Raw genomic sequence first — 124,824 nt, forward strand, 5'->3', positions numbered from 1 at the left:
CATTGGTCTGAAGGGAGTGAAAGATGAGGTACCAAGGTCCAGAGTAAATGGGAATGAAAGTTAAGCATGTGTGTAAGTGCTTGCATGATCAGGACTTAAACTGGTATGCCGGATTTCTACAATCATAATTTAATCCTTTCAAAGGTTCTTTAAAGAGCTGGTAATATTTTAAGGAATTTTTTTAAAATATTCTCTTTATAACAATACTGTCAGTATTATTTCATATTTCCTTTTTTCACTATTTGTATTATTAGTAGGAAGAACATTTGGCTGAAAATCTAGTATTTAGTGTTTCTAAATTCCTCTGCTCCTGTTGCTTATTCCCACTGGGTTAATTACGTTTCAGAGATTGTTCCCCTCCAGGCTAACATTCTAAATTGTTTACTTTTATATCAGGCTGTTATGCCCAGGCCCTAAACCCCAATCCAGCAAGGAACTCCATGCAGTTGGACCCCTGCTCCTGTTTGGAGCCCTCTTGAGATCCACTTGCGTGCTGCTCCTTGCAGGATCGGGACTCTGCTTTACAAACTTTCTCAAGAATCTTGCCTCCCCTACACCCCAGGATTCTAATAGGTAGGTGGTGGTGTTCTTCCTTCTGAGTTAGAATTGCTGCCATAGGTGCTGGAAGCAGAGGTGTGGAGGGTGCTGCAGCACCCGATGGCTTGAAGGGATTTCCATTATATAGAGTTTGGTTCAATGGTTCTGAGCATCCCGACTATAAAAATTGTTCCAGCACCCCTGATTCCTGCACCAAAATTTATGGCATTTATGTTGTGGGAATTTAAGTGGAATCTTTTTGCATGTAAAACAGAAGCGGTCTCGTGTTTCTGATAAACCCTGGGTCACTTTGCAGAAGAGAAGAAGTTCCTGTTGATGTCACCGAGAGTTTTGCCATTGACTTCAACCTGAACAGGATCACGCACAAGAGAACTCTGCTGTCATGTTAGAGTCATTACATTCTGCATCCCTAATATTCCTTCCTCTTCACCCCTTTTCCCAGCCCCGTTTCAGCTGGATGCCCTCTTTTTCTCGCCTAAACTATTGTGCAGTACGTCGTCTGCCTGGCTACTGTGCTTGAGGATTTTTCAAGAAAAAATGATACTGTATAGGTGCTCAAACAGGGGTGGACGGGTAGCATTATATTACTGTAAGCTATTGTTATTAATGACATGAAATAAATTGGTTTAGAAATGAAAAGCTATAATTAACTACTCAGTGGGAGACAAAATAAACCCAAACTCTAATACCGGCGTGGACTATTCCATGTAATGAGGGATACAGGAATCGTGCTACGCTACAGCTGTCCAAAGAACGATCACGTCCATCCAGTACAGTACCAGCAAAGCAGGGGAGCGAACGCCCCCTCTGAAACCCCACCCACTTCAGACTCCGCCTCATCCATGCTCTGGCCACGCCTACTGCCGCAGAACGCTTGGTCCCGGAAATGCCACGTGTACGGAGTGCGCCTGCGCGGCGTAGCCGTCGGTGCTTCCGGTGTGTGGTTCCCTCCCTCCATCCTCCCCCCAGGCTCGGAGCTGGGGCCGGGCGAACACAGGCAGAGTTGCGTCCGCTGCCGCCATGGCCCAGCCCGGGAGACCCCCCGCCGCCTCCGGGCACAGCAGCCAGAACGGGGCTGGAGGGGAACGCTACAGCAACGGTGAGGCCAGGCCGCCCGGGACCGAGGGTCCGGCCGCTCCCTGCCTCGAGGCTGAGGGGAAGCTCGGCCGCTCCCCGGGGGAGGGCGAGGAGAATCCGTGCAATTCCCCGAGCGAGGGCAGGCCGGAGACCCAGCCTGGGGCCTGCGGCGCCTTACGGGGAGCACGGTCCCTAGCGGAGCCTCCGTGCCCGGCCCTTTGTCCGGGGATCCCCCAGAGAGCAGGCCCCGGGCGGTGGGTGGGCTCCTGGGGCCCGGCGGGGGCACTCACTGATCCTCCCCAGCTCCCTTCTCGCCGCCCCACCGGCACACTGAGGGGTCGGGCAGCCGTGTTGGGGGGATGGTCGGCCACGAGGGTCTCCAGTGGGCGAGGCCTGCGTTTTCCCGGGATTTAGTTTGCCCCTGAGACCTCTGCGCTCCCCCACACTGGCCCCGTGGTGGGGCCGAGCGGGCACAGCTCCCCTGGGCGGGCAGTCAGAGGGCCAGGGCTCACGGGACGCCAGCTTGTGCTCAGTTTCAGGGTTTGAGTAGTGGGGGGGGGGGGGGTGTGCCACGTAGGACGTGGGTCATCATTTTGGATCACTTACGTTGTGCTCATCACTCCAGTATCGGAATACCCATCCCAAACTGGGTGAGTGGGGAAGGGCATGAGCCGTGTCCCCACAGATACACCCAGTGACAGGTTTCTGTGGGGAACTAACACAAACCAGTTAAAAAAAACCAAACCCATGGGGAAGGAATGGTTCCTGTCTGTGAGGTTGTACGTGTGTGGATGGGCATTACTGAGAAAACATTTTCCAAGTACCTTCCTTGTGGAATTTTGAGCAAATCATATTCAAATTGGCTACTAGTTTCATCACTAGAATACACACGGGATGTTTGTTAACCTGTTTTGCTTTATTCTGATTTAGCAACAAGCCATAAAACAGTGATTCTCAAGCTTTCGTACTGGGGACCCCTTTCACATGGCAAGTCTCTGAGTGCGACCCCCCTTATAAATTAAAAACACTTTTTTATATATTTAACACTGTTATAAATGCTGGAGGCAAAGCGAGGTTTGAGGTGGGGGTTGACAGCTCGTGACTGCCCACATAATAACCTCATGACCTCCTGACCCCCAGTTTGAGAACCCCTGCCATAAAAAGTGGCCAGATCTTGAGTTAAAAGATGTTTGGTAGCAACATTAAAGATTTCAGTATCTGATTGCAAACAGCTTTGCACATACCGTTTCTCTTTATGTCCATCAGTAAGGTTATAGAGGAAAATAAGTTGGACTTTTAAGAAGGGGATGGGTTATTTTTAACAATAATATCAGGAGAGGACATAACCTGATCCCTATGAGGGGATGGCGTTCTCACTCTCACAAACCCCAATGCACATACAGTAGGTGGTCATGAGGCTTTGTTCTCTGGAAACATTAGGTGATGGCACAGATGGGGAACTACATGAGATAATGAGCCAATGGACTGTATTTGCCGTAATAGAATAGTATGTCTATAAAAATCAGTCTGTTTTAGCCCATTATTTGGTAAATAAGTTGTCATCCTCTGCTCACATTATAGTGAGAGAGAAGTTTTAATAATGTGTGTATGGTCCTCAGACTGCTACAGGATGCACATTGTTTTCTTTTCTTTTTTTAGGAAAAAAAGCCCTATTTTGTAAAATAAAGTTGAGTGAGTGAGTGAAAGTTTTATTTTATAGTATATCTCACCAATTATAGATTGCATTCAACTTTCTAAATTCAGAAGTCATTCATAATCTGAGCGTCTGTGACCTTTTGTAATGTAGTGTACATGTGGCACCACGGTTATCACTTGCAGTGGGAGGATCCTGTAACTTTAGAGTAAAACACATAATGTAATTTTACTTTGCAGTTTATGCAAAAACAGTGTTCTCCCATTCAATAAATTGTATAATCTGAGAGCTCTTTGGTTTTAATTTTTTGTAACCACTGATTTAGTTAATATTGCCTGGAGTAGGAATGGACTGGAGTTATCAGAGATGAGCCACTGACACCAAGGAAGAGAGAAGTTTTTAGCCAGCATTAATGGCTTATCTCCCCAACTCTCTTTTCCTTGGCTCTTCAGGCATTGTAGCTCATCAGTCTGTGCTTCTGGTTGCAAGCTGGACTCCCATGGAAATAAGCAGAACATAAGCAGTGTAATCCAATTAGGTCTTTCTGATGGAGAAAGCTGGAGAGGAAAAGGCAGGTCCCATCAGGGCAAAGAGATGAAAAATAAAATAAGTACCTGGCTGCAGCAAAATGGCAAATTCAGAGGCATCTTGTAAACAGGCCATGTTATACAGTTACAGAATGGAGTCTGTTGGGCTCTGATTATGATGAATGGGGGTGGTTCATATCCCTTAAAGCTCTTGTTTCAGATTTTCTACACACTTGGGCAGATTTTACTGCATTGGTTTACACTGGATGTGGGTGAACTTTTTCAGACAAATAGCATATTTGACCAAAAGTGCAGTTTCAGATGTATCAAAAGTATTCATGAATTTGTGTCGAGTTCATCAAATAGTTTTGAGGAAGCTGAAAAAGTCAAAACAAAGTATTTTGACCTGAAATGTTTTGTTTAACTTTCAGGCATTTTGATGAAAGCTAAAGAAAAGAGGAGTAAATTCACAACATGGCTGGAGGACGTGGTGAATTTGTCTCTTTTATAGGCGTTAGCCCAGTGATTGGGGTACTTAACTGGTATGTGGGAGACCTGGGTTGAATTCCCCCCTCTGTCTGCCTGCTGAGGAGAAGGATTTTGAACCAGAGTCCACTACATTGCAGAACAGTACCCTAGCCACGGGGATATTCTGGTGTGTAGTGCTTTCTCAGTCTTTCTTCTTGATGTTGTTCCACTTTTATAAACAGTGATTGGAGCAGGGACTGCAATTTGGGTCTCCCATCTCCCAGGTGAGTGCCCTAATTCCACGTCGGTAGAGTCACTCTTTCCTTGGTCCAATGATTATTTACAAATAAGAGAGTCTCTTTTGTGCTTGCAAGTAAAGTTACTATACAACTATTTACATTTTTAATATTCATAAAACCTTACATTTGCTATATTTACAATATATCAATATCTTTGGAGCCAGTCAATTCAATGACAAAACAAGAATGTACGAAGCACAATCCAACTATATATATTAAATCCGTATCTCTTTGTAAGCAACTCTCTACTTTGATTGGTTAACTTAAAATAACACACTGGCATTTACTTTTTTCAGTGCACAAGTATTGTTCAAACGGTCTCCAGAGATAAAATGTCTTTACGTTTGTTTGTAGATGACAGTGAAAAATATCATCTTGAGGATTTCATTGAAAATTGGACTGGCAAAAGTAATATTGAGTTGTATTCTTCTGACACTATACTTTCCTTTTCATAGATTTTTAACCTAATCTTCATCTCCTTCCCACCCCCCAACAAACTTCTCAACAGACTTTTTTTCAAGGTGTTATCTTAATTATAACTTTCTCTTAAAATACAGTAGTACATTAAACAAAAACAGTTCACTGTCGTGTTTCTAGCTACTGTATCAACAGAGTTAAGAAGATTTGGTGACATCTGATTCTTATCAGGGAATCTGAATACTGTATTTTTGTTTGAAAAGCAGGTGTTCAGTGATCCAGGAATGATTCTCATGCAACTGTTCTATATATATTATGTATTGTAAATGTTGATCTTATCACTGAAGTCATGGGAGAACTGAGGATATTTTAGTTATCTGTGTATAATGAAGGGACAGAAGTTAGAGGTTCTCCTTCAGAGACAGAAGTGAGGACGCATTGAGCAAAATAATCGATATATTCCCTTCTTAAGATCTGTCTTGAAGACTGAAACCGTGAGATTCCAGTTAATACAATTTGACCTAAACAGCTTGAAACACCTTTTCTTGCAAACCTCAGATAACCAATATGACTGTTTCCTTATTTTTTAATACAGTATAACAGTTAAAATACTGTGTTAACTTTAAGGTTGCTACTGTGTATGCACATCAAGGACTGCTTGCTTAAAAACCTAAGCATTTAAAGCAAAGATATCTTTTATAGTCACTTAAATGGGCATGCAAAAATCACATAACATTTTTATAAACTTGAGGTAATGGAATGGGAAGTCATTCAGAAAGACACAGCTTGACTACGAATAGCCAAAAACAGTTCAAGAGAGAACTTGTGACAGAAAAATAGTTGTATCCCAGTTGACATTACAATAGGCAGCGTATTTAGATCACCCAAAAACATGTCACTTGGAGATATATACTGCCTCCCTTCAGGGTGGGGATGTGTGTCTAGTGGATAACATATGGTGTGTACAACTTAGAACTGTGGTCTTCAGTTCTGAAAGCTTGAAAAAAAATGGTTCCGATTCGGAATGAAAACTTGAAATTTCCTGTGGAAAGCAAATTCCGAAAGATTTCATTTCACAAAAATCAAACATTTATCAGCTGGCTGCCACCTGCAGCTTGAGGTCCTTAGTTCTGGGACAGTCTGATGGTGGTGCTGCCCTGGAATGGTGAACCCTGGATGCCCAAGGCTCCTCAGCAGCCCGCCAGGATAGCTGGCAGGAAACCAGGAGGGTTTACAGTGTGAACTTGCCTGTGTTTCTGTGGAAGAGTTGGTTTCTGTGAAACATTTTGTTTTTGACAAAATAGTATTTTCCAATAAAAACCCATTTTGTTAAAAAAAATTCCCCACCAGCTATAGTCCCAACATTGTGAAAATAAATAATGTAGTACTATTTTCCCTTATTGTATCTAGTTGTCATCTTTAAAATATGGAAAATGAATGATGTCCTAAGAATGTAAATCATTCTCAAAATGGCTAATGGTTTCATAAACTGCTTGCTTCTAAATATCTTCTCCAAATGAATTCAGTTTAGTTCAGCTATACCAGCCAGCAAAAATCTAAAAAGCAGATTAAATGCATAGGCTACCTTTTTTTTACTTCACTGGGCAAAATTTCTGAGATTTTGATGGCAGAATTGACCTCTGTGCCATGATCCTGACAGAGATGCTTTAAAAAAAGTATTAAGGAAAATGTAGCTGCTAATTGGTGTAAACAGCAGCTTTTAAAAAGCATTTTCACTCTTGGTCGCTTCAGCATGTATACTCTGTTTGCCACCCTTCATGTGTGCACAACAGTTACTTGGGGAATCAACACAAATGCCCACTGCCATGTTAGTATGATCATACCAATATATGATTTTTCCCCTCAAACACATTTGGCTTAGCTGATTGTCACTTGGCTTTAAATGGGCAATAGAAAATAACTTTTCTATTAACTGGCTTCCAGAACTTGCATTTTCCAAAGTAAATGCTACATGAATAATATGGGGATGAGTTTTTCCTCTTACTAAAACTGACCACTAGACGTTTTCATTCTCAAGCTTGTGGGAAATATCAGTCATGGTTTATTACCTTAAGAACTATGCTGATATATCCACTAACTTGTATGTTCCCCAGTAAATTAACAGTAGGGTCAATCATCATGTTGAAAGGAATATTTCTAAATTGTTTCAAACTCCAAGCATATTTTCCCTGTCTGCCATCTACATTTAATTGCCTCATTCTGGTTTACCAGCCAGTTGCATGCGAGAGCATCACAGTTATGTTTGATTTGCTTTTATTGAAGGTCTAGCTTCTGGATGTTCACGTGCAAACATCAGCCACAGATGATGGCCCATGTTCAAACCTGAAACTTTTAGAGAATACCAGGGTTCTACTAGGTTGTCAGAAAAATAATTAAACAAAGGTCTAGTGTATTAAGAGCAATTAATTATGAAGTTCATGTGTCTTATACTGCTCTCCTTATTCCTGGCTTGTTACTAAAAAGCACTTCATTACTAAGGGACTAGTGGTAAATTCCCAGGGGCTGTAAATAAGTGATATGTTATTGGGAAGCTGGAAATTTCTTCTTGGGTACAACATTGACTCTTTGAAGGTTTTTTCTTGTAGGTCCTGTGCAAAACTCACTGATGCATTCATCACAAATGTTAGATGGCCAAGGATTCAGCTCTACAGTTCCAGGATTATACTCGCATCAGATACCAACAAAGGTTCCTGTACATCCATCTTCTGGACAATATAACTTTGGTGGTTCTCAGAATGTTTCTCCATTAAGTAATCAGGGATCTGGGCAGACTCTTAATAGACCACCTGTGGGACCTATTTCTATGGCACCTTTGCAACATGCAAGTTCTGTTCCCCAGATGCTCCCTCCATCACAAAACTCTGCTGCTATACCATCATCTTCTAGTAGCTTCGTTCCTGGAGCTTATCCCCCAGCACTTTCAAACTGGCAGTATGGTCAGACTCCTATGAGTCAGCCAACTGGGTCTCAAACAAACCATTTTGCTCATGTAGCAGGAACATTATCAACCCAGCCATTATCATCATCAGGGAGCATAAATCCTGCAACAAGCTATCAGTATACTGTTTCCCCTGGAGGTCCTCCACTTCAAAACAACTACATGAAACCAGGTAAGAAAGATAAACATAAGGACTCTTGTACAGTGGCATATGTTTGGACTGAATTATACATCTAGTTGCAAAAGTTGATTCTCACTTTAGCTGTTGTGGTTAAAAATAAATAAAGATCTGATTCTGCAGTGACTCCTAATGGTTGTGGAACTGCATTGTTGAGCTAGATGCTCTGATGAAATGCAGTTAGAACTACTTGGAGAACTTCCATTCACTTCAAAGAAAGTTCCATGTAGGGAGCAGGCTCTTAATTTTGTGTTTTGGAGAATGCTGCAACAGGCATTTGCTGGGAATTGGCCTTTCTCACTCATTGTCTTGTTTAAATTTATGTTTAATACTGCTTATTTAGGTCAAATGTTTGCATGTCTTAATGCTTTCTAGGGGTTCTTTCTCACAGCTCTGAACCTAGAGGTTCTTTTCTCCCCACCACTTAGCACCTCTTTGTGGTAGCTACCTGCCTTTTAAAAAAGGAAGAGAAGGACTAGAAATATAGAGAACGGAGCATTGGCAAAAATATATATTATATTTGTGTGTCGGGAAACAGGTATACAGTACAGAGGTTGGGTAAGCATACATGGTACCTATATGCCTTTTCGTGCTCTTCTGAATGATGCCTATTTGGACATTTGCACACTTGGATCAAATCTTGGGCTCTTGCGATTTTCTGTCAGTAGGGGTGTGTGTGCAAGTTGAAGTTTTTTTTAGGATTCCTGTTAATCATTTAATGCTGGCAGTTCTCAGCATGGCCTTTGTTGGAAAGTTGCAACTTATTATGCATATTATTAGGGGGAGGGATAGCTCAGTGGTCTGAGCATTGACCTGCTAAACCCAGGGTTGTGAGTTCAGTCCTTGAGGGGGCCACTTAGGGATCTGGGGCAAAATCAGTACTTAGTCCTGCTAGTGAAGGCAGGGGGCTGGACTGAGTCATACAACAGTCATTCTTAAATACAGAAGCCTGGTATGTATGTGTGTTTGAAAGGAGAAGCTGGGAGAAAGCAGTGATGCTACAGTTCAGTTGCTTACTTCACTCTAGACAAGGATGATTTGTTCGGGAAAACACAACCAGGCACACAGACTTCATTGAGCACAGCACAGATATCAAAACATACATTAGCAAATAAAATCTCACTAATGCTTCTCTCTTCCCTGGTAATATGCACCAGCCAGTCTCCGACCTCATCACTGGCTTCTGTTAGTGGTAAACATTTAACATTTTGTGGTCATATTTTCTTAAATGCATGAATTTGTAACAAGCTAGATTGGTTTCTTCAGCATCGTTCACTAAAGCAAGCCAAGTATCTGGAATAGTAGGCCTCAACATTTTATGGGAAGTAAGAAAACATGAATAAAGTGATATGCATATTATTGTTAAATGGAAAGCTTAGTATACTTCTTGATAGAAAGCTTCCTTACTCTAAATTTCTAGTTTTCACTCCATCCCAAGTTGTTTGTCTCTAGAAAGTTTCTGAGAAGAGAAGTGTGAAATGGGCTATAAAAGTGATAGAGCAGCACATTATTAGACATATCAGCTCTTTTTTTTTTTTGTGCCCTATGATATGCAGGTGACAAAAAATTTGCATAACACTAACTGCTGACTTTAACCATTTTGGAAACACAATACAGATGCAAACCACTTGTACAGTTTCAGTTCACTACAGTTTTATCATCCGGTTTCTACTATCCAATTCACATCCAGCAGTTCCTTTTCTAATTATTCTTCTACTGAGCACATGTTCCTGTTAATGGGAGTAGTGTGCTATCCTTCTATAAAATTTATTGCAAATCAAAGCAACTGGAATGCTAAAGTAAATATTTTCTTTGTGGATGACTTTTAAACTCATGTTGACTGATGTGTCAATGTTAATCATGCACATTAAAAGGAAACTAATTGCACAGTGGCTTTCAAACTGTGATCCGCGAGCCATTAATGTCCATGAAGATACCCCTTGTAGTCACAGGTGGAGGGAAATTAAGAAGTAGATTGTTGGGAGAAAAGGCAGACCTTGTGAGACTGGTTTTTCAGAATGGTCTTCAGAATAAAAATGAAGGGCTGTAATAGCAGGACTCTCATAGCCATAATGCAATAAAAATTTTTCCTGAACTAAATCGGTTGTAGTTGTTTGTAGAATTAGTGACATGTATTGTCTTTAAAATTAGATTGCATAACGTAGCTTATTGGCCAGATGCTTCTTGTATTTAGTGGGAGCAAAGGTTTCTGCTAATGTTGGTAATGTACCTTGCCCGAAGCTATCTGTGTTGGCAAAGTCTCAGGTAAAGGAACAAAATGGAAGTAACCGTGATAAAGATATACTTTTGTTTGATGTCACCACTACAGATACACCTGGAATATTGAATGTTGTTTCATAAGTAATCAAGCAGATAATTTTTTAAATGATCAGTTAAGTTTGTGTAGTTTGGTCTGACAACTTACCTTATGGCTAAATAATCAGTGAACTATAGAAATACTTCTAATATATTTTAATGTGTGGCCACATGCTGCCCATCCTGGTGAAGACCTGATGTACTGACAAAAGTTGGTGTTTGATCCTTGGAGAAGATATTAACTATTTCAAATTTAGTTAATGCCTGATAGTGCACCTGGTGCTTTTAGAGAAGAGTAGACCTACCACCCTCTGAAATGGAAAAAGGTGCTCCTAGGACAACTCTTAAGCATAAAGTAAGAAATTAAGGTCGGGATGGCAATTAAATAAGTAATTATCTTTAAATTATCCATGAATGTCCAGGAAGGGGAAAATCTTCCATTGGCTAAGGGAGGGAGAAAGTTACAGAAAAATGGTGTGGTCTTAGAACTTTTGTACATTTCTCTAACCTAGGAAGATAAACACTTGATGTGACCTTTTCAATATATAGATGCTAATAAATCTTTGTGTAGTATCCTTGACCTAGAGTATTTAGTTTCAAAACAAAAATCCCTTGCATTGCAGAAGTATACTTGGGCTGTGTCTCATTACTGCAGTATTCTCGGTGTAAAATCTTTTTTGACAAGTAATTAAAAAATCTAGAAAATACGTATTTCTAACAATGACAACTTAGCATCAAATCATATAGGTGGCAGATGGACATCCTGTCAAGGGAAATTTGTTTAAAAAAAAAAGTATGAATTTATAGGATCATCAGATGCATAGTATTGACATAGGCTGGCATTTTCAAAGGCAACTCTTGTGGTTAATGTGCCTTTGAAAATTTCACCATAATGGTTATTAATCGTCAAAACAGGTAGTGACATAGATCATGGAGCTACAGAAGTCCCAGTACTTAAAGATGAGAAGAAAAACTGGCTAAGAGCTGTTAAACTTCATGTGCTTCTTTTGGGGTTTCTGTAACTTGTGCTGCTCTTTCCACTGAATAAATAAGATTAATATTCAGATTGACCTGTATGTAAGTAACCATCTGTGACTCTTCAGTTGGTTTAAAGCTCTTGAAAATGAATTATCTCTACAGGCTCTGTTCCTCCACCAGTAAATCGGCCTTTAGCTTCAGCATTCCCTCCTGCTAGACCTCCTCTAGGACCGCCTCCGGCTGGAGGTCCACCTTTAGTGAGGCCATCAGCAACCCCAGTAGGACCGCCTAACAGCTCTCTACCCCAACCTCTGCTAAATTCAGCTACAAACCAAGAAGGTAAGGGATTGATCAGTTCTATTTATTTGGTATTTCCATATCAATATAGGTAATTGTAAATACAGAAATTAAAGTCACTCAAAATGACTTAGTGAACAGAAACTTTTGGCTGCTGGGAAACTCTTTCCCATGATTTCACTGAAGTAACTATGCTTCAGAACTCTTCCATTTTTTTTGATATCTGAATGTTTTCATCACCAGTACTTCCAAATGACTGTGTTAGAGGATCTTTTTTCTTAAACTTAACTTAGAGGTAGTTCAAATATGAAATGTTTCCCAAATATCAGTTTCTGATACTATATTTTCAGAAGAACAAATTTATTTCATGTGTGTTGAATGTGTTGCAATGTGTCTGTGAAAAAACTGTACTAATTAATGCACTGATTTTATTGCATTGTCATAAGTTGAGAATTTGACATCAGTGTAGCATAGTTTCCTCACAGTTTCAAGGTAAAACTGATGGGAGAAAGATGGTATATTATTTCCCATTGACAGATGCAGAAGAGAAGTAAAAAACGGAGGGTTCAAAATAGATATCTGTGAGTGATACGTGTGTGATGTTATGCCCTTGGTTTTTATATTCACTTTTGTACTTAGGAGGGATTTTTCTTTTCTCATTGTTTCAAAACTGTGTGGGAAATTTAAATCTCTCTACCACCAATCCTGCAGCAACTACGGAGGATTAAAATATGTTATTCCTGCATGGAGTTCTTCCCTTTATCCAGTAGGATCAAAATAGGAGTTAGCATCATTTGAATCCTGGTATCATTGCTCCTGGAGCAATTTTATAAAATGTGAGCTCTGCAATGCTGTGTCAGATGTAAGTGCTGTACGTTATATTTAACTTTTTGTAGTGAAACTTTGAATCATACTTACTGTGTGCTTTCTTTGCAGTATGTTAAGGTATTTGGAGAGTGACACCTGCTCTTAATAAATGCCCTACACAGTACCAGCTGTCCAGGACTATCAATAATCTAAGAAAAAATATGGCAGTCATGAGGTTTACTCCTATGGCTGCCGCACAAGTATGCCATTGTGTTTAAGCACTCATCACTGCTTTGTACCAAACCAGGGTGGATTTGATTTAAATCACTAGTCAGGAAGACTAGATTTAATCATGCATTTCTACATAAAAGTGCATTCTTCTTGGTTGTTATAACCTTAATACATATTCTTCACAACTCAGAGATAGATGTAGGTTTCATTTTTAGAAGGTACACACTATACATTTTTAAAGTGATTTATTTTGAAAACTTTTCAGATTAGTTTTACAGCTATATCAGAAAATGAATGATTGTTTGGTTAATTCATTTACCAAAGGTAATTTAAGCAGATATTTATGAAGTCATTGGGAGGTGAAGTATCTCCAGTTTAACAGGTTAATCATTAATATTTGGAGGATTTTCTTGCCATGCTGTATTAAGAGGAGAACATCACCAGACAGACATTTAAATTGTTTTATTTAACTAAAACGACGACGTTGTGTATTTCTGGATTTATTTCTTCAACAGCAAACATATAATATTTTAATAAAACAAGCATATGAATTTTTGAATTTAGTTAAACATTCAAGTTTTTCTTTGTTGCACTGTTTGCATTTTGCACGCATGACTGTCTTACCTACAGGTAGAGGAACTTCATTAAAATATTCCCAAACTGGGTTTCTTTTATGGCCTGCTGCCATTATAGGTTTTCCCTTCTAGTGAGAGAATGGTATGGTAGATCTCAAATCAATGAAGGCTGCACTCAGAAAGACCTCAAGACTTCTGGAATATGCTGCTCGAACAGTTTCACTTTTGTTTCTACTGCCTGTCCCTCCCTTCTCACATTTATCTCCAGACTTCTTCTCCTTGTCCAGATCTATTCTGCCCCCAACAATCTTCTATTTATTGAACTTTTTGAAACTTTGCACTTTTAAAGAGAGGTAAGGGATTGACTCTGTACACAAATTTGCAGAGGGGCAATAGGGTTGAGGTCTGTTATTTCTCATCTCTATATATTATTTATTTTAAAACATTTTTGCTGTTAACAAGCATGTTATATCTGGAGACACAAATCCACAGTTTGAGAACTGCAAAACTAAGCATCTCTGATGGTATCTTCTAGACTGAGCTCTGAGTCCCATTGGGTAGATAGAAAGATTAATCTAAATAATCTATACAGAAGCCCCTGGAATCCCATAAAATTGGTTCCCTAATCCATGAACTACTGGAACTCATTTACAAAACTTTTCTTAAATATTACATGAGTAGTCTTCATACTATAGAATTAGAATTTATAATCCCTATTCCGTGATGAGATATCTTTGAGGTATAATGTATCTTAATTAAAACTATCTTTAGATGGGCTTTTTCCTCAAAGTACTTTATAAAAAAAAAATCGATTTTTATCCACCCTGTACCAAACCACCTTGTAGTGTTTCACAGTTAGTGTTCATCTTAGACAGGGTCATATAGTAATTGGCACTGCTTTTTTTTTTTTTTTTAAATCTAGTAGTGTGGGATATCAAGTCAAAATTGTTCTTGGTTTCCCCCATGCAGTAAAATTGATAACTGCTTTCTCCTATGGTAGCTTGGTGAAATTGTAGTATGAAGACACATTTTAAAAGGAAACCTGCATGGACAATGAAGACTATTTTTTATCATTTTTGAGCATATGAAATTTACTGGAAATTGCATTGGTTAGCAAACTGGTATTTTTTTCCACATTTAATAAAAAGCCATGTAACACATTCTTTCTAGATAAGTTAGAATTTTTAACAGACTATGAAGCGGCTTATTTACTTCTGGGTAGCAAGTCTCTTTAATTTGGGTTACTGTTTGGATATGGGTTGGGTATATTTTTCCTTTTACTAACCCAAATAACCCCTTTATGTATTAGTTGATGGTTCCCAGTAGCCCTTCATTAATAATTCCCTTCCTTTTTTTGCCACTTTACAATTCTTTTGGTTCTTTACCACAGTTTACTCTTGATTGGGTGTGTGACTTCCAGAAGCTGCTATTGATAGAATCAGTAGATGGAGCAGGATGGGTGCTCTTAAGAGAAGAGTGTTTGGTTTCTTCTTCTTTTAGCAGACATAAGTAATCATTTAAGGGTGGAATTTTCAAAAATACATAAGGGAATTGAGCATCTGAATCCCTGAGGTGCTTTTGAAAATCACTTTTCCAACATGTGCAACCAGGGGAGGAATTTGGCATTTTGCTACACTGCAAATCAAGTTGGACTCTTTGCAAAGCCTGTTATCTAGCCTAACTAAAAATTACATCTCTGGTAAAGTAGTTCATTCAACTGATAAATAACTTTTTTGAAGGGTTGATGACATTTAATGTGCTCGGCGCAAGCAGAGTCAGCAGGGGGAGCACAAGTAAGCTGTATTCCTATATCTCTAGTTAATCACTGGTGCACAAGCAAAGTAAGCGCAAAATCATGCTAACCTCGAGCTTCATCCAAAATGTGGGAACACTTTATTTTGATAAATTGAAAAGGGATTATTAACATGTATGTTTTACCACAGATACTGAATATAGTGGAAGGTTTTTAAAAGTAACTATACCTAAGCCTACGGATTTAGTCACAGGTATTTTTAGTAAACGCCATGGACAGGTTGCAGGCAACAAACAAAAATTCATGTCCTGTAACCTGTCCATGACTTATACTAAAAATACCTATGATTAAATCTTGGGGGAGGGTGCTGGAGGAGCGTTGGGGTGGGGGTGCTAGTTGGGGGGATGCCCTTGGCCAGTGGCACCAGCTACCCGGGGCCAGCGGCCAGCCAGGGACTGCTGCCGCGGACCATGGTTGCTCCAGCTGGCCGGGGACCGCTGCCGTTGACCACAGTTGCTCCGGCCAGCCAGGGACCACTGCCCGGGGTCTTTTTCCATTAGGTGATCCTTTTTCGCTTCATGTTTTAGAATCAAGCATTAGGATTTTTACACTGAAATGTTCTCCAGCTTGTCACTATCATATTAAATCAATTGCTGATATTAAACTTCCAATGAGGAAAAGCAGCTCGGTTTCAGAATTTAAGCCTTCGTTTCTTAATGGGTTGTTTTTAGCAGGTGATGCAACAGCCGCTGCCAGTGATGGATCTTTGGTCCAAAACAGTTACGATGCAATAGAAGGAGGAGGCTTCATGGGTAGGACATTCTTATTAAACACTTTTAATTTTGAGGAACTTGATTTTTAAAGCCATTTCAGGTGGGAGGTGGTGGGGTGTCATTCTAACAAATGTATACTTTGCTCAGTGTAAGTTTATCTCAAGGAAATTGACTTTAGTGTTTGAAGCTTTGTTTTAACATTTTATCATGCTTATCCATGTAAGTGTTTTTTAAACAACAATCCAGCCAAAACCTTTCAGTAAGTGCCTGGCCAGAATGTCAACATAATAGCATGATATCAATGGAAGTGCTATTTTTTTGTGTATTAACCTAGCTGCATTTCTTGGATAACTTATTTGAATATGTAAATCCTCTTTGTCCACTCTAGCAACCACGTATCCATCTCCTGCTCCCCAGAATCTTAAAATGGGTAGAAATGTTGGGTATTCTTATCCCACCTTACCACCAGGCTACCAGAATTCATCTTCACCTGGAGCACCAGGAATGCAGTCCTCACCCCTGCAATATCCAGCTGGACCACAACCATTTCCTCAGGTAAACATTGATTTTTGTCTATCACTAAAGCTTCAGTCCTGTAAACTGCTTGGCTCACTTTACCTATTTTAGAATGCAGTACACAGATTTGTCCCTGTTTAAAATAATAGACTGAACATTATTAAACATGGAATTCTTCATCAAATTTTGTATTAGATGTATTCAAATAAGTTTTCTTGCCAAGACCGCTTGTACTGTGCAACGTGTTCGACCTAAATTATGCAGCAAGGGTCCCCTGATTTATGTGGCATGGCTACATTAAATTATGCAGCATTATACTGCAGTGTTAATCACCACATAACTTGATAGGCTGAGAGACAGTGGTAGAAGGGCTGAAGCACTGTCAGTGGGGCTTGGAGGATGTGGTTGCCAGGATTCCTAGACTCTCAAAAGTACAGAGCTCCACAACACTGAGTCTTAGGAGTTATGCACCCAGGGAAGACATCTGCCCAGTAACTTCATGTTTGTGTGGTTTAGAAGAACAGAAAGGGCAAGTCTCCCCTTGCTCCATCCCAGATAATAATTGTGGATCTCATGCTGCTGCATGTACTCGCACTTGAGCTGGCCACACTGGTCCAGATCCTCAAAGGTATTTAGGCATCAAACTCCCTTTAAAATCAAATTGATGCAGCAAATGCATACATACGCAGATAAAATATGATTATTTCTGTGCCTGGATAATAGCATACACCAGGGTCCTGTTGACTGCCAAAAGAATTCAATAAACTCAGAAGTCTTAGAACAAGTACATGGTGGTACCTATCTTTGCTATAATACATAAACTGCTTGTTTCTTGGTAGTTGACAAGATTAAGTTAGTTTTGTTACTAGTGCCCGAATATATTGCAACAGAACACCAAATAATACTTGAACTACAAAATTCTGAAAGGGAAATAATTTGCTTCTTTTTTAAATTGATGTATCATCCAGATAAGGTCAATTAACTTCTTAATTTATTTATTTATTTTTTTTTACTTAGCCTGCCTTGGGCACTAATCACATAACTGGGTCTATGGGTGGCCTGAGTCTGCAACCAGAAGGATTAAGATCTATCAACCTTCTTCAAGAAAGAAATATTCTTCCTACAACACCTTTGCAGGCTCCTGTCCCAAACTTGCATGAAGAAATCCAGAAGCTCAACTGTAATCCAGAGTAAGGTTTCCCATTAGCTATAATTTATCAAAAGAAATGGAAATAAGAACTATTCCTCGGATTTAAAAAAGTCCTTAGGGTCTAAAAATCAACATATAAAATTCTTACATTCCTGAAATATTTGCTTAGTTTTTTGGATACTGCTAGTAATTGTTTGGAAAGCAGCTTCATTTTTATTAAAATAATGAAAGATGAAAAATGGCTTAATTTTTTTACTTTAAAAAAGATGAGTAAAGTACAGACCAGAGCGCAAACACTGCTCTGGACACATTCCAGGTATAAGCCAAATAGATTCATTCGTGTCTTAAACTATTCCTCATAATCTCTCTTCATAGTTTATACTTACTTCAGCAAAACTGCTGGTGTTCAGTTGATTAGAGGAGAGTGAAATGCAAGTCCATAGCAGCTTTTATTGCTGTCAGTCAGTTACCTCTCTCCCTCTCAAGTGAGAAGGAGGGTTCATATGTTCTCGCTGGAAAAATTCCTCTGGGAACATTGTAATGTCTTAGAAGTTTGTATGAAAGTATATTGTAGTTTATATAAGATAATATCAATTACTAAATCTTCTTCTAAACCCTGTTTTTAGAACACTTTTGGTAGACGATATCCCTCCTTTTGCCCTTGCTCTGTCAGAGACCTAAAAATAGGTTTGATGAGATTAGTTGGATAACTCCCATCAATGACCTCATCTCCTCTTATAAACAGGGGATTCCTTGAGTGTAATCCTTTTTTCCAGGATATAGATCTGGTTAGTTATCTAACCAGCTGAAATTATTTCTCCACTCACCTCAACATATATATCATATTTTGAGATAGTCATGCCTAACTCCATCATATCCATTAGACAAAGATCAGTGCTTTGAAGTACTTAGGATCTTCTGTTCTAAGGCTAATGACTAGGCCTTCTCCTGCTACAATATGTAACTAAAGTGCTTTTCATGATGCTATCTACAGCAATATAAACACAATAAATACAAAACTGTGTTTAAGCCATCTGATAAAATGAGTCTGCAGTGTGCATCTCCAGAGTGGATTGTGATCCACCTTGTGGGAACGTGGTCAAAGGCCTGGTACTTTCAAGGCACTTGGATAGGTGTGATAGAACCCAAGAGTTACAACCGGCAAGAAACAAAAGTCAAAAACAGAATGGATTCTGGGCAGTTGTAGAAGTAGAAATTAAGTCATTTAAATAAGGCAAAGCAAATAATAATAATAATAATAATCTTGAACGTACATTACATTTTGAACTCTGTGCCAGAGGTAACCAGTGAAAAGTTTTAAATAATGGAGTAAATGGTTGGCTAAACAGAAGGCTAGCAACGTAGTGTCTACTATAATCTAACTGAGAAAACCTTGGCAATATTATCAATTTACATATAACCAAAGATACCCTTTTGATGTCTATCTGAGAAGTCTAACTTGGGGTTAAGTAACCTGTATGTACGTGTTGTATTTGTTTGTAACAGAATGTGTTAGGGGCCAATATACTTATTCCACTCAACCAAATGTATACAATTTAGGAAAAACAAGGTACGTGTGATGGTTATGCCTTGGATTCAAACAGTTCAGGTTGAAGTTGCAGTGGATTTGGCATAAAGCTGGAGCGGGTATTCTGTCAGGAAATAGTAATTCACTGCTATCAACTGTGAAAAGAAAATATAAAAGATGCTATGTACTACTTAAATAACAATGTTATTCTCTGAAAGTCTGAAAATAACCCTTTATCTTTCATGTAGGTTGTTCCGATGTACCCTGACTAACATTCCTCAAACTCAGGCCTTATTGAATAAAGCCAAACTTCCTTTGGGGCTCCTGCTTCATCCTTTCAAAGACCTATCGGTATGATGAAATATTCAAAGCTTTAAATACTGTAGTGTCAGCTATACCTGTACTAGAGTTCAGTAACAGATAACTAACTCTATAAGAGGCAAATGTCTCAGATAACCTTGGGCCCAGGAAAAAAACCTCCCATAGAAAACTGTTTAGTCATCTTGCTTCTGCTCCATGAAAACCAGTGTCATCTTTTTAAATATCTGCCCCCACTGTTACAGTCCCTAGCCTCATCTTAAATGATTTTGGAAGGTGAGGTGCAGTACACCACTCAAACTATAATGAAGTGAGTTAATATATTTTAATATTGGTATAGCTTGTGTAGTTTTACCTTGTCACCTAATCACCAGCTGTAGCCATTGATTTCTTCCTATACTCCAGTTCCCTGAGCACTAACTCTTAACAAAGTCAAAAACTGAGACTCAGATGGCCTCAGACCTCCTTTAAGCCATGTATTACTTGGATTTAATCTGCTACTATTGCTGCTGTTCCAGATAAGTGTGTTTTTTTGGTGGTGGTGAAGTGATCACTAGAGTCATAAGGAAGGCAATGTGGATTCAATTACTATAAATTCATATGGGTCCCACAGCCTGTTACTTCCACAGTTGACTTCAATTTCTAACATACATCTTTATATAATGTCTGTTTCTGCAGTGCTGAGTTGGGGGAAAGTGTTCTGTCTTTTTAAAAATAAACTGAAAATACAAAATTAGACATGCGATTGAGAGGTTTATCATCTTTTTTGAAAAAGAAACATACACAGCTAAGTAGGTTAGAGCCTGAATTTAACCAGCCTTTCTAACAGTTAAAGTTTTGGGGGCACCATGTGGATTGGGGTATTTTCTTCCTCTATTCTGTTTAAGTGAGAGTTGCATTTAGGCTGGCTAACCTGAGAGCACAGAGAAGATAGTATTACTATTGTAGATATGTCATAAGCATCTTGCTTTGGGGTTTTAAAGCAGAAATTCCTCTTTTCCAGCAATTACCTGTGGTCACCTCCAGTACAATTGTGAGATGTCGTTCCTGCAGGACATATATTAACCCTTTTGTCAGCTTTCTAGACCAAAGGAGATGGAAGTGCAACTTGTGTTATAGAGTGAATGATGGTAGGTTTTAAACCAATGAGCCCACTTAAACATTCATGTCAACTTTTGAATTTGACTTCTACCAGTATTCCATCAATACATTTTTTTCCTGACATCTGAGGTCTGCTGCTATACGTCTGGTCCTTCCCAGACCAGCATTGTGTGATGTAGGGAGTCTTCCACTAATGGACCAAGATGTAATCACTAAAGAGCTTCATTGAGTTTGAAACAATCTCCGAATGTGAAATATTATTGTACTAACTTGCTGCCCTACTTAGTACCCCCTATATATTTCCTCTTACACAGTATCTCACTGCAGATACAGCATGGTTACTCAGACATGTCTGTGCTAAATCCTAGCGCAGTTAATATTAGTGTACGTTAGTGTGAATTGTAATAATATTATAATTTTCATTTTATGTAGTTCCTGAAGAATTCATGTACAATCCTGTGACAAGAGTATATGGAGAACCTCATAAAAGACCTGAAGTTCAAAATGCTACTATTGAGTTCATGGCTCCCTCCGAATACATGGTGAGGTTTTGTTTCTTCCTCTTAAACTTTTATATATTGCTTTAATGTCTAGGGGTTCCAATCAGAAAAGATCCCTATTTTTTTTTTAACCCTCATGGTGTCTGCATGTGTTCACACCCAGGGTTTCTTATACTAAAGTACTGCAACTTCAACACAATGTTTTCTTGACTTAATATCAAGAAAAATTGCACACAATCATTGCTTGCACTTCCGTTTTTGGTAGATGAGTAAAAGTCATTTGATTGTGCTCACCAACAGTATATCTGAGATTGATCAATTTTGTCGTCTTCTGCAGTTATAGCTGTAGGTGCCAGTGGTTCCTTTACCTTTACCAATACCTTTTGTGTATTGAACTTGAATTATGACAAGTTTTTGGACCTCACCCCTCTAATATAAAGAAATGGTTTTTGTCTCTCTCATACTCTCACAAAACCCAGATGTATTCAGGACCCCTAAGCTGAAAACCCCTGGCATAGGACGCCATGATCTAGTTTCTGTTAACATGCCTGGCGTGTTAAGGCAAAGAATCTTAAATAATATATATAAAAAATTGTGGTTCCATCTTCTAAATGTTAATCTTTATTTCTGGTTCATATTAGCTCTTAATATTGTAATGAAAAATATTGGAAAATTTTGTCATTATTGCGGCTTAAATTGTACTTAAGATGATATATTTGTACTAAAACCACTGGGTAATAGACCAAGAGTCCAGTCCTGCAACCTTTGCTCACCTGAGTTCTCCTATTGACTTCAGAGAGTGTTTGGATAAAGGTTGCAGAATCTGCTCCTTAAGCATTACCAGCTAAACTAAACTAATGGTGATGAAATGTATCATTGTGTCTGCACTTTTCTAAAGTAACTTGTGTGTCATCTAGATTGGAAAATACCAGTTCTGAGAACTTGGGGAAGACAGCTTGTTAAAGGGACAACATCAAATCAGATACATTGAAGTACAAATTAATTTGTTCAAAATACCTTAGGTTTTAAAAAATTAATACTTTAGAAAGCTAACATAGATATTCATATATTTTTTCCTTGCATTATCTCAACTTGGATTATAACTAGTCACTTCTGGATTACTATCAGACTCTCGTATGCTATCAGGATGCTCCACTGTTTGGGTTACAAATATTGCTGTGGAACGGTCAAAAAAAGTCCCTTGGTAATCTTTAAATTACATGGGAATATTCTTGTTGACTCTGGATTTTGTAAAATCTTATTTTTACAAACATCAGTTTCAGGCCAAATTTGATCTGACAGTTTTACTTCAGCAAGGACTAGAATTTATCCCATATGTTTTTCCTCTGTATTTCCTACTGTACTATCATTGCTTATTTGTCCGCTATTACACAAATGAGAGAGCTTTCTATTTTGGGGATGTTTTTCTGAGTGATGCAATGTAAACCTACAGTATAACCAATAAACTGAGACTGACAATTTCAATCACTGGACATTAAAAATCTCTTGGGGTTTTTTTTTAGCTACGTCCACCTCAACCTCCTGTGTATCTCTTTGTGTTTGATGTCTCCCACAATGCAATAGAAACAGGATACTTGAATACAGTCTGCAAGACCTTATTAGACAATCTTGACTTGTAAGTTTTGGTTCTCGTTTCAGAATTTAATCTTTTTTCCTTATATTTCCAGTATTTTCTTTGTGGAAATGTTTTTTGTGATCTGTGAAACTAGTTTAATGTTGTGTGAACAGGATTTTAATTTAGTCCATTTATGACCCAAAGAGGAAAATTTTCAAAGTACTGCATAGGAATTAGCCTTATATTCAGTTCTTATCAATTGTAGTTGCAATGATAAAACCCCTAATTTTAAAATGTAGCTGTCAGTCTGATTATACAACTTCTTGGTTTTGCTTTAATAATGCAAAAAATGCATAAGAATATCATAGGTTTGCTTTGAACAAAGATTTGGAACTATGGCTTTAGAAACAGTAATTCAGTGTGCACTCCTTGCAACAAATGCACATACATGTCTATAAAGCTTTGCATGAGACACAAGTTGGGTGAGGTAATATCTTTCATTGGACCAACTTCTGTTGGTGAGAGAGACAAGCTTTCAGGCTTACACAATGATCCTCCTCAGGTCTGGAAAATGTGTCTATACATACATGCACACAAAGTAACAGTTTGTAGCTACTCCCACTATGAACTTGTGTAATGCTTTACATCTTTTACTCCTGGGGGAATTCAGCGCCTTAAAATTAAAAATTACGTGCACAGTATTTTATAATTCTGCATATTTTATTTTTCAAAATAACACAATATAATCACACCAGTTTGAATTATTTTTGTTGATTTATTTCAAAATACCTGTCAGCTAGTATGTCTGTAACAATACAGACAACAAAAATGATTCAGGAAATGTTTTTTGACAAATAGATTCCTAATCATGGCATATTAATACAGAACTCTGAATAATAATTCATTTAAACTACAATACAGAACCGTATTTCCCACACCCCTCAGAAGCAATGCAAAGGCTTGGGGGAGTCAGGAGTAACAGAGGAGCTGAGGGAGGGGGAAATAAATTGCTGGAAAGGAGCCTGGGTGTGAACTTGGATGGTTGTTGGGTATGGGTGGGAAGAGTATGGAACAGTTTTTTTGGGGGAGGCGGGGAGGGATTATTAGGGAGCTTCCCCCATGCAGACGACAGGTTGAATTTCCATAGGGGTCCACAACTCCATTCACAATTTTTTAGGGGTCCACAAATGAAAAAAGCTTGAAAAACCATTGATTTAGAGTAAGTCTCAACACAGGCAATGTCAGTTTATTGCTGTAAAATAGCTCAAAGCCAAGCCATAAACAAATTTCAGTACTGCAGTTGTTCTAACTACTTGTTGAGGGGTGAGGGAGTGTAAGCATTAGCCTGAGAATGATGCAATGGATATTGCAGAAGCTATATTTCCCAGCAGGAATAAAATGTCCCTCTACCTTATGTCATTGTAATAGCTCTGAGAGAACGTACTTGCACTTGAACAGTGTAGGCTAACTAAAATCGACTTGCTGAACACTTTGTTTTTGATTTTTAGGCTTCCTGGGAACACTAGAACAAAAATAGGCTTTATAACATTTGACAGCACAATCCATTTCTACAGTCTTCAGGAAGGTCTCTCTCAGCCTCAGATGCTAATAGTTTCAGATATTGAAGGTATGTAAGAATAACATCTAAATTGAATTTTTATACAATGATACCTAATGATTTTGACATACTATGTTGGCACAGTCTAGAACTCTAAATACTAAGATGGGTGAACTAGAGTGCCTTGCATTAAATTAGGATATTGACATAATTAAGATTACAGAAACTTGCTGGAATAAGGATAATCGATGGAACATGGTAATATCAGGGTACAAAATTTATAGAAGTGATTGTAGGTCACACTGTTGGGGGAATGGCACTATGTGAAAGAAAGAATAAAGTCAAATATAGTAAAAATCTGAAATGAATTGAACTGTACCATAAAATCTCTAAGAATAGAAATTCCATGCTTGGACAATAAGAATATAGCAATAGTAATATACTACCGACCAGCTGAATGTGACAATGACTGTGAAATGCTTAGGGATATTAGAGAGGCTGTGAAGCAGAAAACTTAATAATAATGGGGGATTTCAGCTATCCTCATATTGACTAGGAACATTTCACTTCAGGAAGGAATGCAGAGATAAAAATTTTAGATACCATAAAAGACTGCTTCTTGAAACATCTTGTCCTGGAACTTAAAAGGGGAGGGGCAATTCTTGATTTAGTCCTAAGTGGAGTACAGGATCAGGTTTGAGAGGTGAATATAGCTGGACCGCTTGGTAATAACCATAATGTAATTAAATTTAACATCTTTGTAGGGGGGAAACGTCAAAGAAATTCACTATGGTAGCATTTAACTTAAAAACGGGGAACTACACAAAAATGAGGAAGCTAGTTAAACAGAAATTAACTCGAATAATCACAAGGGTGAAATGCCTGCAAACTGCATGGAAACTATTTAAAAACACCGTAATAGAGGCTCAGACTATATCAGGGGTTCTCAAACTGGATCGTGAGGTTATTACATGGGGTGTCACGAGCTGTCAGCCTCCACCCCAAACCCCGCTTTGCCTCCAGCATTTATAATGGTGTTAAATGTATTAAAAAAGTGTTTTTAAGGTATGGGGGGGTCACACTCAGAGGCTTGCTATGTGAAAGGGGTCACCAGTACAAAAGTCTGACTATATGTATACATAAAAACCCCCAAAACATGCCACCATGACTAAAAAGGTAGAGTGAAAGAGGCAGTTAGAGCCAAAAAACATCTTTTAAAAGTTTGAAGTCCAATCCTTCTGAGGAAATTAGAAAGGAGCATAAACTCTGGCAAGTCAAGTGTAAAGTTATAATAAGGCAGGCCAAGAAAGAATTTGAAGAGCAACTAGCTAGCTAAGGACACAAACATTTTTTTGCCATTAGTTTTTAGGTACATCAGCACCAGGAATTCTGCAAAACAGTCAGTGGGGCCTCTGGATGATCGAGATGCTAAAAGAGCACTCAAGGAAGATAAGGCCATCATGGAGAAGCTAAATGAATTCTTTGCATTGGTCTTCAATGCAGAGGATATGGGGGAGATTCCTACACCCGAGCCACAAATAGCAATAAGTCGCCGGGACCAGATGGTATTCACCCAAGAGTTTTGAAGGAATTCAAAAATAAAATTGCAGGTGTACTAACTGTGGTATGAAACTACCATGTAAATCAGTCTCTGTACCAGATAACTGGAGGGTAGCTAATGTAGCTAATAATTTTTAAAAAGGGAATTACAGGCTGGTAAACCTAACTTCAGTACCAGGCAAACTGGTTGAAACTATGCCAAAGAACAGAATTATCAGACAATTAGATAAACACAATACGTTGGTGAAGACTCAGCACAGCTTGTGTAAAGGAAAATCATGCCTCACCAATCTATTAAATTCTCTGAGGGAGCCAATAAGCATGTGGACAAGTGTGATCCAGTCAATATAATGCACTTAGATTTTCAGAAAACTTTTGTCAAAGTCCCTCACCAAAGGCTGTTAAGCAAACTAAGCAGCCATGGGCTAAGAGGGAATGTCCTCTCGTGGGTTAAAAGACAGGAAACAAAGGGTAGGAATAAATGCTCAATTTTCACAATGGAGAGAGGTAAATAGTGGGGGTCCCCCAAGAATCTGTATTGGGACCTGTGCTGTTCAACGTATTCATAGATGGTCTAGGAAAGGGAGTGAACAATGAGATGGCAAAATTTACAGACAATACAAAATGAAGATAGTTAAATGCAAAATTGACTGCAAAGAGTTACTAAATTGGGTGACAAAATGGCAGATGGAATTCAGTGTTGATAAGTGCAAAATAGTGCTCACTGGAAAACATAATCACAACTATACATACAAAATGATGTCTAAATTAGCTGTTACCATTCAAGAAAGAGATCTTGGAACCATCAGGTTTCAGAGTAGCAGCCGTGTTAGTCTGTATCCGCAAAAATAACAGGAGTACTTGTGGCACCTTAGAGACTAACAAATTTATTAGAGCATAAGCTTTCGTGGGCTACAACCCACTTCTTCGGAACCATCGTGGATAGTTCTCTGAAAACATCAGCTTGATGTGTAGCAGCAGTCAAAAAAGCTAACAATGTTAGGAACCCTTAGGAAAGGGATAGAAAATTAAACAAAAAAAATCATAATGCCACTCTATAAATCCATGGTATGTCCACACCTTGAATACTGCATGCAGTTCTGGTCACTCTGTCTCAGTAAAGAGATATTAAAATTGGAGAAGGGCAAGACAGATGATTAAGGGTGTTAGAACAGCTTCCATTGAGAAGAGATTAAAAAGACTGGGACTGTTCAGCTTAGAAAAGAGATGACGAAGGAGGGATACGGTAGAGGTCTATAAAATCATGAACGGTGTGGAGAAAGTGAATAGGGAAGTGTTTACTCCTTCACATAACACACAAAGTAAGAGTCACCTGGTGAAATTAATAGGCAGCAGGTTTCAAATAAAAGGAAGTACTACTTCACACAACGCACAGTCAGCTTGTGTGGAACTTGTTACCGCAGGGCATGCTGTGAAGGCCAAAAGTATAACTAGGTTCAAAAAGTAATTAGATAAATTAATGGAGGATAGGTCCATCAATGGCTATTAGCCAAGATGGTCAGAGAAGCAACCCCAAGTTCTGTGTCCCTAAGCCTCTGGGGGTGCATCTACACTGGACTAAAAGGGCTGTGGCTAGCACGGGTCAGCTGATTTGGGCTGCAGGGCTAGAAATTGCTGTGTAGACATTTAAGCTCAGGCTTGAGCCTGGGCTCTGGAAATGTACCCTGACTGCCGCCGGCTGGGACTGGACAACTGGGAACGGACCACTTGATGATTGCCCTGTACTGTCCATGGTCAGAGACAGGATATTGAGCTAGTAGAGTTGTTCTTATGTTCACATATGCAGGGAGTTGCCAGATCAGATCACTAATTCATCTAGCAGTGGCCAGCACCAGATGCTTCAAAGAGTAGTGAAATCTATTTAATGTATCTAGGGTCTCAGCTAAGGCCCATTAAAGTTAATTGTTCAGTGCTGTAGTAGGGCTTCTTTAGTGGCCTTAACAGGTGATCTGTTCATGACCTGAAACATGAAGTCAACTTTGCTGGCATTCTAGTTTAACTCCTAAAATTATCTAAACTTTGTATTACAATCCTGTTTAAACTATTGATCTCAATAGCTTCAATATAATTCCTAAGTGGCTGTATGATGCTTAAAAGATTTTTTTCTTTTACTCTTAATTGTATTGCCATTTAATTTAAAATATCCTTTCATTGCATAGTGTTGGATAGGGTAAATCATACAAACATGAGCACCTGATTTTTCACAATACTTTTGTTTTACAGGCCGTGTTCTTATCCTCTTTTACTCTTTTTTGCTTTTCATGCTAAATAATCAGTATCTCAAATTGAAATGCAAGGGATTGCACAGGTATAACTGAGGGCAGAATAAGACCCAGACTGATCTGAAAACTAGCTGAAATGTTTTCAGATAGCTTTAATCGGTTCATTTTTCTGCTCTTCCAGATGTGTTTATACCAATGCCAGAGAACTTATTAGTAAACTTAAATGAAAACAAAGAGGTAAGACCTGTCTTAAACTGTTTAGGTGACATTCAGGCAATATGAAGTGCATTTGATAACTTGTACAGTACTTAATGAAATAATGTACTTAAATCACACGTGTCTGAATTTCTTGTCTACTTATATTACAAAAATTACTGTGACTGAAGTAAATGGAAATATTTTGTTCAGTTTTACTTTGTGCATTTAATTGCGTTGTATGTAATTAGTGTTGCTGTTTCCCCTGTGTAGTCAGCTAGTTTCTCTGTGGAGACTCATCTTTCTTTAAAAAAACAAACAAGCAAGCAGAGAATTGCCAAATCATTTTTAATTGGTTACATTTCAAGTTAATGGTGGCCTTTAAATATCTTAGGTCTCTTTATTTAAAGATAAGGGAATCAATGCGTGTCTCTTACTAGATGAAATAACTTAAAATAAGGGCTGTCGATTAATCGCAGCTAACTCATGCGATTAACTCAAAAAATTAATCGTGATTAATCGCAGTTTTAGTCACATTGTTAAACAATAGAATACCAATTGACATTTATTAAATATTTTTGGATGTTTTTCTACATTTTCAAATATATTGATTTCAATTACAATACCGTATACAAAGTTACAGTGCTCACTTTATATTTATTACAAATATTTGCACTGTAAAAATGATAAACAAAAGAAATAGTATTTTTCATTCACCTCATACAGGTATTGTAGTGCAGTCTTTTTCGTGAAAGTGCAACTTACAAATGTAGATTTTTTTTTTGTTACATAACTGCACTCACAAAAAAAAAAAATGTAAAACTTTAGAGCCTGCAAGCCCTCAATCCTACTTCTTGTTCAGCCAATCGCTAAGACAAACAAGTCTGCTTACTGTTACGGGAGATAATACTGCCCGCTTCTTATTTACGACGACACCAGGAAGTGAGAACAGGCGTTCACGTGGCACTTTTGTAGCCAGCATTGCAAAGCATTTAATGTGCCAGATATGCAAAACATTCGTATGCCCTTTCATGCTTTGGCCACCATTCCAGAGGATGTGATTCCATGCTGATGATGCTCGTTAAAAAAAAAAAATGCATTAATTAAATTTGTGACTGAACTCCTTGGGGGAGAATTGTATGTCTCCTGCTCTGTTTTACCCGCATTCTGCCATGTATTTCATCTTATAGCAGTCTCGGATGATGCCTCAGCACATGTTCATTTTAAGAGCACTTTCATGACAGATTTGACAAAATGCAAAGAAGGTGCCAATGTGAGATTTCTAAAGATAGCTACAGCACTCGACCCAAGGTTTAAGAATCTCCTTCCAAAATCTGAGAGGGGTGAGATGTGGAGCATGCTTTCAGAAGTCTTAAAAGAGCAACACTCCGATGCTGAAACTACAGAACCCAAACCACCAAAAAAGAAAATCAGCCTTCTGCTGGTGGCATCTGACTCATGATGATGAAAATGAACATGCGTAGGTCTGCAGTGCTTTGGATTGTTATTGAGCAGAACCCGTCATCAGCATGGATGCATGTCCTCTGGAATAGTGGTTGAAGCGTTAAGGGAATAAGAACCTGTAGCGCATCTGGCACGTAAATACCTTGCAATGCCAGCTACAACAGTGCCATGTGACCGCCTGTTCTCATTTTCAGGCGACATTGTAACAAGAAGCGGGCAGCATTATCTCCTGCAAATGTAAACCAACTTGTTTGTCCGAGCGATTGGCTCAACAAGAAGTAGGACTACATTTGTAAGTTCAACTTTCATGATAAAGCGATTGCACTACAGTACTTGTATTAGGCGAATTGAACAATACTATTTTTTTTGTTTTTTACAGAGCAAATATTTGTAATAAAAAATAAAGTGAGCACTATATACTTTGTATTTTGTTTTGTAATTGAAATCAATATATATGAAAATGTAGAAAATATCAAAAAATATTTAAATAGTCTTTTTTATTATTGTTTAACAGCACAATTTAATCACAATTAATTTTTTTAATCGCTTGACAGCCCTGCTTAAAATGTTGGCAAGTTTTGCCATATTGAATTCCTCGTTTTTTGTGCTAGGGAACGTGTTTTATTAGAAGCGGTAGGTTATGGAATACTGTAGAATGTCACTCTAGGTAAAACCTGAGAGCTTACACATGGACACTTAGTTATGGTAGCAGTTCACATACCTCCAATTAGTTTGGAGCAGATTTGGTACTTTCTTCCCAGGCATTGTTGGATGAGAGTAATACATCCACTCTGCTCAAAAAGGAGCATGTGTGTATCAACACTGAATGTGAGTAGTAGATGACAGACTAGGAAAAAGTGAATTATTTAACTTTGAAAAGTTGCTTTGGTCATCTGAGGCAAAATGTTCAAAATAACTCTTAATTAGTTCCTACAGTTTTGGAAATGCTAAATTTCAAGTGAAAAAGTAGAGGTCAGATAGAAAGCCAGATTTTAAGAGGCCTCAATGCTGGCTGGGTGCTGTAAAATAGCAAACTACCCTCACATCTTGTTTTAAGGTATTAAATGTTACTTTTTTGTGTATGTATTTAATTTATCTCTTTAATACCTGCAGTACTCAATGTTACATGCATAATAAATAGCCTATGCAACAGAGGAGAAATCTCTTCTGAAACGTTTTAATTCTGAGTAACTTTTTACTTTATACCAGCTAATTCAAGATTTACTGAGGACCTTGCCACAGATGTTTACCAAATCCCTGGAAACACAGAGTGCTCTAGGACCTGCGCTGCAGGCCGCCTTCAAACTGATGTCTCCCACTGGTGGTCGAATTTCAGTCTTCCAGACACAGCTTCCATCTGTAGGAGTGGGATCACTGAAATCCCGAGAAGAACCTAACCAAAGAGCATCTGCAAAGGTTACAAAAACACTCTTAAAACAGATTATGAAAATTTACAATCATGTTGCATGAGTTTATATAAATTTTGAATGGCATGGTTTGGATAATCTTAGTTTTATTGTAGTTCTGTTGTGAGAGCTGACATTCTTATACTGTATTAATCAAATGTTACTAACAAGGAAACCTATAAACCCAGAGTAATGCTCTGATTTTGAAAGATACTGAGCACTCAGAACAGCCATTGAAGTCAGTGTGAGAGATGCAGTGAGCATCCCTGAAATTAGGTCACAGGAGTGTGTGCCTTTTGGAATTCCTCTTTTCTGTTTCCTTGTATTAACAGGACATACATCTTACACCATCCACTGACTTCTATAAGAAGTTAGCCTTGGACTGTTCAGGGCAGCAGGTTGCAGTTGACTTGTTCCTTCTTAGTGGGCAGTATTCTGACTTGGCTTCATTAGGTAAGTCATTATAAGCTGCTTTTTAAGATTGTAGCTTTGGTGTTCTACGGGACACTGTGTAATGCTAAAAAAAAAAATTGATTTTGCTCTTTCACTTACGCATATTCTACCATTTTAATGTAATGGTTGGTATTGGCAACCATGCCCAAGAGGGCTACCTATGAGATTGCATGTTCCCCTATCCACTGTTTGACATTTCTATGGGTAGAGATTATGGTATTTCATTTTAGGAGTTTGAGGACAAGCTAACTAGTCTGTTTTCTTCTTACCTGAGGGCTGAGATTTTCTCATCTCTTAGACCATTGTCAGGACTTGTTCCCTATTACTAGACAAAAATCAGAGTTCTAGAAATATTTAAACAAAGTCCTGTTTAACAAATAGAAATATGTTTAAACTATCTGGATATAATCTCATCATTTCCAGATTCTGAAAAGCCTCACTAGTGTGGGCCGTGAGACGACTTCTTAAAAAAATTAAAAATTGGTAGCTATATCCTTGTATGGCAAAGCAGTTCATAGCTCAGTATCTGATTGTGTCTGTTGGCGGCTCAATGACAGAGTTCTGTTTACAAAACTTGACCCTTTTCCCCCTAGATCGTGTCCTAAATTTGTACAAAGAGGATTTCCCTTTGTTCTGGACATAAACATATGTCAGATACCATGGTGATAAGCACAGTATAAGAACCTGAATAGGGTGAATAGCAGGGGTGGGGAACCTTTTTCTTACCAGGGGCTATTGACCCACAGGAAAAATCAGGCATGGGGCTTCCCCTTGCATCGGGGCGAGCTGCGGAGGCTCGGGGCTTCCGCTAGGCTCCGGGGTGGGGCCAGAAATTATGGATTCAGGGTGCAGGAGGGGGCTCCGGGCAGGGGGTTGGGGTGTGGGATGGGGATGAGGACTCCGTCTGGGGGTGCAGGCTCTGGGGTGGGGCTGGGGATGAGGGGTTTGGAGTGCAGTTGGGGGGTTGGGCTGGGGCCAAGGGGTTTGGAGTGTGGGAGTGGGCTCAGGGCTGGGGCAGGAGGTTGGGGTGTGGGGTCTGGGAGGGAGTTAGGGTGTGGGAGGGGATTCTGACCTAGGACAGGGGATTTGAGGTGCAGGCTCCGGCTGGGCGGCACTTACCTCAGGTGGCTCCCGGGCGGCGTTGCACTGGAGCTAAGGCTCCCTGCCTGCCCTGGCTCCTCGCAGCTCCCAGAAGCGGCCGGCATGTCCTGCCCCTAGGCGGAGGGGCCAGGGGGCTCTGTGTTGGGTGCACTGCCCGTGCCCACAGGCGCTGCCCCCACTGCTCCCATTGGTCATGGTTCCCGGTCGATGGGAGCTGCGGCGCTGGCACTGGGATCAAGGGGCATTATGTGGAGCTTCCCTGTTCGCCCCTGATCCTAGGGGCTGCAGGGACATGCCAGTCGCTTTTGGGAGCTGCGTGGAGCCGACTGCACTTTTAACAGCCTGGCAACCCTAGCTTCTCCCCGCAGCAGGGTGAGCCAGTGCTCGCAGCTCCAGCCCCGCAGAGGGGCGCTGGGGCTTGGTGCTTCCGGCCCACAGTGCGGAGACTTGCCACGGGCCACATGAAATGAAGTAGCGGGCCGTAGGTTCCCCACCCCTGCTGGGTAGGATGGAATTTCACATTGAGATGACGCCACCCTTAATGCATAATGACATTGTTAGTGAGACATAATATTACAACTTCCTTCTGGTTAGCATGATAGTTTCCAAGACGCTCTTCCCCCTCGACTTGTAGGAGTATTTCAAAGAATTACTTTGATTCTGGAATAAGGTGCGAGTCATCTGAAAGAATTTATTTTCTTTCTTACCTCTCAATGTATGATGGAGTAAACACCTTTATAGGAGCAAGCTTTGTTACCATTTTAATTACTTTCTCCCCCCCAACGTATCCTCTGATTTCTGTTCCTGAGTGGCGTGGTACCATCTTTCCTTTAGACCAATTTTAAATCCATTTCACACTTTATAATCTTCATAATCTAGTGAACATGCAAGTTATTGGTCACATCTACACATTGTATCTAGGCCTATACCTGTGTAGAATAAGGTTATTAATGTTAAACTGTTCATGCTTGCAAATAAAATTACAAGGAGAATTAGGTTATCTGAACCGATATTTGAAGACCGCAGCAACAACTGTTGGTTTGAACTCCATCAATGCACATTTTCTATTCTAGGCTGTATATCGAGGTATTCAGCAGGAAGTGTGTACTACTATCAATCTTACCATCATCAGCACAACCCTGTCCAGGTGGAGAAATTACAGAAAGAGCTGAAACGATACTTAACTAGAAAGATTGGCTTTGAGGCCGTCATGAGGATAAGATGCACCAAAGGTCTGAATAGAATCTTTTTTGCATAGTTTATTATTTAAAAATGATTTATTGGTATTTTGTTTTTATATAATCCTGGATGAATAGTTGGCAAATATGTACAGGTAAAATCAGGCATTATGAATCCAACTGTACAAAAGAAAGCAGAATTAGTAGAACGGCACAAAAGAGTTTATCTATCAAGGTGCAGTGGTGTTTAGGATCAGTATCTATGGCTTGCCAAGGCTAGAAATAGGTGCTTCATTACCATGTACTTCCACATGCTCCTCAAGCAAAAATAAGGAATTCACAATTTAATATTCCTGCTACATGGTTTACTTTCAAAACTGTGTCCTACCCTGTGGTTAAACCAGAAGCCTGATTTTTTTTCAATTTTTCATAAGCTGAGAGGATAAAGGGAACTTTTTACTGTCTTGTACCTCCATCTAAAAATTATAAAGAAGCAACAGAAAAGCATTTGAACAGTGTATTGTAACAAGGCTCCTGTACCTTGGGTCTAACTGAATTCAACGTCCTGTATTTGTAATAGTGCTGTCGATTAATCACAGTTAACTTATGCGATTAACTCAAAAAAATCGTGATTAAAAAAATTAATCGCAATCATCACAGTTTTAATTGCACTGGTAAACAATAGAATACCAATTGAAATTTATTAAATATTTGGGGATGGTTTTTCTACATTTTCAAATATATTGATTTCAATTACAACACAGAATACAAAGTGTACAGTGCTCACTCTGTAAAAAGATAAAAGAAATAGTATTTTTAATTCACCCCATACAAATATTGCAGTGCGATGTCTTTATCGTGAAAGTGCAACTTACAACTGTAGATTTTTTGTTTCATTACATTGCACTCAAAAATACCAGTTATGTAAAACTTTAGAGCCTACAAGTCCACTCAGTCCTTCTTGTTCAGCTAATCGCTAAGACAAACAAGTTTGTTTAAATTTACGGGAGATAATGCTGCCGACTCCTTATTTACAACGTAATCAGAAAGTGAGAACAGGCATTCGCATGGCATTTTTGTAGCTGGCATTGCAAGTGCATTCATAAAACATTCTTCATTCTTCAACCACCACATCCAAAAATATTTAAATAAATGGTATTCTATTAATCGTGCTGTTAAACAATAATCGTGATTAATTTTTTTAATTTGCTTGACAGCCCTAATTTGTAACCCTTTTAGAACTAAACTACCGGTTCCCAAGGGTAGTACTTGTATAGAAAAGTACTTTACTGCGCTGTATATAGTATTTTCCCTTAAATGACTGATCCTATCATATATTCTGTACTAGAAATATCAGCGCATTGTGACTTTCAGCCTCAAAGAGTTAAAGAAATTTGGAACATTATTAATCTTTGAGCTGACTCGTATTCTGAGTGCTTGGTAGCCATTGGCTTTAGTGCATGCTACAAATTAATATGCAACTTGCGATATTTAAATTTACTAAAGGAACTGTATTTTGAAAAGGGTTTGTCCATAATCTAGAGTAGAACACAATCTAAAAATCAGGGCAACTATGTAATCAGTTCATAGTTCACATTAAATGGCAAAAGTAACATTAATAAAACAGATTACATGGTTTTTCCTTGCGTAGGTCTTTCCATTCATACCTTCCATGGGAACTTCTTTGTGCGATCAACAGACTTGTTGTCTTTACCCAATGTAAACCCGGATGCAGGATATGCTGTACAAATGTCAGTAGAGGAAAGTCTCACTGACATGCCAGTTGTTTCTTTTCAGTCAGCACTACTGTACACATCCAGCAAAGGTAAGAAATGTAAACAGCATTGGCTGGTACAATGATATACTATGTTAGCTGCCATTGTGTGTAAATTCTTAAATTATAATCTAGTTTGCTTGTAGTAAGTAAATAACTTCAACTGCATCTTCATATCCCCAATAAGAGAGGGTAGAGTACTAACATGCTAGCACACTCCTTTCTCAGTTGCTGTTGGTGATAGTGGTTATTCATTATTCAGCAGCTGCATTTCAGGGGCTTACAGATTTGCTGAAAAACTTGCTCTAATCTGAAATGGGCAATTTTAGCCCAGAAATAAATTGGCCAAAGATAATAAATTGGCTGCTTAACGGGTGTTAATTTAAGATACTTGTGTGACAAGTTAATGGTGTGTAAAATCTGTTTTATAAGTTATTTATCTAAAATATAGACTAATTGCTTTTGGTAAATTGAGCAAAAAAGATACTCTTAAATAAATTGACTTAAAAAATTAGAGTTACTGCAAATTTTAGTGTACAGGCTTCATTTTTGCTACATTTGTGATCCTCTCCCCCCCCGCCCCTCCAAAACCACAGTTTAGATAATGGTGTGGAAAATGCCATTTGGTGACTACACAGATTTATTTTCTCCCTATAGGTGAAAGAAGGATTCGAGTCCACACTATGTGTTTACCTGTTGTTACAACTCTGAATGATGTCTATCTGGGGGCTGACGTACAAGCTATTACAGGGTTATTAGCCAATATGGGTAAGCATGATGCTCTTTGATGTACATGTGTAAAATATCTAAAACTTTTGAGGAATAATCCTTCAGGAAGGAAGATTACAAGGGAAGTATCCTATCTTCTGAATGGTTGAAGGCACTTCGCCACACAATTTACAGCTCCTCTGATGTGTGAGGACATCAGTACAACTGTATGTTGTCACCTTGTTTGATATGGGTTTAGAATTCTGCACATCAGAAGTTAGAGCAGCAATTAGGACTCCTGGATTTTTTTATTCCGAGCAGTACCATTAATGTTCCCATCCCTCTAGGCCTCTTGAAGGCACAGTAAAGCTCCATTAATGTGTGCTTGTAACCATCTTAAGATCCTGAGATGAGGAGCTATAGAAGTACAAAATAATACGTGTCAGTAATTCCTAGAAAAGAAATAGGGTATAATTAGCTGTTAAACATCTCTCTTTTGCTTTTTAGCTGTGGACCGGTCAGTTTCTGCTAGTTTAAGTGATGCTCGGGATGCCTTGGTGAATGCTGTAATCGATTCACTATCAGCTTACCGCTCTTCAGTCCTAAGCATTCAGCAGCCTGGTCTGATGGCTTCCTATTCCCTACGACTCTTTCCACTTCATGTACTGGCTCTCTTAAAACAAGTAAGAATGAAAATAAAATCTTTCCAGAGAATGTTATTTTTATATTCAGTATGTCAGTCTGAATGATGTATAAGTAAACATTTCAGTGAGATGATATTATATATGTAGGGTTTTGCCAACATTTGAAGGGGGGTGATTTCTTCATTGGTTTAGATCCAGTTTAATTAAAACCAGCCTTCTCTCCATATACTGTCACAGGAATTGAGGTTGTTCGGCATTTAAGATAACCTCTTCTGGTATAAATGGGACCGCTCTGGAACCAACTTCTTGTCTCACTTCTCCAGGCCCTGGATTTGGTGATTTCTTCTCCTCCTCCTCCTCCTCCTTCCACCCCCCCCCCCCCGGTACCACTGCAAAGCAAGACTTGCTTGTTCACCTAGGCTTTCATTGGGGCCAACTGTAGTAGAAGCTGGCTTGGGTGTCTGTCAGCCACCAACAAAGGGTTTTTTAAAAGTTATCATAATATCTAAATGTGACAAGTTACATATGTATAGGCTGTGTTTGTGTACTGCATCTAGAGCTTATGTCAGATGCATTTATCATACAGCTTCCATTTTTATGAACAATGTGGGGAGGTGGTATAGTTGTGGCGTGGAGTGTGTCATGACAGAAAGAAGGGGCCTCTGTTCCATGTATAGAGCTGCAGCAGTGTAGGATGCGGAGTATGGTGAAGAATAGCACCAGGGAGGTGGAGCTAGAGGGCAAGAAGTTTGGGTGCCTGAGAGTGCATTGGTATTGAGGCAGAAGTGGGCAGCCAAGAGAGGAAGCAAAGGAAAGTGGGAGCAGGGAGTAATATGGGGAGACTTGCCGTGATTGCCTGATACTCCTGACTGCTAGCCTGGGGAACATGCAGCAATTGCTGTTCAGTGTGGCTTTGAGGAGCTTCGCTCTGTGTGCTGCTGACAAGGCAAATCTATACACCAGCTTAATATGGGATGTAGAGCAAGAGGTAAGTGCTAGCTTTCAAATAACTGATCTTTCCCTTTTCTAACAAAGGGGTTTGCAGCATTCCTGAGTCTTGTCTACACTATAAAAGGGAACAATTTCTGAAAATGGCTTTCAGCCGTGGGTCCCCCTGAACTAGTATAGAAAATGGTTTGTGTTAGGATAGATGGTTTACTCTTTCAGAATGCAGCATGATCAAGACCTGGTGGAATCATCTCATTCACACTTTCTCAAATGGTACTAAAAACCCTTGTCAAGTCTATACTATGGCTGTGTTTATGCTGGGGGAGATCTGATCTCTTTAATATAGACAAAGTCAAACACTTGAATGGTTTTCAATACTTGTTTGGGATGGGATCCTGCTTCAGCAGCAGTTCAGCTGTGCATTTACCAATGGAGTGCATTTACCATTAAGTCAGAACACCTCTGACAGAGATGTGCATTAGAGCCGAAGGATTAAGCATAACATGTCTTTGGATTGCGATTTTAAAGTATCATTATGTAGCTTCTTGAGACAAAGTAGTAAGCATAATTTTATTAAAAATCCATCTTAATATGTCATCATTCCAACTCCACTCTTCAGAAAGTGTTCTACAGACATAGGACCAACATATATTACAGTATGTTATGTCAGTGGTTCCAGAGTCCAAAGATACACTGCTTGAGTGATTAGTCACAAAGTTGTTTGCATATAAATAATATACGAAACTTGCTTTGAGTACAGATAATCAATTAAGAAATGCAGATAAATTAAGTAGGGGAGGTCACTACTAATGAAGACTTTTTTATTATATTTTCAGATCAAAATACTTAAGGCTAAATTTTATGTGGGACTCAAAATATTTCTTAACGTAGTCTAGTGCTTTTCACTTGCTGACTTTGAATTAATAAATTAAAATATTTCAAATACTGGTTTTATTCACAGAAAGCATTCCAGACTGGGACAAATATCCGTTTAGATGAGCGTATTTTTACTATGTGTCAAGTGAAAAACCAGCCCCTAATTTTCCTCATGCTTATGACCCATCCCAATCTGTACAGAGTTGACAATCTCACAGATGAGGTATGAGTTTTTTTTACTTACTACACTTGTTCTGTGGTTGCTTGGTTCCAAACACCTTTATTTGTAGTCATGAATATGTATTGCATAGAAAACCCTTTAAATAAGAACTGTATTCTTCAAGGTATGTAGTCTGAGAGCTCACAGGCAGTCACAAGGTTAAAAGTTTTAAAGATACATCAAAGCAACCTATCCATTAAAGGCAAACTGATAGGACAATTCCTTGGCACTTTAATTAAGTCACATGACATGAATCATGCATGTGTGTGTGACTATTAAGAAATTATCATAAAGACTGCCGCACTAAATTGCCACTCCATGTAATCCAGACTTATTCTAAATCAAGTTTTGCAGCAATAACTTGGAAGCAATACGTTCATGAATTATAAAGCGTGAGATGAGGGGTAGTTCCAGTGTTGGATTGCATTTCAGACTAAGTTGAAATGTGTAAAAGTTTACAAATACTGTAAACCATACATACATATAAGATGTAGCTCCATTATTTTCCAGGTTGTCTGTTGGGGGTGGTATAGATGGGCTCTGGAGGGAACATGTGGCTAACACCCCACTCTAGACACAATGTGGATTGGATTCTTTAGACAACCATTTTGAAAAATGTAGCTAGCATTCTGATTTGAAAATCGTCTATTACACTACAAAGCACATCCCCTTAAAAGGGGATATGCTGCAGCAGGAATGATGTGTTTCATACTGTTGTACAACTTCCTTTTTAAAATAAGTGCTGTCATTAGTTCCGTGAACAAGTATGTGTAGGAGTTACTCAGTACAGGCAGACTAATTCTGTACATCCAGACTTTGAAGCCTAACATAATTGTATGAAGTTTTCAGAAGAGAATCAATTTCAATAAGACAAAATAGACTGATTTTTTTATAATAAAGTATGTTGTATCTGAATTTTAAGAATATAAAAGTCAGACCTCAACAGATGATGATGATGATGCTGCACTTGGGTGCAAGGGGTATAATTTGTCCTTAATTGTTTTTACTAATAAAAATGTATTCCACTTGAATATTTTTCATTCCCGTCTGCCTTTTTTATCTATATATCTAGAGGCACACTTACATTGTAGCAATTTTTCTCTTTAGGGAGCCCTCAACATCAATGATAGAACAATACCTCAGCCACCCATTCTCCAGCTGTCCGTGGAGAAGTTGAGTAGGGATGGTGCTTATCTTATGGATGCTGGCTCTGTAAGTTTAAAATTTTATATGAGCTTGTGGGTTTTTCTGAAGACTACTGAGCACTTTAGATATACAGATGAGTATAAGGGTGTATGTATTGCATAGATTAATTCTGTCATTATCGGACTGTCTTGTAGGTAATGTTTATGTGGATTGGAAAGAATTGTGGACAGAATTTTATCAGCCAAGTCCTTGGAGTTCCAAGTTATGTATCAATACCACAGAATATGGTAAGTGCTTGCTTTGGTCTTAAATAAGACAAATAACTTTTTAAAATATAATATATCACCTGTATAAGCTAAAGAGCCTTTTAGAATTGTAGCTGATTATAATTAATTCCAGTTTCAGGAAAAGCTCACTTCCCCCATCATATGCCACTCTTCCTTAAATTCCCCACTTAAAATAATCTTAATCCAGCTCTCTCACCATGAAACCACAATAAATAGAAGTTGATAACCATCAGTTAGATCCAGTAAAAGTCTGAGCAGATTGAGAATATTGGGACCAGGAAGGAGAGTGCGTTAGCTCACCAGCCCTCAGTTGCTGGAAAATTCAAATCCTAGTTTAGGTCACAAGTGAAAATGAATCTGTTAATGTAGTCCCAGTTGTGACAGCCAAAAGCCATTATTCAGTTTGGCACAATTGATAGTTTGTTCAAGGATGATCTGAGACTGAAATTGCAGTGGTATGTGGAACAGCTTCATAGTAACTGTGCCTGCTTTATGCCTGATTACGATGCTTGGCCCTTTTCATTAACACTAAATTAACTCTGTCTCCTAAAGACAGTGTGTGTTATACTATGTATTAATGATAACTTTTGTCTAATAGACGCATCTTCCAGAACTTGAAACAGCTGAATCTACCAGAATAATAGCTTTTATCTCTTGGCTGAGAGAGCAAAGGCCATTCTTCCCTATACTGTATATAATAAGGTAAGTTCTTTTTGACAACTCTAATACACAAGTATGCATGGTCATACTTGCATACATGCCTGCATAGTCATGTCAGCCACTGTAGTGACATATTTTATACTGCATTGCCCTCACACAAGATTTGTAAGAGTTGCGCATAGTGTGAATTGTAAATGCTTGAAAACCTGGCATGTGTCTTTAACTTTTCTTGTTTTGTCATATTTTAATTTGTGGAGGTTTGATGCTTTCTCAGGGCATCCAGAACTGTAAGTCACCTTGTTACCCTTCTGTCTCAGCAAGAGATTTATTGGTGCTATACTGTGTGACAGCTTCCTGCCACCCCTGTCTGCTAGCTAGCCAAACAGACTCCTCAGGACTCTGCCACTCCAAACTTTGCCTTGCAGGGTAACTCTTGGTGTACTTCAGTTCCTGAATCCCCTGGAAGAGTGTTCCTCTGCAGCATCCAGGCTTTGTCACTATATGCCCACAGAAATACCAAGTCCACTGTCTCCAAAGAGACAGAATACACACCAGGCTATTAGCTCAATTGAGGATGCACACCTTACTTTAGTATAATAGCACTGAGATGAATTTATAATAAAACAAGAATAAGTGATACTAAGCAGATAATAGAAATAGAAAATGGTTACAAATAAACAAAAGAATAACATGCTTCTAAAAGTCTGCCTATAACCATAGCAGGCTCAAAGCTTTGTTCTCACCTACAATTGCTTTTCAGCATTACCAACCCACATAGTTGGGGATCCGCCCTTCATAGTTGCAAAGAGCGCTGACCTCTTTGTTCCCTCAGTGATGGATCACAAGATGCCCTTTTGCTTTTCCTTATATTCCCCAATGTTAATTGTCTTTGTCTCAAGAATCAGGATGACACCCTGGGGTTCAGACTGCGGTCTCTTCCTGTGTGCTAACACCATGCTTTTCCACATCCTCCTGATAACTGGTGTTTACTGCAGATACAAATAAATTGCCCATTGTCTGTGGCATCCCCATGCTCAGTTTACATTATAGACAGGCAAATCAATATTCTTCTTCGAGTGATGGTCCCTATCTGTATTCCACACGTTGGGTGCTCATGTGCCTGAGTCCAGAAGTATTTTTTAGCAGTGTCCCTTGACCCGCAAATGCATGGTGTGTCCCCTCATGCTCTCAGTCAAGTATATAATCGGTAATGCAGGTCAATGCCTCTCCAGTTCCCTCTTACCACCGCATGGCCTGAGTCAGAACCACTGTTCCTTTGTGCCCTTAGTTTTGCTAAGTCAGTGACCACTCCTCGTTCAGTGTATATAGTTGTACATAGTTGTATATTGTCATTTTAGTGATAGATAAGTTAGTGTAGTTTTTCCCCCGTTTTGGGGAACGTGTCCCATCCCATCCCCTCATCTCCCCCCAGGACTATACCCTGGATTCTGGGATTTAAAAACTGTCTCCTGCCCCCACACATTCTCTGTGAACTACAGGCCTCAGCAAGTAAAGTCCTGCAAGTCCTTCCCTCCCCGAACCCAGGAAACTCAAAGCTTTGACTCTGTAAGTAGTTGATGGAGGAAGCCATGGGACAGAGGGCGTACTCGGATCTGGGACCAGCAGAACCCCTGGTACAGCAATTGTCACTGGTGGTGAGTGCCCCTCTGAGCACCTCGCATGCCCTGGATCCATCGGTGCTGAAGACAAAGAATAAGTCCCGACATGAGAGTAAAAAACACTCTCACGGGCATAAGAGCATATCCCTGTCGTGGACTCCTCCTAAGTGCAGCATTTCCTCCTCAAGCCGGCCAAGTCAGGTGAGATGTTGTGCGCAGATCCATCCAGACCAGCGCCCAAGCTTCTCCGTGTGGAGGGTACGGCCAGGTGCAAAGAAGATCCAACGGTACTGATTACTGCCCTGGTACCCACGCATCCAAAACACTCACCGGCACGTGCACTGCCCATCCTACCAGTGCCTCTGTGCCTCCCAGATAGGCCAGCCCTGCAGATGCTGCCTGGGATCTCTGGCATTTCCAGAGGCACACCACAGACTCCTGGATATCTGAGCCTTTCTTTTCGATGGAGGAGCTGATCCTTCAATATCCACAATCTCCACTCCTCTCCGGACCCCCACTCCAATGTTTTCTCCGATGTCCTGCTGAAGTCCAGACTTGCGGCCCAGACTGCCTTATCCCCCAGCATATGATCCATCAGCAGAGGCCTGTACTGCTACCCGTGGGGCCCACCACATCCCAGGGACCCTTCTTACTGACCATAATGGGCACCCGTGGATGCAAGGCACCATCACAGGCATCTTATCGACCATCCCCCATTCGCCCAATGACACTATCTGTCTATGAGGAAGAGGCAGACATTAACCGTTACCGCCAGCTCTGCCGGTCCCCACTGTTGCTTCATCATTGCTGGACGAGGTGCTTATTCCTCTCCCACTCTCGACGCCGGATGACCATTACCAGGACTTGCTCCAGAGAGTAGCAGCAGACTTGGGTATTCCATTGGAAGAGGTCCAGGACCCACATCAGCTCCTGGACATTCTCCAATCCCGATGTGCACAGTACTTATAAGTGATGCAATAAATATTTTACTAGCTAAATGAATTAACAAAACCCTTGAAGACCCAACTACCTTGATAGTAAATCTCTACTAAGTAAATGTGAAAGGCAAGGAAGCTAGGACTGTTAACAGAAAATTTGTTCTTGGCACTGGGATGGTTACTCTAATAGACATATCACTGCGAGAATTTCTTTTTAATCTGCTTAATCACACTTCCCAGTGGAAAGCGAAAACTGCTTTTCTTTCCTTTCCCTTTCTTGTTTGAATTCCATTGCATCTGACCCTTTTCCCTGGACAAGTTAAGAATGAGGTAAAATAAAAGGCTCATTAATCAACCGTACCAATGATAGCAAATTAAGAAGGCTTGTAAAGGGGCCCTCTCAACCCATTAATGAGGCCATTCTTCAACAGGCACGGGCAATATGGCACACTCCTGCCTCCTGTGCTGCCACACCGAAGAGGGCAGCGAGGAGATATTTCATGCCTGCTAAAGGGGCAGTGTCATCCTCCCCCCCTACTCTTCCCCCCTTTCCCCCCCGCTTTCGTCCATTCAGCAATAGAGCGGCCACGCTAGCACCCATAAAAGTCTGCTCCCCCAGATAGGGAGGAAAAGAGGAGGGACCTAGGCAGGAAAGTGTATTCCTCAGCAGGACTACAGTTACGGATTGCAAACTACCAGGCGCCGCTATGACTTAATAACTACAACAAGCTAATAGAGTTCAAGGACAAGCTCCCACCAGACCAACAGCAGCAATTCCAGGTGCTGGTAGACCAGGGGTGACTGATGGCCAAGGTGGGCCTTCAGGCTGTCTGTAGACATGGCTGACATGTCCTCTTGCTCTCTAGTGACCGGGGTCATTATGCACCAGGACTTGTGGCTACAATCGTCTGGCTTTTCCAGGGAGGTCCAAAATACAGTTGAGGACCTCCCCTTTGAGCAAGTTGTTCCATGAGAAGATGGATGAATCCCTTCATGTGCTGAAGGACTCTACGGCCACACTACAGTCCCTTGGTATATACACCCCGGCCCTGAGACACAAGCAGCAGAGACAACCATTCTGTCTGTGACCATATACTCCTTACCTGGCCTACTACCAACGCCAGCAGGATGTGCCACTTAAGTGGCACCGCTTGCAACAGCCACGCTTCCCTGCCTCCGCCACAACCAATTCTTTGACCCTTTCCCAGCAGCAGCCAAAACCTCAGTTTTGACTTGCATGTCGATCCCTTAACCTTCCCCGATGCCACTGCAGTGCCTCATATCATCTATGGGGGCCATTTTGCCCTATTTCCCCACAATTGGGACAAGATCACCATGGACATTTGGGTACTGGAGAACATCCACCATGGATAGTCCATAGAATTTCTCTCATTCCCACCTCCTTGATTCCTCCTTCCCCTGGACTTCTCCTGGGGATCCATCCCATCAATGCATTCTCCAAAAAGAAGAGAAAATCTGCATCTGGAGAGGGCCATAGAGCCTGTCCCACCTCAATGAAAGGGAAAAGGCTTCTACTTACCATACTTCCTCGTCCTGAAGAAGGGTGCCGTGTGCCATCCCATTCTAGATCTTCAAGTGCTAAATATCTTTTTCAGAAAATCCAAATTCTGCATGGTAGCGCTGGCTTAGATTATTTCTTCCCTCCCCCAAGGAGCCTGGTTCACAGCTCTCAACATGGACACTTACTTCAATGTAGATATTCACCCGCGCCACTGCACGTTTCTCCATTTTTGGGTAGGACACCAACACTACCAGTTTCAGGTCCTCTTAGGGTGACCAGATGTCCTGATTTTATAGGGACAATCACGATTTTGGGGTCTTTTTCTTACATAGGCTCCTATTATCCCCCACCCCCCTCCCGATTTTTCACATTTGCTGTCTGGTCACCCTAGGTCCTCTCGTTTGGTATAGCGACAGCTCCAAGAGTGTTCACAAGTGTCTTCGCTGTGGTAGCAGTCCAAATGCACCGCCTCTGCTGCTCAGTATACCCCTACCTTAACAACTGGCTCCTTGTGGTGCTTATCGTGCCAGGAAGTAGCTGCCGCGATCCTCACCCTTTGCATACTATTGGCATCTCTAGGTATTTGTGTCAACAAGGAAAAGTCAGTATTGATACCTACACAGATGATACTTTCTCAGAGCACGTCTTGACTCCATTGCAGCGAGAGGTTTCCTTATGGTGGACTACTTCGCAATACTTATGTCCATCATTGTGGACCTGCATCATAGACCTCACACCACAGTCCGCCTCTCTCTCTCTCTCTCTCTTCTCCCCCTTCCCCCTCCTTGGCCATGTGTTGCCTCCAAGTGTGGCTCCTTTCCATCTACAGAAGCAGCACAGACCATATGCTGGTCATAATCATAGTTCCCCGGATCATGGTAGCCTCACTCACGTGGTGGGCCAATCCTCCCAAGATGATGATCAGCACCCCCTTCACCCTTTCCATATCACAGGTCACCATCACAACAGACGCCTCCCTCACGGGTTGGGAAGCCCACCTGGAGCACCACATGGAGTGTGGATGCCACGGGAGGGCAGGATTTATATAAACGTGCTAGAGCTCCATGCAGTCTGTTCAGTGTGTCAGGCCTTTCTCCTGCTCAGTCAGCCCCTCCACATTCAACTGCTCTCAAACAACATTGCAGCAGTGGTGTACATAAACAAGCGGGGCGGCGCCAGGTCTTCCTCCCTCTGCCCCGAGCCCGTCCGCCTTTGTAACTGGTGCATCAAAAACAACGTAATGCTTCAAGCCACATACCTCCTAGGCACCCAGAATTCCCTGGCCGATGCGCTCAACAGGACTCTCTACTTCAATCACGAGTGAGAGCTACATGACGCCACACTACAGTACCTCTTCGAGAACCAGGGCACCCCTCAGTGGGACCTATTTGCCACCCTGAAGAACCAGAAGCTGCCCCTCTGTTGCTCCATAGTAGAAATAGGGAAGAATTTGCAGGGCGATGCTCTCCTCCTCCCCGGAAGACCACCTCTGTTACTCCTTTCCTCCCATTCTCCTCCTGCTGCAAGTACTACGCAAGATTTGTTGAGACAGAGCCACTGTGATGCTCGTAGCCCCATTCTAGCTCTGTCAGTTCTGGTTCACAGATCTCCTCAGATTCTCCACCTGAACGCCGCTCTGCCTTCACACTCTCCCGGATCTAGTCTCATAAGATCGGGAGAATCCGGCATCCCAATCCCGGCCCTCTTCACCTCACAGCTTGGTATTTGGATGAGGGTCGAGGGTAGACCAGGCATGCTCCACCTCAGTGTGGCAAATCTTTACCCAGAGCGCCGGAGAGAATCCACCAGGGCATGCTACTGAGCAAAATGTAGATGCTTCGCAGTATGGGCTCAATGTGACGGTCACTCACTGAGTGTGGTATCTATACCAGTCGACCTAGACTACCTTCTCGCCCTCAAATGTCCGGCCTAGTCATCAACTCTGTAGGGCTGCACCTGGCAGCAATCAGTGTCTTTCTCCTCTCTCCTCCCCCCCTCCCCTCCCCGGACTGCACCTCAGTGTTTACATACCCCACCACTGTCCACTTCATTGAGGGTTTACTTAACACTTTTCCACCAGTTCTGAAGCCCACACCCCCATGGGACCTTAATCTCATCTTCTCTGCCCTCCCAAAGCCACCCTTTGAACCACTGGCAACATGTTTACTCTCCCACCTTTTGATGAAAGTGACATTCATGGTAGCCAGAACCTCAGCCAGGCAGGTCAGTGAACTAGGAGCCATGATGACAGATCACCCTCCCTCTCACACTATATTCCACAACGACAAGGTGTCCCTATGGCTCCACCCTAAATTCCTCCCAAAGGTAGTGTTGGAATTCCACCTAAACCAGTGCATCCACCTATCTGTTTTCTACCCCAAACCGCACACCTCCCCCACTAACAGGGTCCTACAATCCCTTGATGTCTGCTATGCACTGGCTTTCTACCTTCACAGGACTCAATTCTTTTCGCACATCGCTGAACAGTTCAAGGGTCAAGCACTCTCCTCCAAACCAATCTCCAAATGGGTCTCAGGGAGCATCTGTGAATGCTGCAAACAATCTGGCGTACCCCCGCCTGATGGAGTCACAGCTCACTCTACATGAGTGCAAGCCACCACATCGGCTTCACTGGCGGATGTGTCCTGGCAAGACCTAAGTCGTGCAGCCATCTGGCGCTCTGTCCACACGTTCACAATGCAATACACTATTGCACAAGCGATAGCGGGCTAGGCTGTAATGCAGACCACGCTTCCATTGACATCCTCACACCCACCTCTGTACTGATCACTACTCGCGAGTTACCCACGTGTGGAATACACATAGGGACCATCACTCGAAGAAGAGAGGTTACTTGCCTGTAACTTCTTCAAGATATGTGGTCCCTATCTGTATTCCACTACCCGCTCTTTCTCCCCTCTGCTTCGGACTACATTCCAAGACGGTAAGAGGGAGACTGGAGAGGCACTACCTATTATACCCTCGGCTGGGAGCATGAGGGGATGCACCATACAGGTGCTGGTCAGTGGATACTGCTAAGAAACATTTCAGGATTCAGGTGCATGGCACACCTGCCTACCCACGTGTGCAATACAGATAGGGACCACACATCTCGAAGAACCTCCAGTTACAGACAAGTAACTTCCTCTGCCTTTGTCTAGGACAATTTGTTTATCAAGTCTGCCCCCAAAACATTTTAGGATTTTATTTCCAGCACACGACTCTTTACACACCATCTGTACAAACATCACAGTGAGAATATTGGCTACCACGTCACCAGCTCTCATTTGATACTACACACGACACTCTTTACAGATAAATACTATGATAATAACGTATAAAGTGTCAGACCTGATGGGAGTTTACAGACGAGTGGGCCCTCTACCAGATGGTATTGAGGGGCTCTTACGTTATAAATGTAACCAGCTTGCCTGCGTTTAACATCAGACATTTTAGTGAATTAAATGTGAACATTATCCAGCAATATTGTGGTATGAATGATTGTGAGGCCTACAGTACTGGCTTTTCATTTACACTTCATCAGTTGATGCACTTTATTTTAAATAGCTTTCAAAACGCTAGTTCATCCTATAACTTTAAAAATACTGTACTGTAGAGGTTAGTGAATGTTTCATTTCACTCAGTCATTTTATTTCTATTTCTAAGGGATGAAAGTCCACTGAAATCAAGTTTCCTACAGAACATGATAGAAGACAGAACAGAATCTGCCTTATCATACTATGAGTTCCTCTTGCATATACAGCAGCAAGTGAATAAATGAACCACTGGGTTGTATGGCTCGCTTGCTTAACGAAAATTTCTGCAGTAAAGAACACTTGTGCTTGTAATATCTTTTGTTAAGTTTGTGGCCTGGTGCAGTTGATGAGAAGTTCTCACTGTGATTTCAACAAAGTAAAGCAAATAAAGGACCACACCTGAGAATCATATGTGCAACTACATAATATTGTACTTTTAAAATCAAAATATATTTGAAGAGGTTGGGGATCTTTAATTTGCTGCAAATTATGCTTTTACTGTAAGCAGTTGCAGCATGAAGTACATTTGCAAAGGCAATATTGAAGGGGTGAAATACATTTTGTAAAATGGAGTTCTTTGTTCAAAATGTATATTTCTGTAACTTTTAGTTTTGCTTTTTTGGGGGGGGAGAGGGGAGGGTTGCTGCTAGATTTAAAACCTCAATATGATTGAGTTGCAGGGAAATTATATTGTCTTTATGATACAGTATATCCACTGATTAAAGATTGAACATTTCTTTTAAAAAAGAGAGCTACCTGGTACACTTAAAGTAGCAATGAAACAACTCATTGTGAAATGAACAAATGTTTGGAAAAAAAATTATGAAAATTTTAGAATGTAATGTTCTAGAAATGGTTATGTTGGATAGGTCTAAAGGTAGCTTAAATTGGCCTAGCTGGATTGAGATAGACTGAAGTAATTTGTTAAAAAGCTTTTAAATGCATCAATATTCTTGTACCTAAACTGAAAGACAAAGTTGGCATAGCATACTGTGTAAACTGAAAACTATAATCAAGTGGTCTGGCAGCAAAAATGGGCTAAGACTGACACTGAGCCTTGTGTTTGTAGTTAAAAATAATGAGTTGGTCTTATCTTAATAGTTCATTAAATGGCAGGAAAGTGGGGGAAAAGAAGGTAAAGCATAAAACCACCTGATCCTTTCTGTGCATTACATTAGATTTCTGCTCTAATATAGGTTAACTAAATGTTAGGCCCATAAAATGATTATTTTGTGAAATGAGGCTGTGGTAGCATTTCATCCTTAATTTATCAATATATTTTTGAGACAGCACTGAATATTTTGTTTGACATCTAAAACTGAATCCAAGCAGAAGTAATAATTTTGCTCTTGAAATAAATGGAAAAAAACATATTGGTAGGAAGTGTTTTATAGTTCAGTGAATATATTTAAAGTTCTCAGAAATGTTTTTTTTTATTGAAGCTATGTAACAAGCCTAATTCCAGGACATGTGTGCACACAATATACATGTTTTAATTTAACTGACAGACCTGCAAGTGCTACAAATGAAACATGGACATTGGATTTATAGAAAGCTGGTATTCTTAAATGTAAGATGTGTAAAGTACATGGGAATTAAAGTACATTGGTTGGGGAGCAATCTGTAGATGACAGGCTGTTTCTCTTTATGTTGCTAGTCAATTTCTGCCCCTTATATGCCCATGGAAGAACTGTGATGTGGAAAAATTGTTTTCTACTTTAATTTGCTTTTAGTTCATATTAATGCTCATACACTTATAGCAGACTTGCAAAAATCTCCTTGTTGGGGTCAAGTACTTTTCATTGATGAGTGAAATGTTTACTATAAAGGTAGGCAAGTAGATATTGTGCCTAGGCTAGTAAACTTGTGAAGGTTTTGCAAAGAGGATTTAACAGGATCTGGTAGGATCTCAGTTTCTGCAGCCATTCATCTGCTTCTGCTCCAGTTACAGTGTAATTGACTGACCGGAGTTACCTCAATGCAGGGGAGAAGCAGCTGTTTCTTCATAGAAACATCTTGTGTAATTTGAGCACAAAAAAGCCACTATCATTTGTGCTGATTTTTGTGATGTTTTCAAAAGAGCATTTTGGAACAGATTTACTTCTCCCAAAGATTATTTAAACACCCTGCCTGCTGTGTCTACATGACTAGTGGAAATGTATTTCCCAAAAGTTTTTTATAAGATTGTGCATTATCTTCAGTCAATGTGAAAATATATAGTAAGTACATAGGGGAAAATTATGTTTTAAAATTTACTCGATTACTTTATTTCTGGCTTCACTCACATTTATATCCTAAATTTTTTATTTCTTAAATAAGAATCAGTCATTCAGACAACCACAGTTTTATTAAGTGGTACCTCTTATTCGACATTGGTGAGGCCTCATCTGGAGTACTGTGTCCAGTTTTGGGCCCCACACTACAAGAAGGATGTGGAAAAATTGGAAAGAGTCCAGCGGAGGGCAACAAAAATGATTAGGGGTCTGGAGCGCATGACTTATGAGGAGAGGCTGAGGGAACTGGGATTGTTTAGTCTCCAGAAGAGAAGAATGAGGGGGGATTTGATAGCAGCCTTCAACTACCTGAAGGGGGGTTCCAAAGAGGATGGAACTCGGCTGTTCTCAATGGTGGCAGATGACAGAACAAGGAGCAATGGTCTCAAGTTGCAGTGGGGGAGGTCTAGGTTGGATATTAGGAAACACTATTTCACTAGGAGGGTGGTGAAGCACTGGAACGCGTTACCTAGGGAGGTGGTGGAGTCTCCTTCCTTGGAGGTTTTTAAGGCCCGGCTTGACAAAGCCCTGGCTGGGATGATTTAGTTGGGAATTGGTCCTGCTTTGAGCAGGGGGTTGGACTAGATGACCTCCTGAGGTCCCTCCCAACCCTGAGATTCTATGATTCTATGATTCTCACTCCAGGCACGTGATGATAAAATGTACCCACTAGGATGTTGGAAATCATCCATGCATCTCACAACAGACCCAAAGCCTTTGTTTTTTCTTACTATTACCACATACTTTGTCATTATATTCCATAAACTTACATTTTTAAATATAATGTCTGTTTCAGAGAGAGAGTCACTTGCTTTATGTAAACCAGGATAACAGTTATGAATGTCAGTCTACATGCCAATACAGTAACTAACAACATTTCAAGTTAGGATCCCTAATATTTTTCTCTGTGAAACTTATGAACGAGCGAGCAAATGAACCCATTTGAAGTAGAATGCTTTTGGAATGTCCATATTGTATTTAAGAAATAATCTGCAATATTGAATGTGTAGTTTAATTCCATGCAGGGGGGGACAAAACATGCTGCTTCAATTTGTATTACTCTTACATCATTGCAGAGCATACCGGTGTGTAAACTGCCTATGCCACACTTCTCACTGTATTACAAATGTCAAGAATAACTTGTTTATTTTAAGATCTTAAACAGGCAAGGGTGGTCCTGGTTGTTCTGTCTTAGTGTGACAACCCTACCACAGCACATATACTCTATTTTTCTAGTTTCTGAGGTTTAACTATTTGTTTGACACATTAATGTTAATTCAGTCAACATCAGTACCATCCATTTTAATTTGTATACATTATCTTTTATAATTTAATATATTTGAGTCTCAGTCTAAATAGACTATTTTGCAATAACTAGAATAAGATTTACATTTATTTTATTCAGAGTTAATTTCTTAACAATTTATAATCAAAGATGCAGAATGGCTGTTATATAAGGGACCATCAAATGTGATTTTAAGCTTTTTGTTCACTATTAGGGATGTAATCCTTATAAATTTAATTTTGTAAAGTAGTGTATAATATTGTAATATTAAATCCTTGTTTTCTGAAACTCAGACACAGATCTTCAGCATGAAGTTATAAATCTTGCCCCTTCTGAATCTGAGACAGGATTTACTTGTCCTCCTTTTTACAGTTTGTAATTTTCACTGTTTTATTCCTGTAAAAAGTCATTTGTAACACATGCAAATGCTTATTTTATCTGTGCTAATTTAAAAGATTTGGCTACTCAATAAAACTAATTGAAAGTGCTCACAAAAGTCCATCAGTCCTTTAATTAATAAACAGAAGTGGGATTCCATATTTGACCAATCACTGGGTGACATTTTTTCCCATTGGTTGCATTAGTAACTTCAGTAACAGTAATTGCATAGCTAAAGGAAAAAATTGTAACTTGCTAAAATTGTCAATCTGTAAATGGTACAAAGATTGGGGGATTTCATATTTCAGGAGAAAAAGATGGAAGCATTTCTGTTATGTAATTGCGATCACTGGCAAAATTCCACTTTGTTACTGCACAATATTTATAATAAACTTCAAACAAGGAAAAATCAGATGTACTGGCTTTTGCACCAAGGCATTTGATGACTGTCACTGTAAATTTTTTTCTTAGAGTAAAGCAAGTGTTTTGGGGACATAATTAGTAGCTCCATCTCCAGTGTGCAGCATGGTGGCAGAAAAACTTAAGTATTGACAAATGCAAAGATAACATACATAGGAAGGGATATATGTAACTACTCATACACACAGCTGAGTTCTTAGTTACTTGTAACCATTCAGAAAAAATAGTTGGAAGTCCTGGACAACTCAATTCACTGTGAATTGAGCAGCTGTTTCCACTTTTAGGATGTATAAAGAACAGGGTAGAAAGTAACATTGAAAATAAGCCATTATATAAATAAAGGTATTCTCACCTGGAATGCTGTATTCAAACGTGGTCAGGCTATTGAGGAAAAAAAAGCACAAATAGAACAATCACAGCTGTTGGGTGGTAGAGAAGAAGGTAAATGGGACACTACTGATCCTCCTGTCTCATAATACAAGAAAAAGGAACACTCAGTGTGAAAGGCAACAGATTTAAAAGTAACGAAAGGAAATAATTACAACCGACAAAGGAGTAGGAAAAAAAGTTGCCTATACGCTGGTCTATTCCATAATCTACTACATCTTCCTCTGAAGCATCTGGAACTGGTCACTGTCTGAGAGAAGATACTGGACTAAATAGATGGTTGATCTGGTATGGGAATTGCTACGTTTCAGAATGGTCAGGACCTGTATTTTACTCCTATCTGCTGCGCGAAACCTTTAGCAGCACATGGATCTCTTAATACCAGATTAGGGCATTAGTTGAAGGAAAGATTCTCATCTTCTTGAGCATTAACATGAGGTTAAAACAGTATTTCAGCTAGGTATTTACTAGAGATGGGACTGCACTGTGAAGTTTAGATGTGAATTTTCCTAAAGTTCTGGGGAGTTGAGAGAGGTTTGCAATTCAGGCCCATCTCTAGTGAGTTAGCTGCATGAGTTTTCAGGCCCATCTCCACGTGTATGTGTTAGTTGCGTGAGTTTTGAACTAGGACAAGAGTACTGTGTAAATACTAAGGTCTAGTTAGCCTTCTTGCTTTGGGGTTAAAAGTAGGGTGGATTTTAAGCCCTTTCCTGGGACTTGGTCATATTTAACGTTCCCACTGCTTTTTGCAAACATAGGAAATTGCCACAGCAATAAGATACAATCTTTCAAAAGCGATACTGAACATCTGTGGTGGAACTAAAGATCCCACGGCACTTTGAGAAGAGCTGTAACTCTGGAATTCTTGTCAGCATTTTTCTCCTCTAAGAGCTGTTTTCTAAGTACTCAGCCTTTTGAGGTTGTCTGTATGAACACCAGCAGTGCAGTAACTGTATACAAACTCACTCTCTTGCAATATACTTTGGGACACCTGGCTATACAATAGTTTACCAGACTAGATTTTACTATTTAAAAAGTTCATTTTGCCATCTCTCTAATGAACAGCACCTCATTCTCCTTCCTACAGGGGGTACTTAGGAAAAACTCATTTCTGAATATGAAGGTACGATGGGGAAGTACATTAACAGATAAAAATTATCAATTGCCGTAGCTATTATCCATAGAAAACTTGACCCAAAAATGGGAATAGCAATGAGCTAATTGAGGCATTTCAGTGTCGGGCACATGGGGCAGTAAATGGATTTCTGTGGAAAGTGTTTGATTAAACTTGACCTAATGCTTTCAAATTAAATATTAGTATAGAGTTCCAGGAATGTTTGGTTTCTTTTACAGCTAGGGAGTTGTAGATTGTAGAAATTACCACTGCACTCTAATGAATCTAGGCCAATATAGAATATCCTTTGATTTCTATGTTGGCATTAAAATTGAATGGCAGCAAAGTAACTTATGAGTTTGTGTTTAGTTCAGGAAGAGAAAACAGCTGAGTACAATATCTTGTATAGGGAATGGCAAAGCTTTATCAAGTCTTAAATGCCTCACTGGTCTATGAAGAGAACAGTGTGGTGTGGTGGTAATTATATAGACAAACATCCAAGAGCAATACTGTTCAGAACACTAAATTCTGCAGGTTTAGGATTTTGTATGATCAACATTTAATTTCCAGCAGCATTCTCATTCTAACTCTGGATTTTAAGCGTTTTTTTCTGGCCAGAAATACCTAAGATACTTATCAAGGTCATTTGCTCTAGGACTGCACATAGCTGTCTTCTGGATATCTATGCCCAAGTACGTAAAAGACCATTTTTCTTTGTATGCCATCTTTACACTTTATTGCTATAAATAGATGTTCTTCTCTGAATGTGCATCCTAAAGTCAGATGTAAAATTCCCATAGTCATGTTTTAGTGGGATGCAAATATTTCTGCTCAGTGGTGAAGTTAGAAATGAACCCGTGGGAGAACTATACTCCATTATGGAAGTCTCAGCCACACGGAAGTTAAACTGAAATGTTGTCTCAAATGTAAGCTGTGGTACATACAATATTTTCCTTATTTGTTTAAGTTTAATATTCCTTTAAAAATACATTGTTCAGAACACTGTAAAATAGTAGCTTGCCTTTTACTGCCAAAGGATCTAAAAGTGCTTCATGATCTAAACAACTGATAATATATAGTGATAGTCATTTGCTATTGCTGCTGGAGCCTCAAACGTTAAGGATGGGGGTGCGTGTGAGATTCCTTTTGTAGAGAATTGGTGCTCAGATGAGAGAGCTGCCCTGTGTTTGATGAGGGGAGTGGGACCAGACACAGCTAACTGCCCTGTATCTGATGGGGGGCGAAGGGGGGATGGGACCAGGCACAGCTAGCTGCCCTGTGTCTGATGGGAGGGTGGGGGGGAGGAGACCAGGCACAGCCAACTGCCCTGTGTCTGGTGAGGGGGAGTGGTGGGACCAGGCACAACTAGCTGCCCTGTGTCTGATGCGGGGGGGGGGGGGGGGGCAGCGAGCACAGCCAACTGCCCTGTGGGGGGCAGCTTGGTGTGAGCACAGCTAGGTGCCCTGTGTCGGGTGGGGGAGCGGGCACAACTAGCTGCCCTGTGCCTGATGCGGGGGGAGCTCTAGAATTGCCACTTCTGAGGCACACAAACCGGGCCGTCGCGATGACTTAGCCCCTAGGTACCGGCAGCGGGGCAGACACTCAGCCGCGGGACAATCCTGGGAGCCTTTGGCCAGGCGCCAACGCCAGGCAGCTCTGACTTCACCCTCTCGCGCAAAGCGCTGGGGCAGGCCCTGCGTGCGGGTCGCGCGGCCAGGTTGTTGGATCGCCGACCGGGACGCAACGGGACTGTGGACTGAAGGCGCCTATCCTCCCGGCCGGTGGGGGGCGTCCGCGGCGTCTGCCCCCTCTGCTGTGCCGCCGCCTCCTCGGTGGGGCGCCCGCCGGGACCCTTCCCCCCGGGGAGCCGTTTCCTCCGCGGCAGGCAGGTGGTTGCTCTGACTCTAATCACACCGGGCCCTCCCCTCAGCCGCGTGGTGCACCCGGGCCTGTCACCTAGCTGGCGAGCGCTGCTGGAACACGCCTCCCCTCACGCTCCTTCTTTGTGTGGTAATCCCGAGGTCGGAGTCGCCATCTTTACTGTGGGCATCAAGTCCGGAAAGGTGCGGGGGTTGGCGAGGTTTACCGGCGGGACGTCACTCCCAGTTCCTGTGGCCTCTGCCCTCATCCAAGATGGCGCTTATTGCTTCAGCAGTTGGAGGCGGTTCTAGGATGGCGGCGGGGGTTACGCCTGCGCACTAGGCGTGAGGGAGGTGGAGAGGCCTGGCAGGGCCCATTGTTTTCTGGGGGGCGGAGCCGCTTGTGCTGTTTCTGCTGCGGATGGAGCCGGAGGCGCTGGCCGGGGTGGATGGCGGGTCTGCTCCTGGCCCCATGGGGGTTCCCCCAGTGCTCTCAGTGTCGCAGCGCCGGGCCGAGCTCCGGCGGAGGAAGCTGCTGCTGAACTCGGAGGAGAGGATCAACCGCATCATGGGCTTCCACCGGCCGGGCGGGGTGAAGGGTAAGAGGCGGGGAGGCATTGGGGGGCGAAGGTGGGGGCCGGGTGTCGCTCAGCCCTAGCCCGACGGGAGGCCAACGGTGAGGGGCTGTGGCCTCCACGAAGACACTGAGGAAGGGGCTGGGGTAGGCAAGAGGGAGAGGCTGCTGGGGAGGACCCCTGCCACCGAAGGGAGCCAGTCTGGGCTGGAGATTGTTGGGGATACTCCTCCCATTAAAAAAAAGGGCAGGGGGAGATAGGGCCAGCATAGGTTGGAGGCTGTGGCTAGCCCCTCAGCTTTTGGGCTATATGACACACAACAGCCGTGCTCTTGTTACCTTGCTTCTAGGTAAGGTGAGGGGCTCCGGGGATGTATAGTGATGGCATCTTCCTCCTCTCCGGGAGCAGGGAAAACACTCTTCCCCACCAAGATGGGTGGGGGCATGACTGTGCTATCGGTGATGGGGGTTTTTTTGTGGCAGTTACATCCTCACTCCTTTTCTGCCTATGCTTTGACGTGATACTAGCTAACTCGCACCCGTAAATACAGATTGGAGGAGTCCACTTTGCTGTGCAGAAACACACCTCAGCGCAGCATACAAATGCCTGTGTGATTTCCCTCAGTGGGTGAGGGATGGTATCTGGAGATCTTTTCACTGACCTCAGCATTTTCTGCTCTCTGTAAAATAGTTTAGGTGACTTCTGCACACTCCAGTTTACTGTGTTGTTGAGATTTGCTGCTTGTGGCCATATTCTTTTCTTCCGTGTTTCATATATTTGGAATCACGTTAAACTTCTGTTCAGGGCCCTTTAGTGTATTAGGGTTATTATTATCTATAAAGCACCATAGATTTATATAGCTCTGTATACACATAAAATAAGGGGGGGGTGTCCTCCTCCTGCCCCCTAAAAATAATTTACAATTTAAGGGTCTGATCCTGCAAGGACTCTACACACACAATTGCCATTGACTTTAATGGAATTTTCTGCTTGTACAGGAGTAGGCAGGATTGTGTCCTGTTGTGCTGATTAGGGGGTTCCTTGGGCCCAACAAAGAAATGCTAATAAAACTCTTCTTCACTGTTCACACTTAATCTGTTTAATGTTGTGTTTGGGGTTTGGTGTGAAATTATCGCTGATTTACTCCCATTATAGTAGCCATCATCTCAATCTTTTTTATATTTTATTAAAGACACAGAAAAACAAAAACAGTTAAAGCATTAGAAATGTAAAGTTGTAAGTAAGGCTTTCATTTTAACAATATTCTTTATTCCTTTTGCCTTTATAAGGAGTAACCCCTTCTTGACAGTTTTGCAGATGGCATTAAAGAAGGTAGCAGATGTTGTACAGACAATTGAAGAATGCAGCCCAAGTGTCAGCACAGGCAGAGAGTCACAGACCGCATGCATCTGACGAAGTGGGTGTTCACCCACGAAAGCTTATGCTCCAATACGTCTGTTGGTCTATAAGATGCCACAGGACTATTTGTCGCTTTTTACAGTCCTTGTTTGGGACCTTTCCACCTGTTGTTTTGCCACCCCAGGACTTTAGCGGGCGCCTTGAAGAGCCCTTATTACAATTTGCTTCACTTAAACAATCCAGTTTGTATTTGTCTCCAACTTTCATTAACCATTCTAATTAATAAGCTAAATTTTGATTATGAAAAATACTTCTCTTATAGTTTTTCTTTTTTTCTGGTTTAATACCCATGACTGGAATATCCTTTTATTGCATTTTCTCTTTCCCCACCAAATGAAAGGTCATTGTCCTCATTTAGCACTCTGCAGCTCCACAATTGACTACATCTTGGCTTGTTTCCTTCCATACCTTCTAGGTTGCGTATGGTTCTTAATGCTCCTTCTGTCTGCTTCACTTACTCTGAATTCTATGCCTCTTTCACACTGCTCTCTTTGCTTGAAATAACCCCTTGCTTCCTGTGTTCCAGATGTCATTCTTCAAATCTCTCCTCACACCCAGTGCTTTTACTTGGTTTTTCATTGCGGAGTGACTGTGCTGTGCTGACACTTGGGCTGCATTCTTCAATTGTCTGTACAACATCTGCTACAGTTTTTATAAACTCTTTATTGCTGGGTTTTAATGTATATTTTGTATTTTGGAAAGTGTCATATGCACCTATGGAAGTCAGTATGGTGATAGAGGGAAGTCATTGAGCTTCTTAGAGCCCATTGCAAATGTATATATAAAAAAATAAAAGGATGGATCTTATGAAGTCACTGTCAAGATAACAGATTTTTGTCTTGATGTTGAAGCTGGCTTTATGCTATGCTTTTTATTGTTTTCCACCAGGAGACATGGTGTAATGGTCTGAGCATAGAAGCAGGAGTCAGGAATGCCTGAATTCTAATCCTAGCTCTAACACAGAGGTCTTCTATTGCTTAGGGCAAGTCACTTAACCACTGCCTCAGTTTCTCCATCTGTAAAATGGGACTGCTGATAGTCACTCATTTACTTCTCAGGGGGTTTAGGAAGATTAGTTAAATACTGTTTATAAAATGCTGTGAAGAAAAGCTTGAACGTATTTGTTATCAATAGTAAAGCTGTGGTTTCACAAAAATGATTTAATACATCAACCTGATGCCCAAAATCCAGCAGGCTGAGAGGCTGATCTAAATATTCAGTGGGAATAACATGCTTCATGTTTTGTTTCTCCTCTTCAGATGATGAAAGTCACACAGAATCAAAACTTCAACATGAGCAAGATAAATCGAACTCCCTCCCTATTCCTGCAGTTTCAAAGCGAATTGTGCTTGGTGATTCTGTCTGTAATTTGGCAGGAACATCTGACCACACAAGTGGCATTATAGAGCTCAAGGGAGATAAAAAGGACTTGTTCAGTAAAACTCCTGAGCTTGGTAACGATGGTACCAGTGAGCTCCGGCATCGTAGCAGAGGGGATCTGGCATCAGAAGCTTCACAGAGAGCACCTCGACATGGATTAGATCAATACTTATCAAGATTTGATGAAGCTATGAAGCTAAGAAACCAGCTGATGAATGAGAAGCCTAGTCAGGAGAATGGGAATGCAGTGGAGGAATTTGATTCTTTTCGCATTTTTAGATTGGTGGGATGTGCGCTTCTTGCCATAGGAGTTAGGGCTTTTGTGTGCAAGTACTTGGTGAGTTAAGAAAAATATTTGTTGCTGCAAATCCCACATTAGTTCTCTTCTAGAGGTAACATGAAATTCATCATGGCCCTTGTCTGTAGTTGGTGACTAGATGAGTAGGGAACTTTTTCTCTTCTATAAGCCCTGAGCAGTCATTACCTTCTTGAGGCAGGCAGTCATCTCAGAACCTGCACTGTCTGGGTAATGCAGCCACTAGGTAGCAGTTGAGAGAAGTGCAAACTATAACCTCATCTCCTAGAGACTAAGAACATTAGCACCAGAATGCTTCAAGCATTTGCCTGTGTCTCCAGCTGGAATCTCATCTAGAAGTATGTAGCTAGCACAAAGTACCATCTTCTGAGTAATTGGGTTGACTTTAGACAGCATTGATGTTGTAACTGTGGCAACAATCTTTGGTAAGTCTGTAAGGCCTCCTATGTCTATCTCCTTTCAGGGTCAGGGCCTAAGAGAATTTATGCAGCTATTCCTCCTTAGTGGTTAAATTTATCTATTTAGGCAACCAGTGTTCATAAAAATGGTTATTTTATTTTGCAGTGCAGTGACTGAAATTTTATTACACACAAATGGCATTTTCCTTGGAAGAATAAGTTAATGTGATTCCCCAATTATCCTTGTTTGTCTAACTAATTTTCATGTTTTCTCTTCAATCTTCACAGTCAATATTTGCACCATTTCTTACTCTACAACTTGCATATATGGGACTGTCCAAATATTTTCCAAAGGTAAGATCAGTATTCAGAAAAGATTAATTTAAAATCTTTAAAACTGAGAATCTTTAAAACTGAGAATGGTTTAGCATGGGCCCAGCTAGTACAGAATGTACTTTACAAACAGGATTAAGTGACTAATTGATGTATCAATATGGCCCCCTTTCATTTTAAGGTAGTGAAATGAAAGGCACCTATTATTGTGGATTAATGCACTAGCCTTTAAATTGTCAGGACCTTAATTCAAATCCTGTTAAACCCTTGAGTGAAAATGAGTTCTATTGTCTTGTTCTTGTGCCTCGTGAACATTTAGTCATACTACCATTGGAAGTATCTGGTCAAAAGAGGACATTAGTTCTTCTTTTGTGTTATGAAGCATTTACCTTCCATCCATGCAGTACCATATATACTCGTTCATAAGCCGAATATTTTTGGTTAAAAAGTGATGCATCAAAGAGCGGGGGTCGGCTTATAAACGGGTCTACACCAAAATTTGATGATTTTAACCTCTATGGAATCATCTAATTGAATATCTAATACATTGTCATTTTGTTTACCTGGAGCGTCTGCAGGCATGGAGCCCCTCAGCTCCCTGTGGCCGCGGTTCGCCGTTCCCAGCCAATGGGAGCTGTGGGAACTTCCCGCCGCTCCCATTGGCTGGGAACGGCGAACTGCGGCCACAGGGAGCTGAGGGGCTTCATGCCTGCAGAAGCTCCAAGTAAACAAAACGTCCCACCTGCCAGCAGCTTACCCTGACGGGCCAGGAGCCAAAGTTTTCCAACCCCTGAAATATAGGGTCGGCTTATGAAAGGGTCATACAGTTCTTGCTATTTTTACCTATCCATTTTGGGGGGTCGGCTTATAAATGAACGGGCTAATGAACGAGTATATACGGTACTTATCTGCGGTCACTGTTGTGTGGTTTCATCCACAGATGATGTGCGTGAGATGTTCGAGCTAACAGAATTTTTCCCCTCTGTGTGAACTGAACCCTAGTCCTTCATTTTCAAGGTCACTGAATTCACTTACTAATAACTGTTTAAATGTAGGGCAAAAGTCAAGGTGGAAGACTTTGAAATGTGAGGATTTATTTACATGCCTAACTTCCTGTTCATCAATAGGAAACTGTATCCCTTGCTTTATATATCTATACTGGTTAATTACAATTAAGTGACTACTTAGCTGATGTCTTTGTCAGCCTACATTGTAAAGGAAGGTCAACTAATACTTGATCCATAGTTTAAAATTCTAATGTTCCTTTTCAAAGGAATAGTAGATTAACTATAGACTGTAGGAATAAATGAGTGGTTGGGCTTTCTTAGGTAAGTATGTAATTGAAAACAGTGAACTTTCAAGAAGTCATTCTAAACTGATCTGCAGAAAACACCAGACAGTGTATTAAGGGGATCCATCCTGGATTCGAGCAAATGGACTAGATCACCCATTAGATTTTTTAGCTCTAGTTTCCATGATTCTAATTTCAGTTATTTAACTGTAATATTTTAAGATGTGACTTTTTTGAATTTGAAAATAATATGCTTGCTGACAACATTTACCGTTCATTGTGTATGTTGCAATGATACTTTAAACCACAGGCCTGTCGGTCCATCTCTGGGCTAGCTAAGTGGAAAGTACAGCTTTCCTGGCACATTTTGAGAGGAAATGGCCAAACCCCTTTCCCTCATTTTAAATATATTATAATGATTAATCTTGTGTGAGCTAATTGCTTAGTAAATAATTACTAATACTTACGCAGGTCATTCTGCTATCGGTGTCCATTTTTGTTGCTTTGTAAAAACGTTGGGATACCATGAGTATAAGACTGTTTAAATATTCATAAATGGCTTGATTTACCTATACAGTACAATAGTAAGTTGCAATACTAAACTGTAATAGATCACAACATTTTGAAATTTCACACAACTTAATGTTGCCGTCCCAAAAATGAATTTCAGTATAAAATGCCGAACAGACATCTATTCTAGAATTTAGGACCTTCGACAAATAACTTAAACCACAACCTGTAACACAGAGAGTAGCCAATTCACCCATCCTACAAAAACCTTAACCTTACAGTCTCAGCCCTTTCCTATTACCCGTTTTAAGAGATGGAATTGTCAAGGCCTCCTAATGGTCAACAGATTCAAACTATTTCAGACCACTGAGAAGGGAGTGAATTTGAAGGTGGTCATGGCCCTTCTTAAGAGAGCTCTGCAGCAGTTCCATTTAGAAAACTGATGGAGCACCAGTGTGATCACCTGTGCTGATGATATCTGAAGCAGTATTGCATGGAGAGAGAAGTGCCATGCCATTTGTGGCTTATTAGGTCAAAACCAACATCTTGAACTTGACCCAGAAACCAGACTGATAGCCAGTGTATGTGTGTTCATGGAGGGAAAAGCTGCTTAGCAAGTAAGCTGCTGCATTCTATGCTAGTTGTTGCCAAATGCATTTAAGATGTAGCCCTAAATAGAGCACATGGTCATAATCTAATTTAGAGATGATAAAGGCATTGATTCCTTTAGAGATGATAAAGGCATTGATTCCAGTAGCAGGGTTGCATCAAGAGATGGTTACACTCTCTAATCAGAAAAAGATGGGGAAAAAGTAGTTTTGATCACCACTATTAGGATTATCCAGTATCAACTGTTAATATAACAAGACTACTGATTGCACCCTTGAGTGACAACCAGTGGGGACAAACAATCTGATTAGTCTTCATTATAGCTCCTGGCTTCTTGCCCCAGCTGGTCATAAAGCTCAAGGGTATAAAACTAAGGTAAACTAGCTTGCTCTCCTCATGCACCAGTCTCAATCAGACACAGAAAGATGCTTTATCGCACTATGAGTTGGATGACCTGAAAATACAAAGTGGGTATTGTCAGGATACTAAAAAAAAAAAAATTCACTGCATGTCTCCTTGCTAGCCGTCCTTTCAGCTCTCTATGCATAGTGGAAACCTGCGGCATCCCACATGAGATCATCCTCAGGGCAGAAAAGCACCCTCCCAAAACTGCTCGCTGGGATCTCTGAGATAAAAGAATAAAACAATCAAGTAGCAGTTGCAGCTACTCTTGCTGGAGTCCACACGTGGGGTCAGGTTTTAAACTAAATAATTTTTCTGCATTAGAAAAGGATCAAGATCTCAGATTCCCAAGAGGACGTGATCAAATTGATCTTAACTCAGTAATACAAGTGAAGACAGTTCCAGCCCTGAAGAGCTTACAGTTCAAAATAAGCATGACACACCAAGTGAGCTTCCACTCTTCCCTTGTCAGTCTTTGGGAGATATAATATCCATGGTGTCTAGAAAGATGAGAGAAGATTGTATCCTCCCTAGCAGCCAGTGGCATTTACTGCTGAAGCTGAGTCTTGCTGTCTGGACTTGCTGCCACAGGATTAGCACACAGTGGCAGTTTGAGAATAAAAAATAGGGTTGGATAGTTTGAAATGAAAGGATAGATGAAAGCCTCCCAAACTTAGAGCAGGTCTGCACTAGAAACTTTTGCTGGTAAAGTAATGTCCATTAGGGATATAATATCTTTGACATTTTTATAATGGCAAGAGTCCTAGTGTAGATGCAGCTATACTGGCAAAAAAGTGCTTTTGCCAGTGTAGTTTATATAGGGAACTGGTATAAGCTATTCCAGCAAAAGCACATTTTTCCCCAGTAAAAGCTATGTCTGTGCTAGGAGGGTTTGCCAGCATAGCTAAACTAACTCAGACTTCACTATTTTCCACGGTGGTTTGGGAGAATATTGGAGCCATCTCAGCATGAATCTGCTGCAAAGACAATAAGAGAGAAATGTTCAGAATCCTAGAGCACAATTGCAGAGAATGGATACAAGACTTCACAAGGGGATAAAATGTATATTATCTATACTGACAATTCAAACAAATAAACATACTAAAAATATTCAGGTATTGGCTTAAAGGTAGGTGTGTTGCTTTAAGCAGAACTGGATTGTGACAGATGAAATAATTTAGTAATCACTGTTTTTGTTTTTTGATGTTTAGAGTGAAAAGAAGATGAAAACTACGGTATTAACTGCTGCTCTTTTACTGTCAGGAATCCCTGCAGAAGTGATTAGTCGCTCCATGGATACCTATAGCAAAATGGGAGACATTTTCACAGATCTCTGTGTTTATTTCTTTACTTTTATCTTCTGCCATGAACTGCTTGTTTTTTTTGGTTCTGAAGTGCCGTGATGGCTGTAGAACTCAATACAGTAGTTACACAAAAGTTTTCCGTTCTGTATTCCTATAATATCGCTGGGTATGCCACACAGGTTTATACCTTACTTAATTCTTACCTATTCAAATGCTTGAAAGCGGTTAAATCCACTCATATGAATGGAAGAACAGGGTCCCAGGTTTGGGGTTGTATTAGTACAGTTTATTCAATTTCTAATGTGGAGATTAGAGTGCAAGTGTCAGTGATTTATATCTTTTGCTTATTTAGTTAGATGTCCTTTTCACCGTACCCCAAGCATCACTTACATTGTGTCACTTTCTTGTTGACTTGGTAGTGTGAGAACACAACAGAACTGGTGTGCTCTCAACAGAACTATTTATACATTGTGTCAGGACTTACCTAAAGACTGCTCCCTGTGTATTACTTCTGTTTTTTAAAAATTTAAATAAAGTAAAATGTACCCATACATTCTATTGTTCAAACTCTGAATGTTGAACAAAAATAGCCTCAGCCCACACGCCTGCTGCTTCTGCAGCAGTTTGGTGATGCGCCACCTCATTGTCTTGCTCTCAGTTGAAGTCCTCATTCTCTCTGTGCATAAGTTATGTTATAGCCATGACTGATTTCAAGTGAGGAAACCGGAGCAAAACAACTAAGCAAAAAAATCCTGTTGTCCTACAAATGTCGTTCTTCAAGAAGTAAGAAGACATAGAAACTATGCTAATCTCATAATGTTTCCCTGAGCATTTGGCAGCTCTCTAATCCTAGTAGTTATCCTAACCCTAGTTTTACCCATGCTTTCATCTTGACCTCGGTTTACTACTCTCTCTAGAGGGTTCACTTTCTACAGTGAAAGCAGCACTCAAGAAGCCCGAGTCTAAAGCAGTTGCTTCATATTTATTAAAAATGTCTGTGTTTTGGTCAACCGCTAGTTAACCAGGGGACTACATATTTTGACTATATATCTTTTCTGTATTTCTCTCCCTGTGTTTATTACTAAAGACATTTGCATGTAAACAGGATCTTAATTGCATGGGAGTTCTGCTCCGCTGCTTAATACTGCTACTGCTCAACAGCATAACAGAACCTTTGGCTGGCATTCAGCAGAGCTATTTATATATTGACTGACTTGCTTATTCCTTTGTTCTACATGTTGGTTTGAAGTCCCCCCCAAATAAATCACAATAGCCATGCTTATTCAAATCTGAACTACTGAAACAGGCAATGGAAAAAACATTTTCTTATCGCCATGTTGTTTTGAGTTTATTTCCACATGAAGATCAATGTGTTGAGGGGGAAAGTGGTACCTGTTATGGAGCACATGTAAAACCAGACAGGAGGGATTTAGGAGGCCGCCAAGGCAGATAAATCCTATTCTCTCTAGGGGGAAGTGAGCTAGCTGTAGTTCTACTTTCAATCCCACAGAAATGTGACACATTTGAGAGGAAGGAATGGGCTATCTGAAGAGTTATCCCAGCTAGCCACCCCTTCACATTGGCCATCTTCAATTATTTCTGCTGCATCTGAACTAGGTGTTACCTCCACCATGTAGCTTGTCTATTGGTGAAATAGGCCAATATCAGTTTTTTAATTTGGAGAGGATCAATAATTTTATTGGTGCTTGTCTACAGTGATTTTTTGTTTGTTTGTTAGGAAGCAAAACTATCTGGCTACATGTTGCTAAAGTAAACAAGACTGTGCTTGCTGCCTAATCTTTCTCAACTAAAATTATCTGCATTATAATTTTAATTCTGTATTTCTCTGCCAATTGTTAGACCTATGTCTGTGGCATGAAAAAGAATCGTGTGTTCTGAGTCTACACTACATTCAGTTCTTTTGCACTACCATTGTTTTTGTTGGCCAGCCAATTGTATACATTTAGGGCTAGATTGTAAACTATTCTGATTTAGGTCTGATAGCACCAATGCAGTTTGTGGTGATAGTGTCGCTGCGTTGATCCCAGGATATTAGAGAGAGACAAAGTGGGTGAGGTAATATCTTTTACTGGACCAACTTCTGTTGGTAAAAGAGGCTCTGTGTAGCTTGAAAGCTTGTCTCTTTCACCAACAGAAGTTGGTCCAGTAAAAGAGACAAGCTTTCAAGCTACACAGAGCCTCTTTTACCAACAGAAGTTGGTCCAGTAAAAGATATTACCTCATCCACCTTGTCTTAGCACAAATGTAGACACGTTAAAAGGTTCAGTCAACAGATTCAGATAGGGGCTTTTCAAACCATCGTTGAAATGTAAATAATGAGTCTGCTCAAAAAATGATACGTGACCTAACTTTCAGGATTATATAGCACATAAACAAGTATTGCAGAAATGCAACATATTAGTCCTATGGCGGGTCTAAAAATGCTAAATTTCTCATTATTCCTGACTAATATTTCAGCTTTTAAGAATGGTTTCATTGTAATTAGTTAAGCCTAGAAAAGCACCTTGGCATACAGATTATTATTCTTTCTGCACTCTACTCCTTTTGCATTCCTAGAACTTGGAAATGACTAAACCAGATTTTTTTCATAGGTGCCAGAAGAAATATTGCTCTGAGGCTTAACATGGAAATTTTGACTCTGAAAAGAATACATTTGTCAGACATATAATCCTGCTGAAGATAGGGTGGGCATATAACCCTCCTCCCTGCTGTAATTAATGAATGAAGCATAGGGCTGATAGGGCAAATGTTCATAAGATGGAATTCTTTCATTGCTTGGTCAAGGATGAATTCAATCGCCATGATCTCATTTTCTCTGTTCATGTACAATATTCTCTTTAATGTTTCTTTATTTCTACACTGGTTGTTTTCAATTCAATTTATTAAAGTTATGCTTGTTACCACCTTCTCTTATGGTTTGACTGCTTGGGAAGCCACCCTTTTTATTAATTGAGATCTCCTGCTTTGTTAATGTTCTGAACAAGTTGCCAATTCCACAAGGAACATCAAAAAAGGTCTAAATTTTACGGTCTTGTATTAGTAAACTGTTTGATTTGAGCACAGGATTAAGAGCTGGAAATTCCTTAGTTGTAATCCCAGCTCAGATGCTTTCAATGAGTGGTTGAACCCCCTGCCTCAGTTTCCCTATCTGCAGAGCTCGGTTCTATTTCTCCCATTCTACAAAGCTGTACTTGTTCAGGTATCCCAATGACATTAATAAGACCCCAGAAGATACAATGCTTGCCTGAGTAACACTTTGAAGGGGGGAAGCTCATGGTTACTTACAGGGTATTGTATAAATTAATAATATATAATGTTTGTAAAGCTCTGTAAACATTAAAAGAACTATATAAATGCTAAGTATTGTTTGGGGTTAATTACTGCACATAAACTCCATATGTGTTAAATTACAGCACATAAGGTTAGTACACTGATTACTGAGTAAACCTCAAAATTGGTGTTCATTATATGCATTTACATTTATTTTTTTTAAGTCTGAATTGATTGCATGTACAAATTGTTTACCTAAATTTGAATGCCAACTGAACAATCAATCTCAATGTACAGATGTTTGGGTACTCTGAGGTGACCATACCTGATCCCAATATTACCTTTTTTACAAGAATTTCTGAAGTTATTAATAGTCCCTTTGGTAATTGATATCATACACTTGTTACATGTGATGAGTCTTTGTTTGTACCAGGTATATCACATGTAGTAGCTCTAAGTGTCTGGCTGTGTTTATTTAGGTTCATATTTTCCTCTGTAAAACAGATTTGTCTTCAGCAGTCATTTAAAATGACTGTTTTAATCAAACAAATCAAAATTCTAATCTGTATTCTCTACAGTCTTACTGTAAATGCACAGGACTGACAACGTGTCTTGTTATGGTCTTCATAAAATAGTTATTTCCCTAGTAAATCTTGGTTTTTATAACTTTACCAGTAACATTAGTATCTGCCTAAGACAAAAGTGGTCAGTTTTCAGGTGTAGTTTTCATTTGACTGATTAATTTTAGTCCCAAAACCATTAAAAATAAGTTTGCTATTATTTTGTAAATTTAAATAAAAATGCCCCTTAATCTGGACTTGTAATTTGTATGGTACAAATTCAGTCCTTTACCTGGAGCAAATGTTTCTGGTTTCAGACAGTGGGACCCATTAGCAAAGAAGTAGTTATGTATGGAAGTCATAATTAGGTCACTTTTCTCTATCTGTATTCTGAGGTGTTTTTTCCCCTCTAGATTTAAATATTCTGAAAAATCAGGCTTCCATCACCTTTGAGGTGTAATTTTTGCAGGCTAATTGAATTCACTATGATTTTTCATCCTGATATGCAGCCTCAGATTTAATTGTATTGCATTTTTTTCAAGTTACACCCATTGGACCATTCTAAATAAGAGCCCTTCATTTATTTTTAGATAGGTGCGGCTTCCGTTCCGAAACTACATTCCTATACATGAAGAAAACCTGCCCTCTAACAAGGGTTACAACATGGTAAAAATTAGGGCTGTCGATTAATTGCAGGTAATGCATGCGATTAACTAAAAAAAAATTAATCGCAATTTATTGCACTGTTAATATACCAATTGAAATTTATTAAATATTTTTGATTTTTCTACAATGTGGATATCAATTACAACATAGAATACAAAGTGTACAGTGCTCACTTTATATTTTTATTTTATTAAATATTTGCACTGTAAAAATGATAAAAGAAATAGTATTTTCACTTCACCTCATACTAGTACTGTAGCGCAATCTCTTTACCATGGAAGTGCAACTTACAAATGTAGTTTTTTTGTTACATAACTGCACTCCAAAACAAAACAATGTAAAACTTTAGAGCCTACAAATCCACTCAGTCCTACTTCTTGTTCAGCCAATCGCTCAGACAAACAAGTTTGTTTACATTTACGGGAGATAATGCCCACTTCTTAGTTACAATGTCACCTGAAATTGAAAACCGGTGTTCTCATGGCACTGTTGTAGCTGGCATCACAAGATATTTACATGCCAGACACGCTAAAGATTCGTATGCCTCTTCATGCTTCGGCCATCGTTCCAGAGGACATGCTTCTATGCTGATGATGCTCGTTAAAAAAATAATGCATTAATTAAATTTGTGACTGAACTCCTTGGGGCAGAAATGTATGTCGCCTGCTCTGTTTTACCTGTATTATGCCATATATTTCATGTTATAGCAGTCTCGGATGATGACTCAGCACATGTTGTTCATTTTAAGAACACTCTCACTGCAAATTTGACAAAATGCAAAGAAGATACCAATGTGAAATTTCTAAAGATAGCTACAGCACTCAACCCAAAATTTAACAATCTGAAGTACCTTCCAAAATCTGAGAGGGATGAGGTATGGAGCATACTTTCAAAAGTCTTAAAAGAGCAACATTCTGATGCGGAAACTACAGAACCCAAACCACCAAAAAAGAAAATCAACCTTCTGTTGGTGACATCTGACTCAGATGATGAAAATTAACATGCGTCGATCTGCATTGTTTTGGATCATTATCGAGCAGAACCCATCATCAGCATGGACACATCCTCTGGAATGGTGGTTGAAGCATGAAGGGACATGTGACTCTTTAGCACATCTGGCATGTAAATATCTTGCAACACCAGCTACAACAGTGCCATGCAAATGCCTGTTCTCGCTTTCAGGTGACATTGTAAAAGAAGCATGCAGCATTATCTTCAGCAAATGTAAACAGACTTGTTTATCTGAGCGATTGGCTGAACAAGAAGTAGAACTGAGTGGACTTGTAGGCTCTAAAGTTTTACATTGTTCTATTTTTGAATGCAGGGGGGTTTTTGTACATAATTCTACATTTGTAAGTTCAGCTTTCAAGATAAAGAGATTGCAGTACAGTACTTGTATTAGGTAAATTTAAAAATACTATTTTTTTTGACAGTGCAAATATTTGTAATAAAAAATAAATATAAATTGAGTATTGTACACTTTGTATTCTGTTAGTGAAATCAATATATTTGAAAATGTAGAAAACACCCACAAATATTTAAATAAATGGTATTTTATTATTGTTTAACAGTGCAATTAATCATGATTAATTTTTTTAATCTCTTGATAAATGTAATGTTATAGGTTGGTTTCAGTGACATTTAGGTTTCATCAGCACTATAACTTTTAACTCAGGATTCCCCCAAGTATAGGGTACAGAGGCTTTAGTCGAGTATTACATGACAAAAATATTCCTGTTTGAGTACTGCTGGGGCCATGCCAGCGTGGTTGCGCAGTGGTGGGATTTTGTCCCTGTGGGCAAGAATAAACTATGTTAGAACAGGGTTAAGTAAAGGGTGTTCCAACATGGTTATTTTTGCATGCTGAAGAGGCTGATAGCCACAGGATCTGAGTATGAGGTGTGAACACCAACTGTGATGTACTCCCTAGTGCTCTTGAACATTAAGGCCTCGTCTACACTACGGGGGTAGGTCAAATTTAGCCATGTTAGGTCCATTTAGAAATGAATGCGTCCACACAACCAACCCCGTTCCATCGACCTAAAGGGCTCTTAAAATTGACTTCTGTACTCCTCCCCGGAAAGGGGAGTAGCGCTAAAATCGACTTTGCTGAGTCGAATTTGGGGTAGTGTGGATACAAATCGATTGTATTGGCCTCTGGGAGCTATCCCAGAGTGCTCCATTGTGACCGCTCTCAACAGCACTTTGAACTCAGATGCACTAGCCAGGTACACAGGAAAAGCCCTGGGAATTTTTGAATTTTCTTTCCTGTTTGGTCAGCGTGGTGAATTCAGCAGCACAGGTGCCCATGCAGTCCCCCCAGAATCGTAGAGCGTAGAATGTTTCTACTCTCCCCCTATCATCTCCGTCCCTGAGGTTATTGCAGATTAGCAGGCGAAAAAAACATGTTTTCTGTGCTCATGCAGTCCTCCCGCACTGATAGGGCACAGCTTAGTTCAGTAGCAGAGGCTAGGAAAGAATTAAGTGAGCGCGAAGAGCAGAGGCAGGATGCGATGCTGAGGCTAATGGGGGAGCAACGGACATGAAGTGTCTGTTGGAACTGCAGGAAAGCCAACAAGAGCACAGACCCCCTGCTGCATCCACTGTATAACCCCCTCCTCCCCATGTTCCATAGCCTCCTCCCCCAGACACCCAAGTACGTGGGGGCAGGGAGGCTCCGGACACCCAGCCACTCCACTCCAGAGGATGGCCCAAGCAACAGAAGGCTGTCATTCATACAGTTTGATTTTTAGTGTGGCTACAATAAGCAATGTGGCCTTATTTTCCCTCCTCCCCTACCCCACCTGGGCTACCTTGTCCGTTATCTCACTTTTTTTTAATTAATAAAGAAAGAATGCATGGTTTTAAAACAACAGTGACTTTATTTCGAAGAGGGGAGTGTGGTTGGCTTAGAGGGAATTAAAATCAACAAAGGGGGGGGTGGGTTTTCATCAAGGAGAAACACACACAACTGTCACACTGAAGCCTGGCCAATCATGAAACTGGTTTTCAAAGCCTCTCTGATGCAACAGCAGCGGTGACGGTGAGCTGAGCGGGCTCCATGCTTGTCCTGATATGGAGTCTGCACAGGAAACCCAGGAAAAAAGGCAGGAAACGATTGTCTGCCGTTGCTTTCATGGAGGGAGTGGCGACTGATAACATGTACCCAAAACCACCCGCGACAATGTTTTTGCCCCATCAGGCATTGGGAGCTTAACCCAGTATTCCAATGGGCAGCAGAGACCGCGGGAACTGTGGGATAGCTACCCACAGAGCACCGCTCTGTAAGTCGATGCTAGCCACGGTAGTGAGGACGCACTCCCCCGACTTAATGCGCTTAGTGTGGACATACACAATCGACTGTATAAAATCGATTTCTAAAAATCGACTTCTATAAAATCTACCTAATTTCGTAGTGTAGACATACCCTAAGGCCTCTGGGTTTAGAGGGGGATAGCCATTCTTGAGATGAGGAAAATGAATCAGAGACTGTGACACCCCCCCCCCTCCACCCTGATTCCACCAATGGGAGAACAGGTGTGGAGCAGCGACTCCCATTTTAACCACCACTGGTTAGCCCTGCTAAAAGCAGGTCTAGTTGAGAAGGTGGCCAGTCAACGGGTGCACTCAGGCCATTGCTAACAATGAGAAACTTGACCAAAGAGGCTAGTGTAGACCAGACCCGACCCGAGCCCTCTTGGAGCTGCTGCTCCAACTCCCAGCAGCCTCCATAAAGGACCTTGCTTGGGACTCTGGGCTGGGCCGGGTTTGATCGCCGTGGCAGGGATGCTGCTGAGTGCAGCAAGGTGTAAGTGCGCTCCTTGCACTGCTCTCTCAGGCCCCCACCGTCGCGAGGCGTAGGCTGCACTTCCCGCCTCCAGCCGCCAGGGTGCGCGGTATCCCGGGGACTAGTGGGGCAGGCAGCTTCCCGCTGCTTCCTCTCGTTGGTCACCGCGCTACGGGCTCGTAATGGCGGCAGCTGCGTAGGGGTTCCCGGATCTAGCTGAATCCCAGAGGCCGCCGCTGCTCCGCGCGCTCGGGCCCGGGGCAGCCATGGGCCGAGAGTCCAGGTGAGGAGGCGGGAGCGGCTCTGCCACTGTCCGAGTTGGGCGGCCCCAGCCCGGCCACGGGAACAAAGGGCCGCGGCGGGACCGAGCTGAGGGGAGGCTCGCCTAGGAGCGGGGGCCGGGGCCTGAAGGAGCTGGGGAGCGGGCTCCCTCCGGATGCTGGGCTGGAGGGAGAAGCCGGCAGTTGCCTCGGCTGTGGGGGAGCGTCTAGGGAGCCCCCGTCCCCAGAGGGCCTGCCCCGTACGGGGTGTTGTCTCCAGAAGTTCCGCATGTGGCCTTCGGGGAATCCGCGGCTCGGAGGCCCGAGCGGTGGCGTCACCTTGGCCCGCCGCGGCGGGGGGGTGCGGGGGAGCTCGCCCTGGTGGTGTCGCAACGCGATTGTTTGGCGCTCTAGGGGGCTCCGCTCTTGGAGACGGAGAGTGGCTCTGATCGCAGGTCCACCTGGATCTGATGCTGCCTGTTCAGATGTTCCCCAATCTCCGACCAGTTATTATATCGCTCTCTTCCCCCCCCCCCCCACCCCGCTCGGCGTCTCCCGAAAAGCTATGGGGATGCATTGGCTTCAAGTCCTCAGGGCAAACGAAGGGGTAGAAAGTGGTGGTTCTCCTCTCCAGCCCAGCGGAGCAGACTGCGTGTACCAAAATGATGGATAACACTGTTGGGATTCAAGCCCATAAATGTATTATATGTGAATGGTTTGTGCTGGTTTTTCACGTCCATGAAGTGCATCATCTCGCTGAACGCTAGTGGAGACAAGGCCTTGCCGTTTTTATCTTGATGTAGCTGGTGAAGGTCAGCCCTAGGGGTGGGGTGGGGGGAAATATAGTTACTCACAACGTCAAGCCTATATCAAGACAAAAACTACTTGTGTGGTGCCTGTACTAGGATTTTACACAGAGGTAGGTTATCCTGATGTCATGAGTGCACCTTTTTTTTCAATTAAGAAAAACCCACACTCTGTGGAATGCAGTGGTGCCATCAGAGAAGGGTCAGACTGGCAGGCATGTCACAACTGACAGGGCACTGGTGTGGGGGGAAGGGGGTGTGGGTGTGGGGGGAAGAGCCCAGGACTGGGGCAGCAGGAGGGTGCGGGGGGGAGCCCAGGGCTGGAGTGGGGGGCAGCCAAAATTTTTTTTGCTTGGGGCGGCAAAAAACCTAGAGCCGGCCCTGATTATACCTCTGAGATGAGCAGTGTATGCAGAGGGTGGTCTGCACTGGATGCTTCTGGACTCTTTGCTTTGTCCTTTTCTCATCAGAGTAGTCGTTTCAGTAGCTTCCTTCAGAACCATGTGGCTTCCATTGCTGCTTCTACCATACTTTGTTGCACTGTGAGCTATCGGATCTCTTTAAATAATAATACTTAGTGCTTTACATGTGAAATAGATAGATATTACTCCTTTGCAGGTGCCAAAACTGAGGTTCTCAAGGGGACACAGCAAATCCATGCGATTTAATCCTAAAACCATATCTATACTAGGAGTGGGCACGGGTCACTTGCTGGAGGATTCTCTGCACCTTGTGGTCTTTAAACCACGATTTGAGGACTTCAGTAACTCAGACATAGGATAGGGGTTTGTTACAGGAGTCGGTGGGTGAGATTCTGTGGCCTAGATGATCATAATTGTCCCTTCTGACCTTAAAGTCTGAGTGCTATATTCGCATACTGTACTGGCCGAGTGTTTTGCTTCTCGGCTCTCTGTGAGCTGAGGGGTGAAAACATTATCTACTTATATCGGCAAAGCGCTGTTACTAGTATGAGCTTTCATGCTTGTTGTAATCTCCTCCCCGAAGCGAAACCAGTAAAAGTACAGATTTGCCAGTATAATTGTGTCTACACTAAAATCTTTTGCTGACACAGCTGTGTTGGTCTGGGATCATACCTCTGTGCTGGCAGAAGCCTATAGTATAGGTATAGCCTACGTCTCATGGCTCCTCGGCTTGGTTTACTCTTGTAAGTTATATTGGCATAGCTACATTGTTCTGAGATCTGAAAAAACCATACCCCTGACCGAAATAACTATGCCGACATAACCCTCAGTGTAGACACAGCTATGGTGACAGAAGAATGTCATCAGCGCAGCTAATGTAATTTGGGGGGTGTGTCTTACACTGACAGAAAAACCTCTACTGTTGATGTAGGCTGCATTGGCACAGCCCTCGCAGCATAAACATAGCTGTACTGATATAGTCGCCATAGTGGAGACGTACCCCTAGTTCCCTGATAGCTGATTGTTAATCTCTGTGTCCTGAGAAAATTCCACCTCAGTTAGTGAGATGCTGTGTATGTAAATTATCCCTGCTGTTTCAGGTCTTCATTTTTTGTCTTGAATTGTTGTCTAATGTTAATATGGTGTTTACACATTATGTTCCACTCAGAGGTATCTGCATTTCTGTGATGGATTCAATTATTCCTGTCTGTTAAAGGTATAAGTTTATAAAGTTTGAGCATTTTTGAATCCTAAGATAAAAGATGCTTGTCATGGACTCCTCTGCTCATTACAGTTTGTATCCTTTGTTGATAGTGCTGCCAACTTGAAATGTGCTCTGTGGCCACATGTGATTTTTATAAGAGAAGCACTTACAGGCCCAGCCAAGATCCAAGCCCCGATACAAATTGCACAAATGTCTGGCGGGACAGTCTTTTTCCCAAAGAGCTTACAGTCTAAATAGACAGAACTGACAAAAGGTTGGAGGGGAATACAGAGGCTCAGAGAAGTGAAGAAGTGACTTGCTCAAGGTCACACAGCATGTTGTTACCAGATGTGCCCATTACTTTGGGGTATGCTCATTTATTCGGGTTACTCCTCTGGGGAAGGGGGTTCTGTAATCCTGTCAATGTACTGCTTGTGTCACTTGTGTTTGCATATGGAGCTTTACTTCTCCCTTCTGCAAGTCCCCTCCCAATGGAGCTACCCTGCAGGACCGAGGGTCCCTAGGGCTGGGTTACACCCGCCCCAGAACCGGATGAACATCCACACACCCACCCGTACATTAACAGAGCAAGTCTGAGCGGACCGGGTCAGTCAGCACTGTCAAGCTGACCCCTTGTATGTCTCTGGACTCACTGGGCTGGAGGAAGCAGCATTTTCAAGCTGTCTCTCCTTATATGCCCCTGGGCTCCATGGACTGGGTCAAGCAGCACTTTCAAGCTTTTACCCTTATGCGTCCCAAATTCAGCACGTCCCTATCCCCACTCCCCCAACACAATTGTAGTGGCAGTAACCTACTTGATGAGCAAACCCCACAGTATTTTGGGCGCAGCAGGGATCTTTAGCTTAGGTAAAAGAAGCGTTGCTGTAGAGTGAATGGGGGAAGCTAAAAACACAAACGAGTAAAGTTCAGCAAGAGAGAGAGAAGCAACCAACTTAACCATAGAAGTTATTTATTGAATAATAGTGATAACTACACAAGGAGGACTAAACCAACCTAACATACATGATTAAAGGTTAATACCTAAGGTAGAAAGGAAAACAGAGAGAGAGAAAGAAGGGGGGATCTCACCCACTCCATGAGGCTTGAACTGGTCGGGGTTCCCAGGTGATGGTGGTAGCTGAGGGTCCTGAATGCTGGAGACAGGCAGAGCCCCCAGCACGATCAGTCAGAAGATGGAGTTCCAGTGGAACTGATGCATAGTTTGGATCTAAGCATCAGAACCCTGACTAGAGGGTGAGTAGGGATTTTTGTAGAGAAAATACAATGGTTCAAGGGAGAACACTAGATTTGTTTATAGGTAAACTGATGACTCACGGGTTTTCTTTAGACTAGACAATAGGATCTGATCACTCTTGGCTATGGGTGGTGTTTTCTTCCAGGGAGCTCACAATGCAACTAGGCTGCTTCAGTATTTGGATATCAATTAAGGATTCATTACTAGAATTGGTCTGATAACTGCTGAGCTGGGTGTGTGCAGACATAGGTTCATTAGCATCTGGAGCAGATTCCCAGGATGCAGTGCTTCCCTGCTTTTTCTGGTCCCAGAATTCAGTGTGGTTCTCTGTTCTCCATTCTGTATGTAAATTGAGATGTCTTCCTGTCCCATCTTTCATGCAGATGAGGCTAGGGGAGTTCTCTGCTCTCCATTCTGTATGCTAATGGAGATGTCTTAATCTTGTCACCCTTGTCAGGAGGGGTCTAGGTGTGTCTCCCTGGCCCTTCACTGCTCTCTGCAAGTTTTTTTCTTCTGATGGGTTTTGGTTTAAGCAGAGGCTGGGGAAGGGGTGTCTTTCATGAGTCCGGCTGGATACTGCACCCTGGTTCCCCAGGAACACAGAGGTGTCTGGTATCAATGTTAGATTTTCTTCCCAGCTCTATTACTAAGTCTCCTGACTACCAGTCCAGTGCCCTTTCCATTACACCACACAGGCTCACGCTTGCACACAATTTTTTTGAATGGAGTTTGATAGTATCTTTTTGGAACTGAGTTCTAAACTGAGGCAGACTGCCCTATGAGACACCTTCACATGCAGTTTTAAGCTTTTTCCTGCATATAAAAATTGATGGATTACTAAATAGTAAATGCCTCTTGGAATTCTGATGCTATCACAAAGCTTTGCTCTTGTGGTGTGACCTCACTAGGGCTCTTTCAATGATATATAGCAAAGTAATCCAGCTAACTTCAGTGTCTCAGTAGGTGCATATGTGTGTGTATTAATCAGTTATGCAAGACCAGGAAAGAATCCTAGAATATCAGGGTTGGAAGGGACCTCAGGAGGTCATCTAATCCAACCCCCTGCTCAAAGCAGGACTAATCCCTATACAGATTTTTGCCCCAAATGGCCCCTTCAAGGATTGAACTCACAACCCTGGGTTTAGCAGGCCAATGCTCAAACCACTTTGTAATCTTAAAAAAAAAAAAAAAAAAAAGGACCTGGTCTTTCCTTTTTATGGTTTCTGTTCTAAATGTGATTAAAGTACCTTTAAACTGCAAAGTGTTTTCCTGTACATGTTGACTCTCTTATTGTGAATTTGCAACTACACAGACATTATCGGAAGCGCTCCACATCACGTGGACGTTCTGGTAGCCGCTCTAGAAGTCGATCTCCAGCTGACAAAAGAACAAAACGTGGAGAAGACAGACGTTCTAGAAGTAGAGATCGAGAACGCAGGCGTGAGAGGTCACGCAGCAGGGACAAGAGGAGATCTCGGTCACGGGACAGGAAGCGCCTGAGGTATGAGTTGCAAAGTCTCAGGAAATGTATGTGTTCTTCGAAAATAAGATTTGACTTGAGTCAATCTGGGCTATCTTTTTATGAATATCTGATGTTCCTCTCTGTATGATTGGTATCTGCCTTTTGTAATAGGTTTTACTTAGGTAAAGTAGTACATAGTATACTTAACTTGATTTCAATTTTGGCTGTGGTAAACTGCCGTAATTCGGATTTGGTAACCCTCTCCATAGCCTTAATGGCTCTTGGCTTCCTTTTGCAGATTTTTGCTGAAGATTGTTTTTTCCTATGTTAACAGACCAATTTATGTTAAACCACCCAAACCAAAACTTATCAGTTTTCATATACTCTTATATTTTAAAATAATGGCCATAAGTGCAGAATACTAAATAAGTCAATTCTGCTTCTGTGGCAGACGTTCAAGAAGCAGAGAGAGGGAACGGAGCAGAGAGAGAAGAAGATCACGCAGTCGAGAGAGGAAACGGTCCAGAAGCAGAAGTAGACGGTCCCGGTCCACCAGTCCTAACAAGAACAAGAAAACAGAAAACAGGTACTCTCATTCACAGCTGTGATTAATATGTTAGTAACTAGACATGGGAAGATTTATAGATTATAGTCTCTTCCTATACGGGGACTGGATATAGTTGCCAGATAGATTTATCAGATATTAAACTGGTTTTCCAGTATTTCTGTAAATCTTTTTTTCAGGAATAAAAATATTCCTCACCATGTTCCTTGGCATACTAAGGCTTTTTTGTGTGTGTGTGTGTGTGTGCGCACATTTGCAAAATAATGTTGGTTTTCTCACCCAAGTTGCTTGAGTGCAACTAGGGATGTAAAAGTTTAACCATGAGCTTGATGCTTATCAGTTTCAGTTAACAATTAAACTCTGCTGCTGTCCCGTGCACCCAGTGGCCGGGCAGGACCCCAAGTGCACCGGGCGCCAGCGGGGCCCCAAACGTGGGGGTACTGCAGAACCCCCCCACCCTTAATTCCCCAGCTAAACGTTTAACCTTTTAACCGATTGAATTTTAATAGGTTACATGGTTACTTTTTGTACATGCTATTTACATCTCTAACTGCAACCCCTTTTTATGCTACATCCCTTGTCATCGTCACTCTCTGCGTTTGTGAAAATGTAGTTGTGCTTGTTTTGTACGTGCACAGAATGCCTCATCAGCATCTTAGGCTATTTATGCCTGTCTCTGGATCATCATTTTCCAGATGATTAACTTTCACCATTGCAGAATTTTGCTCAAATTCAAAATGCTCAAATTGGTAGCTAGATCAAACATTAGGTTAATCTTTCAACCCTAGAGACAGGAGTTCACTCTCATATTCTCCCTGCTGGATGTTTGTCCACTTTTTTTTTTTGTAAAGCTCTCCATCCCTGTAGGAGAATAAAACTAACTTTCTGGAAAGTCTGAATAGATTTTGGTAAAAAGGCTTATCTTTAGATGTTGATCTTAGTTTGTTTCAACTGAGATCATTGTAACATGTACTTGACTTGTATTTGAGTATGTAGCTTTATTTGATATCCTCCATTATTTTAATAATATTTAGAAAATGCAGCACTTTTTATATCTCGTATAAGTGGTTTTGACCTTGAACACAATAAGCAATTTCGAGGAAGAGTAACCATACAAACTGTTTAAAATAGTACCCTTTGTTCTTGATTTCTCTGAGCCTGCATTCAATAGAAACACATACTGAATGGCTTAGTTTGTTTCGCTATTTGCGAAGTAGCCCCGCTCAATGCAACATGTGTTGTTTTAAAAACTCCTCATATGTATTTAAATATTGCACTTGATATTACGGCCTGGAGGCAATAAGTCAGGAAAGCCATGCACAGCTCTGGCTTTTAGAAGAAGGAGAATATTCAGTGAGTGCACATGTACTACCTAAACCTTATGGTTTGTTCCCATTGCTTAAAAACTCTTTTATAGATCTAAGTAGCTACATATCCTATATTTTATTTATTATTATTTGTATTAGCATAGTACATAGGAGCGCTAGTCATGGACCAGGACTCCATTGTGCTAGGTGCTGTACTAATACAGAGCAAAGAGACAGTTCTTGTCGCAAAGAGCTGACAGTCTAAGTGTAAGACGAGACAACAGATGGATACAGGCAGACAGAAGAATATAAGGAAGCAATAAAACAATATTTTAAGTTCTAGAAATGCTGTTTTACATTCACTGGAGGAATATTTCTATTTCAGTAATTCAGGAAAAGACCTGAATACACGTAAATTTAAAGTTAAGCTAGTGACACCTACCAAAAAAAAAATTCACACTGACCCTTTAGTCTAATATCTTTAAATCATAGTTACTTCAGGGTCTAGGATCAGTAAGTGATGTTTTGTGGTCACACCTCTGTGGAAAGGATGTGTTAAAGGTGATCTCTAGCACAGCTGACACTCATGCAGTGTGTTGAAAATGTAACTCTTGTTGAAAATACTGTGGCTAAATCACGTAATGCCTCTTAGAAAATTGAGTGATGGTGTCATTCATTGTTCTTATCACAAGACTTATTTTAAATAATTTTAATATATTAATGTCCTCCAAAACCTATGTAGGCAGCAGACCTTCTTGTAACAAGTGTTTGCCCCATGCCAGGTGCCAACTTCATCTGGGAAGTGGTGCTCTCCAGGGCTGTGGGTTGTATTGCTGGCTCTGCCATGAACTTATTGGGTGTCCTCTGCCAAGTCACTTAAACTCTTTGAACCTATGTTTAATATTACTATATTACAATTCAGAGGGTTTTATGAGACTTAATTAGTAGTTATAAACTGCTTTAAATTGTTGGATGACAGTAAGCTGACTTTTCACTTACTAAAGTCACTTTTGTGCATGGTTTCCAAATGGTGCACTGAGTCCCTGCCCGCCCGTCCCACACATGTGCACACATCTTCAAAGAAATTAAATGATTCATGTTCTTATATTTAAAAAAAAAAAGTAGCATGACTACAGTGGATTCATAGCCAAGATTTCTTTAATATTCATGCTAACAGATAAAGTGCATAGTATAACACTTCAAAGAAATCCATGAAATATGCTTATACCATGCCATCACTTCTTATCTGTGTTGTTTATTGAATACTGTCAGCGTGCTCAGCATTGTAGAGAACATGGAGTAGACAAGGTCCCTACCTGTATGAGTTTACGATCAAGTAAGATGACTAGTAACAAAAAGGTGTAGTTTTAGGTCCTTTTAATGTTGAATTTAGAAATGTGTAAAATATTACTTCAGGTCAAGTGCTTTCTAAATACATTTTAAACTGAATTTTCAATTATAATCACAAACAGACAATGAAGTTGCACAGTTTAAAGAAAAGCAGTACTGTATGGGTAAACTGTAATATTAATGTGTATATGGAATAAGGAGGTTGGTGACTATCCCAGGGCCTTAATTAAAACATCGTGGAAATTATCTTCTGAGAAGTTGGAATGACATAACATCTTGTAAAATAAACACATGGTTTGCATTAAAATAGCCCTATGGGCTATGAAAAAAGCTTAATACGTTTCCCCCCCCCTTTCCGCTGAAAAGTGAATTTTAAATGTATTATCATGGGTTAGCCACACATGTTTAGGTTGGATGCATCTATTTTTTTTTTTTTATTAGAGGGGGTAGGAATAGTAAAGTCTATAATAAATGTGAATGGGTTTTAGATCAAGTTATATAGGTAGCCTTTCCTGATGGGAGGTGTTCTTATGTTTTTCAGCCAGTAGTTAAATCCTCCAGGGGCACTCAGACTTACAAGGCAAGGTGCTAGATCACTTTGATATTAGAAGTGCAAAAGACAGGAATTTCTGAGTATCTCTATTCCAACAGCTATTTTCAAGGTGGTGTAAAATAAACTCTGGAACCATGAGAGTAGCAGTTCTAAGTATTTCTGGAAATGAAGTCTGCAACTTCCTCCCATAAAGAAATGAGAACAACAGAACTAGAGCATATGAATCAGTGTGTCCTAATAGATTTTTGCATCTCTGGTAGTTCTAGGAAATATGTCCATGAAATGAAGATTCTCTGGGAAGTGAATATACTCTGCAAGATATTTAAAAAATGTGTGAATGACATTTTCTTCCAGCACACACGCATCTTTCCCAAGAAAAGCTGGAACAGTCTGTTCAGAACAGACATGCAGTACATACATTTTTGATCTTATCTTTCAGATCAAGGTCTAAAGAAAAGACAGAAGGTGTGGAAGTTTCCAAAGAAAAGAAAAAAGAGAAAGAAGACAAAGAGGAAGAAAAGGATAAAGATGTTAGTGTATGTATACTGACCAATGAGAGAAGATTGTATCAGTTAAACATTAGCTCTTACAAATGATAAAGTTCTAAAATAAATTTAGATATAGTTTACTGTACTTTTAAAAAATCACCTTAGATAATCCCTTTTTTACGTCTGGACTTCGTATAGCACGGACTTCAGATAGCACAGACTTCTGTTACAATGGGTATGCTTCTACCACTTGACAGAAGAAACATTCTTCCCTTAATGCAGGACTTCTCAACCTGTAGAATGCAAACCTCAGGCGGATAGTGAGGGGTCACTTGTCACTTCAGTGATTGCTGGATGTGGGAGGTTAGATGATTTGGAAACGTGTAAAATCTTACTTAAGGTCAAGTGCTTTCTAAATACATTTTTATGTAGAAAACATCCTTTGGTCACTAGAACCTAGCAGGAGTCAGGGGAAGAAAGGGAAGGAGCAGGTTGCTTCCTCTGTTTTTGCCTCTGCTTCCCCCAGTTCCAGAGCAGCACTCCAACACACAGACAATGCTTGGCTCTGGGGCAGGGGAAGCAGTACTTCATGAGCAACCCTCCAGTCTGGCAGGAGTCAGCAACAGGCCACCAAACCAACATCCTCATCAAACCCAGTCAACAACGCATGCACCCTCAACCAGCACTCCTTGGTTATAACCACTCATAGCTTGTTTCTCTGACACAAATCATTTGGGGAAATAGTGAGTTGCAAGGTGGCTTTTCAGGGTCACACACCAAAAAAAGGTTGAGAATCATTGCTGTTGTATACTTTCCCTATGAGGGTGAGGAAAGTTTGACGTGTTTAGGAGTATTTGTTTAGAAATGTAGATCCCTAGGACCAAGTTCTGGCATTGGATGCAAGGCAGATAACTACATTTCACTTTATTTTACAGTCACCTCACTCATGCAAGTATAGTAGTTGGTGTCACTACAGAGTGTACCTGAGATAGATTAAGTTAAACTTGTATTGCAATATGTTTTTATTAGGCAATCCTCAGACAAAACTCCCATAGATTTGAAAGAGGAGTTTGTCTAGAGAAGTGCAGAGGCAGGCCAATAATTCATAACTTTTTAGTTTGGTTGTTTGTTCTCATAGAACTTTGATCAGAACAAACTAGAGGAGGAAATGAGAAAAAGAAAAGAGAGAGTGGAGAAATGGAGGGAAGAACAGCGCAAGAAGGCTATGGAAAACATAGGAGAACTGAAAAAAGAAATTGAAGAGATGAAACAAGGGAAAAAATGGAGCTTAGAAGATGACGATGGTATTTCCTTAATATTTTTATATAACAATTAACAGATAATTGCTTCATTTTGTAGTGATAAACACAGCTTTTAATTACCATCTTTGATTTTAAAACTTAAATTATTTTTCAATGAAATGTAAAATTATGAAATCTAGACTTGTTCATGGTCCCAAACAGCTTAAGACACAAGTGAGAGCACCTGGTGGGGGATTAAGAGAAAGAGAGGACAAATGATACAGTAATAATGCTGTGCAGTTGTTCAGGTCAGTTAGGGGGACATAATGGTAGTTTATCAACATATGTTTAAACTCTTTTCTTCTCCCTCTTACTTCAGTCCCAGTTTTTAAAAAAAATTTCACCTAGGCTTTGGACATTTTTGTGGACCCAATTCTTTTCCGGGAACCTGTAACTGCTATTTTGTACCCACTAAAATCCTAGCTAAATTTCCCATTTATTGATGACCTCTCTCAATACAGCCAGTTCCTCATACCCCTTGTGGAGAATCTCCATCCTCAAATCTCCCCAAGAGAGGAGAAGTCTTCTAAAATGACCACTCCTGGCATTAGAGGAGCTCCTGCAGGCTGCGGGAGCATGCTGGCTCCCCTGGCATCTCCAGATTTAGTCTGTCTTCTTTCAGGGAACATTCCGTCTCCAAGGGGAAGGGAGAGTGCCCATGTGGTGTCAATGGGGAATGGTGGCCTTTGATTCCAGGGTTTCTCTGACTGGTGACTAAACCCTTAGACAACATAAGAAGATCCCCATCCCTTCTGCTCCCAGATACTCTTCTTCCCCCGTGGCTGGCTCCACTCCTGGGGAAGGGGTGTATTCCTATCCTCATGGTGTTCTTCACCTTTGTTCTGTAAGTTTACAGTATAGTGTCCCCCCATTTGTATGTGCTTTGTAAACATTTTTCAGGGTTCTGTACACCTGCATTGTACTAAAAGCAGGAAAAAACAAGGATTTTGGAATTCATAAGCACGACGTTTTTTTTTTTTTTTAAACAAAAACATTTCTCTGTCATGTACTAGATGACGAGGAGGAGACTGCAGAAGGGGAAAAAGAAGCAGATGAGATTGAAGATGAAGAATTAGATCCACTGGATGCTTATATGGAAGAAGTTAAAGAAGAGGTCAAGAAGTTTAATATGAGAAGTGTGAAAGGTGGAGGTGGGAGTGAAAAGGTAAAAAATTAAGATTGTCTTGTTTGTCTTTTTTTAAGTAGTGTTAGCATTTTAATATAGGAAAAATGATATTGAACAGCACATGTTAAGATGGAAAATATGCAAACAGACAAGAAAGAGGTTATACTACATGTAATGCCTACCTGTCCTTACCTTTTATCTCCCCAAATCAGCTGTTTGATATTAATCCTGATGAAATCTCATCTAAGGAAGTGGGATCAAAGCCACTATACTGTGCTCAGGAGTATACAGAATTTGTACATTCTGCATAGTGTGTTTCCATGCTCTCTGTGGTAGGATAATGGTTTTCCTTAACTGTTTTATTAGAAATCTGGGCCGACTGTTACCAAAGTAGTAACCGTGGTGACAACCAAAAAGGCAGCTGCGGAATCAGAAAAGAAGAAAGGGGAGCTCATGGAGAATGACCAAGATGCAATGGAGGTAACTGAAAAGTCTTAGGTGTCTATTGTGGAAATGGGCTGTTTGTTTTTCTAGCAAAAAGAGGCCCTGGTTCAGCAAAATACTTAAGTGCACAAGTAGCCCTGTTGGCTTCAGTGGGACTACTTACATGCTAAAAGTTTGGCATTTGCTTATGTATGTTGTTGAATCATGGCCAAAATAGAGCTGACACTGATTAATTTAAAAAACACCGCAGCTCGCACAGTCTTGTGTAAAGACAACATGGTATAAATGAAAACTAAATTAATGCATCAAGTTGTTTAGGTTGATAACATCTTAATATAATTGAGTTGCTGTGTGGATGTCTAAACTTGGTGCATACACAATTTATACACAGTTATTGAAATTATGCATTCAGTCATGGCAATTTTGCATGTGAATGACCAGTTGAACATCTAAGTGGTTATATATGTATGTAGCTACTGAGCCCACATATTCAGTCACAATAATTACATGTCCATTTGAATATGTTTAATTATCAAAATCTGGGTTTTATGTTTATAGTTAAATGATCTTCATGCTTCTAAAGTGCCTTTAATTTGAGGATCTCAAAATACTTCACAAATATTAATGAGAAATTTCTCTGCACCCCTGGGAGGTAGATATTTTCCTTTTACAGAGTGGGAAACAGGTACAAAGAGGTTTGATTTTTGCCCAAAGTCACAAAGACAGGAATACAATGCCTGTCTTCTGACTCCCAATCATGTGCTTCTAATTATCAGGTAACACTCTAAACTCAACTAATAAACTTCTCTTAGACTGCCTGTATGTAATAAATGTGCAATGTTGATACTCTGCGGGGGGGGGGGCTTGCATAGCCTCCCTGCACAATTATTGGGTTCAAGCTTATCAGAGCAATTTGTCCTGTGTCCAGATTACTCACATAAAAGGGATGTCAAGTGATTAACATATAAGGTGCTGTGGTTTTTAGGTCTTAAATAGGTTTTAAATCTCTCAGCACTGCACTGGCAATTGAATAGGCTGGATGAGTTCCATTGCATGAGAATCTCCTCTCTCTCTCCCCCCCCGCACCCCCCTCCCCCGAATCACTGTTGATTAGTTCTAGATGGCAAGTCCTATCCAGATGTCAGTTAAGATTGGTGGGAGCTGGAGAAAGGTGGGGAGTGATGAGAGGGGAAGTTGCCAAAAGAATGAATGTGTGTAAAACTGGGGAGATCCTTGAAGCTTAAAGTAATTCTCCCTCTTGTAGATGGTTTTGGTGCAGTGTAGGAAGAGTTAAATGTCCCCAATCAATGTTCCATTGTTATGTCAGTGAAAAATCAAACCCTTGAAGAGGGTTTTTGTCACTGAATATATTTCTTTGATTTATTATCTGTACAGTATTCGTCAGAAGAGGAGGAAGTTGATCTTCAGACTGCCCTGACAGGCTATCAGACCAAACAGAGGAAGCTGTTGGAACCAGTGGATCATGGAAAGATAGAATATGAGCCCTTCAGGAAAAACTTCTATGTTGAAGTTCCAGAGCTGGCTAAAATGACCCTAGATGGTAATGGCAAATAAAAATGAAATTTGTAGGGTAGTTTTTAATGGAAGAAAATGTCTGTCAAATTTAGATATGCAAGGCACCAGTGAGTTCTTTAGGTCTTGTCCTTTGGACATTAAAGCCAAAATTCTGTGGACCATTGAGAAGGAAAGTACAGGCTATAATTTGAGAGGCTGACATAAAGCAGCAATCCAGTTATTAGTTACAGAGAGGAATTAAAGCGTGCAAGGGAATTTTCTTGGTGCAACTTGACAGGCAGGTGGGGCAGGGAGGTTTAATCATCCCGTCAGTGAGTATTACTGATGTACTGTTACTTTCCATTTAGTTATATTTGTGACCTGCTCATTGAAAGTTTTCCGCTACACTTTCTACATACTCAGCATCTGTGTCTGTAGCTAGCTAAAATCTGTTGCATCATGTTCGGAGACAGTACGTTTCAAGTAGACTTTGAATAAGATAGCAGAGAAATACTTAGTTTGTTTGTGTATTAATTCATAGTGTGTTTTTTCAGAGGTAAATGTATACAGGCTGGAAATGGAGGGCATTGTAGTCAAGGGAAAAGGCTGCCCCAAGCCAATCAAAACCTGGGTACAGTGTGGTATTTCCATGAAGATTCTCAGTTCTCTTAAGAAGTAAGTGAACAATTTATCAACCAAAATATCAGTTGTTTCCATTGTGTCCTTGTGTTGTTAAGACTGTGGAGTGTTCAGGCCAGGATACTTATTTGTTTTACATATTATTCTATGGCACCACGTATACCAACCATCTAGATTAAGGTGCTCACTCAAGATTGCTCTTCTGGGCAATTATAAACTATTCTTTCCCACTAATTACATAACACACATTTCTTCACTCTATATTTGTTGTGCTGTATTTGCACGGTACTAAAGCTTCCACTCAAGTGGAATATGTAAATCTTTCCAGCAGGATTATGTGCAATTCATGAGAAATCTTTTTTTGCTCCTGACAGTACTTGTTTTTCTTTCTTTGAGACATGGCTATGAAAAGCCCACTCCCATCCAAACTCAGGCTATACCAGCAATTATGAGTGGACGTGACTTGATAGGCATTGCTAAAACAGGAAGTGGAAAGACCATTGCATTTCTGTTGCCTATGTTCAGACACATCATGGATCAGAGGTCATTAGAAGAAGGAGAAGGTCCAATAGGTACAAATCTTTGTTTTCAGATATTGATAGATTGAAATTTATACTTTTTTTTTTTTTTTTTTTTTTGGTAAGTCTTGGATACCATAATTTAAACATCTGTGTTTATTTTGATTTTTCTAGTGAACTGTGTTTAAATACACTAGTTGTGGCTAAGATATATTGTGACAATAGAACTCTGTGTGTGGTATAAATTCCCTGTACCAATGTGTAACTTCGGAACTGTTCTTCCCTTGCCAGAAGGTAGAATGAGAATCCTCAGAGCTCTGGGATGATGACACAGAACCTACCACAAACATTTCTTCTGGCACAGCTCAGTTTTTAAGCTCTGATTCGGCAAATAGATTCATTGTACAGCCTTCTGTTTCGTGTACATTGAGGGATTTTTTTGCTTAACGTATCTCTTTATATAGAACGACTAGTTAGGAAGAATGAAAGGGAAGTTTGCACCCTTTGATTTTTTTCATTGGAAATTGGCACAGGGCTGCTACATGATTTTAACAGTCAGTGCAAGTCCTCTTACTCATTAGGACCCGAAGTACAGCATTCTCAGTTTGTTTTGTCAGATATTTCTTTATGTGCTTCTATAAGGTTTTCAGAGGGGCCTTCAGTTCCTCTCTTGGTGTTTTGGAGGAACATGTATTTCGTGACTGTACGTCAACCCTGAGAGGCTTTTTTTCTTAGTGAGCACTGAAGGTTCTGCCAACACAATAAGCCACAAAAATGTATTTTTGCTGTATGGTTTGTACTTGAGGAATATTTGCATTTCCACTCAGCTACACATTTCCATATACCTTTAAAGGAGGAATTTTTCCCTCGTTTATCCTGCTTTCAGTGGGTTGTTGGAGCTATGGTCAAGTTTATTTTTAATTCCAGGGCAGCCTCAGATACTGTAGATCTCTTGAAATAAGGGTTTTTAAAGTACAGACAATAATGTATACAGTACAGTTGTATTAGTCTAAAAGAGATGGTTTAAGCTTCACCATAAAGGTTCAATTTCTACCATGTAAAGGATCATTATCTCCTAAATTTTTTGTGGTTACGGTTTTAATATCTTTGTTTTTCAGCTGTCATCATGACCCCAACTCGAGAGTTGGCTTTACAAATTACCAAGGAATGTAAGAAGTTCTCAAAGACACTTGGGTTTAGAGTTGTCTGTGTCTATGGAGGAACAGGAATCAGTGAACAGGTACACTTAAAGTATATTTATCAGAAATCTCGTAACATCTGTCATTTACCAACCTTGCTTAGTGGGTGTTTCCCATAAATCCAATATTAGTTCTGAACTCTCATTTTTTATTTTCTCTATATGTTGGAGATTTGGTAGCAATTAGGTTTCTTTTAAAAGCCTGCTTTTGACTGCCCCTCACTACTACCACCAGCACCTGTCCTTTGCACATGTACACAAGCATACGTTGCCAGAAGTCAGTCAGTCAGTCTGTTTGAAGTTTCTCATGTATGGGCCCATGTGTCTGACAGTATTTTTTTTAATATAGTTTGGTGGTAATTAAGCAAAGCATTTTTGGGATATGATCGTTTGAAATAACGGTTTCCTGTTTCCAAAGAGTTCCCTAACTTTTTTGATCCCTCCTATCTCAAAAAAGAAGGCTGAGGAACTCTTAATCTGATTTGTCTTTAGCGAGTAATGCTTTTTGACTATTTTCATAAAGCTTGATGGATTAATTTTGAAGTTACCCAGTGTTTTTTAACCCATGGAAACTACAGGATTTATAAATTCAATAACCATATGTAATAGAGCTTAATATATTCACAGCTGTAGAGATATTTTAAGATCCCTACATGAATTGTCCTAATATGCAGAGTTTGCTATAATATACGGATGAACGCTAAGTTGTGTAGGAATCATAACCCTTTCATGTGCACTGCTCTAGATTGTAGCAACTCCAGGTCTTCATAAATCATTATTTTAAAAAGTAATTTCCAAACACTAAGGAAATTGCCAAACAAAATCTTCAAATAAATAATCAGTGTTCTACCAATGTTGTTGTAAATTATAGTTAAACATGAATGGTTAATCAGTGACTGAAAACATTACTTAAATCATTCAATCTCTGATACCCATAAAAACTTCAAATGGTTTGTTAAATTTAATTGAATTGTTTTTAAAATCAGATTGCTGAACTAAAAAGAGGTGCTGAAATTATTGTTTGCACACCTGGACGTATGATTGACATGTTAGCAGCTAATAATGGTGAGTAGAAACTTTATTCCTTTAGAAATATTTTTATATATTTATTTTGTAATTCTAATAAACAAAATCAGGAAATAATGTTTTTTTTATAAATTGTCTTCTGGTATTTATTTACATCTCTTGAAGCTGTGATATCTATTTGTGGCATTTCAGAATGTACAGCAATGAAAATGGCTCTATTCAATTATTAGCTTTATTTTGAAGGACAGGCATTGTAACATGCTTGAAGAATTTCTAAGAGTTTATATGCACAGTCAATTTATAACTCTACTCCAAATTTCTGGTACTTTGGGGTAGTTTTGGGCTTGTCTACATGGCAAGTTATTTTGCAGCAAGCTAGGTTGTGAATCTACACCTCACCAGCTTGCTGTGCAGTAATGTCCCATGTGGCACTTCTATTGCTCACTGAAAATCCTAAAGACTGGCTTGACTTACTATGCTTTCAAGTACTAGTAAGTCAAGCTGCTCTCATTTTCAATGTGCGGTAGCAGTATTCACCGGGGAAATTACTGTTCAGCAAGCTGGTATGCTGTGGATTCACAACGTAGCTTGCTGCAGACTAACTTGCCATGTAGACAAGCCTGTAGATAAAGGAAGGCTTACTTATGTAATGCTTGCTTATTTTGACTTTCCATTGCCCAATAACTGATTTTCAGCATTAGCACAACTTAACAGCAGTTCACTTTTGCATAAAAGAGACTTAGCTATACAGAAGACTCTGCTTTTATCTGTTGCTAAAAAACAAAAATTGTTACCTGAATGATCTATTCAAAATGTTTTAAAAATTAAAACTAGTGTCTTCCTAGATCAAATACCTGCGTAGGTTAAAATGAGATACTGCAGCTTTAAGAGGCTTTGGCTTACTGTAATCATTGCATGCTTGTTAGACAACGTTTGATTATTAAAATATTCCACATCAAACCACTAATAAACTGTTGACATTATTTAACTTCTGTGGAAAAAGTCCCTTCAAGACTTATAGAACTGGGCTTCCAAGACTTAAACCGTCAAAGGTAGGTACATTAATGCTGTTCCCAAGTAATTTTGCAGAGTTGTTATTTGGGGATGCAAATATTAACATGTTAAATATGTAGATTTTTAATTAATATTATTTTGGACCACTAAGTGTGAATTGAACATCTAAAAAAGTATTGCATTATATTTTTTAAAATAGTAATTTGAGGTCTTGACAGCTATAGTTTAAATGTAAAAGTAATAGGTTCTCACATAGTTTGATAAAGGTACCAGTTTGAGTGACGATTGTAGGGAAATGTGCAAATCCTACTTTCAGTCTGAGAACAGACAATAAAGTATCACCATATTATTGCTTGAAATCCAATGTATTCTTGTGTAAACATCTTTTAAAGATAATGATTTAATTCACTTTTTTTTTTTCACCTCTTGATGTTTTTATTTTCACTCTTTAAGGGGTGCCTTTTTCCACTGCTTGGGAAGGCTAGTAACTTGTTTATCCATGACCATTTCAAAATGAGATGTGTACAGATGTACAACTTTTTGCGTGCTTTGATTCTACCTGTACCAAAGACTGGGGTTCTTGTTACTTTTTATCTTCGCGGGTTTAATAGACAGGTTTTAATCTGTATATGTTTGTTAGTAAAATGTTGGTTACACTTTATTATTCTATTAGCAATTAACTACAAATAGTTAATACAAATGAATATCCTCAAATCATTATTTCTAAATCCAATGAGGCATTGCAGATTATAATATAGAGGTAAATCTTGTGAGGCTTCATCAGTTAGAACTGGAACTTTGCCTTCCACACATGCGCTGTAATCTCTAATATGTTTTTTCCTAGGTGGCGCTATCAGATAATGGCTGATGTGGCTCGTTGCTTCATCTCAGTCTTAGTTTTATGATGTGTTTTGGCGAGGGCTGTTTTCTGAATTTTACAGGTTCTTCTGGCCCTATGATGGTACGCACGAGAAGAGTTTGACAAAATAAAGGGCCTTGTGCATCTTTACACGTTTGCCAGAATGTATATGTCGTTAGAACAAGAAATTTAAAACACATATGGTGAATTCTTTAAAACAAAACAAAAAAACCCACCCTATTTAACTTTTATATGTTTGTTAGAAGCTAGTCAGAATACTTAACATTTTACTTAAAATTACTCCTGAGGGGAAAGAGACTTCTGTATGATATTGATTCTTCTTTTTCCCTCTCCTTTTTCACAGGTCGGGTGACAAACCTTCGCAGAGTTACATATGTTGTACTGGATGAAGCAGACAGAATGTTTGACATGGGTTTTGAACCTCAGGTAATGAATGGCACAGTGGATTTTAAGTTTTGATTTTAGTGGTGGAGGAGAGATGGCAATGGAAGTGACTTAAGGACATGCTAGGCTTGAGGACATTATTCTTGCTTAAAGGATTTTGTGGGGCACAGGTAAAGAGGAGGAGAATTAATTGGATTAAACCTACATATTATCAGTGCTGTCATATAATGAGACTGCCAACACCTGGTCAGCAAGGCATGCTGGTTTTGGGTGACAATTTGTAAGCTGACTCTGAGGTTTTTTTGCATTGATCATGACTAGGACTCCGTGTCTCTCATAGAATCATAGAATATCAGGGTTGGAAGGGACCTCAGGAGGTTATTTAGTCCAACCCCCTGCTCAAAGCAGGACCAATCCCCAGGCAGATTTTTACCCCAGTTCCCTAAATGGCCCCCTCAAGCACTGAACTCTCAACCCTGGGTTTAGCAGGCCAATGCTCAAACTACTGAGCCTTAGAGGCTCCATTATCTCCTTGGATAAGCCCTGGAAGTGACTGGACTATAGCACTACAGCGAATCCGGGTGGTGGGGCCCCCTTTCACAGGCAGCTTGGGGCTTCTAGGTTACGCCAAGGGACATTTACTCTTCTAGAGTTGGGAAGCCACCACCCTTGTTCCCATGGGCTGAGGTTTGTGTTGTGCCTCAAAGGAGCACTACAACATCCCACCCTTTTCCATTTCTGTGATGTTTCTACTGAGTACAGCAATTTCTGCTGCTTTTCCAGTGAGAATACACAGACTTTGGAAGATAAAACTTGCAAAAGGATATTTATATTCTGTGCAAAGCCGTTACTCCTTAGTTTTAAAACTGACAGGCAAATGTGTGTGTGAAGTCCATTCCACCTTGTGTAGAACACTTTTTGGTATTAACTGTAATTTTAAATAAATAAACTAAATTTTAAATTAATGGAGATATCCTATCTCCTAGAACTGGAAGAGACCTTGAAAGGTCATCGAGTCCAGCCCCCTGCCTTCACTAGCAGGACCAAGTACTGATTTTTGCCCCAGATCCCCAAGTGGCCCCCTCAAGGATTGAACTCATAACCCTGGGTTTAGCAGGCCAATGCTCAAACCACTGAGCTATCCCTCCCCCCTATTTTACTCTTCATCCAGGTCATGCGCATTGTAGATAACATCAGACCTGATCGTCAGACAGTCATGTTCTCTGCCACCTTCCCCAGAGCTATGGAGGCATTAGCTCGCCGAATTCTGAATAAGCCAATTGAGGTACAAGTTGGGGGCAGGAGTGTTGTCTGTTCTGATGTGGAACAAGAGGTGGTGAGTATTGCATTGCTGCATCTTTTATCTTTTGTTTCATTAGTGCGAAGACATTTCTGGAAGAATAATACTGAATGCAAAACCATATACTAAAGGCTATTTTACTTCTGGATATTTTGTGGGCTTAAACCATTAAAAATACTTTCTAATACTTTCACTCAATGAAGTAGTAAATAATTTAACAATGATTTGAGACACTGACTTGAAAAAGTAATAGGTTTCTTGGAATTGATTGGAAAGGACAGCATATTATTGATAAAATTATGTCAGTAAATAAGATTATTTTCCCCCTTGCATGTATGCCCAAGGGATACAACTTGTTTATTTGGTGTAATGAGTTGTGGGAGATACAGAAGGTTTCCAGAAATGTTTGCTAGTACTTAAAAGAAAATGGCACCTATTTTGGCTAGGTCAGCAGCATGAAAGTTCTCACGAGGCAAGCAGTCCTCACTCTGGGTAAAATATTAAATGTATATGGTCAGTCACAGTTAAGTGGCATTTCTGAGCTGCCATCCTAGTTAATGTGACATTAGATTATATGGAAGTTCAGAAATGGCAACTGTAATGAAGAATGTTTTAAAAATATATATTCCACAGTTTGTTCATTGTACAGGTGCTTCTTACCTTGTGAATTTTTAGACTGTTGGACTCAGCAGATGGTGCAGTTGTTTCTTTAAATTTTCAAACATCCTACTGATATGGTAATATCTTATGGTTTGTCAGTTAAATCCTAGTAAATGCTATTTTTCTTCAAACAAAGCTAAAGGGGTTTAAAAGGAATTGCTATATTAAAGTATGTTTTTATTTCTTGTTTTTATGATTCCAAAAGTTTATAATGGAATGCTTATGCCAGGATAATAAACATTATTTGATTTATCTCTGATGGCCACATTCTCTGAATATGAAAACAACTGTCTTGCCGAATAATTGCAGCCCAGATCAATGGATAACTATGAAGTTATATTTGTAGAGTTGTTTTGGCTTGCCTAATAGTCACTTTGCTGTGCCACTCTGGGGTGTCGTCTTTCATGTGCCATTTTTCATTAGAACATTACATTGCTACAGAAATGGTATCGGGTATGTTAGTGAGTACTAATGCAGTTACATGGCAAAAAGCTTGGTTAATGCAGAGTTCAGATTGCCTAGTGATAGGTTGTGCCATTCCAGAACGTCGAACTCAGCACAATTGAAACTTCTGTAAATCAGGGAATAGAGTTAAGGGAAATACCCACTCAGCCTTAGCTCTGCGCCCCTGGAGCTAGCAATAGCCACTGGGAATTGTCAGCATGCCCTCAGCTGCAATCACTGCATTATGTGTAGCTGTATTGAATGGTGGAGGAATAAACTGGGGCAGCTTGAAAGAGCTGTGATTGAGATGAGGAGATCTGGGTACCCCTGTGTACTATCAGAAGAAAGAGGTACATGTGTACCTTGAGGTTTCAGTCTACATCATTGCAATACGGAATTGTGTAGGCTGTCAGTAACAGGGCCCTGGGGTCTTCTTGCCATGGGTATTGTCAATAGGGCAGTGGGATAGGAGAGCAGTCTGTGGATTTAATGATAGGTAGGAGAAAGTATAGGTTTAGGTGGTATCTTGTGTGCCAGTATGAAGGAGTTGTAAAAGGGTCTGAAGTTGCTGTTAAATTTTACAGATGTAGTATTCTGTCAGTGGAATAGACTCAGCGTTTGAGCGTAAGGGAAGTGCAGTTTGTGCCTGTCCACTACAGTGAAAAAAGAGTGTGTGTGTCATTGCTCAGAGAGCAGAGTTAAGGCTGAGTGGGTGTGTGACCGGGGTCCCTGTGGGAGCCATCTGCGATTACTCAATTAGGGTGAACTGCAAAGAATAGGGCAGACAAACCCCCAAAAGCTGGTGGATATTCCAGTATTTAGATTTACCAAGCCAGCATAAAACACCTTCTCTGTTACCTTACTTGTTACTCAGAAGTCCAAACAACACAGTTCCCTTAAAGTGATCCAGACTCAGGCCTCCATCGAGGTACCTAAGTCAAATATGATGAAGATTCCTGAAAATCTTATTTCATCATATAAAAGAAAAGTTTCTACCAATCCCAAAGGATCGGACACATCACCTCCCAGGTTATTGAATATTCCAGATCTTACCCAAATACACACTACAGCCAATTCTTATTAACTAAACTAACATTTATTAAAAAACAAAAGAGAGTGAGTATGTTTACAAGATCAATATACATACAGACATGAGTTCAGTTCATTGAGGTTTAGATTCACAGCAGAGTTGGTGAGCTTTGTAGTTGCAAAGAGTTCCTTTAAAATTCAGTTCATAGGTTATATATAGTCCAATGTTTAAATATCATATTCAGGGCATACCAGCATAACTGGGACCTCAGTCTTGCGACTCAGACTTCCCCTGATGAAGCCTAAGCAGATCTGAGATGACAGAATCAGGACCCAAGGATCTTTTATACAATTTCATGTCCTCTTTGACAAGTTGGGAGTTCCTCCAGGAACAAAAGGTCATTAGGATGACTTTTTGAAGGAGGTCCATCACCGGTACTTAGCTATAGAATTAACATAAGGCAATTTGCTTGTTCCTCCACCATTCACAGTATATTTCAAAGAGAGATGAATACTGAGATCCCGTTTTTACAATTTATTTAAATGCTGGGATGTTCTTTTGATCTCTGAACTATCAGAATACAGCATATACAGGGACTGTTGATACATTGTCCACCCTACTCAGACATATGTAAATACACAAAAACACAAACATTCTCTCTCCATGTGTCTTTTGAGGGTTGTTTATTTTGCAGAATGTTTAACCCTTTCTAGCCATGTGTCACAGGGTGTTCACCGTAACTCTATATTTCCAGGTTCGGAGAAGTTTGAGGTTTGCTGAACTAGATATTCTGGCAGGGCACAAGCTATCACCACACAACCTTAACTCTCCATTAGTGAAGCATTTTGCCATTTAATTTCTAGGTTTTTTTTAAACAGAAAAAAAATCTTTGTTGGTAGGAGTTAATAATCATTTAGACAGCTTTAGTCCTCACCTACGTTTGCAGTTGATATGCTACTGTGAGTAGGTAATATTCCAAAGACTTACGCCATGTCTACACTAGCACTTATGTTGGCAAAACTTTTATCGCTCAGGGGTGTGAAAAAAACATCCGTCGAACGACATAAATTTGCTGGAATAAGCACTCGTGCACAGCATTGTGTCGGCGGGAGATGCTCTCCTGGTGACATAACTACCGCCACTCATTTTGCTGGTTTTGTTCTGTCGATGGGAGAGCTTTCTCCTGTCGGCCTAACGCAACTACACGAGCAATTTTACAGCAGCACAGCTGTACTGATGCAGCTGTTCCACTGTAAACTTGTAAGTGTAGACGTGGCCTTAGGATGTGTCTCCACTTAATGCTACAGTGGCACAGCTGCAGCACTTCATTGCAGACACTAACTACAGCGATGGGAGAACCCTTCCTGTAGTTAATCCACTTTCCTGAGATGTGGTAGCTAGGTGGATGGAAAAATACTGTCAGTCTAGTGCTACCTGTACCAGAGACTAGGTTGGCATAGCTACGTCTCACTGGGGAGTGGAGTTTTCACACCACTGAGATGTAGCTATGCTGATGCAAGTTTTCAGTGTAGACCATCCCCTAGCTTTTATACAGTGCTGTTCATTAGTAGATCTCAAAGAACTTTACATCATTTTCCCCTTTTACAGATGGGAAACTGAGGCACAGAGAGGTGAAGTGATTACCCAAGGTTACCCAGCAGGCCAGAGCTAGGAAAAGCCTCAGTCCAATGGTCTTTCCACTAGGCCACATGATTGATATGTGATTCTTACGTGCTCCTCTTGTACATTTTGTTATTAGGAAATGGAGATAATGGTTGTGCTGTGAAATGTTTGCAATGTGTAGTTTTTTAACAGGTCTGGTAAGAGAAATTTCATCCATGGGTTATGTCCCAAAACCTTGACAGTTTTATTACTGGCATGTCTCTTTCCTTCTTCACCACCTGCCCCACCGTTCCCCAGAACATCTGGCTCCCCACCAACATTTCCAGCTCCCCTGCCCGTACTCATCCCTTTAGAAGTTGCTCCTTGCTGTCTCCTGCCCAATGCTGCTGTGTACACATATCACAGGCAGAAGCTTAATGGAGGGCTGCACACTACCTTGGTTATGTAGCCCGAGCTGCACACTGAGGTGAGCCCCTCACTCCTACTACCCACCTCCAGCTGGGACTCCTGCCCCTGCTTCATCCAGGCTTCCCCAGCCATGCCCCATGCTGTTCTGCTATAATTAACCCCCCCTTCCCTTTGCGGATAGTAACGTAACTAGTTTCTTTATTAGGTTTGGACCAGCTTAGCTCACTGGCAGCTTTAATATTCCCACTTCTATCTGTGGATGCAACACAAAGAAAATCCAGCTCCTGTTCACAGTATTAGTGTAATCAAAGCCCAGTAAAAGGAGTTACGAGTTTGTAATACCCATAATCCAGTTGAAGGTGCAATGTCTCTACTTCGTTTATTCTGTTTGCTTTTCAGATCGTGATAGAAGAAGAGAACAAGTTCTTGAAGTTACTTGAGCTTCTGGGACATTATCAAGAGAAAGGATCAGTCATCATATTTGTCGATAAACAGGAACATGCTGACGGGCTGCTGAAAGATTTAATGAGAGCCTCTTATCCCTGCATGTCACTTCATGGAGGTAGTGTGCAATCTTAAGGGCTGACATTATTTTAAACTAGAATAATAGGATTGGGTAATTTTAAAGAAATGTTTTAATTTTTTATTTCCATACAATACCATTATAGACCTTGGAATATTATCTCCCTCGCCACTGTGACCTTTCATTTGAGAGACGTATATTTTTCTCACAGTTCGAATGGAACTGCAATTGACATGGCGTTTTTAACCTATAAAACACCATAATATGCCAAAATATTGCTTTATGCAGCAGGATTACGAACTGGTCTGGCAGTAACGCATCTCGGAGAATAGTAGTTCATTGCTACTGCAGACCAATACCGGGAGTATAAAATGGGTTTTTGTAGTGTCCACAAAACTAGTGGCTGTTTAATTTCTCTGCCATGCAGTAGTAATTTAAAAATGTGTTCTAGATAGGTTTCCACCACCTACAGAGTGGAGCATAAATAATTTTGCTCAGGCTACTGTAGTGCAGAAACTAAATGGTTTATTGTTCTGGAGTTAATTGAATTTTGTATTGGGTTTTGGCATTTTAAATAATCGGTGAGGGTTCCCTGAGCCTCTGTAAGGATGCTCTTTATTATTCAAAATTGAAAGAAAATAAATGCATAAAATTAAATCAAACAATGTTTTAAAATGAACTATTTTGTGTGGCTCCTTGCAGGTATTGATCAATATGACAGAGACAGCATAATTAATGATTTTAAGAACGGAGTATGCAAACTTCTTGTGGCCACATCTGTAGCAGCACGAGGTTTGGATGTAAAGCAACTAATGCTGGTAGTCAATTACAGCTGTCCCAACCATTATGAAGATTATGTGCACAGAGCAGGCCGAACTGGACGAGCTGGCAACAAAGTATGTAAAAGTAATTATTTGTTCTTCTTAACTGTGTTTAGAACCCTGCCCTGTTTGTCTAATATAGTTATGCAAAACAGGGATTGGGAGAAGAGAATGTTCCTTTGGTATTTGATGAGAAGGGAACCTAGGGTCAGGCACCACAGTAATACAAATATTAATAAATAATAATAAAAGAATGCTGTGAGGTTTTTAGAGACATCAAGAGTAAGACACTGGTCTAAATTTTAAAACTCAGCCTCCTGTTCTGAACCAAATTTGTGTGGCACTTAGGAAATGCTTACTGGAGTAAGATTTCCCCATGAGTTTGGCCCTGTTGCTGAACATTTGATACTGCTCATGCTTGGTAATGTGCATGAATGACCTTGGAAGATTTCATGTTCTAAACTTACAACCATGACCAGACTTAAATAAAAAGCTTTAGATTTAATTGTGAATGGTTGAATTATTGTATCACTTTACATGCTAAGCTAAGTTAGTTCTAGGGCTGTCAAGCGATTAATCGCACGATTAAAAAAATTAATTGTGATTAAACAATAATAGAATACCATTTATTTAAATATTTTTGATATTTTCTATGTTTTCAAATACATTGATTTCAATTACAACACAGAATTCAAAGTGTACAGTGCTCACTTTATATTTATTTTTGATTGTTTATTTACAGTGCAAATACCTGTAAAGAAATAGTATTTTTCAATTCACCTAATACAAGTGCAATCTCTTTTATCATGAAAGTTGAACTAGTTTGTTACACTTCCTTTTTAAGAGGAATTTGATATTAAAAAATGCAGTTTAACAGCGCTACCTGTGCTACACTGCTTCAGTAGAATAAGAGGTCAAGGGTCTTAATGGATTATTAATACTGATTAAATTCACGTTTTTTATTAATGTTCAATAGGGATTTGCATTCACTTTCATTACTGAAGATCAAGCACGGTATGCTGGTGATATAATTAAGGCATTGGAATTGTCAGGGAAACCAATTCCTGCTGAGCTAGAGAAGCTCTGGAGTGACTTCAAAGATCAACAGAAGGCTGTAAGTAACCTTTCTCCTTCTTGATGTGTGTTGTGCTTTTGCTACTTTGCACTCTTGGGTCTCAGTTCTGGGCACACATAATTCTACACGCATAAATAATCTCTCTAACTTCATTGGGGCTACTCATGTGTGAGGTCAAATAGGGGTTAAATGTTTGCAGGATTGGGGTCTGAAGTGTTTTCAAGACTCCTCTTGTGAATTTGAATGTTGTAACCATATGTATGTGGCTGTCTTGAGACTTTATTTTGTCAGAAATCATATAAAAGACGAGGGTGCTGTAGTATTTATATTTTATTTATATTGGTCACACCATCACAGTATTTGAGCACACGGTTCAAAAATTTAAAATAATGTTTCTTGTCTGCCAAAGAGAGAATTCTGTTATCTTCGGGAATATTTTAGTTTATACACTTGTATTACTCAAAAATAAAAGATTGTTTAGATCTACTCAATTGATATAAAATAGCTGTTAAACTTTTCATTGTAAAATAGTTATTTCAAGGTTTGAAAAGCCTGATAAATGTCCAAATTTTTTGTCTTGATTTTTTTTTTTTCATTTAACGTCATTATCAGTTAGATAAATAGTCTATATTCACAATTGTTTTACTACTTCTGGAAGTGTCTTTTAAAACTTTTAGTGTTTGAAGTGACTTTTTAAAATAAACATACCTGTTTTATAGGAGGGGAAAACTATTAAAAAGAGCAGCGGATTCTCTGGCAAAGGATTCAAGTTTGATGAAACAGAACACGCTTTGGCTAATGAGCGAAAGAAACTACAAAAAGCTGCTCTTGGCTTGCAGGATTCAGATGATGAGGATACCGCTCTCGATGTAAGCATTAGAGGAAAAAGTGTTTACGTTTTTTTTAAGGGATTTCACTGTATTCACTAAAATAACCCATACAAATACAACTCGGTCTAATAACAGATTGCAGAATGCATGGATTTCTGCTATTTCACACATCTTGTGTGTAAATCTGTATTTCCTTTAATGTATGAGGGTATAGACCTCATAAGGAGTTAAAAATCTGCCATTTGTCACTTACTGGTATTTTATAAATAAGATAAATACGGATATTATTATTTCATTCAAAAGGGCACAAGCAGTTTTTTCACCTTTGCAAAGTTAATCATCTTGCACAAAATAAAATGGTTACACTCATTCACAATAGTCTTGTAGTATAGTGCTTGAAAGAAATGTATAGCAGCTTTTCCCATTTCTAAATCCATATTAGGTACTTTTCCTTAATATTTGCTACCTTTTCCATGAACTGGAAAATTACTCTGACTACTGGTACAAGGGCTGTAGAAGAACTGCTGCTGGAAATCCTCCCTCACAAACCAGCTCTGTAGCCTTCACAATGTGAACGCTGCCCCCCTCTGCCTCTCCCAGTTTAAGGGGGAGATTGCTAACAGAATTTGGTGCATCAGTTTGCACTTAAATGGCACTTCCCATGTGAGAATCTCCAAGTGCTTAACCTTAACCTTAGTGTGAAACTGAAGGACTCAGTATAAATCCCTTGTTAAAGGTAGAAAGTAAATCTGTGGCACAGCCAGAAATAGTTCTCCAATCTCCTGATGCCCAGTCTGTTTCTTGACCAAAAGATCATCCTTCCTCATTGTTGCACTGTAGTTCTGTGCAGGGTTTGGCAACGTTTATTGTTGCAAGATTCAAAATTTATTTTTTGAAAAATAAGGCAAATGCACACTGGTATTTTCTTACCCTAGGTGGACAAGACTTGCGTAATGCTAAATGTACTGATATCATTGTTCTGTTCCTTAGATTGATGAACAAATTGAGAGCATGTTCAATTCAAAAAAGAGAGTGAAAGACATGGCAGCACCGGGAACATCTAATGTTCCTACACCAACAGCTGGTAATGCAGAAAAACTGGAAATTGCCAAAAGACTAGCTTTAAGAATTAATGCTCAGAAGAATCTTGGAGCAGAGGCACAAGTATTGGTCCCTTTTCACTTTAAGGTCACCCTCTCTACCAAGCAACCATTTTTTACTAAATGTTTAATAGAATGTATTTTTGTTTTACAGCCATGTTAACGTATTGTTCTATTTAGCTTCTTTATTCGGTACTTAATGGTAAATCATATGAGTCTTTGACTATCCGTTTTGTAATCTTTTTGATGTGACAAAATGCATTAGCACAAAGACTGGAACCCCGATCTGCTTTGACACAAAGGGGTTAATTATAACTAATTTTACCAGTAGTGACTAACGGATTTGTTAACATTATTAGAATTACAAAATATCTCTGTCGGCTGAAGTATGCAATATACAATACGTTTTCTCTTGGTTGTAGAACTCTGTAATTTAATTTAAAATGTATATGAACTTTAGTAGTATTTTGCAGAAGATGGTTTTAGTTTTTGAGGTTTCCACATTTGGAATCAACATAGTCACCATGAACCTCTGATTCTTAGTGGAGGGCTAGGGGGGAGGAGGAGATTTTGATCCAAATCTAACTCCTAGTTAACAGCAGTCAACTTGCTGCTGCTATAAAGCATTAATAATGTTCATCTGAAAGTTTAAGCTTTTTAGAATATATTGCTGTGAAAGTTATTATATAGTTTCTTGTTTAGTGTTGGGGGATTTCAGTTCACAATGTATAATGTCTTGGATGAACTAAAGCAGTGGTTCTCGACCAGGGGTACACATACTCCTGGGGGTACACAGAGGTCTTCCAGAGGATACATCAACTCATCTAGATGTTTATCTAGTTTTACAACACGCTACATAAAAACACTAACAAAGTCAGTACAGACTAAAATTTCATACAGACAATGACTTGTTTATACTGCTCTATATACTATACACTGAAATGTAAGTACAATATTTATATTCCAATTGATTTATTTTATAATTATGTGGTAAAAATGAGAAAGCAAGCAGTTTTTCAGTAATAGTGTGCTATGACACTTTTTGTATTTTTATGTCTGATTTTGTAAGCAAGTAGTTTTTAAGTGAGGTGAAACTTGAGGGTACCCAAGACAAATCAGTCTGAAAAGGTTGAGACCCACTGAACTAAAAAACCAAGTATATTGTCAGAGCAGTCCTTGTGCACTGCTGAGTTTTGATTTCCATCGCAGGAAGGAGTGTATGCTCATTTTCTTAGCTTGGTAATTGGACTAGAAGTGTGTGGGAAGAGTTAAAATTACATTTTGTTTTGCTGACGGCAGTCTGGAATGTCCATAGCATTTAGAGTTGAAAATGCAGGAAGGCTTTTTGGGGGGAGGGAAGTATTGAAGCTGCCTACATGGACATTTACTATGTGTAGAAATGTAATGAAACTCTGGTGCTGAAAAGGCCAGGTTTTTATGGTGCTATCTCTGGGTACCTTGTAATGAATGTAGACTTGTTTTATTACAGGATGTGATGCAGCAGGCTACAAACGCTATCTTGAGAGGAGGCACAATTCAGGCTCCTACTGTATCTGCCAAAACTATTGCAGAGCAACTGGCTGAAAAGATAAATGCCAAGCTCAACTATGTGCCCATAGAAAAACAAGAGGAAGAAAAACAGGAGGGAGGACAAAGTGAATCGTTTAAGAGATATGAGGAGGAATTAGAGATCAATGACTTCCCACAGGCAAGCATCCACTTTTTCTTTAATCATATTTTAATGCCAATCACTTAACACAGTGCTTTACCTCAGATTCTTTGTACAAGTTTATAATGTGTTGATTCCAACCGAGAGGTTTTAGCTGTATCTCAGATCTTTATCAGCTGTATCCAATAAAGCTCCGTGACATTAGCTCAGCTGTGTAATCTGCACCATGTATCTATTGACTTTCTTTCCTCGGGCAAGAGATGCATAATCTTTCAGACACATTCTAAGAATGTTCTTTACCACACGAAAATGTGAAGCTCTGGCCTTGACCTAATCCGCATCTAAATCTTATTGCATCTTCCTCTCTAATATTGAAAAGATCTGGCCTTTTTTCTCTGGCCACACTACCATAATTCTGGTCTAGACCCATATGTCTTGATTATTACATCTCTTCTGAAATTAAGATTGTTAGGGGAGATTTTCAGGGGCATAAAAAGTAGTTAGGCACCTAACTGCCATTTATGCTTCTAAAAAATCTCCACTGTAAGCCTCTTGGAACAGGGACTGTCTTTTTTGCTCTCTGTCTGTATGTTGTCTAGCACAATGGGGCCCTGACCAGTCATTGGGCCTCTTGGTGCTATTCTAATACAAATAAGAAAGTTGCCTGACTAGTAGAATTAGTGAGAGAGATGCGAGTTTGCTCTTTCCCGCCAGCTCTTCCTAATGCAAGTACAGTGTAAATGTTTAGTATAATTGCATGAGTTTTCTCAATGGGACTCAAATTGCATGCACTTAATCACTGTATGGGCTATATCCTAACCCTGAGTTTGTTCTTCATATGCCCCTACCTTTGTACATTAGATCATAGTAGGTGATACACAAGATAACAGTTTGTCTCATTCTTGAAAAGAATTTGTAACAGTGTGTCTAAGAGATTATTTCTGTTGAAATCTCAATGTCTAAGTGAATGAAGTACTCTTTCTCACACTTCAGTCTTCGGGCTTGTAAACTTCACACAGAGTGAAATGGAGACACTGGCGAGCTCTCTCCAGTGGTCCTGTACATCCATCATTCTCTTTCCTCCCCCTTTCTTATTCCCCTGACATAAGGGGCAGCAGTGCTAATGTATTTTGGGTATACATTCATTTGGACGTGGGTACTCATTTTTAAAAAAACTGATTAAAAGCCATTTGCCCTGAAACACATTTCTGTTTAAATAGCTCTCACTATATAATTTTGTTGCTACATTTTTTGTCTCGAATGTCAGCTTAACCCTCTGATTCCTCTTTTATAAAAATGTCTTTCTCACTGCCCCTCTTCCTATACGTTTTTCTTGTGCAGACTGCTAGGTGGAAGGTTACCTCCAAGGAAGCACTTCAGAGAATCAGTGAATATTCTGAAGCTGCCATTACAATCAGAGGAACGTATTTCCCTCCAGGCAAGGAGCCCAAGGAAGGAGAACGAAAAATTTACTTGGCTATAGAGAGTAAGTATGACAGATGTATTTAAATTTAAAAAAACGTCCCCAGTGCAGAGTAAAACTTGACGTGAGAATCCTTGTGATAGTAACCTTTGGGTCCTCACTCCAGACCATCTTTGGTTATGGAAATGTGGGCACCCAGGGAAGCCACTCATTTGTCTCGATAGTTTTTGCCAGTTAGATCATGGAGCTGTAGTGATGTAGGTCCCAAAAAATCTTCACATGCTACCCAAAGTGAAAGTCCTTACATGGTGTATATGAAAATATTCAAAAAAAAGAATAACAACAAGAATTCACCTGGTGCTAAAAAATGAGAGGAAACCAGAGACCTTATTTGAGCTGCCATGGTGAAGAGACAAAATGTTGCTGTTATCCAGCAGCACCGGGCAGGGATCATATCTGCTCAAATCTATTGTCTACAACCTATGGCCCAATTAATCTTATGGTTACTCTGGCATGCTCTGTTGCTGACGTGAGTTTGTCTGCAAAGTAACCTGTTGTTTTAGGTGTTTGTGGGTAGTGTAAAATGTGACTTGAAATTTTAAGTATGTCCTTCGTTTAAAAAAACATACCAGACCTGGTAATAAACACTAGTAGACAGTTCAACAGCAAACTATTAAGATGTGTTTGGCAACCTACATGGTGCTACTAGAAGTAATTTGCAGTTTTACTTTTTAGGCTTTGTGTGTGGAAAAGATTCTAATATTTTGTTTCTTCTTGTTCTGTCTCCAGGTGCCAATGAACTGGCTGTGCAGAAAGCAAAGGCAGAAATCACTAGGCTTATAAAAGAAGAACTTATCAGACTGGTAAGTGAAATATACTGTATTTCAGAAGAATGTGCTTGGCTTTTTAAAGCTTTACAAGAACACATTTCAGAAAGTTTATACCAGCGACAGAGCATAAATCTTTATTAATATCTGTGACTGGAAGCTGCAGATCTAAAATATGCTGTACTGGTGAAGAGCAAAGAAAATACATTTCTCTGTTCTGTGGGTCAACCCAGGCTCATAGGTATTCTATGCCGACAAAAGACATCAACAGAATTTTGTGACATCACTATAAGGGCTAGTTCTTACCTAACAAAACAGTTCATTTCCTGGCTTTAGCTCCATCAGGCAGAGCTGGGCGTGTAACAGATTGGTTTTTAACTTTTCTTGTTTTTAGTTCTGTTTGTATTGTTGGGGTTTGTTTTTCTTTCTATCTGTTGCTCCATGCAGCACGCCCTGGAGCAGTAGTCGTCTGTATTCAGTTATCTTGCTCCTGGATTTCAAAGCAGGGATTGCCCTGGGAGATTGAATTCTAAGTTCTTCAGAAGCACAAGCCTTGGCTTTTTGTGGAGCAACCTCCAATAATATTGCATTAGACTCAGGCAGAACTGCTGGTAGCAGACACTGCTCAACCGAACCACTTGTGGGTTCCATTGTTCTTGTTGTGTCTTCATTGACCTAGTTTTGCTCTGTTTTTAAAATTGCTGAGCTCTACGTAAAAATTCCTTCCAACTGTTAAAGTTACTATTGCTGAGCAATTCTAATATTGAATGATTCACTGTTCACTTGTCTGTTTTCAACTAGTGCTGTGATTGACTTATTTTTCCTCTTTAATTGCAGCAAAATTCATACCAGCCAACCAACAAAGGAAGATACAAAGTTCTGTAAATATTTGGAGTAACCTGTCTGCCAGTGGCTGGTGTCTGACACTTCGTGGCTTCTGTTGTCTTTGGTGTTCACACTGCTTATTGTAAATTAAGATATTTTTATTTTTTCCTTGCTGACATTTTTAACACAAAATTGATATTTGCTGAGACATCTCATTCTCTTCACTAAGGTTAGCAGTCTTAAAGCAGACCAGCTTTGTCAGGGCATGATTTAATTGAAAAGTATAGTTTATATAGTTTTTCACTGTAAAACTACTGGATAAAACAGATTTTAATTTTCCTGACATTCTAGTATAATGTAAATTAAACAATTTCGGCTTTGCATTGGAATTTGTTACGGTGTACTTACAGCTTCACATTTATTGGGTAGTTCACACCTTTTCAGTTTACTGTGGAGTAGTAAAACAGCCAATATAAGAGCAGAATTTTCCTCCCTAATCTGTAGCATCTCTGTGACCTATTCCATATGCATTCCCTCTGCAAAACCCCCATTGATGTCAGTGAGAGCCCTGTGCTGATCAGAGTTTAAAATTTTGTTCTAGAACAATTAGGGTTTAGTTTTACAGATGTTTTTCCCCCCATCCTTCTTTACTTCCTACTTTGCCTTTATCATTTGGGGAATAGAATAGTTAAATCTTTGGGTTTCTTGTAAAATGAGACATTTTGTAGTACAAAAATGGCTTTCAGATTTTCTCTAAATGTCAGCATTTTAGGATTTGATTTTGTTCCCATTCTTCAACCTTTAGTAAATAAAATAAAATAAAGCTCAGCAAAAGAGAAACCACTTTTGTAATCAAGTATAAAGTTTGACACATTTTTATAGTGTTTCTTTCAGGACTACTGTCCTTATACTATTAGAGAATGGCTTTAGACAAAAAATTAACTTTGTAGGTCGGCTCCACAAGCGTTGACCCTTATTGCAGTGGTGGAACGTGCTCACTTCCTGGAGTCAACTTTTTTTAACCCACTTTTCCCTCATCCCCAGAAGCCATTAACATTTCACATTGTTACTGTCAAGATTTAATTTTTTTTTTTTAGCCTCTTGTCGTATCTGTAACCAAAGTTACAGATTGTTGAGTCGTTCTAGCAGCTGAAAAAGCTTTCAAGAAGATGAAAACTTACAAGGCTTTTTGTAGAAAGCTTTCCTGACCTGACATCGTGGAGGACAAAATATAATTTTAAAATAGCTATGTGTATGTACTGCTTTAACCCTAGTGAAGAACAAATCAAATCCTTGCATCATGGTGTTAAATTCATTTTTTCCAAAAATCAAATATTTTGAAGTCCACTCCAGTTTTGAGATGCAAATAAATTTGTAGATTTAGAAGAAGAGAACACTGGCCATATCCACTAAGCACTATACATTTACTCTGCCAGGAACAACCTTAATATGATACCGAAGACAGTTTAAAAACAAAAACAAAAAAACCCTGAATGGAGCCAGAAGTAGCACATATAAGAAAATCTTCTTAAAGTTCAAACAAAACCTCAGATATTTTCAAAATCAGATTCCCTTTAAATGTTTCAGGCTTCATTTAGTTAGGATTATTTATTATGTAAGATGTTTCACACAGTTTGTGCTGACTTGTCTACCTTTTTGACAGTGCTGTAAATTGCGATGTCCCCCAGAGTTGTGGTGGGTTTTGATATGTTTGGTGTAGAGCACTTTCAGGTTCAGGCATTCTGACTTTTTTTTTTTTTTTTTTTTTAAACGTCTTTGGTTTGAAATTTTTGTGATGATATCTACTGAGCAAAGCTCTGATAGACATACTTCTGTGATTTCCAGCTCAACGCTGTTGGATTTTCAGCGAGGTTGGAAAATGTACAATCTTCCAAGGTTTTTTAAATGCAATGTCAATATTCATATTTTTTTTAATTCCTCTAAAAAATAAAAATAATTTCAATGTGTTTTTCTGAAAGGCTCTTTCTGATGATGTGTTTTCTGCCCTATTTGCTGTGCCTCTGCACTTGTTCTACTGCAGCTCTGTGCTCACTAATTGTAGCTGCTCCTTTAAGGGAAGGGAAACATGTTCACGACCATTACATTAGAATCTTTGTTAGGAATGTAATGAAAAGCAGGACAGACAGACAGACACACTAGACAGTAAAACTGCTGCAATAGAAACATCACTGAAGGAACTTGGGATGGGGAGGGTCAGCAATCTGCAAGAGAGGAAAAAAATGAGAAACTCTTAAGGAAAAAAAGAGAAATGGAAATGAAGGGAAAAAAGCTATAGTGGCAACAAGGCGAAGAATAAAAGAATATGGAGGAAAACAATGAAGTAAAATTGTTGCATTAAATCTTTTTCTTCCTAATTGTTTCTGTGCTCATGGAAGTGGACCCAGCTCTCTCATAACCATAACATGTCTGCTGCTTCCTTGGGGGATGCACCCCCTTTCAGATGCAGGAAGAGAACTGGAACTGTATTTTTTAATAATAATAAAAAAAGGCAATATAATAGATAATAGAGCAATATACCCTTTTTGCTCTGTTACCTAACGCACTTTCCGAAGTGTGTGTTCCTAACTCCCTATATTTTCCTTACAGTTTTGGTGTTAGAGTAACCAAAACATCCTCCAGCGATTGTATTTTGGGCAGAAATATAAAAAAGTGATGCTGGATAATAAACTTTTAAATGTTTTGCTGTAATCATATTTTGTCAGCAGCTACTAGCCATGGGTTCCTCTTCTTGTGGCATCTCTTGTCCTGACTAGACAAGGATGCCTTATATACTTACCAGCTATTCCATAGTGTGTGCAGTGCAGAAGTATCCCTCCTGATAATGACTAACCACTGATTCTGAGGGTTAGATTTTAAGGGCATGTCTACACTACAAAATTAAGTCAAGTTAAGTTGATGTACAGCCACCACAATAATTAAAGCGGTGTTTCACGTCCACACTATGCTCCTCCTGTTGGCGATGTGCGTCCTCACCAGGAGTGCTTCCACTGACTAACTGTATGGGGCGCAAGCCCCAGGGCTGACAGCCAACAGGCGATGTAAGTAATGATGTCTACACGGACACTGTGTTGTCCTAACTACATCCTAAGTGCTATGCCTCTTGCAGAGGTGGAGTTACTCTGTGTAGTGGGCAACTTACATTGGTGGGAGCTACATTTAGTGTGGATGCTTACATTGATCTAACTCGGTAAGGCGCCTTGCATTGATCTAACTCTAGTGTAGACCAGCCCTAAGTGCCTGTGCAATGGAGTGAAGGGCGAACAAGCACATCCCTTACACCTGTATGTTGGCTACATGTACCTTGGGTCGCTGGGCCCACAGGAGTAAGCAGGTGCTGTACGTCCACTTACTCCCTGCACCTCCTTCCCAGCAGCTGAGTGGCAAATTGGCAGAGCCTTGGCTCCACTGGCTGGCCAGCACAATGGGACTTGCGTAGTGGGAGTCACAATTTGCTGCTGGTTTTGGCTGGAACCTAATTCTTGCTCTCCAATCCTGAGTAGGGAGGAATCATGCATCAGTTGGATGTTGGAGTCACAATACCACATGAGACTATTTAGGGTGGTTAAGTTTATGCACTCCTTGCTCACAGCTGTACCTGTTGTTTATTATTTGTATTGTAGCAGTGCCTAAGAGCCCCAGGCTGAGACCAGGACTCCATTGTAGTAGGTGCTGAGCAAACACAAGCGAAAGGAGGGTTCCAATCCTTTTACTTTGTCAGAAACACTGACTGGGCTTGTGCACGTAAGAATTCACATTAGTGGATTTTTCAGAATACATCAAAATGGGTGTCTGAATACAAGAATAGCATTGGCTCCAATGACTGCATTAGAGGCAGCTAATTACATGATCTGCATCTGTTCCTGAGGAATGAGCACAAGAGCTACCCCTCTGCTTTGCTTTCAAGTTGTGTACAGGGGTTTGTACCTTCGTGAGCACAGCAGTGCAACAGAAATGTGAAAATGGTGACACTGATGCTCAGAATGGTGCGATGTAACTTGCAGTATATATAAATTGCACAGGCCCTTCCCCAAAGATCTAATTGCACTCATGATGCAGCAAAGGGGGGCGTGGGAGCTTGGGAAAGGATTCAAAGGAGGGGTGAAGTGGTCAGATTGATGGGCTAAGAAGATGCTCTTTGCATCTGCTTTGTATTTTATAGGAGGTGGATGATGTGAGTGTCAGGAAGAAGCTGCCGATATTAAGATGGGAGACAGCAAAAATCAGCATAACTGTTTGCTTTCTGGAGAAATACTTTGATTTTATAGTGGTAGGGGTCTTTCTGCTGGATGATTCAAAGAGGCATCCTGGCATTCTGTGGCCTAAAGGTTATGGCAGCTGTCCTGGGACAAAATACATTGTATATGTTTAATAATGAATGTTAGAGTAATCAAGAAGTGCAGCAATTTTAAGATTTTAAATTAAAAAAATCTTGCAGTGGTCACAAGAGTGATTTTTGTGTTTCACCACTCCAGTGAGTAGGGTTTTTGTTGTTTTGGGGGTTTTTTTTAAACCATTAATATCATCTGCTGCCCCATGACACTACAAAGCTTCAAAAGTAAAAAATATTTTTTATAGAAACCTAAGACTCTGCGACTCTACTCAGATATATAGTTTAGCTTGTCATATGGTAGCAAAATTAAATCTGTGCTTATGCACCTAAGCAGAAATTGAAGAAAAGAGTCTTAATTCCCACCCCTTCCTTTGTGTAACTTGTGAATAAGGAACTTAGGAAGAATGGCTTGTGGTTAAGCCAATGGACTCAGAGGGTCTGGGTCTGGCATTGCTAAAGACTGGAGGATAGGTCCATCAATGGCTATTAGCCAGGATGGGCAGGGATGGTGTCCCTCGCCTCTGTTTGCCAGACGCTGGGAATGGGCGACGGGATGGCTCACTTGATTACCTGTTCTGTTCATTCCCTCTGGGGCACCTGGCATTGGCCACTGTCAGAAGGCAGGATACTGGGCTAGATAGACCTTTAGTCTAACACAGTATGGCCGTTCTTATGTATGACCTGGAGTCAATTAATAATCTCTGTGCCACAGTTTCTTATCTGTAAAACAGAGATACCACCACCCTACTTCTCATGGGGGTTATGAGAATAAATTCATTGTTTGTGAGACACTCAGATACTATGATGGTGTGGGCCATAAAAGCATCAGTGTAGCATACTGTACAGAACTGATTGTGCTATTGCCACTCACATAACAGCTACTTTCAGTGAAGCCCAAAAGTAAAACTACTCCATTATTTTTCTGATTCCCACAATCTCGTAGAAAAATCATCTGTTTTCCATCTCAAACAGCCCTAATCAGTTGCTTAACTTCCTGCCCTGGATATCTAATATTCAGTCCATATAACCAGCTGCCATGTTTTTATCACAGAAGCACCTGAATTTCAATTATGAGGTGAAGTGATTCCTATTTTAGCACGTGCCCATGCTCATTTTCTAATATTCACCTTTTGAGTTGAAATTTTCTGTGTTCTTATACTGTGCCGTGCCATAGCATCTGAGTGCTATGCTCTGTCTCAGGCGCACAGTGAGGGTTTTTTTTAGCAGAAAGTTCATCTGTCTGTATTAAAAAACAATATAGTCCTCCAAAGCCCTGCACAGGCACGTTGGCATAGAGCTACCACAAGGCTGCTCCAAATATGGATGAAGTTTAAAACCTAGCATGCCAATGGTCCCTCGCTAGTGCCTTTGTTTGATTTAAGAGAACTTAATTTAACAGAGAAATTACTATTTAGAAAATCACATACTGAGCATGTTCAGTAGAAAACACAAACACAATTGTGTTGCACATGTGTGTGGCTGCTGGAGCGCACTATTGTTGGTCAATGAACTAGCTCCAGAATTTCTTTTCTCTTTAAAATAAACCAAGAGACTTAAATGCAGAAAGCTGTGTCAATGCAACAGGGAGAATCCCAAAAGATGGGAAATGTAAATGTGGGCATGCTCCATTGCTAACGTTCGTTGAGTAGATGCAGCCATGTATTCCATGTGGGTGTGCATGCCCTGCGCATCGGAGCCAGAGAACTTTGCCTAGCAGTACCCGTAGGGGTGGCACTCACACCCTGCAGCCATAGTCGCTCCCCTGGCTGTATAAAGGTGGCACCGCCCTGGCTACTTCAGTCCCTTCTCACTGCCTGTGGCTAGAGTCAGAGCTCTGTGTGAAGTTTTCACCTCACACTTTTTCACTCAGTTTTCTGAGAACTTTTTTTGTATATGGTGGTGGTAGTAGTACCTTAGGGTTAGTTTAAAGTTAGTTTAGTTAGTAGAGTAGTTGGCTCCACTCTGTGATGTCCTCATGAGGGTTCAAGCATTATTCCTCATGTAGGGCAGCTATCTGCAATAGTGGTCCCCATATGAGGTGCTTGTTGTGTGTTGGCAAGGGACACATTAAAGAGCAGTGCTCCATCTGCAAGTGATTCACCAAGAGGACTCGGGTGACAAGAGACTTGAAGCAGCATCTTCTGGAGCAGGCCATGAGACCCGTTTTGGCACTGAGGCCCTTGTCTGACTCCGGTTCTGGCCATGGGTTATCAGTTGAGTCCAGTACTGACAACGTTGGCACCCACACTGACCATCTCCATGGTGACAGCATATGAGGTGCTTCAGACCTGCTTTGCCTCTCAGTCCCAGACTCTCTGCTGGTTCAGGAGTTTTCTGGTGCTATGGCTTCTAACGGCTTGTCCTCTGTTGTGCCTCTGACACCTTCTGACTGTGTCACAGAGCCTTCAGCTCCATTGGCAACACAGCTTGCACCACTTAGGCTGCAGGCTATGGAGTTTATGCTGGGCCTGGCACTGAAGGCCCCCTCAATGCTGGTGCATCCTTTGGCATCATCATTGTCTTGGTAGCAGCTCCTACCATCAAGTTTGGTACCAGCCTTGTTGCCAATGCCTGGCTCTCCCAATGTCACCACTGAACCTCTGTGATTCCTCAAGATTCAGGCTGAGATCATCCTCCTCATCGGATGGGCACCAGAGATCACCCTTGGATTACTATAGGTACTGAGACTGGCATCTGTCCTGCAGTTGAGAAAGGAGCTCTTGGCCTGGTGCCTACTGACCACGGATGCCTTATCTGTATGCCCAGTGGCCTACCTGGAATCCCTGGGACACTCCTTAGTCCCTGATGTCCCGCTCCCATACTACTGCAAGTGACCACTGAGTCCATTTCCCTGGGACCCATGGGGCTCTTCTGACTGGATCCTGTGGGACAAGAAAAGGATCTATCGTTGGCACAGTACACCACCTCCTTGTCCTCCCTGGATGACTCTAGCATGCTGAAATCTTCCTTTCCCTTGGTGCCCGAGGACTTGAAAGGTATATCAGGATCTCTTGAGGTGTATGGCCACTACCTTGGATATCCAGGTGGAATACTTCCAGGAGAATACACATACGCTGCTTGATATTCTCTAACCATCAGCTCCAGGGGAGTAGCCCCCTGATAAATGAGGCTGTCCTGAGCCTGAAAAGGCCCTCTGGAATATCCCTGCTTCATTGCCCTCTATGGCGAAATGTTCAGAGAAACAGTACTTCATTCCCATGCAAAGATTTGACATTTTCTACTCCCACCCAGCCCCTAACTTCCTTGTGGTGACTGCAGGAAATGACAGGACTCAGAAGAGAAGGTATAAGTCCACACCAAAAGACTGAGTCCAAGATAATGGACTTGATGGGGAGAAACATTTATACTTCCTCTTCCATGCAGATGTGTATCATGAACCAGCAGGCACTGCTCTCAGAAAATGACTTTAATTGGGTGGCCATGTGTAAGTTCCCATACAGGTTACAAGAACCCTCCAGGTAAGGGTTTAAGGCATTCATTTCAGAAGTCCATGTGGCAGCCAAGACCTCCTTGCAGGCAGCTCTAGACATGTCGAATGCCTCAGCCAGGATTATGGCATCGGCTGTAGTCATGAGGAGGCCTCATGGCTGCAGAATTTTGGCATTGTGCCTGATGTGCAGCAGACCAATGAGGACATACCATTCAATGGCTGGATTTTGTTTTCAGAAAAGACTGACGAAAACTTGGCCTCATGTAAAGACTCCTGAGAAACTCTGCATGTTTTGGGAGTATATACTCTCACCATAAAGAGAAGCCATTATAATGGTCAGCAGCCACAGCAGCAATACCGCTTGCAGTGGGTTTTTTGGACAATCCTCCCTTCTTGTGCAGTAGCTGGACTACTTCAGAAAGAGTCACAGAGCACAAAGGTGAAGGTTCTCTGATTCTGGGTTTAACTAGCTGCCGCCCTGCCCCCGGCTCCCAGCAAGTGCTCATTTTGACTTGTGTGTTCAGGACAGCGATCCAGTGGTAACCTCTCCTTCTTGGTCCTCCCTGATTGGAGACAGGCTGACCTTCTTTTACAGTGAGTGGGACTCAGTTTCAACAGACAACTGGGTCCTAAGCATGGTCAGATTGGGTTATGCCATACAGTTCCAATCCCTCTCCCCTCCCCTGTCCCTCTTCAGGGACCCTTCTCACGAGACACTGCTCCTGGAGCAGGTTCAGTCTTTACTGGCTCTGGGGTTGTAAAGGAGGTCCCCCTGCAGCATTTGAGGCTGGGGTTCTACTCCCGATATTTCCTGATCCCCAAGCCCAATAGAGGGATGAGACCTATTACTGAGTCTGTGATCTCAACAAATACATCAGATATGTGAGATTCCATATGGTCACCTTGGCAACTATCCTCTCCACCTTGAATCACAATGATTGGTTTGCCGCTCTGGACCTGCAGGATACATATTTCCATGTAACAATCATCCCAAGCCACAAAGGTTTCTCAGGTTTGTCTTGGCTGGCCAGAACTGCTAGTACACCATGCTGCCTTTCAGCCTGTCTTCTACTCCCTGGGTTTTTATTAAGTACGTGACTCTGGTAACTTCATACCTCAGACAGAAGGGAATTCATATCTTCTTGTATCTGGACGATTGGTTACTGAGTGGCAAGTCCAGAGAGGAAGTCCTCTCTCATGTTCACTTCACACTATGCCTACTTGAGCATCTAGGTGTCAACCAAAACAGCAGGAAGTCAGCATTGGTTCCAACGCAAAGAACCGAGTTCACTGTGGCCCGGATAGACTCTACAAGTTCAAGAGCATTTCTACCCACTGAGCAATTTCAGGCAATCCACCCCCATTGCTGGAGCTGCAGTCTCTACACTCAACCACAGACTGAGTATGCCTGAGGTTTCTAGGCCATATGGCCACATATACACAAGTAATTTAATATGGGAGGCTGTGACTCTGTCCTCCTCAGCTATGGCTGAAGTCAGTCTATTGTCCAAATCGATATCCTTTGGCCATGCTGGTCTGACTGCCTCCACTGATTCTGGGCTCCTTATGGTGGTGGGCAATTCGGGATGGTGTGTGCTAGGTATCCCTTTCACATGGCCTCTGCCAACCAGGACTATAGTCACTGATGCCTCCTTAATAGATTGGGGAGCACATCTGGACTCGCTGAAAATTCAAGGCCTATGGTCGGAACAAGAAGTTTCTCTGCATATCAATGTTCTTGGAGTTTCATGCCATCTACAATGGCTGACAGACTTTTTAGGATCACATCAGGGGTTCAAAGGTTCTCATACTCACTGACAATACCACCACAATGTATTATGTGAACACGATTGGGGAGCACATGCCAATGTGCTGTGTCAGGAGGTGATCAGGCTCTGGCAGTTTTGCATCAGGAAAAACATTACCCCTATGGCCAATCACTTGCCTGGGATCCACAATCATCTGGCAAGATCATCTCAGCAGGAAATTCTCCCTAACTCACGAGTGGTCTCTGAAGCCCAGCATCCTGCAGTCCATCTTTGCAGTTTGGAGCATTCCAATGGTCAACCTGTTTGCCACAAGAGACAACAAGTCACTTGAACCAGGTTATATATTTATTAGTGTTCTTCTCTAAGCCACATTCAACCCCAGAGGAGCAGCATCTTTACATGCTGGATGTCGGGAAATGTCTAGCTTTTTATCTGGATAGAGATAAGCCTTTCCATTCCTCACCTCATCTGTTTGTTTCATACGCAGATCAAATGAACAGAAGGACATATGGGTCAGATCAGTTTGCCCACCCTGGAACTATGCCTATGTTAGAAAGTGGGGGGCATGCCCCCCCTTCTACAAAGGTTCCGGTGCCCTTGCTTCCCTTCCTGTGTTTTGGTGAAATAGGTAATTTAATACATTACTCTTTATGCTGTAAAATGTGTATCCAAAATGTAATAGATGTGCAACTTGGCCCAGCTAGGGGTATAATGAGAACATTAACTGTTCAGTGGAACATTAATTATTGTACAGCTTTGATTGTACTATCATTTTAAATATGTATATAGCTGGTAATTGAATAAATGGTTGTGAGGGTTGCAGACAACGTATCAGTAGCTTTAGGAACAATTTCTCACATGAATCGCCCAATTACTTGAAAATACAGTTTGTTTCTAAAGCTAAAATGCTTTATTTGGCTAAAAGTTTGCAATTGTCGTAGCCCAAGAAGCTGAAATTAAGTGGTAATGGCTGGATCCAGGAGCTTGCAGTTTCATATTATTTCATAATATGAAAAGATGGCATAGCTCTCTGGAAGGATGCAGTTCAAGGCTACGACCCTGCAAACATATGTGCTTAGCTTTAAGCACATGAGTCGTCCCAATGACTTTGCTAGAACTACTCGTGCTTAAAGTTAAGCACATGTGTACATGCAGGATGGGGACCTAAATGGGAACCTACATATCTGGTTGGTTGTGCAGATGATAAACTATCCAGGGCTTGGTGCAGTGCACCTCTATGCTTAAAGGTTTTCCCAAACCAGCATGGCTCACCTTTAAATAAGCCAGTAAAACTGAGGTTTTTAGAATGTGAAACAGGGTATGAGGCCAGTTCACCTCCCTATCTCCCACTTGCACCAAAGCTCGACGGTGCTGTTTCTGAGCAGTGTCCTGTCCCTTTGCTTTGGCTGATGCTAAAATGAGCATGTGTGCATGCGTGCAGTCTGTTCCAGTCACATGATTGAAGAGGAATGCACTTCCCTTTTGATTATTTTTCTTGATGCAGATCTCTTCCAAATATGGTATCAGCTTAAACGAGTTTGTGATCTTAAGCTCAGGCTTTTGCAGAAGAAATTCTGGCTTCCAGAATGGAGGGGGAAAAAACCTTCTGCCTAGAGCTCTTTCCAAAAATACAAGGACTAAAGAGACAAAGTTGGACTCAAATTTGGCCCCAAATGCACATTTTGTAAATATTTAAGTGTTAGCAAAACCTCAAATAGATTTGTTTTTATTATTTTCTTTTTAGTTCCAATGGAAACAATTGTTTTTAAACAAAGAGCCATTGCCCTGCAGTGATTGCAACCCAAACATTGCTTCACTGAGGCTAGGTCTACACTACCCGCCTGAATCGGCGGGTAGAAATCGACCTCTCGGGGATCGATTTATCGCGTCCCGTCAGGACGCGACAATCGATCCCCGAATCGACGCTCTTACTCCACCAGCGAAGGTGGGAGTAAGAGCCGTCGACGGGAAGCCGCGGAGGTCGATTTTGCCACCGTCCTCACAGCGGGGTAAGTCGGCTGCGATACGTCGAATATTTGCGTATCTTAAATCGACCCCCCCCTGTAGTGAAGACGTACCCTGAGAATTCTCATCTGAAACAGGCTTACTTGCAGGATGAGCCACACCTGGGTTGAATCAGGTTATCCCAGGATAAGAAGGCAGCAGGAAGCTGGGGGGCCTCCTGCACTGAGGGAACAGCAGTGTAAAGGTACAGGGAAGGAGGGTTTCCTGCAGCACAGTTCCTCAGGAAGGAGGGGCTATGCCTAGCTTAAGGCTGAGTGGAAGGCTGTTTTTAAATATAAAGCTGCCCTAAGACAAGCTGTGATTGAAAGAGACTGTGGTGTTTTCCTGGGGAAGGAACCCTGGTGAAGGGAAAAATAGGGGCAGGGCATAGCACAGGCACTTCTGTGCATGAGGGCTTACTTGGGAGGCAGCTGCTCCTGTTACAGCCAGCATAAATGGGGGGGGAGGGAGGGAAATAAAGTTAGATTTAAAAAATGTTTAGTTCTGATTATCTAAGGAGTTATTGGTAACGTAATACAGAGGGGTGTATAATTTTTATGTTGACAGTGTTTCTTAAATATGACTATCGCAGGCATTCTAGTTAGAAGGTCACCACTACTCTGTGACCTTGTTTCCATAAGGGGTAGGCAACCCATGGCACACATGTCAAAGACGGCACACGAGCTGATTTTCAGTGGCACTCACACTGCCTGGGTCCTGGCCACCGGTCTGGGGGGCTTTGCATTTTAATGTAATTTTAAATGAAGCTTCTTAAACATTTAAAAAACCTTATTTACTTTACATACAACAATAGTTTAGTTATATATTATAGACTTATAGAAAGAGACCTTCTAAAAACATTAAAATGTATTACTGGCACGCAAAACCTTAAATCAGAATGAAAAAATGAAGACTCGGCACACCACTTCTGAAAGATTGCCGATCCCTGCACTAGATGCAGCTGCACTCTTGTTCTGAACCCTGAGCCAGGAAGTTGTTATATTATTTTTACCTTAAATGGAACATTAGCCCCTGTTGCATGTAGGTGTTAGCATCTGCTTGGTGCATTTCTAGAAATGAACTGTTTTATTAATTTACTATTAAATAGACATGAATACACAGCTGGAGTGGTCCAAGAATGAGATCTCCGGCATGTGTAGCTGCAGCACAGATGTACCCACACCCTACTTTTAAGAGTTCATGTAGCATCCCTTCCTCTTCCCACTCTGCCACATGTGGTCCCAACTCCATGTGTAAAGAGAGAATGTTGCAAAGCTGTTTTGGGATGTGTGTGTGGGAGGGAAATAAAAGAAATAAATTTCCCCAAAACCTTCTTCTTACAAATTGAAATCCCCTGCCCTGTCCCTCAGTGAGACTACAACCTGCATTGGTGGGTGGGGATACTGACCATACTGAAGGTCAGTATCCCCACCTCCCCTTTCCATACAGATGGAAACTTTTATGAGTTTGCATGGTGCCTGGGTGCTTTGGAGACAGAAAGAGAAGGTCCCTGCCCCACGTAGATTACAAAGTAAATAAGGGCCAGACTGCAGATCTTGGAGCATTTTCAGAAAATCAGATAGTGTAACACTCAAATTCTTTTGTTTGTGTTAACAAAAAAACCCAAACTAGAAATCCAGACATTAGTGCTACCAGACTAACATTTGAGCAATATGGGCACCAGGGTTGCCTTACTGATCACCTGGAATTAATTTGCCCCCAGAACAATACAAATCAGTCACACAGCTTAGTACAACCACAAATCCATTTCCAGCTTGAAGGTCAAATGTTTAGATCTTGCTCTGTCAGTCTCACAGTGATAGCTTTAACAATAGGCTGACTTTGGTTTCCCTCTTTATAGAGATGGAACAGTTCAGTGCTTGGAAATGCTATTGCAATTCACTTGTATACATTATTTTGCCAACGCTCACTTCTGCTGAGGTCAGAGAGCAGAATTGTTTGTAGGGAAATTGGGGCATAAAGCATGCCAGGACTTCATCTGATTTCAAAGAATGTGGATAGTGGTGGTTGGAAACTAAGGGTAAATAATGTAAAGAAAGGTAGCAAGGAAGTACTTGGAGCCTAATTCTGTTTGATTTGATATGGTGCCTCTCAGGTAAAAATTAACCCCAGTCTGGCAGAAAGTCACATAAATAAACTAAATCATTATGCAGGGATGAAAGTGGCTTTTAATTAAAAAAAAAATCTTTATGCTTCTCTTCCATGCTACTTCCTAACGGCAGAGGTTAAGAATTCCACAAACCTTGGGCAACAAAGGCAAGGAGGCAACTATTCTACCTCTATCGTTCCTTTGGATTAAAACCTTCTTCTGTCTGAATTGAGAGGGCAACGTGGATCATAGTCCTGGCAAGATAAATGTCTCACATTTGTATAGCAACCTTCATCCCAAAGAACCACAACATATTTTAGAAATGATATATACCTCTGGGGTGGACCACGGCAGCCACGACATTGCACAACACTGGAGGAGGGAAACATTTGGACAAGCAGTGTTGGAAAAACTCTTACATAAAGTTCCAATCAGCTCTGTCTAATCCGAGCTAACCCACCCTTGGTTTTTTAAGGTCTCGTTTGAATCACACAGTGTGTCTCTTACCACTCAACTTCAGGTATATGGGACTCAGTCCTTTTAAGGTTTATTGTAATTTAAATCCAGGACCTTTAACCTGAACTAGTCCATGCATTGGACAAAGCAGCACTTAGGTAGAATAGCTTCTGACCTTATTGCTGCTGCAGCTGCATTCATTAGCAAATTCAGACAAAAGTCAGCAGTTGGTAGCGCTATAGAGTAATATGGCTCACCTTGCTAACTAAAGGCCTAATGCTGTGAAGAACTGAGTGCCTTCAACTTCCATTGACTTTGGGTCCTAAATTAGCCCATTCGGTATTTAAATCTCCTTCAAAATCTCAAGCGGAATTTGCTGTTCACACGTTAAAGGGGCTGAGATGAGTGTAGAGTCTGGTTTATAAACTGCCTACCTGAAGGGAAGAGATGATGAGGGAACTGCACTCTCAGGCTTCACAGGATTCAATCATCATTAAAAGAAATACAGCAGATTAAAATTGAATAGTTCATTTGCTGGTGGTGCTGCAAGTCTATACTGGCCCACGATGCATGTACCCAGACACTTATGGGTTATACATGTCAGAGCAATGGCTGCCTTCCCTGTTGCAAATCTGCAGGGAAAGGGGGAAACAATCTTTTAATAAATTATTTTCAATACAGTCTTAGGGCTCGATTTTTGCTCTCGTGGATTGCAAGGGGAGCGTTATTGGGCCTTTGGAAGAGAACCCATCAAACTCCTCAGCACCCCTTCTGAAGGCAGCAATGGAAACATTGCTTGGGAATAAAAGGCAGCTTTTGCTATTGTGTTTAAACCTTCACATTCCAGAAAAAATCCCCTATAAAAATATTTTCTATTTTAAGGTAAAATAAATCAGTAATTTAACTTGTCTTTAATAGAGAGGCAATTAGTGGTAGTGGTCAATTTCTACATAGATCAGAATAGTAAAGTCAGGAAAGGAAGGATGGTTCAGTACTAGCCTGAAACTTGGGAGACACTGGTTCAATTCCCTGGTCTACCACAGATTTCCTGTGTGACCTTGGGCAATTTACTTAGCCCTGGTCTACACTGGGGGGATCGATCTAAGTTATGCAACTTCAGCTACGTGAATAACGTAGCTGAAGTCGACGTACTTAGATCGACTTACTGTGGTGTCTTCACTGCGGTGAGTCTGCTGCTGCTGCTGCTCCCCCGTCAACTCTGCCTGCGCCTCTCGCGGTGCTGGAGTACAGGAGTCGACGGGGAGTGCTCGGGTCGATTTATCGCATCTAGACTAGATATGATAAATCGATCCCCGCTGGATCGATCGCTGCCTGCTGATCCGGCGGGTAGTGTAGACATACCCTTAGTTGCTCTGTGCCTCAGTTCCCCAACTGTAAAATGGAGATAAATAATACTTCTCTACCTCACAGGCCTATTAGGATATTAAATTAATTAAAAAAAATTGCAAGGCACTCAGATACAATGGTAATGGGGGGCCTAAAACAGATGTATGCGCCTAAATAGAAACACTTGATTGGACATACAGAATCAGAAACACTAATTACCAACTCCAGTATGTTGCTTCAAGCACTGGCCAATATCAGAACCTTCAGAGGTGCTTTTTGGAGAAACTCAGAATATACTCAGTCAGCTGTCAACAATGCTGTGTGTCAGTACATGTTTTTGTATTTAACAAGTTAGGAAATTAAAACAACACTTAGGATTTATCTAGCACTTTTCATCTCCCAAGTGTTTTATCACCCTAGCTAATTAATCTTCACTACACTGCTCCTGAGAGAGCCAAATGTTCTCCCTAATTTACAGATTAGGAAATTGAGACAGAGTAGTTCAGTGACTTGCTCTAGGCCACAAAGGAAGTCATTATCAGAGCTGGCCACACCTCTCTTTTTAAATTAAAATCCTTTTTAATAGTTGAATATGCAGGCAAAAAAGTCACAGGTACATTCTAGTTTGGTGGCTCTTTTTCAGCTTCCAGTTTAAATTACAATAGGGCCTTGTCTACATGACAAAATTAAGTCAACCTAAATTAGGTTGATGCACAGACACCACAGTAATTACTGCGGTGGTTCATGTCCACACTATGCCCCCTCTGTTGGTGGAGCACATCCTCACCAGGAGTGCTTCCACCGACTTAAGTGTGTGGGGATTGTGGGGCACTGACAGCTGGAGCCCCCCCTCCCTGGGGCTGACAGTCAGAGCTGTCACCCATGCGGGGCTCACAGCTGGAGTCCTCCCCCCCAGGACTGGCAGTTGGAGCTGTGATCCCTGTGTGGGGTTGACAACTCTGGCTGTCAGCCCTGGGGCAGAGGAGCTCCAGCTGTGAACTCCTTGTGGGGTTCCCAGCCAACAGATGATGTAAGTAATGCAGTGTCTACACAGACACTGCACCGCCTTAACTACATCAACCTAAGCGCTGTGACTCTTGCAGAGGTTTAGTTATTACGTAAGTGTAGAAGTGGGCAACTTACATGGGTGGGAGCAACATTGTTGTGTAGACACTTAAAGAGTTACATTGACTTAAGCTGCCTTATATTGACCTAACTCTAGAGACCAAGCCTAGGAAACATGATGTGGATCGCAGTCAGGCCAGTTTGCTGGAATCTTGATAGGAGACAGTCCTGCCTTATTTCAATGTGCAATGCCAAATTTTCAGTCCTTTTAAATCACTTTTCTTTAATTCACTATTGTTCATAAAACATGGATACGTACAAAATGATATTGCTCTGATTTGGGGTTCCTCAATCCTTGAGGATGGGAATGGAGCACAAACAGCCACTGTGAGAAAGTCTGACCACTCCTGGATAATCATTTCCACTGCAGCTAACTGCCCTTATAAAATAAAAGTGACAGAAGAAAAGAGACCAGAAAATAACTCAGGGTGTCAGTCAAGATAAGAACCCCCCAAATCTCATCCCAATTCTCCTCCCTGAACTTTCCCCCCCACATCCTCTCCCACTGCCCCACAGGACCTCCCTCCATCTACATCCCCGCACTGACTCTCCCCCTCCCCCCTGGATCTCCAGCTACACCCCCACTGAATCACACCCCCCCCCCGGTGCTTTCCCCCCACATCTACTCTCCCACTGCCCCCCAGGACCTCCCTCCATCTACATCCCCCCACTGATTCTCCTCCTCCCCCCTAGATCTCCAGCTACACCCCCACTGAATCACCCACTCCCCAGTGCTTCCCCCCCACATCTACTCTCCCACTGCCTTCCAGGACCTCCCTCCATCTAC

General features: G+C 40.7%; 3 protein-coding genes across 5 annotated transcripts; all 3 read left to right on the forward strand.

Moving 5' to 3' along the window:
• The first annotated feature begins 1,568 nt into the window (after positions 1 to 1,568).
• SEC24A (SEC24 homolog A, COPII coat complex component) lies at positions 1,569 to 48,837 on the forward strand. Its single transcript, XM_065409134.1, has 23 exons — positions 1,569 to 1,657; positions 7,607 to 8,131; positions 11,594 to 11,770; positions 15,829 to 15,906; positions 16,256 to 16,422; positions 17,401 to 17,573; positions 19,310 to 19,412; positions 20,383 to 20,509; positions 20,913 to 21,022; positions 22,504 to 22,616; positions 24,065 to 24,183; positions 28,099 to 28,154; positions 30,786 to 30,992; positions 31,315 to 31,435; positions 33,610 to 33,768; positions 35,366 to 35,539; positions 36,146 to 36,256; positions 36,704 to 36,879; positions 38,750 to 38,887; positions 39,992 to 40,096; positions 40,225 to 40,317; positions 40,916 to 41,019; positions 48,723 to 48,837. Exons 1-23 carry the CDS (start codon positions 1,579 to 1,581, stop codon positions 48,835 to 48,837), a joined length of 3,330 nt encoding a protein of 1,109 aa, XP_065265206.1. The 5' UTR covers positions 1,569 to 1,578.
• A 7,841-nt stretch (positions 48,838 to 56,678) lies between these two features.
• Positions 56,679 to 64,978, forward strand: CAMLG (calcium modulating ligand). Of its 2 annotated transcripts, XR_010561596.1 has the most exons (5): positions 56,679 to 56,907; positions 59,562 to 60,019; positions 60,685 to 60,750; positions 61,670 to 61,746; positions 64,753 to 64,812. XR_010561596.1 is itself a non-coding variant. In XM_065409540.1 (4 exons), the coding sequence occupies exons 1-4, from the start codon at positions 56,730 to 56,732 to the stop codon at positions 64,942 to 64,944; spliced, it is 894 nt and encodes a 297-aa protein (XP_065265612.1). In that variant the 5' UTR covers positions 56,679 to 56,729; the 3' UTR covers positions 64,945 to 64,978. The 2 variants fall into 2 exon arrangements, 1 of the variants encoding a protein (XP_065265612.1); XM_065409540.1 differs by lacking the exon at positions 61,670 to 61,746 and having other exon boundaries at positions 64,753 to 64,978.
• An 8,322-nt stretch (positions 64,979 to 73,300) lies between these two features.
• Positions 73,301 to 108,752, forward strand: DDX46 (DEAD-box helicase 46). 2 transcript variants are annotated; one of them, XM_065409020.1, is made up of 23 exons: positions 73,301 to 73,432; positions 78,409 to 78,597; positions 79,010 to 79,144; positions 82,773 to 82,869; positions 83,960 to 84,125; positions 85,136 to 85,287; positions 85,615 to 85,728; positions 87,088 to 87,253; positions 87,762 to 87,882; positions 88,243 to 88,418; positions 89,483 to 89,604; positions 90,549 to 90,627; positions 92,826 to 92,908; positions 94,038 to 94,202; positions 98,731 to 98,893; positions 99,557 to 99,750; positions 100,652 to 100,789; positions 101,470 to 101,619; positions 102,571 to 102,768; positions 104,170 to 104,388; positions 105,691 to 105,835; positions 106,562 to 106,635; positions 107,437 to 108,752. In XM_065409020.1, the coding sequence occupies exons 1-23, from the start codon at positions 73,416 to 73,418 to the stop codon at positions 107,482 to 107,484; spliced, it is 3,111 nt and encodes a 1,036-aa protein (XP_065265092.1). In that variant the 5' UTR covers positions 73,301 to 73,415; the 3' UTR covers positions 107,485 to 108,752. The 2 variants fall into 2 exon arrangements, with proteins under 2 accessions (XP_065265092.1, XP_065265093.1); XM_065409021.1 differs by having other exon boundaries at positions 102,571 to 102,744.
• The last annotated feature ends 16,072 nt before the right edge of the window (positions 108,753 to 124,824 follow it).

Source organism: Emys orbicularis, chromosome 8, assembly GCF_028017835.1.
Source record: "Emys orbicularis isolate rEmyOrb1 chromosome 8, rEmyOrb1.hap1, whole genome shotgun sequence".
Taxonomy (NCBI): Eukaryota; Metazoa; Chordata; order Testudines; family Emydidae; genus Emys; species Emys orbicularis.

Coding starts and splice junctions, on each gene's coding strand:
- CAMLG (XM_065409540.1), top strand. CDS start 56,730: ATGGAGCCGGAGGCGCTGGCCGGGGTGGATGGCGGGTCTGCTCCTGGC. Junction 56,908..59,561: donor CCGGCCGGGCGGGGTGAAGG/GTAAGAGGCGGG, acceptor TCTCCTCTTCAG/ATGATGAAAGTCACACAGAA. Junction 60,751..64,752: donor TGTCCAAATATTTTCCAAAG/GTAAGATCAGTA, acceptor TTTGATGTTTAG/AGTGAAAAGAAGATGAAAAC.
- SEC24A (XM_065409134.1), top strand. CDS start 1,579: ATGGCCCAGCCCGGGAGACCCCCCGCCGCCTCCGGGCACAGCAGCCAG. Junction 36,257..36,703: donor AGGGTTATTAGCCAATATGG/GTAAGCATGATG, acceptor TTTGCTTTTTAG/CTGTGGACCGGTCAGTTTCT. Junction 40,318..40,915: donor TATCAATACCACAGAATATG/GTAAGTGCTTGC, acceptor TTTGTCTAATAG/ACGCATCTTCCAGAACTTGA.
- DDX46 (XM_065409020.1), top strand. Junction 78,598..79,009: donor CGGGACAGGAAGCGCCTGAG/GTATGAGTTGCA, acceptor CTTCTGTGGCAG/ACGTTCAAGAAGCAGAGAGA. Junction 101,620..102,570: donor ATGAGGATACCGCTCTCGAT/GTAAGCATTAGA, acceptor TCTGTTCCTTAG/ATTGATGAACAAATTGAGAG.